At 41.8% G+C, this 144,179-nt stretch overlaps 4 protein-coding genes and 1 long non-coding RNA gene across 9 annotated transcripts in view; 3 read left to right on the top strand and 2 right to left on the bottom strand.

Moving 5' to 3' along the window:
- The window catches only part of LOC125295523, a 33,331-nt gene extending 17,218 nt beyond the window's left edge, over window positions 1-16,113 (top strand). The window contains exon 3 of the long non-coding RNA XR_007193672.1: window positions 15,860-16,113. This is a non-coding gene — a long non-coding RNA (uncharacterized LOC125295523). The remainder of the gene's footprint in view (window positions 1-15,859) is intronic.
- Window positions 16,114-24,803: 8,690 nt separating this feature from the next.
- On the top strand, window positions 24,804-32,713 carry socs1a (suppressor of cytokine signaling 1a). 3 transcript variants are annotated; one of them, XM_048244814.1, is made up of 2 exons: window positions 24,804-24,984; window positions 31,775-32,713. In XM_048244814.1, the coding sequence occupies exon 2, from the start codon at window positions 31,847-31,849 to the stop codon at window positions 32,459-32,461; it is 615 nt and encodes a 204-aa protein (XP_048100771.1). In that variant the 5' UTR covers window positions 24,804-24,984; window positions 31,775-31,846; the 3' UTR covers window positions 32,462-32,713. The 3 variants fall into 3 exon arrangements, with proteins under 3 accessions (XP_048100771.1, XP_048100769.1, XP_048100770.1); XM_048244812.1 differs by lacking the exon at window positions 24,804-24,984 and adding an exon at window positions 30,820-31,235 and having other exon boundaries at window positions 31,780-32,713; XM_048244813.1 differs by lacking the exon at window positions 24,804-24,984 and adding an exon at window positions 30,822-31,235.
- Window positions 32,714-38,454: 5,741 nt separating this feature from the next.
- On the bottom strand, window positions 38,455-104,072 carry clec16a (C-type lectin domain containing 16A). The gene is given in 25 exon segments (XM_048244928.1): window positions 38,455-41,080; window positions 42,840-42,910; window positions 46,467-46,538; window positions 46,541-46,585; window positions 54,736-54,891; window positions 59,474-59,678; window positions 61,372-61,523; window positions 68,756-68,876; window positions 72,497-72,562; window positions 75,901-75,945; window positions 76,424-76,533; window positions 79,924-80,043; window positions 82,258-82,358; window positions 84,093-84,207; window positions 87,947-88,178; window positions 93,139-93,252; window positions 93,688-93,738; window positions 95,277-95,451; window positions 97,336-97,459; window positions 99,611-99,616; window positions 100,694-100,799; window positions 102,403-102,551; window positions 102,651-102,784; window positions 102,962-103,090; window positions 103,844-104,072. Coding segments are annotated over 25 exon segments (3,288 nt in total). The 5' UTR covers window positions 103,915-104,072; the 3' UTR covers window positions 38,455-40,462.
- Window positions 104,073-104,207: 135 nt separating this feature from the next.
- Window positions 104,208-113,164, top strand: dexi (Dexi homolog (mouse)). 3 transcript variants are annotated; one of them, XM_048245702.1, is made up of 4 exons: window positions 104,208-105,442; window positions 105,560-105,752; window positions 106,385-106,398; window positions 112,993-113,164. In XM_048245702.1, the coding sequence occupies exon 1, from the start codon at window positions 105,026-105,028 to the stop codon at window positions 105,293-105,295; it is 270 nt and encodes an 89-aa protein (XP_048101659.1). In that variant the 5' UTR covers window positions 104,208-105,025; the 3' UTR covers window positions 105,296-105,442; window positions 105,560-105,752; window positions 106,385-106,398; window positions 112,993-113,164. The 3 variants fall into 3 exon arrangements, with proteins under 3 accessions (XP_048101659.1, XP_048101658.1, XP_048101657.1); XM_048245701.1 differs by lacking the exon at window positions 112,993-113,164 and having other exon boundaries at window positions 106,385-107,566; XM_048245700.1 differs by lacking the exon at window positions 112,993-113,164 and having other exon boundaries at window positions 105,560-107,566.
- Window positions 107,393-142,823, bottom strand: ciita (class II, major histocompatibility complex, transactivator). Its single transcript, XM_048245698.1, has 24 exons — window positions 142,124-142,823; window positions 139,292-139,342; window positions 139,143-139,184; window positions 138,915-139,010; window positions 137,799-137,867; window positions 137,505-137,573; window positions 121,111-121,188; window positions 120,735-120,791; window positions 119,388-119,468; window positions 119,117-119,263; window positions 118,768-118,833; window positions 118,628-118,678; window positions 118,358-118,471; window positions 117,403-117,510; window positions 117,183-117,254; window positions 115,146-116,853; window positions 114,735-114,914; window positions 114,512-114,574; window positions 114,300-114,380; window positions 113,995-114,078; window positions 113,729-113,812; window positions 113,376-113,459; window positions 113,208-113,291; window positions 107,393-107,474 (listed from the first exon to the last, which is right to left on the bottom strand). The coding sequence occupies exons 1-24, from the start codon at window positions 142,455-142,457 to the stop codon at window positions 107,393-107,395; spliced, it is 3,885 nt and encodes a 1,294-aa protein (XP_048101655.1). The 5' UTR covers window positions 142,458-142,823.
- Between the last annotated feature and the right edge of the window lie 1,356 nt (window positions 142,824-144,179).

Below are 144,179 nucleotides of genomic sequence, written 5' to 3'. Positions count from 1 at the left end.
TTTCTGGGGGAGGACCCCCAACCCCCCCTCCCACATATACGACAATAAGTGGGGGACCCTTAATTAGGGATGCACGATATATCGGCGGCCGATATATTATTGGCCGATAAGTGAAAAAATTAAAATATTATTATCGGTCCGATAACAGAATTCTGGCCGATAATTTGCGCCGATATTTTTTAAAGTCCTAATTTAGGCCTACGTAAGGTCCATCTGGCTACACTGAGCTACTTGAGGTTGGTTGGCTATACTTTTTCCTCAATATAATGTCAGCGGTGTGAATGTATTTCACCACTCAAACAAAATCTGTGGATATGCGTTCATTTGGGAATCTGCATCTCAAAATCGTCTCGTGAATGATCCGCCATTTAACCTTACCAGAGCGGAGCTTAGCCCTATCTAGAGCCGTCTTGTGCTGGTGTGTTTGCACTTTACCGCGCTGATCGGGGAAACAAATAAGCAAACTCGTTAGTGGGACGAGTACATAAGTAGGTTCTAAGTTCTAAGGTCCTAGTTCTAAGTTGTGTTTTAGTATTATATTTGCATTACGTTTGGGTTACTTCCAGTAACTATATGCATGTGACAATAAACTTCCTTGTTTGGTCGTAACGTGCAATAAACCAATCAGAGCGTCATCTCACATTCCCTTTAACAACAGGCACGCTTGTTCCATAGCGGATTGCTATTATGATGGCGGATTTGCCAGGCGCAACCAGGAACGGTTCACAGTGCTAGTCAGTTGTGAACAGTTTGTTATTGATTTTTCCTCTTGACAAAATGTAATACAGAAATGTCACTTTCCGATGTTTTGAGATCACTCTGACTGAATCACGAGCTTATGAATGCATGGTGATATTTTTGCAATGTAATATAACATTACCTCACTATAGACAATGCAGATCTGTCAGATAAGCTCTCCTCTCCCGTGGTGCTGCTGGGGCATTTGGGTTAAATGGAATCAGCATGCAGTTCGTCTCATTAAGTCCTCTAATATTTCCTAATTTATGTCATCAACACATCCATTGATTAGGTGGAAATGTGTTCACAACACAGGCCAAAGGAAGGCTCCTCCAGGTGTAAGCTATGGCTGTACCTTACCAACAGGCAACTAGAAACACTTTCCAAGTTGACCTAACTTTCCAACTCTGCACAGTATCCCATTAACTGCATGACAGTGGGCTATTTACAATATTTATTTTGTGTAAAGTAGAGTTTGTAAACAAGTTATCATCAACTTAATGCACACACAACATTTGTTTGAGCAGGAGAGAGAATAACAATGAATGGATGCAGCAACTACAGAAATTGTAGCGAAGACTACTTGCTGCTTTCTTTTACTGTCTATGGTTGCTGGTTAACAGCACATAATAAGCTTGTTTAAGCGAATTCGCAAACTCAAGACTTCAAGGCCACCATGGATATAAAAAGTTTTTTGAAAACAACGAAATGATGGAGGGAACATAGCAAAGTTTTGGAGTTATTTCAGATGGGCTACAACAAGGTAGGCAAATTTGTGGTGCTTGTCAAAACTGAAGAAATACAGACCTCGATGTCAGATTACTTGTTTAATGACAAAGATGAAGAAGCCCTGCAGCAATACACAAAATAGCAACATAAGCTACAATCAGTAATTCCTACATGCACATGTCTAACATAAATATCTTAACCAACCTTGACAGCAACAAAATAGTAATAAAGAATGACAGTGGACTTACATGAATTATGTTCACAGCTTAATATTCAACCTCTGTAACATGAACGTCTGTAATGCTGGCAACAACAATATGGCCGACTCCTAACTGAGCTGGTAAGGTAACCTGTCTTAATGAGATACTACCCCCTAGTGGCCAGTGGTAAACTCTGCATCCCCCCCAGTCCGGAAAGCTATGAATGGGTATAGGTTAACGGACTCAGTCCTGTATCCAATGGCCCGACTCGGGTTCGTAGCGTTTGGGTGGCTTCCTTGTGCGGCTCAGCTGTGCAAGTCGGGTCAGCGACGGTCCCTGAGATAAGTGGTTGACTCACCAGATGGCACGGGCGGGGAGGCGTTTAAAGCTGTGTCATGGGGCCCATCTGCTGCTCGTGGGATGATTCCCTGGGGCATCACTGGCTCCGGGTGGACAGGCGGGGGCCGGCGTGCCAAGGTCGTGGGAGGTGGCAACAGCACAGCCGGCCGCTGCTGGTCATATGGGGTAGCCGGCGTGTAGCCGCGAAGGAATCGTCGGTTACGCAAAGTCAAGCGTCCCGACCCGTCAACCTTAATCCGATACTGATCATGACCTAGCGACTCCACCACCACCCCGGACCTGTCCCACTTGTGTGGACTTGGGCCCTGCTGATTCTGGAGGAATACCTTCTCACCAAGTGCCAATGGGCGGAGTGGTCTTGAGTGAGTCCTCAAAGACTCAGTGGTGCGGGATATCCGGGTCCGAAGGGCATCCTCCTTCGCCGGCCATGCTTGGCACCAGAGCGGCCGGATGTTAGGGTTTGAGAATTTTTCTAGTCAAGGATACAAGGATACAAGGAAGTTTATTGTCACATGCATATAGTTACTGGAAGTAAGAAATGCAGTGAAATTATGTCTGGTGTCAGCCTATTTGTGCATTAATGGGGGTAAAAGTGCAGTAGAAGAGGGGTTTAGTAGATTAAGTGGCAAGGGCTGCATAAAAAAGGTGGGGGAGGATTGGGATTGGGTGGGGGGCACCAACAAGGAGCACTCAAGAGTCTGTTGACGAACAGAAATGAATCTCGAAGGGGAGGGCCGAATATAATCTGTGCCGGTGAGAGGTTGCAGTCGGAGTCAGGTGTGTTGCGCAACTGTAACATGGCACGCAAAAAGCGGTCATGATCAAGACTGCTAGTTGGGCCAGTGTTGGACATCAGAAGGCGCTTAGCAGTCTTCACTGCAACTTCCGCTCTTCCATTCGATCGTGGGAAACCGACTGAGGACACGCGATGACTGACGTGCCATAGGCGGAGGAAGTCCTCTGTATGGCTAGCTTTGAACTCTGGACCACCGTCGCTTGAAAGCTCCTCTGGCACGCCAAAGGTGTCGAAGAACGTGCGGAGGTGGTGAACCAAGCCAGCTGAGCCCCCTAGATCGGAGCCTGCTGTGGAGCTTAGGACCTCCACCCAGCCTGAGAGTCAATCCCCGATAACTAGGTAGTGGCAGCCTCCGTAATCAAAGAAGTCAGCAAACACCGCCTCGAATGGGGTGGACGGTGGCTGGTGGCTCGGATGTCCTTCGACATTCCTGGCCAGTACACTATGGCACGGGCCCGCTGCTCCATCGCAGAGGTTCCTTGGTGGGCGGCATGGAGGTGCCGAAGGATTCTGTCACGAAGGGACGGTGGAACTATGACACGATCACGATACAGGAGCACGCCATCTTGTGCATAGATGGACTCACAGACTGGAGTCAGACTCGCCAGGACCGGGTCATTGACGTCAACCCTACCCTCGTGCTCGATCAGGTACAGAAGGTGGCCAAGGCATGTGTCAGCTGCCGTCTCTTGTGCAAGAAGGGACCATGATATGGCTCAAAGTTCTTGTGCATTGTCACGGATGGACGCCATAAGTGCTGATTCTACAGCGTCAGGTATGCTTGGCGATCCCAGTGAGAGGCCGTTTGCAGAGCCCGAGATGGAGGGGTGTCTCGAAGTAGCATCAGCGGCATGGTTGCTAACGCCAGGCAGGTACACAATGTTAAAGCGCCAGGGGAGGGAACGCTGCTTGAGTCTGAACAGGCGTGAGTTTGTAATCTCATCTAGCGTCCGGTCACCAAAGATCTTCACAAGGGGTTTATGGCAGTGACCACGACGAGGTTGTCACATCCTTGTGTGAAATAGCGCGTTCGCTCCAGGCCCCAGGCCACTGCCAGGGCCTCTCCTTCGACGGCCGTGTAGCGTTGCTCCGCCGAGGATAGGAACTGTGAACCGGCGAGGGTGATCCTCCATCCTCCAGAGCAGCAGTCCGGTATGCCTGAAATGCAGCTACAATGTTGCTGGAGCAGGAAGTAGCCTATACCAGTAAGGGCGGAGGCAGGTGCGCTTCCGCATATCGTAGATCTCCACGCCCTCACGGATGGCTCCGATTATGGCTCGCTTGGACGTTTGGAAGGCTTCCTCCAGTTCAGAGGACCATGAAAATTTGCAGCGTGGGCTGAGGAATGGCTTGAATGGCGCCATTCCGCAAATTGAAACTTATCTGGGTTTAACACAATACCTGAACGGCCGACATGTGTCAGGAAGTCGATGGTCCTCCACCAGTGTTGTACAAGGTCAGTGTCATAATGGATAGTGTCATCCACACAACGTTCTTTGCGCTCGAAGTCTGAGAGGACAGCGTCGAAACGGCGGTTGTAGCCGTCCCCAGATGATAAGAAACCCTGTGGCGCCCTGGTGTAGCGCCAGCGGCCAAAGGGCGTGATAAAGGTGGTAAGATGACGATCCGAATCACGCAGGGGCACACTATGGTAGCCGTTCCAGGCGTCTGTGACGGTTTTCCAGGTGTCCTTCGGGATGCAACGTGCGAGGTGGAATGGGGACTCAGTGGCGAAGGTTTCACATTGGCAGAACTTGTTGAGAGGAGAGAGGTCCACGGTCCTGCGGGGGGAGCCGTCGTGCTTCCGAGTGACCACCATGCGATGGCACAATGTCACTGGTTCACAGTATGGCACACGTTCAATGACTCCAAGGGCCTCGTCCCGAAGGAGGTCATCGTGGACCCTTTGCTGCCAATGCAGAGGCACAACGGCCGCAGTGTGGCATGCCCTTGGCGTGGCAGCTGGGTCCACGTGCATTTCAATGGGTGACCCCTTCATGCAAGGCAAAGCTCGATGAGGGCAAGTGTTGAATGTAGATGAGGCGTATCTCTCGAGCAGCCAATCTTTCATCCGACCGTTGTTCTCCGGAGTGCAGGGGAACGGTAATGCCTGAGGGGCCGTGGTGGAGGGACTGCACGGCTGGGGGGGGGCATGAGCACTGAGTGTCATGGGGATTATTTTGGTCTTTGCAGCCACCATTGGTGGACCTCATTGAATTCACAGACAAAGGCTTTTCCGTTGTGTCTCGGGTGCCAGGGCCATGCCCACTGGGCCCTCCTCCACTGTTACTTGATGGGAAGTCCTTAGGTAAGAGGCCGAGGTCAAGCAATGACTCATAGGAGAGGTACATCGCCCGAACTGAGCTGCTCGCGTACACCAATGAGCGGCAGGACACCACACCTATATTGCTGGGGGCTGTCGAGAGCTTAGCGAAGAAAGCTCCTTCAATGGCTATGGGGGAACGATTGGCGGCCGTCAGGCTGAGATTGACGGGGCGCAGGTCGGCACGTGAGAATCCGCAGGCGAGGAACTCCTCCAGAGACCACAGATCAGATTGTGCGCCAGTGTCTGCAATAGCGGATATGGTCACCTCATTGTCCGAGCCTCGGTTGCTGATGCTGTCCCTCGGCCTGACTGACCTGTCAACCGAGATGGTGATTAAGATTCGGGGGTGGTCTTTTAGCTTGGCCTGCCTCCATTCACCCCTGGAGAAAATGTGGTGCTCAAGCCTGATGGGTGTGGGATTATTGACAGTGCTGTGTGTAATCTGGAGGGGACACGGCCCCGCAATTAATGTCGGCCAAGGCGTGCTCTGAATTGAACCACTGAAATCTGGGAGATCGGCTCTGACTCCAGGGCAGCCTGCTGACTGTTGATTAATGGCTGTCGCCGCCGCTTCTGTCGGCGGGCCCTATAGCAATCGATGCAAATCTGGTGAGGCTTGGTATTCCATCCGCGAGAACCCTCTGTGAAGACCTTAAAGGTGCTTTTACAGTCCGGGCATGAGGCTTGTTTAGCCCTGTCTGCTGAGGCAGGGGCTGGGGTCGGGGCGGGGCTCGTCTGCGGGTTTTTCTTTAGGCGCTGGAATGATGACATGGCTGACAGAGTGGATGAAGGAAAAGCATTGCGGGCCATTTCCTTGTTTTCAACAACTGCAATTACATTGTTTATTGCTTTTGTCAGAATGTCAGGTATCCCCAGTGTTTCACGGCGTATGTCTGAATCATAAATACCGTTGAGTAGAACATCGCGGATAATGTGGCCGGTATAGTCCACATCCTTGCCACACTCGCATACTGCGCTGTAGGCGCATGTCTCTGCTTTTCCTCGCACTCTAGCAGTGAAGGCACGGAATGCTTCATCTCGTTCCTGGTGTAACTGAAGCAGCTCGGTGCGCAGGACACATGTGGCAACTGGGATGACAGCTAGTGAACGCATGGCAGTGGGCAGATCCACTAGGGGTCCGGACGTGATTTTGGGATTGGCTTTCAACAGGCTGTCTCCAAGTTCAGGACCAGCGCACTGAAATAACTGGAAAGGGGCCTGGGCAGCTCCTATGCCCGAGCCGGTGCGAAAGACATCCCAGCGACGGATGAACACGTTCCATTCCTCTAACGTTACGCCAACGTCGACTTTAGGCCGATCAAGTTTTGGGCCCTGTGGGGTTGAGGCTTGGGACGGCGGGTTCTGATGGACAAGTCCGTGATTCGTCAACAGAGCAATGGCGAGTGCTTCAGACACATCTCGGGTTTTGAAAGCGCAGCCAGGAACAGAACATTTAACGACAACCATGGCTTCTTCATGAAGAAATACACTCCTCGATGTCAGATTACTTGTTTAATGACAAAGATGAAGAAGCCCTGCAGCAATACACAAAATAGCAACATAAGCTACAATCAGTATTTCCGACATGCACATGTCTAACATAAATATCAGTAGGAACTTAACCAACCTTGACAGCAACAAAATAGTAATAAAGAATGACAGTGGACTTACATAAATTATGTTCACAGTTTAATATTCAACCTCTGTAACAGGAACGTCTGTAATGCTGGCCGACTCCTAACTGAGCTGGTAAGGTAACCTGTCTTAATAAGATACTACCCCCTAGTGGCCAGTGGTAAAGTCTGCAAAAACCTTAGCGCAGCTGGAGTAATGCTTATAGGCAGAATGGCCTCACCAACAACCTGGCTAGCCTTTTCAACTGGGCAGAAAAAAGGCCACAAGAAACCTTTTAAAGAAACGATGCTCAGTGATGTACTGTATGGTATGTTTGTCAAAAAATGTAATGTGTTACTATTACAACTTACCCTATCTAAAATGTAATAGGCTAGTAGTGTAACTATTTCAATTATTTTAACAAAGTAATGTAACTAAAAGAAGTTGGGACAAGTCAAAATGTATACATCGAGAGATCATAGGCTTTCAGAAAATATGTTGTTTATGAGTATGTGTTCTTGGTTCATTCTTGATTCAAAAGTCTTTAATATAGGGGACAGATTATGTGTTTTTGACTTTTAGCCTTGAGGGAAAACAGCAAAACTCTAAAGACTAGACCCAGGAAGAACCGGAGCACGGGGTACTTTGCTTTATTTGGTGCAAATAACTGACGGTTCGACGCACAGCGTCTTCCTCAGCGTCGTTATGTTTTTGGTGAGAGAGAGAATGTGAATTCTTTCAACATTCTAAATCCCGTTTCCTGCATTTTTTTACACTGATCACTAAATTTATCATAACTTTTGAAAGATTAATGATATTCCAATTCAGTCTTTTTTGTTAAATAGCCCACAACTTGCTGAACATGTCATACACTCTATATTTTTCTCTATCTTGTATAGAAATATGATGAAAATGATTTTTATGTGAATGAAATGAAATTTTAACAATTTCGCATACATCTGAGAGGATTTTCAAAGACTGTTCATTACTATATCAACATTACCATAGGTATTTTACACCATTTGATAGAACTGATCCTTCTGATGGTCTGTATATCCCATTGATGGTATGTAATATACTCAAGAAATACGTTTTTTTGTGTAAGGAGGTCATCCAGCACCAAAAATGGAATGTTCGGCACGGGCACGAAAGGGTTAAATGTATACATTTTTTTGACAAGCAATGCTTCCTCAATTTAGGCTGAAGATAGACTACGTGGCCGCGGGCAGCCTGACCAGCAGTCAGTGAAACGTAAAAACCATTAAGCCTAGGCTATACTTTGAAGGTCTAAATGGCTTGGGCAATGCAGCAAGATAAACACAGTAGCCAGTTACCATGATCCACTGTGTTAACCTGCTACAAACACAACAACATACTAGGTGACCTATTTTACTTGTAGGCCTAGTAAATAAGTATGGCCAATTTCTCTAGGCTGTGTCAGCTTGGTTAGTGGCGCAAGCAGGTAAATGTCAGGTTATCATGCAAGCAGTTTAATTTAGTAGTGGTTCGAGACCCACGTGGAGTTTATTTACTTTTATTTATTTGGTAGCATATTCGGGTCCAGCGCATGTAGCCTACTACAGACAACCTGACACTTCCAACGCCGACACATCGTGTTGTAAAGCTTTATTAAACAACAAAGTGGAGCATCACAAACATTTCTATTTGAACTTCAGTTAAACAGACAAATCTGCGGCCAGGTATCAGAGGCTAAATCATCAGCTGAACTCATCTGCAAAAGAAGGGGGCAGTTATGTTAACTCCAGAGGCAAAGTAAACAGTCCAGCCAGTTAACATGAAAGCCAGTTACCGTATAACACCGGAACACGCCCCCTCTTTTCGCTGAAAAGCCCCCGTGGGCGCACATGTACCTGTGGAGGGAAAATTCCAATATGCGCTGACCGCAAAATAGGAAAGACAAAAGCGCGAGTATACAAAGTCAATTGCGCTGGTGTGCAAAATAGAGCCCTATATATACTTAAGCAATGTAGCATGAGTGAGAGTGGGGTTGGTCATGGATATTCCCACGGGTGTTGTTCGGCCGTAGCCATGAGGCTGGAGGCCGAAAGTGGGCGAGAACAACAACAGCCGTGGGAATATCCATGACCAATCTTAACGATCACAGAATATATTATATTGCTTTTATACAACAATACTACCACAAACTAAATAATCTGAAAACATCCCGTTATTGTTTAAAAATGTTAATTTCGACATCGTTCTTACGCACCAAAAAATAGTTCCCTTTTCAATAGACAGCGTCTTGGTTGCTAGGTAACCAACATTCCAGATCCCTCATTACGGGTCTTTGTGGTTTAGAAGCTACGTGTCTTCTTGAAAGAAATGTTGAAAGTCGGGCTGAAATCACATTCATATCTAGGTTTGCTGCATGCATGTTACAAGGATGGGCCATGTCATGTAAGGGACATGGTACAGCAAAAAAACGGAAACATAGTCTACATTGCAGAACCACTCAACTTTATTAATTTATGGTGAATAAATGTTACACTACTGTGCACAGCCTGACGTGACGATGCTAGCAGGTTAGCAGCGGTTAGCTAACTATGCTAACGTTAGTTATCTACAAGTCTCCTCCAAGTGACAATCATATTATACACAATGCTGGCAATGCTGAGAACAATTAGCATCCTCGTTTTATCTTACTTACATTGAGTTGACTGTGTGGTTTAATCCACAGATGTGGTGAAGCACTGTTTCGTTATGGTTTTGCTAAGGAGTAAACCATAGACAGTAAAAAGATAGGGACCCATTGCTTGAAATAGTGGAGAGCTGGGATGAGAACATTGTGTCAAATCTTCGCATTGTATTGCGGAGTGATTTATTATTAGCTGTGCAAAGTCTGAGTTAAAATGTCCAGGATATTCCAACTCATGGAACGTCTCTCTGCCAATCAGAAACAAATAAATAGTTCCATAGAACCCAATTGTTGTATAATTATACTTATATACCTTCTTTAGTCTCCTCAGGAAGAAGAGACACTGGTGAGCCTTCTTGATCAGGGTAGAGGTGTTGAGGGTCCAAGAGAGGTCCTCAGAGATATGGACACCCAGAAACTTAAAGCTGGTGACACGCTCCACCTCAGTCCACCACCTTAGGTGCTGGACCTCCTCCCTGTAGGCCGTCTCGTTGTTGCTGATGAGACCAATCACCGTAGTGTCGTCTGCACTTGACAAAGGCGTTAGAGCCATGTACAGGTGTGCAGTCTTAGGTGAAGAGGGAGTAAAGGAGAGGGCTCAGCACACATCCCTGTGGTAGGCCGGTGTTCAGGGTGATGGTTGAGGATGTGCGGTTATCTAACCTTACAGACTGAGGTCTGTTGGTTAGGAAGTCAGAATCCAGTCACAGAGGGAGGTATTGGTGCCCAGTTCACTGAGTTTGGTGATTAGTTTGGAGGAGATGATGGTGTTGAATGCTGAACTGAAGTCAGTGAACAGCATTCTCACATAGATGTTGCTATTGTCAAGGTGGGACAGAGCTGAGTTAAGTGCTGTAGAGATGGCATCCTCCGTGCTCCTGTTCCGACGGTAGGCAAATTGGAAAGGGGTCCAGTGAGGGTGGTAAGCAGGTCTTGAGGTCGGCCAGGACCAGCCTCTCGAAGCACTTCATGATGATGGGGGTGAGTGCAACTGGACGGAAATCATTAAGGCTTGTTGCAGTGGAGTGTTTTGGCACCGGCTCGATGGAGGTGGTTTTAAAGCATACGGGGACAGCTGCCTGCTAGTGTCAGATTAAATATGTCAGTCCTAACCTCAGTCAGCTGCACTGCACAGGCCCTGGGTATGCATAGCATCAGGACCAGCAGCCTTACATGCATTAGTCCTGCTCAGTGCCACACACACATCAGTGGTGGAGAGTGTGAGGGCTGGTGATCTGCAGACACCACAGCCTTGATGGCCACCTCCCTTGTTGTCACTATCAAAGCAGCCATAGAAGTGGTACAGCTCATCAGGCAAGGAAGTGTTGGTGACGGGGATGCACCTTTCAGGTTAGCCCTGGATGAGCTATAGGCTTGAGCATTACCTGATCTGAATGCGATGTCTCGTGCCTTCAGCAGAAGTCTGATCTCACTGTTCATCCATGGCTTCTGATTAGGGAAAGTCATAATCCGTTTGAGGGTGGTGACACTGTTGATGTTGGAGTCGATACAGTCCAGAACGGAGGAGGCATACAAATCAATGTCCGTGTGGGAGTCACGGGTGGCCTGAGTTGCAAACACTCTTCAGTCATAACATAACATAATGTTTCCAAAATCAACCAATGTCTTTACGGTAAAGAGTGCACTCTTAACCGAATGTGTTAGAAACAACACAAATTGTGTTGTCCCTATCTGGACATAGAGACGCGTTAAAAACAACACAAGTTGTGTTATTTTCAACACATACTGTGGACACTCTTAAAACGATAACAAAAGCAATATGTTAGAAACAACGCAAACTGTGTTGTCCCTATCTGGACATGGAGATGTGTTAAAAAAACAACACAAGTATGTATGTATTAGGGCTGTCAAAATAACTGATTCATTTCGATTAATTAATTTGAGAAAAAATAACTGATTAAAAATTAGTGCAGATTAGTCGATTCCATATGACCTTTGACCGTACCGTTTTAGTCAGTAAAAAAAAAAAAAATAGACTGTAAAATGAAGGAGAGAGAAGAAAACGTGCTGCCTGGATCATTGATTGGAACATTTACTTTTAAAAAACGGCCTGATGGTGTTGATAAAAAATAAAGTGTTGAAAATAAAGTCCTCTGCAATGTCTGCAGCAAGGAATTTGCATATCACCAGAGTTCATCAACTCTATAGTCGCACATCAATGCAAAGAAATAAGTGTTGACATTGAGGGGAGTGTTAATTTATTTTCATTGTGTCCCCTAGGTTATATCTATGGCCTGAAATGAACAGTGAAAATAATAATAAAAGAGTCTTTGAACTTTAATGTCACTAATGCTGATTATTCAATGATTCATTTGAATTTAAATATTTAAAATACTTTCACAGCAAAAATTATATATGCGATTAATTTAGATTAAATAATCACAGAGTATGTAATTAATTAGATTTTTTTTTTTATCGATTAACAGCCCTAGTATGTATATGTATACGGTTCATTTGCTAAACAACAAACAATGAACCATTTAAAAGTTGTTACAGTCAAAATTATTCACACCCCTGCCCAATTTTAAAACTATTTCTACCTTTTTATGTCTATAATGAACCTGCTACAAACACAACAACATACTAGGTGACCTATTTTACTTGTAGGCCTAGTAAATAAGTATGGCCAATTTCTCTAGGCTGTGTCAGCTTGGTTAGTGGCGCAAGCAGGTAAATGTCAGGTTATCATGCAAGCAGTTTAATTTAGTAGTGGTTCGAGACCCACGTGGAGTTTATTTACTTTTATTTATTTGTAGCATATTCGGTCCAAGCATGTAGCCTACTACAGACAACCTGACACTTCCAACGCCGACACATCGTGTTGTAAAGCTTTATTAAACAACAAAGTGGAGCATCACAAACATTTCTATTTGAACTTCAGTTAAACAGACAAATCTGCGGCCAGGTATCAGAGGCTAAATCATCAGCTGAACTCATCTGCAAAAGAAGGGGGCAGTTATGTTAACTCCAGAGGCAAAGTAAACAGTCCAGCCAGTTAACATGAAAGCCAGTTACCGTATAACACCGAACTCCCCCTCTTTTGAAAAGCCCCGTGAAGCACATGTACCTGTGGAGGGAAAATTCCAATATCGCGCTGACCGCAAAATAGGAAAAGACAAAAGCCTTGAGTATACAAAGTCAATTGCGCTGGTGTGCAAAATAGAGCCCTATATATACTTAAGCAATGTAGCATGAGTGAGAGTGGGGTTGGTCATGGATATTCCCACGGGTGTTGTTCGGCCGTAGCCATGAGGCTGGAGGCCGAGTGGCGCAGGCAACAACAGCCGTGGGAATATCCATGACCAATCCCACGATCACGAGAATATATTATATTGCTTTTATACAACAATACTACCACAAACTAAATAATCTGAAAACATCCCGTTATTGTTTAAAAATGTTAATTTCGACATCGTTCTTACGCACCAAAAAATAGTTCCCTTTTCAATAGACAGCGTCTTGGTTGCTAGGTAACCAACATTCCAGATCCCTCATTACGGGTCTTTGTGGTTTAGAAGCTACGTGTCTTCTTGAAAGAAATGTTGAAAGTCGGGCTGAAATCACATTCATATCTAGGTTTGCTGCATGCATGTTACAAGGATGGGCCATGTCATGTAAGGGACATGGTACAGCAAAAAAACGGAAACATAGTCTACATTGCAGAACCACTCAACTTTATTAATTTATGGTGAATAAATGTTACACTACTGTGCACAGCCTGGCGCGGACGATGCTAGCAGGTTAGCAGCGGTTAGCTAACTATGCTAACGTTAGTTATCTACAAGTCTCCTCCAAGTGACAATCATATTATACACAATGCTGGCAATGCTGAGAACAATTAGCATCCTCGTTTATCTTACTTACATTGAGTTGACTGTGTGGTTTAATCCACAGATGTGGTGAAGCACTGTTTCGTTATGGTTTGCTAAGGAGTAACCATAGACAGTAAAAGATAGGGACCCATTGCTTGAAATAGTGGAGAGCTGGGATGAGAACATTGTGTCAAATCTTCGCATTGTATTGCGGAGTGATTTATTATTAGCTGTGCAAAGTCTGAGTTAAAATGTCCAGGATATTCCAACTCATGGAACGTCTCTCTGCCAATCAGAAACAAATAAATAGTTCCATAGAACCCAATTGTTGTATAATTATACTTATATACCTTCTTTAGTCTCCTCAGGAAGAAGAGACACTGGTGAGCCTTCTTGATCAGGGTAGAGGTGTTGAGGGTCCAAGAGAGGTCCTCAGAGATATGGACACCCAGAAACTTAAAGCTGGTGACACGCTCCACCTCAGTCCACCACCTTAGGTGCTGGACCTCCTCCCTGTAGGCCGTCTCGTTGTTGCTGATGAGACCAATCACCGTAGTGTCGTCTGCACTTGACAAAGGCGTTAGAGCCATGTACAGGTGTGCAGTCTTAGGTGAAGAGGGAGTAAAGGAGAGGGCTCAGCACACATCCCTGTGGTAGGCCGGTGTTCAGGGTGATGGTTGAGGATGTGCGGTTATCTAACCTTACAGACTGAGGTCTGTTGGTTAGGAAGTCAGAATCCAGTCACAGAGGGAGGTATTGGTGCCCAGTTCACTGAGTTTGGTGATTAGTTTGGAGGAGATGATGGTGTTGAATGCTGAACTGAAGTCAGTGAACAGCATTCTCACATAGATGTTGCTATTGTCAAGGTGGGACAGAGCTGAGTTAAGTGCTGTAGAGATGGCATCCTCCGTGCTCCTGTTCCGACGGTAGGCAAATTGGAAAGGGGTCCAGTGAGGGTGGTAAGCAGGTCTTGAGGTCGGCCAGGACCAGCCTCTCGAAGCACTTCATGATGATGGGGGTGAGTGCAACTGGACGGAAATCATTAAGGCTTGTTGCAGTGGAGTGTTTTGGCACCGGCTCGATGGAGGTGGTTTTAAAGCATACGGGGACAGCTGCCTGCTAGTGTCAGATTAAATATGTCAGTCCTAACCTCAGTCAGCTGCACTGCACAGGCCCTGGGTATGCATAGCATCAGGACCAGCAGCCTTACATGCATTAGTCCTGCTCAGTGCCACACACACATCAGTGGTGGAGAGTGTGAGGGGCTGGTGATCTGCAGACACCACAGCCTTGATGGCCACCTCCTTGTTGTCACTATCAAAGCAGCCATAGAAGTGGTACAGCTCATCAGGCAAGGAAGTGTTGGTGACGGGGATGCACCTTTTCAGGTTAGCCCTGGATGAGCTATAGGCTTGAGCATTACCTGATCTGAATGCGATGTCTCGTGCCTTCAGCAGAAGTCTGATCTCACTGTTCATCCATGGCTTCTGATTAGGGAAAGTCATAATCCGTTTGAGGGTGGTGACACTGTTGATGTTGGAGTCGATACAGTCCAGAACGGAGGAGGCATACAAATCAATGTCCGTGTGGGAGTCACGGGTGGCCTGAGTTGCAAACACTCTTCAGTCATAACATAACATAATGTTTCCAAAATCAACCAATGTCTTTACGGTAAAGAGTGCACTCTTAACCGAATGTGTTAGAAACAACACAAATTGTGTTGTCCCTATCTGGACATAGAGACGCGTTAAAAACAACACAAGTTGTGTTATTTTCAACACATACTGTGGACACTCTTAAAACGATAACAAAAGCAATATGTTAGAAACAACGCAAACTGTGTTGTCCCTATCTGGACATGGAGATGTGTTAAAAACAACACAAGTATGTATGTATTAGGGCTGTCAAAATAACTGATTCATTTCGATTAATTAATTTGAGAAAAAATAACTGATTAAAAATTAGTGCAGATTAATCGATTCCATATGACCTTTGACCGTACCGTTTTAGTCAGTAAAAAATAGACTGTAAAATGAAGGAGAGAGAAGAAAACGTGCTGCCTGGATCATTGATTGGAACATTTACTTTTAAAAAACGGCCTGATGGTGTTGATAAAAAATAAAGTGTTGAAAATAAAGTCCTCTGCAATGTCTGCAGCAAGGAATTTGCATATCACCAGAGTTCATCAACTCTATAGTCGCACATCAATGCAAAGAAATAAGTGTTGACATTGAGGGGAGTGTTAATTTATTTTCATTGTGTCCCCTAGGTTATATCTATGGCCTGAAATGAACAGTGAAAATAATAATAAAAGAGTCTTTGAACTTTAATGTCACTAATGCTGATTATTCAATGATTCATTTGAATTTAAATATTTAAAATACTTTCACAGCAAAAATTATATATGCGATTAATTTAGATTAAATAATCACAGAGTATGTAATTAATTAGATTTTTTTTTTTATCGATTAACAGCCCTAGTATGTATATGTATACGGTTCATTTGCTAAACAACAAACAATGAACCATTTAAAAGTTGTTACAGTCAAAATTATTCACACCCCTGCCCAATTTTAAAACTATTTCTACCTTTTTATGTCTATATAGGCAATCTGCTGAGAAACATGGCCTAATAAGCAGCAGGGCCTTGATACAAGGCAATGATTCAAATGAAACATACAGCCAAACCAAGAAAGAGATGGTTAACAGAAAACGATATCAACAGTCGCCCACCCAGCGTCAAGACCTGAATGCAATCAACAATCTATGGAAGGAGCTAAAGACCAGAGTGATTTCAGAGTACTTTTGGACATGGCACTTTTCATGAAAATCAAATCTGATAAAATAAATGAATAAATATATGTACTGTGGTGCATGGTAAAATATAAATATGTGTACATAGTGCCTTAACATATTTTGTTATGAGTCTGTATCATTTCCAGACAGAAGAAACCTATTGATCAAATGGAAAATCACTTACATTCTGTACTTTGAGCTGTATAGTAAACATGGCTAGGGGGAAGAAATACATTATTATTTGTGAGAGGGATTATCATGACCACAAGAGGGAGCTCTAACATTTTGTATCATTTTATAAATCATGTTGCACCTCCAGCAAAGAATGTTGAGTACACCAAAGATTTATGTTAGACTATGGATGTATACTATGGATGCTAACTTGCATAATGTCTGGCAATTTGCAAAATTAGCACAATTAGCATACATTACAACCACTGATATTTGAGTGGTTTTGCATTTCAAAATGTGAAGTAAAACCGCAAGTGCTCATATTTAATCTCCTAGTGGGATGATTTTGATTAATATTGGGTTGATTTGTAGATTATTTATTGAACAGATATTTCAGAATCAAGAGAGCTTCAAATGTCTTGATTTAGAATTTAAAATTGATTTCTGCTCAAATGAAATGTTTTAGAGGATATTACTTAGAGGTGTTTGGGGAGATTGTACTCTGGATACAATCACATATTGTATATTTGCTTATAGCTTTTGGACGCTTGTTCTACCTCAAACAAGAATAGTCTGGATTGCATGTTAGTATCTTAACATGTTTCCTGTTGGGGATGGCTGAAAACCAGGCATGCTGCTGGACAATCTAGGTTTCACTATCACCCTTTTGAAGACCATTACATATTGTGTGCACTGCAGTAATCCTTATGTGCATTATTACACAACTCAACTGGAAAACTTTCATCAAACATCCTGCACTTACATTTACTCATTTAGCAGACGCTTCTATCCAAAGCGACTTACATATGTCAACTAGAAATGAAATTCCAAGGAATTACCAGTGCATGAAAATAATAAAATAGTTTAATAAAAGTTGATAGTGTAAACGCAGACAGTTTAAAAGTTGAATGAAGATAGTTTAAAAGTTGTTGATAGACAGATCATTTTATGAATATTGATAGACATACAGTTAAATGAATGATGACATACAGATATTAATGGATGTTGATACAAGTTTAATGAATATAGATAGTTTAAAAGTAGATAGTTTAAAAGTTGAATGTGGATAGTTTAAAAGTTGTTGATAGACTGATAGTTTAATGCATGTTGATATGCAAATAGTTAAATGCATGTTGCTTGGCAGATAGTTTAGGCCTAATGCATGTTGATAGGCAGATAATTCAATGGATGTTGATAGACAGATAGTTTAATGAATGTTGATAGACAGATAGTTTTCAGATAAGTTTTCATTTACACTAACCCGTGTATATATATATATATATATATATATATATATATATATATATATATTGTCAAGAGCATGCCAAACCTGTAGGTAGCAGTGTAACGAGAAGCTCAAGCCCACGTTAGCCAATCAAAATCCTGAAAATAGCAACAACAGCAACAAATCAGTTCCTCTTTCTCTTTTGAACTGTGTTTGCAACTGCAAATAGATGACAAGGGTTTGCACCAACATAAATGTGACTGCTACTCTGAATGCATCCATGATCACCATACAGGGCTCTACACTTGTGCGCCCAAGTTAAAAAATTTAGGAGCACAGACAAAAATTTGGGCGCACAATCAGTTCTGTACTTAACTTAAACATAATCTAACATTACACTGCAGCTAACACTTAAACATGCCAGTGCACCAATTGCGAATATTAAGAATGACTGACAACATTTAGGCTACAGGAAATAGGATTTTAAAGATCAGTGCCTACTTTATTTTCAGTCTGTTCTATTTTCCTACATTTTGTTAATGTAAAATAGTATAGTAATAGTAATACATTGCCATATTTGCATTTAGCCTGTATATCAAGTATCCTGCCAAATGTAGGCTAATTTATTTATTTGTGAATCCATCTGTAGCTAATCCAAATATGCCAATGGTGACCTATCTGACTGCATTCTGCCTAATACTACTACTACAAAAGTCCATTTTCTCTTTCACAAAACCCAACATAGACTAATCAAGGATATATATATATTTTATACTTTTACTTTTTATTTGAAATATCTGCATTGATGGGGGCAGTAGGCAAACGTTAGGCCTACATTCGTTTTGCACTTCAGCTTGTATTCGGTGTAAACAAACAAGCATGCGTGGAAGCCTGGAGTTGTCAGTAGCGTTCTACCTTTGAATAAAATGGGAGTATTACGGGAAGCTACTTTTGTGCCTGTTTGCTACAGCTATATTTTGCATATTGCAGCCAATACGTCAACTGGGCTAAAAGGCATGTTAGGTTACCTTTTCTTCTCTCACTGCATTCTCAGAATCTCATCCTGTTCCTCCGATATCCGATGAATTCGGTGGATAGAAGAACTAATTTCTTCAATCTTTGCATCTTGGCTGGCTAGTCTAACTTTCCACTTTTTCTGCGTGCTCTTGGATTTGATAGAAGCGACTACTAGCGAGTCAAACGCAAAACTGCTAACGTTGATGGGAGGTGTAGTTTTTATGCTGCATTCGCGACGTGATTCTATGGTTTGCACCAGTAATGTTTTTTAATGTTGCGGTGTATTTTGTAGACAAACATTGACATGGTTAGAAGTCATTTGCACCAGTGCGCCTAAATATTTTTTTGCACTCGCACGCCATCATTTTTACTTGCATGTGCGAGTGAAATGGGCGCACTGTAGAGTCCTGCCATAGCCAAATTAAAATGTAAACATAGGTCACACTTTTGGCACAGGTGCAAGTTCTGGTGCATACTGTGACGTCGGCTGCCTAAACTCCTTTTTTAATAGTACATGCAAACGTGCAAACAATGTTTTCCAAAATCTCCACTCTGGCCGGAGTTTTTAGAAAGAGTAATTTTCAGAGGAGATTTCTCCGTTTGCGTGTAAATGAAGGGTCCAAACGAAGGGAAATGTCTCTGTTTTTCAAAATAACCATGTAAACGGGTTAAAATGGATGTTGCTAGGCAGATAGTTTAATGGATATTGATAGACATAGTTTAACAAATGTTCATAGACAGATAGTTTAAAAGTTGTTGATGGACAGATAGTTTAATGCATGTTGATAGGCAGATAGTTTAATGAATGTTGTTTAATGGGTGTTGATACACCTAGTTTAGTGAATGTTGATAGTTTAATGAATGTTGATTGGCAGAAAGTTTAATGGATGTTGATGGGCAGAATATTTAATGAATGTTGATAAGCAGATAATTCAATGGATGATGATGGACAGATAGTTTAATGAATGTTGATAGGCAGATAATTCAATAGATGATGATAGACAGATAGTTTAATGAATGTTGATAGGCAGATAGTGTAATGGATGTTGATGGACATAGTTTAATGAATGTTGATAGACAGATAGTCTAAAAGTAATTGATAAGCAGATAGTTTAATGCATGTTGATACACCTAGTTTAATGAATGTTGATTGGCAGATAGTTTAATGGGTGATAATGGACAGAATGTTTAACGAATGTTGATAGACAGATAGTTTAATGGATGTTGACAGGTAGATCATTTTTGATGGATGTTGATGGACATAGTTTAATGAATGTTGATCGACAGATAGTGTAATGGGTGATGGACAGAATGTTTAATGAATGTTGATAGACAGATAGTCTAAAAGTAATTGATAAGCAGATAGTTTAATGCATGTTGATACACCTAGTTTAATGAATGTTGATTGGCAGATAGTTTAATGCATGTTGATACACCTAGTTTAATGAATGTTGATTGGCAGATAGTTTAATGGGTGATAATGGACAGAATGTTTAATGAATGTTGATAGACAGATAGTTTAATGGATGTTGACAGGTAGATCGTTTTTGATGGATGTTGATGGACATCGTTTCATGAATGTTGATATACACATAGTTTCAAAGTTGTTGATAGACAGATAGTTTAATGCATGTTGATAGGCAGATAGTTTAATGGATGTTGATACACCTAGTTTAATGATTCTTGATAAGCGCCAAAGTTGCAAAAATCATGACAAACAGCAGTTATGTGGATGAAATGACAAAAAAGAGAGATAATCTGAAATATCCAGTATTTACTGAAAGGTGCAAAATTTGAGGTGATTACCATCCAGTGACGTCATAATATGCCAACTGAATGAGTAAATGTACTCCCTTCATAAACTTTTGATCATATGCAATGATTTTCACATTCACAGTAGGACTTTATCTCTGAGCACTTTCAAGCCATAGCCTATTGAAATGTCAAAATCCAGTGTTGTTTTTTTTTTAAACCCTGGCGAATAGATTTGTTCTCACAATTAGATTGTTTAAAAGTTGAATGTAGATAGTTTAATGGATTTTTGATAGACAGAAAGTTAAGTGGATGTTGATAGACAGATTGTTTAATGGATGTTGACAGATCGTTTAATGGGTGGATGGGTGAATGGTTTGAATGGCCTTATATCCTTGTAGAATGGAGAGAGACACAGAAAGAGTTGGCCTAGTTTAGCAGAATGCAATTGATACAGTCGCAATTCAGTTTAATTGGCTCTTTGTTGGGGCCTAGTTGAACAGCTGGTAGTTGATACAGGTGCAAATCAGTTTAATTCGCCCTTTATGATGTCAAAATGCTAATGCAAAGTCTATGTGGGGAAAATAAGCTTGTTTTTTGTATACAGTATATTTTAGTATAAAGTATAAAGTGTACAAAAATTAAAAAATACATTGCTTAAGTGTCCTTTTCAAGACCTACGTTACAAAGTTTGAACAAAGTTTCTATGGTAAACGTTTGAAGCTGAATTAGACGCAGAAATTTGGTTAGAAGAAGAAGAGGAAGACTTTGGATAACAGAACAATGCATGTTCATGCACTGTAATTATTAGGAATCCCATCTGCCTATAATTTACTAGCTTACTGAGCTAAACATCAGCGCTGTCTATTGTTTCCAGTTTGTTTTTTACTAGCAGCTAACTATCCAAGATGGCAGAAGTGAACACTGACTGAAGTTGATTTTAAAAATCCGATTGGTTGGAACATTGACTGACTATCGCTTTGTCCAGTTAGAATCCCAGAAAATGGTAAAACAAATAAATAATTCTAAAAAAAAAACAATGACATAACATATCACCCCAAACCTCATAGATTATGATTATTTATAAAGTGTCAAGCTAAATCAGACCAGTGATATGACTATATGGTTATTAATCATCCCGTTAATGCAAAATTACATACTCCCATTGACTTTGAATGAGGACAAAGGTGACAACAAGCCCGTTAGCAAACTTCACCGTTTCCCACCAGTTATTCCTATATGAGATGACGTTCACAATGACGTTTTCCCTGGGAAAAAAGTTCTTCCCATGCACATGAACACACCAAAGGATTCCTACAGTATATCTCTAGTAGCCTATGCTGATTGCTGTGTGCATTTGATTGACATATGTGCAGGGTAGAAAATTAACTAAATTTGCATTGAATCAGGTTGTTTTAACTAATATTATGCTGCAAGATTTTTTAACTACAATCAAATTCCCTGTTATAGACTAACTTGCAATATTAAAAATTTCCAGTTTATTCCCATTATTCTCCCAGTTTATTCCTGTTTATTCCTGTTAATTCCCATGGAAAGTTCCCAACTTTGAAAATTCCCAGAATTTTGCAACCCTAGTCATAGCACAGTGACCTCAAAACACTCAAAGGCATTTCTACACATTTGTAATGGGATCTGGGAAATCACATAGTGAAACTTATAAATCTGGTACTATCCTTGTTGTCAAGGCATTTTTCATTCTTTCTGCTCCTTTGTGTTGTTCTTTATCCACGTTAAATTTAATACAAAACACCACTTTTTACAGTATCAGATAGGTGCATGTTGCATAACTAAAAGAATGTCAAGTACCTGGCTGTGTCTATGTATTAATTACTGTGAAATAATGACTGTGTTTTTATTTTATTTTACTAAAGCCACAATACCACAATATTCAAACATTTTATACTCCAAACATGGTTTAGAGGTAGCATATTGCAGTCGCTGTAAACAAGGGGTATCAAAGATCAGCGTTGGATCCAAACTTTTACTGTCTATGGATCCAACCTTTTACTCTCTATGGATCCAACCCACCAGCAAATTGCTAGCAGCTAACAGTTGCTAAAATATTCATGCTAACTATGCTAATTATGCAAATTGCCCAACTGTGTGTTTCACTAATTCACGGATTGGGATAAATGCAGAGACCAAATTTCCCTCACAGGATCAAAAGAGTATATATACTTAATACTTATAAGTTAGCATCTGTCTCTCTAAATGCTGGGTACCTACTGTACATTTCTAACATGAACCTTTGGTGTGGCCTACTCTGGCAAATAGACTATTTCTGGAGGGTGCTCTGTTGCACTGGCTGCTTTGTTATTCTCTGCATAAAATGGAAAATATGAAAAGCACTATATGAACTATCCATGTTGCAATTTCATTCAATCATGTCAATCCTGTCTAAATGAGAAGTTATACACCCCCCACACATCTTCTGTGTTTGCTGCAGGAGACTTGATTTAGGTTTCTGTTAAACCTCTGTGTTGTTGATTATGTAGGCCAACTAAAGGTTACTACATGAAACTAGCATGTGACAGTTAAGATTCCTCTTCTATATCCTTCATAGGAACAAGAGCAGTCATTTCAACCAGGGGCACTGTTTGAGGGAAGAAGAGAAAAAAGAAGGAAGAAGTCAAACTGAATCTCTGCCAGAGGAAGATACAGGTTATTGAAAAGAAATACAATCTATGTTATGCAAATGAGTTGACAAGCATAGCTAATAATTTTTACAAACATGTCAGTGTTCTCTTTCTCTCGCACAAAACCTAAACATTTATTATGATTCCTCATAATAAATGTGCATTGCAGGCAAGACTAAACATGCTTGTTAGCTAATCCCCCTACATTCTGCACTGCAACTATTCAGATCTCTGCACTACAGTTGATAGCCTAACAGAACCCATAAATGTGTTTGGACTTTCTTAATTGACATCAATTGAAAAAACAAATGCTGCAAAAATTATATTCAAACATATATACCCAAATCAATACAGTTGTGATAAGTTGTAATAAATGCAATCGACCACTAAAGAGCCTTTAACTTTCATAAGACTTTGATAAGTGAATTTGCAAACCTGCATTCGTGTCATCAAGGAAAACAACTTCCAACTGCAACTTATTATCAAAACATGAGAGTACATGCAGTTGCAGTAAGAGGAAATGATAGGTGAGGCTTGATGTCGATTAAAGGCCTGATTTATTAGATTATCAGAGCACTAGTTATCTATAGAGGTGGCTTTTCCAAGCAGTAGCAAGTGGTAGAGGAAACTTCATAAAGCCTGATAGTAAAACTATAATGGAACCACATGGTTTAAAGATAGGATGTGGCAGTCATGTGACTTCAGGGAACACAGTGCAAAATGAAAGTAATCCAGCAGCCGACAAACTGAACTGAAGCTTGAAAGAATGATAAAGCTGGAATCCAAGTGATTTTATTCAAACATCACATGTCTGTTTAGGGTTGTGTGTATGGGTCACACACACACACACACACACACACACATACATGCCATGCAGGGATGTAGTGGAGGCTAAACGCAAGTAAACACAATTTATCCACCTCTGAAATTTCAGAGATAGTTATTCACCTCTTATTACAGTAGAGTTTATCCACCTCTCAAAAGAGTTAATTAACCAATTGCAACTTTTAACGTTAAAACATCACACTGTATTATCCACATTTACAATATGTACACTCATCAACAGTCTAGGAACCATTTAATACCACTGGTATGGTTATAAACTTAATAAACATTGGACAATAACCTTCACCATCATCAAACATGTTCTGAATGGTTTTTAAAAAAATCTGATACCGCATGGCGCAGTCATACCTTACCGTGATCACATAATTACATAATTAAAATAATTACCTACTTATTTTACCACTACACCCCTTATGCCATGCAATGCAAAGGCATGGAAACTGGTATAATAATGACTATGTACTTAGCAGGCTAAGCAGAAAGTATGTTTCCATATTATCTCTCCAGCCCCTCCCATTGTCCTGTCCAAAAACTGTAAATACATACTTTCAAAGTCCAAAGTGAAAGAGCTTTCTCTGTATTCAAACAGGTGTTTCTAGGTTATGAGAATAGAATACTATCTGGCCTGCTGAGGGTCTTTCAGTTTCTAAATGATCAAAATAACTGCATTTTTTTTTTAGTAGGCTACAATGCGGTTATAGCCTACTACAGTAGCCTACAGTGCAGTACAGTATATTTGCATGTCCAAAATACGGCATTTCTGCAGTAAAGTATGGTACTATGCAGTTTTTTGTGTTCAAAATACTGCATTTCTGCATAACTGCATTTTGTTGTCTCTTGAACTCTGCCCAATGAAAATAAAGTTGAATCTAATCTAATAAGAACTATTTCCTCCAAAAACTGCAATTTTGACACCTGAAGTAGGCTAATGCAGTTATTTTTTTGTAAGGGATATATATATATGAAGATATATATAGATATATAGGCTAAACATAAACTCACACACTACAGACTTGCCACTGCGATTGCGTAAACAGAGCTTGGCTTTGCTTTCACTTTCGCTTTCCTTGAAATCATTCTGTTCTGAAGAACGTCGCCGTGTAATTGCGTGTAGGCTATGCCTATCTGCCCATCTGGAGTAGAAAAGAAGTCGTATTCTTAACGATACCGAGGTGCAATTATGTTTTCACTTTTCGGTTTGAAGTGGTTCCTTTATCCCCGTCCCCTTTCTGTGTCTTCTTCAGCTAAGTCAAATCTTCTCATCCAAGGTGAGTCACGCTGAGGCTATTGCCAAAGAATGTGTCCACATCAGATGCGTGAACACCTTGAACACAGATTGTGTTTGTGATTTTATTAAAGCTTAGGCGTCTTTAACATAGTCCAGCCCATACCGGTCAACATTTAGCTTTCCAAAAACGGGAGATTTTTTTTTTTTTTTTTTTTTTTGGGGGTCAGTGTTTATACTGGATCTGTGTTTGCATATAATACGTTTCATACACGTGTTTCAACACTGCATTTCGGTCGTTGCTTTTACCTTACCATTACCTTACGCATGCCAGTATCCACCAGCTGCCTGCCTGCACTGCAGCCTACTTCCAAAACTGGAGATTTGGTTCAGAGGGCACAAGTTCAGTGTATCAACAACACTAAATAACAGTTTATGTGATGTGTTAATCAATTAAATTCCCAACAATTTCACAACAGCTAGTTCTGGAGTAGGCCATTCAACTAGCCCGCTTGCTTACGACGAGACTCAGGCTGCGCAGTCGGCACCCGCTTCCTTATTTGGGTTTTGGGTTGCCAGGTTGTAGCCTATGACAAAACGGTTGACATTGAAACTAAGTGATCGTGAATGTGTAGGGTGTATTTCATACACAATCTGGCAACCTGAATGGATCATTGATTTTAAAATTAAGTTGATGGCCATGCAAATTACGGGAGTTTTACGGGAGAAATAACAAAACGGGAGAGTGCTGGGAGATGACCTTGAAATACGGGAGAAACCCGGGAAAAACGGGAGTGTTGACAGGTATGGTCCAGCCATGCATAGAGGCTAATCTTGCATCAGGCTATGCGCTGTAGTCGACAAAGCTTGATTTTCGTCTGTCATATGTCACCATAACAACAGTTAGTTTTTTACTTTCAGTACCTCATGCATATTCAAAATCACATGTCAGTCTAGCTTGTGTAGGCTAATAGCTTATTTTGACATCTAGGATACAAGTGCGGGACATTCTAAAACGCTTAACGTGAAAAAGCTTAACGTGGCTTAAGGTAGGAAAACAACGATGAATCATGACCAAATTTCGCCTGGCCATATCTTGTCATGAACACTTAAGCCTGTCAAAAAAAAAAAAAACCTAAATCCAACGATTATAGAAGATATCTCACATTAACGTTTTCTCCCGATAAGTGCCACCAGTGTACGTTTCCCTTAAATGAGTAATTCTCATTTCTGTTTTACAGTCGTGCTTTTGAGATAGGCAACAAGTAGGCTATGCTATTCCTATAAGTAGGCTACTGCCACCTAACCTGACCCTAGCCAGATGAATTTCGTTCCGCTTAGCTCCGCCTAGCTTCACTCACATCCATCTGGGACCTCTTCCATTGAGAGTGATTTCTGCAACCGACTTTATGGTTCAGCCAATCAGGACGCAGGGCGGGAGTTTCATAGATGTGATGTAGTGGAGAAGCGACCGTGAGACTGTTATCAGCGTCACGGGTTGGCTTCGATGTGAGTGGTTGAAGTAGCACGTCAATAGGTGACGGACAAGTGGCTTATTCAATCATATGCAAGCATTTTTTGATTAGTCCCAGCCTTCTGAAACACCATTCCAATGGATCGGTTCCAGATGGATGAGTGGAGCTAGGCGGAGCGAAATTCATCTGGCTAGGGTCAGGTTAACTGCCACCACCACCACCACCACACACACACACACCCTTCGTCCTGTCCAAAAACTGTAAGGCCTACTACAGCCTACGGAGAACAGATAGCTAACAAACGTTCAGAAAAAGTCCTGTTGGCAAATTTGAGGAAAAGTCGGTAAAGGGGCTATTTCACACAATTTGAGTGTGCTGAATTCAAATATTTTGTTTACCAAGCTCAATTTTGAATTTTAAGCTTGCTAATTAGCATAATTAGCATAATTCACATACTTTTTGGTTTTGCCATCAGATATCATAGGAATTGCAAAAAATAAGGCATTAATATAGGCCTACTCTTTATGTATCAGATATGTTGTAGGATAGGACAGGAATTACCCCAATGACCCTCAAGTAGCAAATGAAAATAAGCTAAAATTAAAATATGAATTGAAATAATAGCTAAAATTCAGTAGGCCTATGACTTTTAGAAACAAAATAGATTCCTTGATAATAAATTGATAGAATAGTAGGTGACTGCTCATTTTTCAGTAAAAAGTCCTTTGTCACTAACTATTATGAACAGTCTTTAGGGCAAGGACAGTCAGTCTTTACAGAGGATTTACACTGTATTTTTTTTTTTTTTTTTTACTGTAAAGGCGACTGTGCTTGCCTAGTTAAAACATCTCACTGGTGCTCTTTCCTATCATTCAAATTCCAGCCATGCAGAAAAATGGAAGAGTGTGCATGTTTGATTACTGAAGAGTGCTATGGAGATTGCATTATTGCAAAAAATTTAGACAAGATATCCTTTATAGTGCAACAAAAAGAAACATTCTCCAGTGCATCATCACTGCATATGATGCTGAAAGGGAAGTGGACCTAGGACAAATCCTCAGCTATGAACTGATTAATGTCTCTGTACTGTAGCTATTGCAGATAGCGATGGTTATTTGTGAAGTGGAAATAAGTCTATACTCACTCAAGTGCTGTCTAGCAATGTGGAATGTACAGTAGTGATCACTGCAAAAACTGCTAATTCAACACTGGTAATAGATGCTCAAGATCTAGCTATGTCTTTAGGACACCCATCTGACTGCCGCACATTTAAGAAGTATGCAGGAAAGTTTGTAAGAAACTTTTGTATTGTTATTTGGTATTTGTTATGTGGTAGCAAATGATGTTAACTATCAAATAAATAGACCTAATGTAGAAATACAAATAGCTATTGCAACAGATAATGGTGTAGGCCTATCTGATTAAGACCTGAGTGGTTGAAACATACTTATTAATACACTGGGAGCAAAGACTATCTTCCCTTATTTCCCTTTGTAACTGTCAAAGAAATCCCAGAAACACGGGAAGGCCTAGGGTAGCCTACATCAGATGGCCTTAAGATTAGGCTCTTCTGCATAGCATTAAAGGTGAATTCCGGTGTGATATTGACCTAAAGTGTATTGAAACATGATACCGAGTGTGATTGAATGTCTCATAGCCCATCTCGGCTTGTCCCCTGCACTCCAAAATCTGGCGCTAGTTAGCCGATGCTACCAACAGCTTTTTCAATAGTGGTGCTGTGAATGAACAGGTATGATAAGGGATCAGATTCCAAAAATAATTCAGTGGAAATGCATGGATTCCAGTTGCTGCTACTGGAAGAAACTGGAATCCATGCATTTCCACTGAATTATTTTTGGAATCTGATCCCTTATCATACCTGTTCATTCTTACCGTCCTTCGACTTATCGTGACTAAATTCAAGATGGCTGCAAACGCTAAACTTTGTGAAGATACTGTCTGTATAAATCGCCTTGTAAGTAAACTACCAGTGCTTTTTCAAAGTTCTCAATGTCTCGTTTTAAATGTCAGGGCCCTCGGAAGTCTACCAATGAAGTGTGGAGATACATTGAGCCTCGTAAATGGGTGTAAAACAGTGATTTATTTGCATGGCTAGCCCGATGCCGAAGCACCACTATTGAAAAAGCTGTTGGTAGCATCGGCTAACTAGCGCCAGATTTTGGAGTGCAGGGGACAAGCCGAGATGGGCTATGAGACATACGTTCACACTCGGTATCATGTTTCAATACACTTTAGGTCAATATCACACCGGAATTCTCCTTTAAGTGATTTGCATGCAGTAATTTGAACACTGACCTTGATCTAGCTTTGGCTATTTAATGGTAATTTATTGCCAAAACACCACACAATATAAACATAATATGTTTACAATATGACATAACAAACAATAAAGGACTTAATCACAGACTAACCACTATTTTACTGACTACAAAAAAGAATTAAGTAGGAAGTTTTGAAAGTTTAAAACCCAGAATTGACCCAAAGTGCACCAAATTCAACACAAATGACTCAATACACTTGGAGGAGGCCTGCATTCTTTCTTTTCCAGATATTTTGGATTTGGATATCGTTTCAGTATCGAGTATCAATATATTTATGGCAGGTATTGTATCGAAGTCATAATTTTGGTATCGTGACAACACTATGCCAGAGCCACTCATATTAGAAGAGCACATTATCAAGCTCTAGTATGGAGGCAAGCACACATACTAAATCCAGTGTTACTAGAAGTAAAATGTTTTTTACTTGTCGGTTGTTGCTAACGGTAGATGCAGTTCTGCATTAGGCTTATTCCCGCTATCTAAGTTCATATGTACTGTAGGATATATTCTGAGTTGAAGGTTATCTGTGCAACTTGTTATTGTGATGAAATGCATTAAACACCACATGAGTGACTCACTATGCAATAAAAATATGGTTGTGTTTTGATTAGAATTTCGGAGTTTATTACATGTTAACTGTAATCATGTTCCCATTAAATACATTAATAAACTATAGTATGGGTTCTTTAATGCTCAAACATGTATTTAGAGAACACTTTTATTTGGTTTTAGTGATTACTTTTGAAATCAACCCAATTTAGGGAAAAATAAGCAAAAAAAATCGCTATTTTATGTAAAAATGCTGATTATGCGGCTTAGAACTCAGAATTGAGCTTGGTAAACAAAATATTCAGAATCAGCACCCTCAAATTAGGTATGAAAGGTGGTTTACCAACTTTTCCTCAAATTTGCCGTCAGAGGTTCTCTTCTGTGAAGCTGCACTCCCTCTATTTAGGAGAAGTCCTAAATGAAAGAGCTTTCTCTGTACAGACATTTCTATATGAACCGTAGGCTACTATCTGACCTGCTGAGGGTCTTTCAGTTTCTGAATGATCAGATCATCCAGGTGAAATGGCCTAACCTCATCCTATCATTGCAATGATGGGACCCTGGGCTTATCCTTGCAGACGTCGATGACCAACTCTGTTTTTTCATAAAAGTGCGCAGATAATATGGAAACATACATAGGCTGGTCATTATTATTATTATACCAGTTTGCATGGCTGGAATTAATGCACCTGGACCGACCAGCTGTCTCTCACTTTTCCAGAACTGAAACTCGGGATGAATGGTCTGTCTAAAGTTTCATTTAGCTCGGTTAGCATCCACAGCAAGCCTTGCTCTTGCACCACAACCTACCATCAAGTGCTCTACATATCAATTTGTCTATCTATTGTTACATTTGTATTCTACTGCAAAATAGGTTACAACATTTTCCTGTTAGAGATTAGTATGCTACGAAATTTGAATGCTGCATGCATGCATGCATGCTACATGTACAGTATGTGCTAGACCCCAAAGCGGCAATATGCATAGGCCTATTTATCTCAGCATAGCACATTATGAACATTCTCATCATGTTTGCATGTCCACACGCAAATGATCAAGTAGGCCTAATCTATCACTCCAAATTATGTAATGGGTTATTATATCTACGTTGCTTTGACATTGCAGATCGAAAGACATTTCATTTTAATAGGCCAAATGAAAATAATTAAATGCCAAATAGGTGACAGGCAAGTGTGAAACAGGCCTATACATTTCATCAGTCACTGCAGAACATGAATGTGGTCGGGGGAAGCTATGTTCAACAGGGGGCAGAACAACTTAAAAATATTCACGTGCAGGCTTAGGCTATGCCCTGCATATTCGTATGTAGGCTATGTTGTATGTAGTATGTACAAATCATCATGTTTTATGATATGCCAATGGTCCATGGCCATTTTACTTTGTTTTAACTTGACCAAGTGTAATTTGATGGTTGTGAGAAAGGAATCCATGACATGAAAGCATAGCCTTAAAAAACTGAATATAAAATCTTGAAATCAGAATACAAGCCCACGGAAGGCATCGACCTTAAATGAGTCGCCTATTGGAAATGTATCTGTTCAATGAAAGTGAAACCCGTTTGTGAGGAGCGTAGAGCCTACAAGAAATGGCAGGAGCCTATAGTGAAATGCTGTTCTATGAACTTGAGGCTCTTCCAGGAATTGCTACGGGGCGGGGCTTAGGCTAATGAAACTTTGTGTAGCCTATAAAGCATACAGAGAGGTTGCGAGTTATACAGTAAACTGTTTGGCTTGGTACGAACTGGATATAACTGTGGAACATGTATGCCCAGTGGAATAAGGCTAACTAATGACTGTGGGAATAGTATCACATCGTATTTGGAGTTGTACAAATGATAATTCACTGTTTCCCATCGTGGGAAGAAAGCTTAGATTTTGGAAGCCTCTCTCCGCACAGATACATCTACGGTAAGGTTAACGTAGTTTTGACACTATAAACAATACGATCATCGTCAATCAATACGATCATGTTATTCACGTCGTTACTTTTTATGTTCACAAGCCATGATTTTATTGAAATTCAGTCTTATTTATATTGATGGAGCGGTCCGAAAAGTGTCATAGAGAGATTGTGATATGGGGTGGGGGGTTACGTTCACAGAACGAGCAGGCTGGCCAGCGATTTCTCCTTTGGCCGGTCAGTTCTGTTTGTGGGATTGTATGCCCAAGTTGGTTGTGGAAAGCTATTTTCTGTTTGTAATAGGTTTGGTATTTGTCAATTAATTGAACTGTTCAATTGTATCTATTAAGTCCGTTTAATATTTCAGCGCTGTAATAGGCTATCAGTTAGGCTGTGTTAGTGTTTATTAGCCTACGTTGGCGGTGGCTTTCCGTCGCTTAGGCTACAACACGCAACAAGTTGTGGATAGCGGTGACCCTCTGGACATTTAATTTATTTGACAAGGATTGTAGCATTTTAATCTAATGTCTAGCCTTTTGTTTTGCAGAGTAGTGAGACTCACCTGGAAGACGTTAACAAAAGACTATGGGAGACCACACAGGCTGGTCTTCCATGTAGGATGGTAGCACACAGTCCACTGGAAGGTAACACAGGCCCAGCTGAATGCAGAGTGAGAATTGAGCCCTCAGTGGCTGACTCCCTGGCTCACCGGCCCCGGTCCTGCCAGCAGACCACCAGGCGGGACGGACAGACACACTTCCGCCCGTTCAAGAGCGAGCAGGACTTTAAAACCATTACACAGACCACCTCTATGTTAGAGAACAGTGGCTTCTACTGGGGACCGATGACCGTGGAGGAAGCCCACCACAAGCTGAAGAGCAAACCCCTGGGGACCTTCCTCATCCGTGACAGCCGCCAGAAGGACGTCTTTTTCACGCTGAGCTACCGGGCGTCTGCGGGGCCCATCAGCATCCGGATCAACTACCAGGCCGCACGCTTCAGCCTGTCCGGGAGCAAGGAGTCTTTCGATTCGCTGTTCAAACTGTTGGAATACTACATAACCTCGCCCAAGAAGAGCCTGACCCGCCCATGCAGAAAAGTACAGGTACAGTCTTTGCAGGAGCTGTGCCGCCGGACAATAGTAGAGGCATGTGGGGAGCAGCCGGACATAGACAGTATTCCTGTCAATCCCATCCTCAAAGACTTCTTACACTCATTTCCCTATCGACTCTGAAGATCATACTGAATGCATTAAGCTTGCTGAGCAACATGGAGGGACTAGCCATGCTCTGCTGGCCAAAGAGGAGTTGTTATTATTTTTGTAGCACAAATTTGGGACCAGCACAAGAAAATTGTGTATGGAATGTTTACACAACCTGTCAATGTTTACACTATTCAAGGAGGGTACTCCTTTTGAAATTATTTGCCTGCTATGCAGGAGTGAGTATTTCTAGATATTTGGAAAATAAATATGATTATCAAAGTTTTACAACATTCTTCTACTGGTCCTTTTTAGCTGTTTTTGACCTTCTGGGATGGAGGTATTCTGATTTTTTTGGGTGGGTGGGTGGGTGGGGTCGAGGAATTGTTCTGATATTCGCAGAGTTGGGCTATTAAGACAAATCTGAGTGCAGAATTGGGTAGGTTATAAATGTTAAAAAGAAAAACTCACTGGTTACAAAATATTCTCTACTAAACAACATCCATCTTCAAATTTAAACTCAAATTAGTAGTAAGTAGGCAGTTATCTTACCACATGCCTTTATATGTCTGAACACATAGAGTAGGATCAAATTGGGACATAGTTCTAGAATATGATTGGCATGGTGAGATTGCATAGTGATATATAGTGTCATCACATGGGAACTTTCCTGTCATTGACTCTTTACCTGCTTGGCTTGACTACCTGTGACTGTCTCTGTGAGTGTGATGTGTGTGATTACTATTGTGATTCATACGTGTAGGATAAGTGGTGGATAGGTGGAGCTATGGTGACAGTAATCGCTGTGCGCCCAGACACACATTTACAAGAAATGAAAGAGGTTGCAATAACTCAGTGTGAGGGAGAGGAGGAGCCATATAGACAGATTGTTGCTAACTCGAGTCATCCATGCTACCAATAAAACAAGATCAGAACAGCCTGATGCTCAGAAAGTGAGTAAGAGTGAAAGCCCTTTATGTTCGCCACACCAGTTCAAGTAAACTTCAGATCAAAGACTTGTGATTACTCTGAATGGGGAAGTATGGGGAGTTTTGTGTGTGTCTGGGTATTGACAGTTTCCCCTTACACATTTGAATGACTACAGGACTGTATTTGGTCCAGACAGACACACACACGTCACTTGAGGTTGAGTTCATTACTTGCAAATCTGAGTGACATAAAATGAAAGAAAAGATTATCCAATTGGCCAGCCCCTGACTGGAGTATTCCAGAAGGATTCCAGGGAATTCAGTTATGATCATGTGTCAAAACAAAAATGAAAGCAAGGGCTGTAAATGCACTGATAAGGCCCATGTGACTTAAAAAAAAACGAAACCTTATCAGATCAAAATTACTGCTAAATAATAGCTCGTATTTGTTCAGCCAATAAGAGAAATAAATCAAAGTGCAGTCCAAAGAGCACTTCAGCTTTCCTCAGATACTACAAATGGGCAGGTAATGCTTCTCCCTTTTGAAAAGCTTCTGGCAGATGACTAGGGTATCATCTAAGAGATGATAGCTAATCTTCTGTACATGCTGTGGTCAAGGGCTTCCTTGTTGGGCTTACTTGGTGGTTACTAGTGCCCATCAAAACAGTCACTTCCAGGAAGAGACAGTTGTGTTTCCCTGAAAAGTCCTAATCTCTACTGAATCAGTCCTCAGCATGTGTGCAAACACAGACAGACACCAACACACTGACACACCGACACAAGCAGCTCTAGCTCTGTTCACAAGAGGCATCTAATCCCTTAATAGGTTGTCAAGTAACCTTAGGTAGTACAGGCTTTAACTAAATGTTATCTTGTAAAACGGGGAGCTGCTCCCTGAAGGTCTCAAGTCAAGTCATGTCAAGGAAAACTGATAATATAACTAATATAAATAAACTTAAAAACACAGAATCTGTGGATCTGAAGAAGGCCTTATGGCCAAAACATTATTAAATTAATCAATATGCATATGGAGCAGAGTGTATAGGACTTTTCCGTTATTTCTGGAAAAACAAACCACAGAAACAAAAATGCCGTTCACAGGTAGCTTTACACAACATCACAAATCACAAATAAATAATGAACAAAATCAATAACACTTCCAAAGACAATTAAAATAAGATTTTTTAAATAAAAGATGAATTAGTTCAATTACTGACTTCAACTGACTAATTAATTTAACTTGCACACAACTTCACATTTTAATTTCCATTTCAAATGAATCACTTACATTTCTATTACATTTATATTTATTCATTTAGCAGATACTTTTACCCAAAGCGGCTTACAAAAATTAATAACATTCAAGCTATAATACAGAGGAGGTAACAATAATTACAACAATAAATACTACTTCCTATATTTCAGCTGTCTGTGGCATGTGCCTCAGCATGAGAAATACTGGTTAACTCATGAATGAGTGCTCTACTCTTAAGTCAACCCATCCAGAACTTCAGACACTTGAGGTAAGTAAGAGTTGGTCTATTTGTGTGTGTGTGTGTGTGTGTGTTTGAGTGCTTTTCAGCTCACTACTACCTCTGAAGCCACAACTCTGAATTCCAAGAAGCTGCTCTATGAGGCTGTCTGCCTCATGGTTACTATGACAACACTTCTTGTCACTCCACATCAAGGCAGAAGGTCCCTTGTGGTCGACACCGAGAAACAGTGGGCTGGCCTGTCAGCTGCACCTAGAAGCACATGTTCCACTCTACCAGCACAGAGGGGGAGGGTGTCTTTCTGATAAAGCTCCCCCGACCTACCAGCGTCCCCATAACTAGTCGCTTTTTAGTAAAACTGCACAGTTGATAATAACATGAGAATGATCTAACAGGAAGTGATGTCTTAACACATTGTCTGTAAAGGTGGAGGTGGTGATGAAAAAAGTTGTGGGGAAGGAAAACATAAAAGTCAAACATTGAGTGGATATGAGTGTGTGTGTGAGACAGAGAGAGTTAGAATGACAGACAGAAGGTTGACTTCAATGTTTCTGTTTCAGCCCCAATTTACTAACCCTTTCCTCTCTGTGACAATACACACATAGCCTAATGGGACAGAAGACTGCACCTATAGCCCCAGAGAGTTCAAACTGATAACATCAGTGCTTGAGGATTACACACGATCAGCCCCTTCCTCATCATGACACATCTCATCATGACTTTGCTGGGAAACAAGGGGCCAGACACATTCTTAGTGTTGACTAACACCACAGGCAGCAGTTGAATGGATCAAGGGAAAAGCTTCATGTGATACAATACTTCCCTCACAGTGCGTTTCATGTGAAATTAGCTGCTCATGTCCTTCCTTCTTTTCTTTATTTCTTATTCCCTCCGCCTTATCATTGTTTCATTTGAACTAGGAGGCAATAAGGTAATTTATTCACCCATTTACCAGACTTTGTGTGACTAAATCATGGAAATTTCAGTCAACATTTTTTTTTTGTATATAAATATACACATTTGTGATTTACAATGGTACTTAATTGACAAACATAACATTAATGGACAAACATAATGTAATCATTTTGAAAATAAAAACTGAATTGATAAGTCTTCCATCAATCAGAAACTAATGTTCAATCATTGTTTCAATTTCCTGGAACAACTATGACTGAAAAACAAGCAAAAACAAGTTTATTATCAGTTGTGAAATCAATTCATACGGAAGCTTCCACAGAGCTTTGAGATCACACAAAGCTGTGGCTGAACTGGGATCATGGACACCAGAGAGCCTTCAACTTCAACAGCAAGAGCTCTCACATGGGACTACACTGTTTGTCAAGTCAAGACAACTTTATTTATATAGCACATTTCATACACAGAGGTCATTCAGTGTGCTTTACATAAACAAAAGCAAACAGCTGATAAAAGGGCAAAAGTAAAGAATAATAATAATAATAAGAAGAAAACATAAAGCACACAAGGCGATAGTACATAAAAGCATAAAAGGGCAATAATTTAAAAGTGTTTAAAAAGCATTAATTAAAACATCATAGAAACTACTAAAATGTTAGCTGAAAGACTTTCCCAGATTTAGAAAAATAAAAAATAAGTGATCAGTTAGCAGAAAGCATCTGAGAAAAGTTTGGTCTTAAGTCTAGATTTGAAACTGGCTACAGTTGGGGCAACTTTGATCTCATCTGAAAGTTGGTTCCAGAGCTTACCTGCATAGCACCTAAACCTTGTTTTCACCATGTTTAGTTCTACAGTAGGTTTTACTAACAAGTATTTCTCCTGAGACTCAAGAGGTCTGGAAGGTGTGTACTGCTGAAGCATGTCTGCTAGGTAATTTGGTCCCGTTCCATTTAGTGATTTATAAACAAGCAGAAGCGCTTTAAAGTCAATTCTGTGACTTACTGGAAGCCAATGCAGGGATGAGAGTGGCAACCTTGAAGTCTTTCCTCCTTTTTACCAAATACAATTACTTCAGACATCGAGTTGTTAATCTTGTCAATACACTGACAAAGAGATTCAAGGGGACCATAGTCATTAGGCGAAAGAGTTAAGTTTGTACCAAAAGGCATGAGTTACTCAATATTACCTAACCACAGCTAGCAAGTACAAAGGATGTTGAATGAATGACTCAACCTCCACCCATATTTTGATATGTAGAATACAGAGTCTGTTGTAGTGTCTTCTACCATCATCTGTTTCACTTTATTTGTGCTTTAATTATTTGCACTTTCTACCTTTGTTTTACTGTATGTGTGCTTTAATTATTTTCAGTACTTGCTCTTTGCCGTTTCATTTCTCTTCACTGTGAAGCTCTTGCAATGGCCTCTGAGCATCACATGTTTAGATTAGAGTAAACTTTGTCACAACACTTGCACTGCACCAGCATAACAAAATGCAGTTTTACATCTAACTAGAAAAGTACAGAAATTGTAGATGAACTGCAGCAGTTGAGACAATATTTACAAAGTATAGAAATAGTTTCCTAAATAGGTAATGAATATCAAGTGCAAATAAATGAGGGCCACTAAGGCCCAAGGTAGACAGACATAGTCTATGTGCAGTATACTAGCAGTAGGCTATAAGGCCATTGACTAAAGAGGGAAAGGGGAGGGAAGTTGTCCGTAGATGTGAGGGGGAGTGGGGTATGGGCTAATGCTAGTGGGGTATGGGCTAATGCTAGTGGGGTAGGTGGGCTAATGATAGGTCTGAGGGTTACAATGTGTTGCTTAAATGCTGTACAAACAAACATGCCTTGCCGAAGATGGGGCAAAAACACAGCGGTCCAATGACGTGGAGACAGACAGGAATTCAGACAATGGCATTGATTGATTGTGGATCCCTTCAAACAGCATCACTTTCCTAGCACACGTTTAGCTGGAAACCATTTGACTGGAGAATAACAATACAACAGACAGGAAATAGGCTGTTGTGGGCAAATCAGTCCAGTTTCCAAGGTAGAACTGATGAGGGGTAGCGCATGCAAACAGTGCCTGGGGAAAGCATTTACAAGCCAGCCTCTATGGAATGGTAGTAACTTGAGATCTACTTTCACATTGCTAACAGGGCTGAACTTAGAACATTTAGATGTGTCTGGAGTGGCTGAGAGAGCGAGAGAGAGAGAAAAGAGAGAGAGATGAAGGTATATAGCAGGGAAAAAGGGAGCCAAAGGATGAGCAGCGAGGAAGGGACAGTGTGTCTAGTTCCACATGAGGACTGACCAGTAAGCCCCTTTGAAAACACCGCGTTCAGTCTCTAAGATCAACACAGCCTGTTGTCTGAGCCAGGCCTTTAGGAAATGTCATACTCCCATCCGATAAGCAGACAGGATGTCCCCCAGAGACCACTCAACTAACGGATAAAAAAGATTTTTCAGAGCTTCCACAAATACACTTCATGCAAGATTCCTAGGAATGAAGTGGCATGAAGATTCATGAACAGACTCATTTGGGATATAGGGAAGACAAAAGCATTACACATTCTGTGAATCACTGCAAGCTTTGAATCATAAATCCACCTTTTTTTTTACCAACATAGAGTTTTTAAGAGAGATTTAATGAGAAAAGTGAAGAGACAAGGCCAGACACAGGAATAAGTAGAATAATTTATTGCAATTTCTTAGTAATTTCTGCCGGTATGTTCATTACAGAAGCAGATTAAAAGCAGGTGGCATTTATACAGCATACAAACATTCAAAACCACAAATTATACTGTAAGTATAATTATATTGTACTTAGTTTCTTCTTCACAAACATATGTACAGTAAACCACAGTATGGAGAGACTGTCGTTCAGTATATGAGCACAGGTAATAACAGTATTGCTTCAAAATTGTGTCCATTTCCCCCCCTTCAAAAACAAAAACAAACTGTGTGTGTGTACTGTATGTAACACTACCCTGGGACATTTGTAGCAATCTAGGACAGAATGCACACAAAGTCATATGTACTCCCAAAGGGGGAGGGGGGCTTTAAATCACTGCAACTAAACATGACGTTTACAGGGAGAATGTGTTCCATGTTATGTGGCCAGCACAAGCATTTAGATAATTCTGTTTTTATTTATTTTTTTACACATCACTTTATCATCTTTTCTTAAGGCGTATGACAGATATACACCTTTGCTAAGAAAATATACACCTCTTTAAGCTTCCGAAAACAGGATGCAACCGGTTTGGTAATGCTGGCTGTCCAGTGGGTATTCCAAATGTGTGTCTAATGCCTCAAATAACTTACATTTAAAGACACTGCACAAGACTTTTACACATACGATTTTTTTTCTTCAGTGTGTCTTCAGATGTAACTGTTAAGTGTATATGCATGTGTATATGTTTGTTTAGGCATATTTAAAATACAATAGGACGGCTTCTCAATTTGCCTCACAGAATCATTTTTAGCAATTCAACCTCTTCCTTTTCAAAACTTTTTAATACATTTTTAAAGTGTGAGCAATTTAAAAGAGGATGAGAGACAGACAGCTTTGCACTGGAGTGAAATCATATATGCTTTTCTCAAATTCAACAAGTACAAAAATGCCATTAGACACAGAGCACAGTGCCCTAAGGAAACAAAAAATGCATTCTAAACACTACGCTAGATTGGTGTTTCACTAGCTGCAGCAAAAGCAAAGGGGTAAGCCCATGTCTGGTGGGAGACCTACGTGATGATGAACTGCACTAATGTGTCAATCCTGTGGAATCCCTGTGTGTTACAACAGTTGCGTGTTGGAGAGGTGTGAAGAGTCTGTGAGCGTCTGAATGAATGGGCAGTTAGAACAGCTGTGTCCAGCATAAGCGCTGCTGAGATATCGGGGCAGGGCCAGAGCAGAGACCTGTATGTGTGTGTGTGTGTGTGTGTGTGTGTGTGTGTGTTTGGGGAATGGGTTGGGGGGTGTGTGGTGGTGACATCGTCCCTCCTGAGAGCACCGCTGGTCAGACCCCCTGGGTCAGAGTACATTCTTCAGTGTTAAGACTGTAAAAGCATGGACACACTCCCTTATTTTCACACTCACTCTCTCACAATCTCACACACACACAAAATAACAAACACACATACATACACACACACACACACACACACACACAAACACACACTTTGACAAACAATATGTGAATTTTCTGACAGAACGTCTATGTACAAACGCAATGAGTGCTTTCCAAGAATACTAAAACCAAATGAAGCAATAGGCTCTCTCACTGTCACTCACTCACACAAAAACATATGCACAGCACCATACTGGATAAAACTGAAAACTGCTGTGCTTTGCAAGGGACAAAAACACCAACACTAATGCCTCACCCTGAACAACTCATTCATTCAGTACTGAAATGCATTCTGAAGAAATGTGTGTGTTTTCACAGAGCAGAGCTGTGGTGAGTTACCAGAGCTTCTAGCTTCTAATTGCATGTGTGTACATGTTTCACTGCAACAGAGGGGAGTCCGAAGCAGCACTCGTGTGTGTGTGTGTGTGTGTGTGTGTGTGTGTGTGTGTGTGTGTGTGTGTGATTGCTCGTGTAATTGAAGACCTGCGTGTGTGGGGTTCGTCCGTTTGGTCTCTGGTCTCGCAGCCCGTCCTGGTCCAAGGTCCCGGCTGAGTGTGCGGCTACTCTGGCTCATCGCCGGCTCCGTCTGCTGCCGTCTCTGCTTCTGTTGACTCAGGGTCGGGGCCTTCGCTCTGCTCCTGGTCGGCCTCGGCCTCGGGGACCGTCTCTAAACTCTGACCTTGAGCCTGAGGAGTGGACTCCTCGGGATTCGTGCCCAAGGTTGGACTCCCTTCCAGCTCCAGCTGACCGGATTCGGCTGAATCCTCATCCGCCGCATCCTGCGCTGAGGCCTCCTCTTCCTCCTCCTCTTCCTCCTCCTCCGTTTGTGGCTCTGGATCCTCCTCGGACGGGTCGGGCAGTGGCACCGTGGGCATCATAAGCGGCGCGTCACCCTGCGTGCTGAAGTTGCGGAGGCGCGGGGGGTCGGCAGGGGGCAGCAGCGTGAGCGAGTCCGCGCTCAGGGCGTCGGTGTTGGGGTCGGACAGCAGCGAGATGGTGGGCTGGGCGGCTGGCGTCAGGCTAGGGGCCAGGGCCAAGGCTGGAATGGGAGCAGGCAGAGGGGCAGTGGCCGTCAACGTCTGTGCCAGCGCCAGCTCTGCGCACTCGCCCCCCCCCCCCCCCTCGCCCACACAGGAGGAGGGTGGAGGCGTGCGCTCGGCCAATGCTGCCTCATCTGTCTCTCACACACACACACACACACACACACACATATTCACAGAAACAGACACACACACACATTCACAGAAACACAGCCAAGCACACAAAAAAAAGACGCCACACCACAGTGGTAGATATAGGCAATTGTGACCTCTGACAAGGACTTGTCATCTTTTTATCTTTCTTAGTAAGCGAGGGTGGTAATTTCGGTTCTTCCAAGTAAATGACAGCATTATTAAGAGTATGTGTCTCTCTTGCTCTCTTTCCTCTCTCTGTGTGTGTGTGTGTGTGTGTGTGTGTGTGTGTGTGTGTGTGTGTCTCTCTATCTGTGTGTGTGCTGTTCACAGCAGAGGTGTCGCTCCTTGGTCTGATGCCTCAGACACAACTTGTAATTAAAAATTCTCCCACCTTAGTGACAAGTCGTGAATGATCGTGTTTTACACAATGATAGATGCATGGCAATGGAGAATGACTTCATGAAACAAGGAACGTTATAATAACAAGGAAAAAAAAGAGGGGGAAAAAAGATGAGATAGATTGGGATTACAGCTGTAGCTTAACCAGAGCAGAGAGAACGCGCGTGAAACCCAAATCTGAGGCTGGGGATTTGACTGGGACTCAAACTAAGGACTGAAAACAGAGGAAGAGGGCAGAGGAAAGAGAATAAGGGAGACGGACTAGCCCTGAGACTGCAGCTTTGTGTGTGTGTGTGTGTGTGTGTGTGTGTGTGTGTGTGTGTGTGTGTGTGTGTGTGTGAGTGAGAGAGAGAGAGAGAGAGAGAGAGAGGGAGACAGAGAAAGTGAAAAAAAACATGAGAGGTATTGGCAGTCAGTGCTGGCAGCGGCTGGAAGCCTTTTAGGTTTCACTAATCTAACTAAACCCAAACTCCATTGGCCAGCTATGTCCACTTACAGAGGAACATGATTGTTACCACAGAAAAGCTCTGTGCGAACTTGTATCAAGGCAGGAAGGATATCATGTGTAAAGATCCTATAGAAGGTTTCAACAGGACCAGGAAGGAGTATTGTAACTAACCCTCATGTCACCCCATTTCCAAAGACAGCTGGTTTATCTGAACTCGCATACATTTGTCAATGTTGTCCCAGTGTTGTTGAAAGTGAAAGTTAGTTAAACTGAAAGCAAGCATTCAGACAGCACAAAGGCGGATTTACGTTGGAGACTGTTTTTTTCCATTGGGGTTTGTGTGTGGTTGCACCTTTGCAGCCACACACAAACCTCAATGGAAGGTGAGCTGCAACCAGATTTATTGGTATTCCTTTATCGTTCCTTCACTCTGGATAAAGATAATCAAAGTGCTTCATGTAGAACAAAAACTGCACCGCCTGTTTTAATACTCATTTTTTAATACAAAAAGTAGAATTGTAAGCATTTTCAAATAAATGTGTTTTTCCAGTTAAAGGTACATAGATGTTCTTTATTTTCTGGTTGCAGATAATTCGCCATCAGCGAAGTTTAAAAACACTGAACTTCATCACATGGCTGATTATAGGTACTCTATGAACCATTTGTATGGTTGATGGTCCAATTTGCACAATTACAAATGTAAAAAGGGGTTATTGTGACTAGTTTGGTAGAACATTAAAGATATTGATCTATGGGGAGTCAAGTGTGCTAGGAGGGCATTTAGGGTAGCGCTAACTGTACTATTCTTTGAGAGCAGGACATGGGAGTTGGCCTTGGTGGGGGGGGGTGGAGCTGGGTTTGGGGGTGGGATGGGGGTCAAACAGAGACATGCCTGGTCCGCGTGGAGCTCTAAACCCATTGTCCACCGCCACTGCCGTCCTCTGACGGACCAAACACGCACCTCCGGCTTCCCCTGCCAGACCTGACTAGAGGAGAACAGAGGGCACAGTTCACAGGGTATGCCAGACCAGACCAATGGAGCACAGAGAGATACAGAGAAAGAGAGAGAGTGAGAGAAATAGAGACAGAGAGAAAGAAAGAAAGAGAGAAAGAGAAAGAGAGAGAGAGAGAGAGAGAGAGAGAGAGAGAGAGAGAGAGAGAAAACTGAAATATGAAGGTGACTCTCAAGCAGAGGTGTTAAGATGAAGGTCTGACAAAAGTTGAGGGGTGCAAGTCAAGGGGATGCATTTTATGTGACACAGTGAGCACACAGCACATTGCAGGCAGACAAGCAAGGCAACCGGACTACCAGGTCCACAACAGAACTCAGGGAAGCAAAGGTTATCTGGATGAGGTCAACTTGAGCTGTGGGCTGAGGCTGATAAGCGTTTTTCCCATTTGAGATAAACAATGTTGAAGTGACTCTGTCTGAGCATGTGCATGGCTCTATGACCGTGAACAGAGTAGCACCATAAGGGTGCAGCCATGTTGGGTAAAAAACACAAAAACAAATACTGTTAGATTTAGTTATTTTTTTGGTTGTGGAACAAAATAACTGAAACCCTTCTAGGCCAACAATACTGACATCTGAAGGACTGTCAAGGGATGTTTTAATCCTATCCACTAGTTAAAATACTGGCATGTATCTAAAGGATAATGACTAAGATTCATTCCTGTGTCTTCTGGCGTGCTGATATGTCATTTGAGGCATGTTTTCTGCATTTGGTGTCTATTTAGAGGGCTGAAAACATGGCACAAATACATAAGAAGCAAAAGTAAGCATAGGCAAAGTGTGTAAAGTGGCAGTAATATTGTAGAACTGTTTATTTATCATTCCCTCAGAGTTACCATAGTGTTTAAGTCGTTTTCAAGAGTTTTTGTTGTTTTTACAATGCATGCATGCATACACAGACACAAACACAAACACACAACCACTGATGAAATAAGTGATACTTTCAATTGCAAAGACATAAGGATAGAAGAAAGTTCAGCAACATTCCTTATATGACACTGAGTAAGATGGACTTACTCACTCACTTAAATAACTTGTCTGATGGCAAAACAGAATGCCTTTGCTCTTTCCAGACGAACCATAAGCTTTCCACAAGACACACCGGTCCCTCTCCCTTTCTAGCACTTGCTAAAGATCCAAGCCTGGCTTACAGTCTGCTTTCTACAGAACAAACAACAGGTTCCAACGAATCATGATAGCTTTGGTGTAGACCTTTCTGTGGAAGACCAAAATTATTATATTAGGACAGAAGTGCTGGTCAGGGACCATCTGTGAGCTGTTGCTAAGATGATGTGTGTTTATCACACGTCTATAAAAAACGCATCTTCAGTGGCGGACACGTTTTTGTGTATGCAGATGACGCGGTTGCCATCAGTGTTTGTTTAGGTTAGTGTTTTGAGATAATGATACACTTCCTTTCCCAGAAGTCAGCTACAAGGAAGCTTCCTTTTTTTACCAGTTAGTTAGTACAGCAAGTTTGTGATCTATAGTATCATAGTATCATCGGCTGGCCTGACAGTATTTCAAAGCGTCCTTGGCCAGTCTCAAATCTCCACCTGGTCCACTAATATGTGGAGGCGTGGATGGCACAAAAAAAACTTTTGTGACATTCATGTCACTCGGCTTCCAAGCCCTTTAGGAGGCTGTTTGACCTCACCAAACAGCTCAGTTGTAAAAGTTGTGCGTCCGTTCGCCCGAATTACTACAGAAAACCCAGTGATGAGAACAGAGAGCGACACCTCCCCCGTCTACTGCTGTTCACTATTCATTGGCTTAGCTTAGCCTAGCAGCCTGGTCTGGTAGGTGGAAATGTTCGTCGTGAGTGATTCACCACGAGGCTCGGCATTGCCAGACAAGACGTGCAGCTCTTCAAGGAAGTAAGACAGGGTTTTTTTTATAATGCGGTATCACAATCAAAAGGAGCGGTTTTTTTTTTTTTTTTTTAAATAATCCTCCGCCATGCTGAGCTGAGTTTCTCTTCTCTTCTCTAAATATGCGTCTCTTTCTCTCTCACTCTTAGTCTGTTCCTCTCTGGTTTACTTTGTGGTCTTTCCTCCTCTTCCCAAACTCACTCTTAATCACCAAATGAATTGTGCTACCTGTGGGCTTACAGAGAGAGAGACAGAGAGGGAGAGAGAGAAAGACAGAAAGAGAGGGGGAGGGAGAGAGACAGAGAGAGAGAAAGACAGAGAGAGAGAGAGAGAAGGAGGGAGAGGGAAAAAGAGATAGAGAGAGTGATGTGTCTGTGGATGTCTGATATCGGGACCCTGTTAGTCTTGTTTAACACTAAAAAGTTGCCTCAGAGCATCTTTTCCTTTAGGTCATCCATCCTCAAAGGAGAATTCCAGCGATTGTTCACACAGATCTCTGTTTCTCGAGGTCACGAGTACTGTCTGTACGAAAAGCCAGGCATCTACAGTGTTACACTCTGGGGGCGTAAACATGGGGGAATTCTCCTTTTAGAGGTTTGTGGGAGTCCAGGTTGGAGTTTCCGTCTGGAGTACATTGGCAGGACATTGGACATTGGCACGATTGTGGGATTTTTGGGGGAACCCTAAAATCCAGTGTCGGTGCAACAGGGAAAAAATGACTCACTGTTGGACACATACTTTTTGGACAATACTTGCTAGCTTCTTGGTGACCTTTGTACACGCAAAAAATTAACTCACTATTTATTTTAACAATATAATAGCGCTATATTGTTGGTATGAAATAATATATTTATTATTAATTTATCTGAGGTGGCGGAACTGCGTCCCCCCTCCCCCCCCACTTTAACCCCTGCACACACACACACACAAATTGACATGGCCAAAAGAACAGACATCACATGTATTGCATTACACAGATGCACAGAAACACACATACTCCCAAACACACACACACAGAGTTTATGTATGCAATGGTGAGAAATGCTAATGCATTTCAGTGGGAGGCATGTGACACGTTGGATCACACCAAGCAGCAAACATTACACTATGAACCTCTGGGCTGGTGTGTGTGTAGGTGTGTGTGTATGTGTGTGTATGTGTGTGGGGGAGGGGGTATTAATACAGACATCCCGTGCATTATGCTACAAAGCACTAGCACTCAAGTGAGGTTAATATACGCCTGCCAATAAGCTAGTTAGCCATTTAGTTAGTGTTGTCTGCATGTGTTGTTAGGTGAATTTACAGTATAAATGTATTGTAACTTGTACAATACATTCATACCATTTCCAGTCTTTCAGTGTGTGCAGTATATGAGTTAATAAGAGAGATCAATTAATTCTGAACAATCAAACCAGTGTGTATGAGCATGCATATGCTGTGTGCGTGTGAGTGTGTGTGTAAATATACATGAGTATGTGAATAAATGTGTGCATATATGTGTGTATATGTAGAGTGTGTGTGCATGCGTGTGTAAATGTGTGTAGACATGCCTGTGCAGTGTGTGTCTGTGCTTATGTGTATATAAATGCACATGTGTAAAATGTGTGTGCATGCGTGCAAGTGTGTATGTGTCTGTATGTGTGTGTGTGTGTGTGTTACCTGTGGAGGGGGTGCTGGTGGTGACTGAGTCGCACTGGCCAGTGCTGCCGCTGCTGCTGGAGGGGGGGGGAAGAGAGGGGAGGGACTGTGCTGAGATGCAGAGTGGGCCACCGCAAAACCTGCAAGAGAACACCAACCAAACCCCGCCATTAACACAGACAATACCACCCGAACCCCACCATTAACACACAACACCAACCAAACCCCGCCATTAACATAGAGAACACCACCCGAACCCCACCATTAACACACAACACCAACCAAACCCCGCCATTAACATAGAGAACACCACCGCAACCAGGACGCTGCACCGCCGCAACGGCATTAGAGTCCCACCATTAAGACCGAGAATGCCATTAGAATCAAACCATTAAAGGAGAATTCCGGTGTGATATTGACCTAAAGTGTATTGAAACATGATACCGAGTGTGAACGTATGTCTCATAGCCCATCTCGGCTTGTCCCCTGCACTCCAAAAATCTGGCTTAGTTAGCGATGCTACCAACAGCTTTTTCAATGGTGGTGCTTTGGCATCGGGCTAGCCATGCAAATAAATCACTGTTTTACACCATTTACGAGGCTCAATGTATCTCCACACTTCATTGGTAGACTTCCGAGGGCCCTGACATTTAAAAACGAGACATTGAGAACTTTGAAAAAGCACTGGTAGTTTACTTACAAGACGATTTATACAGACAGTATCTTCACAAAGTTTAGCGTGCAGCCATCTTGAATTTAGTCCGCGATAAATTCGAGTTTAATTTAGTAAGAATGAACAGGTATGATAAGGGATCAGATTCCAAAATAATTCAGTGGAAATGCATGGATTCCAGTTGCTGCTACTGGAAGAAACTGGAATCCATGCTTTTCCACAAAATTATTTTTGGAATCTGATCCCTTATCATACCTGTTTATTCTTACTCGTCGCTCGACTTATCGTGACTAAATTCAAGATGGCTGCAAACGCTAAACTTCGTGGGCTCTTGAGACTAACATACCATAAATATTTTGTCATCTTGGGTGCAACGGTTCAGGTAGGGCTAGTTATTTAGGGGAGGGGCCACCAAGTATTATGTTCCCTGGTGTTTCAATAACCCAGGAATCACTGACCAAAATTGATGATGGTAAAAGAAAAAAAATAATTTATTTTTTATATTTTAAATTACTTGTTGTCCTGATTCTTCCTGTGGATCTTAGTGGGCACTGAGGAAGCAATAATTTCATTGCTAGTTTTTCATGATTACTATTTCAATTGTTTCATATCAAAATTCACTACTTAATTATGTGTTTTATGTAGTTTGTCGAGGACTGGTTCAGACACGACACATCCATAACGTGAAACCGTCACATCCATAAAGCCAGTTTTTCCTACGTAATGCATTACTAAAATGATGCATAGTTTCAAAACACACTTTTTGTGTTCCTTCAAGTCTCCTTCATGCTACATATATCATAGTTTCGGCAGTTTCCTTCAAAATTCACAGAGTTTGTAGAAAACCTGTCATCTCTCACAAAAGTGTGTCCATATTATGTCACATCCATAACGCTGATAAAATGCCTTGTATTCTTAGGATGAAACTGATTATATGAAATTAGAGGATTTCTCAGTATTCAGAGGACAGAGGTTACATTAAAAGTTATGCAAATTAATTCACTGATACTAATTTTGCCCCCACTCTAAGGCATTTTGTTTACCAATATGAGTCCAATTGTCACATCCATAACGCTGGAACTGTCCCTTAACAGTAGGCTACTTCTCACTGAGGTCACCAACAGGACATACAGAGGAATTACAATTTAGAATACATAATCCAACTTACGTTCCCATTCTTTATTGTGTTTACCTGTGATTTTAGCGTGCAAAATAGACATACTGTATATTCATCATTCACATAACTAAGGACTATGGTTGGACTACTGTTCGCATCCTCACCATGACACTCACTCCTTTTAGCACCTCACCAGTCCCGGCCCTGTCACTACAAGCGTCTTATGCTTGATTACCCTCAAGCACATTGGACTTTCTTAATTTAACTTATATAGTGTATTTAGTATTTAGTTTTGTTAGTTTTATTATCTTTCTTATGTTTAGTTAGTGGAGTTTAGTTATATGTTTATACTTATACTTATGTTTACCATTTCTGCTGTAAGTGCATGTTGTGTGTTATGTCTGTATGCTACGGAGACTTAAGATCACTTAAGACTTAAGAGACATCTGCATCTTAAGAGCAGTGCACGCGCGTTCACGCTACGAGCATGTTCGGGAATCAGTCGGAAAAACCAAACGAACGATCGTAAGATGAATCGCAGAAAACCCTCGTAAGAGTGTGTCTCCGTCGTTATCGGGAAACTGGGCCCTGTTCTACAAGATCATGCCCTGTGTAGATGTGCTCTATGCACAGCTGCAGAAAAGAGCAATTGATGCAGTGGAGGCACACAGGGTTAGAGACAAGTTTGTGGCCAACATGAGAATGATAGGCCTACGTGATGTCCCGTGCCTTTCTGCAAAACATACCGGTGTCCAGGATAAGCGCAGGTCCGCTTTTAACTTTGCGCAAATTGCCTATGAAGTGTGTGACAATCATAGTTACCGCTACCGACAGATTTTCATTCACTGGCCATTTGTCTGCCACAGGGCTCGAATGATCTTTTTGTCTTTAAGGGGGTCTCTCTATCTCATAAAAAGTTGGCATACCCCGTGCATTGATAACAAGGCGATACAATTAAATAGCCTAGGCGCAAGTGGCGCTTTTGCGCAGTACAGTATATGCGCACGGTAGGCCTAGGCTTTACCTTGACACACGCACACAACAGACATAGATTTTTCATAGAAATGTATTACTTTTAATTAATTTCAACATATTATTGATTGTAATAGTCCATATCTCATTTCAATTTCACAATACAAAGAAATAGACTAAACGATTTAGTCTGTGCCATTCTCAATTTCACAACGTAACTCATTTAAACCAGACCACTGTCTCAGATAGGCTATCCTCAGTGTCAAACACGATAATGCATGTAGTGTAACTTATACACAGGGGAAAAAGCACTAACTGGCAGAAATGAATAAAGCCAGCCAAACTATGTTCTAGTAGGCTAATGTGTTGAACCGTGGAAAATTAATAGACGAACAATAGACGAGATATTGTCGGGTAGCCATTGAATATTCCGACATCAGAGATTGCTAACAGGTGTTTCAAAATAGCTGGGAACTTTCCGGAGCTCTAAATGGCAGAGGATAGCTAGATCATCAGACAACACAATCATTGTAAGCTGCATTATGGGCCATAATTTATGGCTTTATCAATCAACATAGAATAGGTGAAGCGCAGGTTCAACAGCAAACAGGACTTTTCAGCACGTATCAAACCACGTAGGCTAGCCCAATGAACGCCTATGCAAATAGACAAAACACTCACATCAAAGCAGGGTGACAGATTTGCGAGTGCGGTCAAATCGATACGGTTTGCTCATATAGTCTAGTGGTGTGGTGGTGAGGTGTCATGCTGCGTTCAAGAGCGTAGTGTAGGTCTACGTCCCTTAGTGGCCTATATTTTAATTTATGTCTCATATTTATATTCATAATCTCATATTTAAGATATGAGAGACCCCCTCAGGTTTTTGACTTTGTTGCTTTCATGGGAGCCAGTCCTCACTCTATGGGAGCTATCAGGATGTTCTACCAGTCTGTTGTTGCCAGCGTCCTTATCTATGCAGTAGTATGTTGGGGAGGAAGCACAAGGAAGAAGGATGCGGGGCGAATTGACAGGCTGGTAAGGAAAGCTGGCTCTGTAGTGGGAGCTGAACTGGAGTGCATCACTTCACTATCTGATAAAAGGACCCTGAACAAACTGATCAACATCTTAGACAATGAGTGTCACCTAACCTGACAATAGCCAGATGAATTTCGCTCCGCCTAGCTCCACTCATCCATCTGGAACCGATCCATTGAAGTGTTGCTTCAGAAGGCTGGGCCTAATCAAAAAATGCTTGCATATGATTGAATAAGCCACTTGTCTGTCATCTATTGACGTGCTACTTCAACCACTCACATCGAAGCCAACCCGTGGACGCTGATAACAGTCTCACAGTCGCTTTACGCTTATGTCACATCTATGAAACTCCCGCCCTGCGTCCTGATTGGCTGAACCATAAAGTCGGTTACAGAAATCACTCTCAATGGAAGAGGTCCCAGATGGATGTGAGTGAAGCTAGGCGGAGCTAAGCGGAACGACATTCATCTGGCTATTGTCAGGTTAAGTGTCACCCACTCCACAGCACTATTGTTAACCAGAAGAGCCTGATCAGCTGGAGACTTCGCTCACTGCCTTGCACAACTGACAGACTGAGAAAGTCATTTGTCCCCAGGGCCATTGAACTGTTCAATGCCTCACTTAAGGGAAGAGGAGAGATAGACTTCTCTGCATAGTCTGTCTGCCTCTTCACCCCCTCCATGTTTGGATACTGTCTGTCCACTAGCCACTTTTACCAGTGTCTTTATGCCTCACTGTTTGCGTGCTATATTAGCACATTAGCACATATGCATACCCCCTCCATGCCACAGCCGAACTGTGGCCACACTTATACATGTTCTTTAAATAGTTAAATATATAGATATATAGACTTTACTTTACTTTATTTCTGCATTGTTGCACTTACTCATTTGCACTATCACCATGACCACCATCACCATTGCACTACCACCATGACACTCATTCACACAGAGCACCTTAGAGCACCTTACCATACCTTACTATGCACAGAGAATCACAGGCTCAGTCCCTGCCTCAGTCATTGCAAGCGCCTCTGATTGATTAATCACCACTATGTGGATACTGTTTTTAGAATCGATTTAGATTAAGTGTTAGTTAGTATAATTTGTATTTTAGTATATTTAGCATATTATTTATCTTCTAAAGTCCTTATTGCTCAGTTGTGTTTTTATATTATATACTTTAATTACTCTTTCTGCTGTTAAAGAATGTGTTTGTGTTGTCTGTATGCTGCTGAGACCTTGAATTTCCCCTGGGGATCAATAAAGTATCTATCTATCTAGCTCGGCTCCCTCTGGCTCCCACGTAATTCGAGCCCTGGTCTGCGCCATCCTATCTGATAGTTCAAGCTTCCTCAAAGCACTCACGCAAGCACTCATTCCATATACCCCCCCCCCCCCCCATACACACAGAATATTTACCTTTTTAATGAATAGCCTACTTTTAATTTACTCTCTAAAAGTTGAGCTGGCTCTTGAACACATTCATTTCGTTACTTACAATTTTATGAGTAGGCCTACATGACAATAAACAACTTGAACTTGACTATGAGAGCTGAGTGGTGTAATGCGGCATGAAGCCTACGCTTGAAGCTCCAGTGGGATTTTGATTTTGATTTTGAATTCTCGGTTAATTTGTTTCCCTCTTGAGTTTTTCCCCCAAAGTAGTTCTCCACTGATCTGAGCTAATGAGCTGATTACCGGTACCTACCTTGTAGCTTTTATTTGTCTGGAATCTTCACTTCTTATGAATAAAATAATTATTAAGTAGGTTAACCATAGGTTAATAATGCATGAACAAAACGGTGTTTTGACCGCAAGTGGTAACATTATGGGATTCCATTCCCCAGATTTCGCTCATAGCCTAGCCATAGAAAGAAAGAGCCGTAAAAATGAACAAAATCTCCATGGACGCCCTTAATGTGCCTTTTTTTTCTAAACTTGATCATCAGACTCTGCCCCGCCTATTTGTCAACCCAGGAGCCGCTACTGCTCTTCCATGTAAAGTTAATGAACTGACACAAAAATCATTAATTTCCTTGAATGAAACACATCTGCACTAAAGCTGTAGACCCAACCATGCCTGACAATTACAGTTCCACTACAGAAACGGTCTATTTGCTGCAGGCAGCTGGGTAACAGTTCCTGGAAGAGAGTGAGCTTCATCTAAAAGGACGTCACACCACAGCAGCGGGCAGCGAGAATCTCGTTTTAGTCAGACTTCCCCAGCTGAGGGAGGGGGGTGGGGAATACATTTGTGGTTTTGATTGACACTCAAATCTAATCACACCTACTCACATCTGCAGTGCCCAGGCACAACATCAGGTGCCTCACACTTATCAAAGCCTACCACCCAGTCAGTCTGGTTGCTGATTGGACCGCATTGAGGAGAAACTAAGCAAGAAGTGGAAACTGACTGATAGACTGACTGATTGAAAGATGGATTGACATCAGTGGGCTACAGGTCAAATCAGCATGACTCAGAGTGACAAAGAATGACAGAAGTCTATACTTACTTTGAGTATACCTAAAATAAAAGTACACAGTTCCTCATTAAAGATGAGAAAACAGGTCTTGACGTGGGCCATGCCTTCTAATAATGATAAGCACAAAGAACTACGCTATTTCTAGGTTTTGAAAAAGCCTACTGTTTGCAGTTCCACGTACTGCAACTTTCTGGTGGCGCTTCTGAGAAACCCATGCAAAAAAAGATGGCCAACATGAGTCGAATTATCTTTCCCTAAAAAACAATGACTCCATCTGTTCCCTTAATGAATTGGTGGAACAGAACAGATTACTCGAAACTCTAGAACAGAAGCCGTGTTTGCACTCCTGACCAACAACATGGGAAAGGCAGGCAGTGGTTGGTAAGCAGTCTTTCAACTAGTATTTGTCACTCTCAGATTCTAGAGAGATTTTCACTTCTGCATTTCAAAATGAAAAGTACCCCCAAAAGGGGGTGGGTGGTGGGGACAGCAAAGGGACAAGCCTTTCTCTGATGTGAAATGGAGAGGTTTGATCACAGGTATCATTTCCTGGGTGATACCCCCTCACTCACTAAGACATCAAATAAACTCATTTCCAAAAAATCATCACCACTAGCACAATCAAGATTTTTCTGCCACCACACCGCTTTCAATAGTGAAGCCAGACCAGGTTCTAATTCTAATACTACTAATGTTTAACCGAATAAGTATGACTATGGCGATAAAACATGCACAATGAGGTAACTTAACACAGGTCAAGACCCCCGAAGGCAGCGGATAGATAAGTAACGGGTCACAATTAGATAGGGCCATGTGTGAGAAAGCTGTGTCCACTCATCCGTGAGTGAGCTCACTAGAGGGTTTCATATCATGATGCAACTGTGGCTGTTCCAGCTAACTTAAACTGCTTATGTAGAAGTGGACTGACTGCCTTTTTCCACAGAAGCCTATGTTTTCACTGAAGCGTGTTAATCCGCAAACCGAAAAAGAGGAAACATGATTAGAAAATAGGGCTTCATTAATGTTATTTCTCTCTCAACGCTTTGGTGAGTTTTAACTGCCCTTCGTGTCTGCCAGTGCACTAGTGGGACCATTCAGGAATGTCGGCCATGCAAAAACACAACATTCTGAAGAAATTCAACTGTTAGCATGAAATACACTAAAAATAGTAACATTAGTAAGCGTAGTGTTAAGTATAGCGTAAACCCACACACACGCACATTAACACAGTAAAACACGTGCATTAAACACACACCGACCCACTCCTAAAATTCAGGAGAAATAAAACAGAACCAGCAGCTGGCAGCCACAACATAGAACAGGAACACTGAAACACACACAGACCGTTTCAGGCAAAAGGAGACACTGCCGAGTATAAAAATGGAAATAAAGGCAGAAAGAATAACAAGTTCATATTGTGGAGTCTTTGAGGTCATGCTTCTAAACCAACAAAATTCTTTATCTTTCAAGAGTCTCTAAACAAACTGAAACATAGTAATGCTTCATGTCTGCTTTTCATTGTTTTCAGATGACTTTGTCACTGCTAAACTGTATGTGTGTGTGTGTTCACTATCCCTTGTGTGTCTTTGTGTGTGTGGTGTGTGTGTGTGGTGTGCATGTAGTGTGCATGTGTGTACACTACCACTATGTGTGTGTGTTTGTGTGTCCTCCTAGTGTGCTCACTGCTCTGCACTGCTCACTGCTTTGTGTGTGTGTGTGTGTGTGTGTGTGTGTGTGTTGACCACCCCTTGTGTGTGTGTGTGTGTGTGTGTTTGTGTGCTCACTCACTGCTCCCTGTGTGTGTGTGTGTGTGTGTGTGTGTGTGTGTGTGTGTGTTCACTACTCACACACACACAGTGGTTGAAAGCACAGAGTGTGTACATCACACTGGCCACAAAAAACACTATTCCCTATGTAGGCGGGGGTAAATGGGGAGTGTGTTCCCTGTGTACACATAAATGAGTTGGGGGTGGTTAGGGACAGGGCTTCCTGTTTGAGGTGTGGTTACCTGGGACCTTGTCGAAGACGGAGCGCTGAGCATTAGAGTCGGCGGGGCCACGGCGAGACTGGTCATAGAAGCGGAAGGGCAACTGGGAGGACGCAGCTGCTGACTGACCAAAACCCAGAACCTCCGAGGAAGGCTGCACTGGAAGGTCCAGCAGAGCTGAGAGGGGGGGAGAGAGAGAGAGAGAGAGAGAGGGTAAGTGTGTGGGTTATAGAGAAAAGGGGGGGGGGGGTGAAAAGAGAGCAAAAGAAGAGGAGGTGGTGGTGAGGTAGAGTGAAATAGTGGGAGATAAGAAGTAACAGAAACAGAAAGAGAGAAAATGAAGAAAAAGAAATGACTGCATCAAAGAGAAACAGAGTCATTCACTGTTTCGTCCAAGGAGTTTCACATCAATCATTATTACACAGGGGGTCGCGTCATTAGGAAATACTCACAGCAAAAACCTCAGTGGGATTTTTACATCAATAAAAAAAAAACACAGGCATTTTTAAAGTGTTACTATGAATAAATAAACATGGTACCCCCACCCCCCAACTCACTTCCTTATGAAAAATCTCCTACTTCCTCTTACACCTCTGATCACTAATTACAGGAAAAACATCCCACTCAATAGTGACAACAACCCCCCCCCATCACCACACATACATAAACACCACTTACATATAAATGTAACAACACGTCATACAGTAGGTGATGACTGGCACAACCCTACTTACTTCTGTGTCTGAGCCCTGATTTTTTAAGCCAGCCCACACACACACACTCACACTCACACGCACAATTGTTTGGGACCAGGAAGCCTGTGTTGACAGCTGATGAAGGGCACACCAGGAATACCAGGCAATATAGAGAAGTTCCTAGAACTCTACCTGACCTGTAGCCCATGGTGTGGTGTCCCATTCCTAAGATTTCATAAGATGTCAATTTGACATAAGCCTCTTCTAATTCCTAAAAAATCGCTACCTCAGAAATTAGTTTTCCACAAACCAGTAATATATGTAAGAACTAGCTTTTCACCAGATTTCTATTTCTGTCTGTCTATCTACTGTATGCATCCATCTCTCTATCAGTCATACTCACTTTAGTACATAGGAGAAATTACAGTAGTCCAGAAGTGGGGGATATTTCAGAAGCGTGATTTCAACTGAAGGGAGGGATTTCAGGAATTTCAGGTCTGATCAAACAATGAGCTAGACCCACTGACAAGAAACATGTGTCATCAGACAAAATGAAACCTTTCTTTGAAAACTACTGACTGGGGTATGTGTGTGTGTGTGTGTGTGTGTGTGTGTGTGTGTGTAGGCGGCGGCTTTGTGAGAAAGGTGAAGGTGTGCCTTTCTAATGCCATGCTGTTACATCATACGGGCTATAACTTTAGCATGCTTCAACAATAAGACCAAGTGTGTGAGTGCTATGCTGATAAATGATGATGCTGCTGAAAAGCAATTTTATTGACTTATGTATTAACTTAATTAATGTTATTCACTAACAAAATGATTTATGATTATGTTACTGTTCTGTCAAATTAGGTTGAATACAAATGTCTAAAGTGCTTTTGGCCTCATATTGTCTGTATGTTGATATCCCTTGGCGTTGAGTCAAAGCTAATCAGTCATGCTCTATCAGTTGCCATTTACGTGCAAGACAATCACGTTTTACGACATGCTGCCCCGCAAATGAGTCATTCCGTGTCACATCAGACGTTGTTGCTGCACCGTCTCCGATTTTGTTCAAACCTTGTCTACATCAGACCTTGAAATTCTTTTATTTTTACAGCTTAAAAAACACGTGCCATGTTTGGGCGTTAATATCTTCACAAATATTTTCCCTAGCCACCTCAAATTTTCTAGAGGGGAAGACCAACTTATAAAAAGCTTGTGTAAACAATTTAAAGTCTGTACTAAATAGCTTTCGAAAGGGCCATACATTTCGGAAAAATGTGCATTAAGTGTGATGTTTTTTTTTGTTTTGTTTTTTGTGTGATGTTTTTTTCATTTGGTATCAGTCACTATTTCCTCTTCTAAGACCAGTGTAATAATGTTTTCCAACAATTTGAAGTCTCCACATCAAATGGCCAAATGACCATGACAATAATAAGGATAAAAATATAACCGCAAGCGGTGATTTACGGGGTCCGAGCAAAACGAACACAGGGCTCTCAAGTGTCACGCATTGAGCGTGACAGTCACTCATTTCAGTCGTTTGTCACGCTCTCCCGCCACACATTGTATTTCTCACGCAGAAAAACTATTTATATATTTAATACGCTGCGGCAGCGCCCAAAATGTCTCTGGCCGCGCCGCTCTCACTTAGCTTGGTAAACCAGACCCTGGAATCTTTCAGATTAAGGGTCTGGCCACGGAGTAATGAAAATGGCCCAATTCGAGGGGCGGCACCAAGCATGCATTTGAAACTCTCACTGCACGCAGTTGGATAACGCTACGACCAATCACAACAATTCATCAGTGTCAGTCATCAGTGTAGCTCGCCTTTGTCCCGCCTACACCGATTTGATTGGTCCCTCTCGCTCGAGAGATAGAAGAAATTTGGATCATTGCTCGTGGCCAGAGTATCTTGCGGGCACAATTCAAATTGTGCTCTCGCGAGAACTCTGTATTTCCAGGGTAGCTCTCACTATGGAACCGGCAGGAATCAAGCGCGCCTCCCCTGCAGTTGAACCTGCCACTTATCAGCCAATCAAAAATAACGAGAGGGGCTACACAATAGCCAATCAGAAAATAACTGTATTGTATCTGGGTAAGATTTAACGCAACAACCAATGAAATACGCGTATCCTGGAATTGTTGAACGTGAATTATTGAACGTGAACCTGTTACCTACTTCCAAGTTTCGTTCACCTTGGAGCTTCGAGCATCAGTTCATGGTTTCAGCACAGAGTAAGACATCTTTTAATGTTACAACAAATCCACAACTTTTTTGACACAAACAATGACAACGTGACTGCTGCTATAGAGAATGTTTCCAAGATAATTAGCATCAGTTGTTCATGACTGTCTTTAACTTAGCCAACAGTTTCACAGCCTGTTCATTGACAACACTTGCTCAGGACAAGTAGCCTTTCGTTCACACGATGACTGACATATTGTCACATTCTAAACATCTCTCTCTCCAAATAGGCTTAATCATTTTATTAGCACTAAACAAAATAAAGTGTATTGCATAGCCTATTGTTATAGGTCACTTTTAAAATCAGGTCATATTATATAATTATATCCTGGCCATGGATGCATTAATCATTGCATCTGTATTCAAAAATGTCAGGTAAAAAGCAATTAAGCATACTCTCATTCACCCTGAGAGGAAAGCCCCCTAAAAGGTCCAGGTTAGTGGATGCTCAGAGGTGGTGAAAAGGCCCATTATTGAATTGTCAGTGCCATGTGTTAAAACATTTCTTTTGCAAATCTGAGCAATTATAAATTATACTTTTGCCCCATTTTGACTTAGGAGGGCATACATACTTTAGCCAATAATCAAACGTCTGCTCTCTTTTGGAAAGCTGAGACACTGTTGGAAAACAATTAGAATAACTGTGTGATGTACTGTCACAAAGTTACAAAGGCTAGATTATTCTTTTATTTTTCTACCGGATAACAAGCATCTTTGAACTGATCACATTTCAGCCCTCTAGGTCTTGACTTGATATGACTTGAGTCCTAGCATTAGGTCTTGTCATGCTGTGTGCAAAAGTAGATCAATATAGAATGACAACATGAGTACTTTAGACCATTATTTGCCAAGGTATGCTCATGCATTTGGTAAAATGCCCTATGAAAACTCCCCATAGGACTTTGGGTTATCCAAAATGCATACTGGCAATCAAATGCTTACTGCATATGAACCCCACATAAGCATAATCTTGGCCTCAAATGAAAGGTAATACTCTGAAGTTTCATGCTTGCATTTGGATTGTAGGCTACTTCAGGTTCTGATATGACTACACTAAATATGGAATAATGACAAAAAATACAAATCTTTACAATTTCTATTTCAATTCAATTGGTGTGTATAAGACGGGCTATATTTCTGCACAACTAATATGGGATCAACTGGTAACTGACCTGGGGCTGGTGTATGCTAGCTGGTGATGAACAAAAATATTTTAGACATCAGACATCCAATGCAGTTTGCTTGACCAGCAAAATGCCAGCAGGCAAAATGCCAGCTGATGGCTACATCACTATTCCTATGACTCACAACCAATGTGATGTGCATTCCATTCCTGAGAGCACAACCCATAAACTTCCTCCGACCTTCTGACAGTCATTTGACCTTGGGAAACCTACACGTAAACACACATATTTGTGTAATTTACTATGGTCAACTCAAGTGTAAACTGCACCTTCATCATACTACCTGTCATGAGTTTTCCAAGCGTGGAAAATCAGATTTTAAAAATCCATGCCTTTTTCAGGATTTCCATAACTGTAGGATGCCATTCCACCCAGTCATTCCACTTTATTTTCTTCATTTCCACAAGACGGGCAGACTAGAGAACTTCAGAGACCTACGGCAAGATCACACGCCACCTCTCACAGTGTTAGCGAAAGGGAAACTAGATTCCACCAAGCAAATCGGACCCTTTCCAAAACAAAATGGGTCCATGTCACTTTATATAGCTAAGCGTCTGTTAAATACCAGTCAAGTCTTAGTTAACGTTCACTGTCAGAGGGGAGACAGGGCTTGTGTTGGGTTTTAGAGGGCGGGGGGGGGGGGTACTTACCAGCTATCCTCTGCATCTTCATCCTGCGAGCCTGGATGCGGCCCTTGGCTAGCCGCTGCTTGGCGATGATGCAGCGGATGTGGTCGGCGAAGATGAAGTTGGCCTGCAGGATTGGCATGGGCTTGGCGTGTGGGTTGGACGTAGGCTTGTGGATGATGATGTTCAAGGCCCGGCTGTCGTCCTCCACCCCCGACACCTGCATGTCCTGTGGCATTAAAGACACAGACACAGACACAAGGCATGTACTGTATATTATTAAACACAAATGAAAACTTCAGTCATTTGCATTCATCATACTAAACATCTGACACCAGGCACTACGCTGATGCCTGCGCCCAAGGAAACATTTATATAACAGAGAGAGACATTGAACTTTAAACTCTATAATGTTGGTTTGGCTCTTCATTGATTCACTCATCTGGTAAAATTGTTTTTAAAAATGTGAATAGCAAAAATGGATGAATGTGATTGATTTAGATTAATTACAAAAATCTTGGTGTGTTCCTTGACTCAGATCTGAACTTTGAGTCATATATAAATCATATCACCAGTTGTGCTTTCTATCATCTTAGAAATATATCTAAAGTGCGGCTTCTGCTCACCCAGGCAGACACAGAGAAGCTAGTACATGCTTTTATTACTAGCAGGCTTGATTATTGTAACACTCTCTTTACTGGCCTGTCAAAGAAAAATCCGAACAAGCTGCAGATAATTCAGAATGCAGCAGCACGTGTTCTGACCAATACCAAAAAGAAAGCACACATTACCCCTATCTCAGTGGTGTAGTCTAGTTAGCTGTAGTGGGTATACTGTGATCAACCCCAATTGTTAATACGTATCCTTGCCCATTTTAAGTGGGTATAATGAGATGGTGATGCTTTTTAAGCGGGTATACTGCGTAGTCCTGCGCATCACATACACTAGACTACACCACTGGCCTATCTTAAAATCCCTTCACTGGCGGTCTGTTAGTTTTAGAATTGATTTCAAGATTTTACTTTTGGTTTTTAAAGTCCTCAATGGACTTGCGCCTGTTCATCTATCAGATTTGCCCTCACCGTACCTTCCATCACGGCCACTCAGATCCTGAGACTCTGGCCTCTTAGTTATTCCTAGGGTGAGGACCAAAACACACGGGGAGGCTGACTATGGTCCTTCTCTGTGAAACAGCTTGCCACTTGAGCTGAGGATGGTCCAGTCAATTGAACATCTTAAGACATACCTTTTTAGTCTTGCCTTCTCTTAAATCCCTATACATTTCTTATTTTATGACTTTTGTACTTTGATTTTTATATTTCTCTATTATCTTTCTTGTATTTACACATATTTTATTGCTTTTATTATTCTTTTTGTTTTATAGCTTATTTTTTTAAGTGTGCTGTTGTTAAATCACCTTGTATTGCTGTTTGCACGAAAGGCGCTATATAAATAAAACAAAAAAAATGAATGGAATTGAATAGATTAATTAATTACAGAGTATGTTGCTTGACATTTTGACAGTCCTACTACATACACACACACACACACACACACACACACGCACGCACGCACGCACGCACGCACACACATATATGCGCACGCATACACATGCACGGACCACACCCACACATGCACACACATATATGCGCACGCATACACACATACACATGCACGGACCACACTCACACACGCACACACATACACACAAGCACACACATGCACGCTCGAGCACATGCAAATGCACATGTACATGCACACGCACCATCACTCGCATTCCTGCTAATCTCCCTCTGGAGTCGAGAGTGATTATGTGGAATTTCTTTGAAGAGACTACAATTGAAAAGGGCTGAGAGAGGAACATGACACGCAATTACTCATCATACTCACAAGCATACACACACACACACTCTATGTGGTACCTGCAGCAGGCCGGCGAATTTGACAACACCCCAGCCTAGACGCTTTGTTTCGGGCTCCACCAGGCTCATCTGGTAGATGTCCACAGCCAGAAAGCGCTGGGCCTGAACGCCATCCTTGCTCACCACCATACAGGCAATCAGATCGCTGTTATCTGGCACAAACAAACCAACCAACACACACTTCAGAATGCAAATCATATAGGTAGCATTATATTATCAAAGGAGAGACATTTTCAATGACTGAGCAGAGCAAATATATTTTGCTAGCATGCACTTGGTCTAAATTGTAAAAGTAAAGTAAATAAGTGAAGTTTATGCACATAGCACTTTTCACAGACAGGAGTCACAGTACTTTACAAGGAATAAAATATGAATTTACACCAGAGGAGTACTTCACAGAAATGATTTGAACCCATAACTGGAGCAATGACCAGCTATAGGTGACTCACACACACACCCACCCACCCACCCACACACACACACACACACACAGATGCCTACGCACACAGAACATTTGAAAAGAAACAGCAACTCACTATCCTTATCCTACGAGTACCTTATCCCAGCTGTGACTGTTAACCTTTTGTCTATATTTAGCAGGGATGATGTATTGGGGAAGTCAACTCTTTGGCAACGGTGTCTGGGAAATCCATGGGCTTGTACAATCCCTGATCCAAACACTCAACAGGCTTTTCTCGAGAAAAACGATTTCCATTTCGCAATATTGATAGCAAATTTCCTACGAAACGGGCCTATCTGCCAGCGATTACATCTGTGGTGGCCAAACTACAGACATTGCAGCAAGCGGACGGTTTTTGTTTAAGCAATAGGATCAGTGAGTAATTTGTCACAGGGTGTTAGAAAACGGTTGCTGTAGGCCGCTGGATAGCCCAACACCCAAAGGCCTGCGTGCACCCAGTCCGTCAGGGTCAGATCCTAATTTGAAGGCTCACTGAGGTGAGCATGCTGAAACACACAATTATGCACACTGTACGTTTTAAAAATCTATTTGTTTGTTTCATTTATGCACTTATTTGATTCCATTGTATGCACTTTATTCTCTTTTAACTATGATGTTCCATTTGCTTTTATCTATGTAAAGCACACTGAAATGCCTCTTGTGCATTAAATGCAGTATATAGATAAACAGGTCTTATCATGACTTGCAGTTTGCAATTCTAATCCAAAATACTATTTTTGTCAAATTCTGCAAATTGCTCCTCACAATCCCATTGTCTGTGTCCATATTAAAAAAAATCTGGCTTTCGTACACCATCCTGATTGATCAGTCTATTTAATCTATTTCTTCATCAGTACACTGACTCTATTGATTAAGTGGAAACTGTATGAGAGCAACAGCTTTTCTCTGCCTACTGTATGTCATAAATCTCAAAGTCAACAGTCAACAGATCAACTATGCTGACCTGCCTGTTGCAAGTTTTTGAGCAATTTTACAGGGAAACCCGCCTACTGATAATTAAAATTCTCAAGAAAAATAAGTTGCCCGATATCAAAGGGAACGTGCCAGACCAACAATGCTCAGGAACATTGCCCAGCAACCTTGCTCAGAAGGACATGTACACATCACAGTCAAAGTTACTCCAAAGTTCTACCATAAACAGGCAACTATATAAGTGTGGGTGAGCCATGTGGTTGAGTGAGTGGGTTGGTGTGAGAGAGGGATTGTATTTGGGATGACAAAATTGTCCCTACCAATGTTTTAGCGAACTCATTCGTACAGTAGTATGTTGTTAAGTTGTATTCATTTGAACGTCTCCTTATTAAAGTGTACATCTCCGAGACAACCTACCTAAGCTGGGACCAAACCTATGCACTTGGTGTGTGTGAGCAACCTACACGTTACTCATCTTGCACTGGATCATCTTTCTGAATCTGAATATTCTGATCACCCAAGAAGTCTTTCCAAATTAGCATGTAGCCTCTGACTGGTGCTGACTTAGTAATGACTTCTTGTGTGATCAGAATATTCAGATTCAGATTCAGATTCAGTCAGAGGCTACATTCATTGTTATGCACTTTCACAATTTCATCACATCACCAAAAGTATTGGTTTTACCAAAAATATCTGGCAGTATTTTTAAACTACAAAAATACCCACCTATAGGCCTAAAGTATTTTAATACAAAACATGCAGCCATTTTCTTCAACCCAATAAAAATCAAAGGACAATTTTACTATTTTGTATTTGAAATACATATTTTAAATACATGGATCATAAAGACTGCCCATCCCTGACTGTAGCCTATAGCACGTGTAGCTTGCTTTGAGCCTAGGCCTACTTGATGCGCGGGTCAGGGTTTTTAACAACCCACTCCCATCCGAACCCAACCCACAAATTGCTAATTCTAACGATAAGTAACGTGTTTGCGACCAAATCGTGAAGTAACCATGATATCTTAATGTTTCCTTATTTTTCAAGATGTTCATGAAGGGTAACAAAAACAATTGAGAGTGCTTTTTAATTGATGGGACAATTCAATGCAGTCAACGCCTTGTCTTAACTATAAAATATAGGCTATCACAATTAGAAACTTCTGGATTAAAATCTATTTGCTGACACCAGGTCAGGTGTTTAATGAAATAAAAGTGTCATGCAGGCTATCATTTGGTTACTTAGAAATAACAGTTAAATGTATTGTGTGGATACCGGTAGGCTTTGTCCTCTCCGATGGGCTCCGACGCTCTTCTGCACATGGATGTTTATAACTCAGAACGTTGCTATCCAGCGATTTTTACCCGACCAACCTACAACCTGCAGGTTTAGCCTACATCTTACCGCCGTCAATTTAAACCCACTCTGAGCACAAATATGTACTAATTCTTTGTAGATTTGCTAATTCTTGTAGAAGTGTTAGCAGCAACCCCCTTCCCACACTAACACTTCCACAGCCATCCATAAAGTAAACAGCAGCCTTCTCTGGATGAGTATTAGCAAAGGCACGGACCCCAACAAAGAGCACCTAAACAAAGATGATCTTGTGTCTGACTCCGTGTCTGACTCCGTGTCTCTCTCTCTGTGTCTGTCTCTCTCTCTGTGTCTGTCTCTCTCTCTGTGTCTGTCTCTCTCTCTGTGTCTGTCTCTCTCTCTGTGTCTGTCTCTCACTCTCTCTCGGTGTCTCTCTCTCACTCTCTATCCAGGAGAAATTTGTTGGAAGAGCCCATCACAGTTACAGTATGCATGGCTGACCAAGAGAGTGGGAGTCACGTTAGAACACTTCTGTTTTCGGATTTCTGCTGAAGGCTACTGCAGGACACAGAGCCGGGGTGCATCATGGGTTTCAACTGGCCCCTCGACCGCATGGGACCGCACCCGAAACACAATGGCCACTTGTGTCGGATGGGAGGAACAAAGCAACCTCACAGAATGGCCTCGATGATTGACGCGAGAGGAGAGAGATGGTGCTTAAACTGCCTCGCATCACCGTTGTCTAACACTCTAGCGGCTAGCCCTTTTCTAGTTGTATAATTGTTTGTGATCAACTGATTATATATAATATGGAATATGTATGGAATATGTAAGGGATAATGTATAGAACGCCGGTCATTATCGGGAAATAGGTCCCTTCAGGGCGGAACAAGATAATAGCGGAATAATGTATAGAACACCGATAATGATCGGTGTTCTATACATTATTCCGCTTATTACACGGCTACTTGCCATAAAGACAACTCCCCAAGATATGACTCTTTAGCCCACATAGCCTAAGCTATGGCCTATTTGTTACAGTTTCATCGTGGCTTTTGGTGAGAAACAAATAGTTCACAACAGCACACGCTGAACTTGACTCAAACATTCTTTAGAACACAGCTGATCAACCAGAGAGGGTTACCATAGTCACACAATTTTAAACCCCAAAACTTTGTTTTTTTCACATTAAGCAACCATCTCCTCACAATCTGCCGTAGCCTACACTGTAAAAAAAACACGGTCTCTGTAGGTCAGTGTTGGGAAAACAACATATAGGAAAGAGTTGTCCACAATCCATGTGGTTTTCTCAAACAATGCTTAACTTCAGATGAATAAACTGTAGAAAATAGAAACCTGTACCAAGGTTCTATTGGGCTGGTCTGGGGAGATGGCAATCAGAAGCTATAGGACAAATATTGAAAGACTGGAAATCTGCTGTCACTGCTGTTTACACAATTACATCAGGGATCAGAGCTTAAACTGTGCACACAACATAGTTCCCATTAACTCTAGCCAATGCAGCAGATTTAAAATATATTCTTCCTGAAACAGGCTTGATTTCAATATGGCAGTGTCAGCGTTCATACCTTCGTTGTAAAACCCTGTGCGGTTATCTCCTATAAAATTCAGCTGAAGGGCACACACCCACTTCTATGTTTCACTTTTATGAATCTATGTGAGTGCCAGGGTGTGTGTGCGCCTACAGAAGCACATGGATGTACACATGGGCGGACTGGCCATCTGGCATACCGGGCATTTTCCCGGTGGGCCGACGCACCTTTTGGGCCGATAGAATAGGCTATATATATATAATTTAATTATTTTGGCCAACGATCGGCCCAAAGGAAGGGCAATCAGCGGCCCATTGGTTACATTTCAATATTGACACTGGACTGATCCAATAACAGCTCACGTCACGTTAATTGTTGGTCAGATTGATCAGTTTCCGTCAGACGCCCAAAATTCAACATCGATGGCATGAGTGGTGGTTGGTCTCTCAAAGTAGAGAAGGGTTCTATCTTGGAAGGGTTATCATGGTAAAGAAGGGCTAAAAGACTATAAGACTGACTGAAATGTAGGTTACAAAACGTCACGTCATGCACAAGCCAACTAAGCTACAGTATATATAACCTATACGATAGGCTACTGTAAGACACTAAGATAATTAGTTCATGTAGCTGTAGTGTTCCAAAATGTACCAGCAATGTAGGTAGGTAGTATACAGTAAATAAAATATTTCCAGCAACAACCCTGTTTGTGTTGTTTCAGTTGTCCTACACGGATAACTGGTATAAATTACATTAAAGACAATCTGAGTAACTTAACTCTTTACACATAGGCTTCAGTCATTTTTGGTACTGCTGTCAATTGTAGCCTATTGAATAATTTGAAATGATACTTTGAATTCAAGCAGAAACTCTTATTTAATAATTGCTTGTTAGCCTACTTGAATATGGAGATCATATGCTCCATGCCTACCTCTGATCAGTCAGAGAGATAACCAATGAGGCCTACATCTCTTTCAGTGCTCCATGACAGTTGAAAATATATGCATATTTAATGCATATATTTTCAAAGATTTTGTATTTAATTAGGTGTGCCCCACTGATTTGAGGGTCGCTTGGGCCAAATATGCCGGGGCCGATTTTTGGTCCCAGTCCGCCCCTGGATGTTCATATTCTTATAAAAATCATACAAATACATCTGCATGTATGCATATAAGTGTGTGTGAGTGTGTGTGAGTGTTTGTGTGTGAGAGAGAATGCCACTTCCTGACAGGATAAAAATAGCAGAGACTGAGTGGCATCATCAGACAGCGGTGCACCTGCTAATCTCCTACAGCTAACGGCAATGGCTCAGAGCTCTTTCCACACACTCATTATCTCTCTTTCTCTCATGCACGCACACACACACACACAGAAAATAATAGTCTGACATTCTAAACTCTCCAGAAAACACCCCCGTCCAAAACACACAACACAAGTGCTTAATCAAACAGACGGGGTGATGCTGCAAACACTGCCTACTAACGCCCCACCGGCAGCTGTACTGGACAGCTACTGTACTGTACTGCACATTTGTTTGCAGGTTTGTTTATTTCTTCTTTTTTTTTTTTGAAAATGCATTGCTTACAGGGCCACACTAACACGCTCTTCCCCCTGAGTTCCACCTAGGCAACTGTTGAATGCACAAGCAACACGACAGAACACGTGTATTCCTCAAAAAGCCAGCTTACTACTAAAAAGAAGAATGAGTGATATGTCAACATGTCTCAAACAAGTGGTCTTTCAACAAATTTGCCTGAATCCATTTATATTACAAAGTCTACTCTTATACATTTGTCAATATGTTCTCCTTCATCTGTCTTACTTGTCTCTTCTAGCCCATCATAATTTTCACACACACACACACACACACACACACACACACACACACCTACTACTACTACTGAACAGAGAAGGCAAGCCAAAACTTTGAGCACTTCAGGAGAGAAATGCTCAGAGAGGATGCTCCAGAAAATCCACCTGCCTGTCTGCACGCATGCACACACACACGCACGCACACGCACACACATCTCTCTCCTGGGCGGTTTTACAGTAATAGTGTGCAGCGTGTACTGGAAAAGGGATGCGGGCACACATCCTTTCTCTGCCCACGAAGCGTGAGCCTCACGCAGTAACAGCAGCAGCAGCAGTGGCTGCAGCTGAGGCCCCTAGCGAGCGACAGATGGAGCAGAGGCTGTAGGGGGAGGTGGAGGCGATGCTGGCTGTAGCAAGCAGCCTAGCAGCCCACCTTCAAAAAAACAACAAGAGTCTGGAATGTCTGAGTCACACAGGGGCGACGCAAAGCTTTCCTTCCAAGAGCTGCCGACTCTCTTTCTAGACTCTCTAGAGTTACGGGTTGGATATGCAGAGGCAGTGGGAGGGCTCTTGTGTGTCAGAGGGACTGTGGCTTTTATAGAGATGCCGGTGTGTGTGTGTGTGTGTGTGTGTGGCTTTTATAGAGATGCGTGCGGCTTATGCGTGCGTGTGTAGTGAGTGTGTGTATGTGTATGTGTGTGTGTGTGTGTGGTTACTGGGTTTTTAGAGAAAGTGGTAGGCTTTTGAGAGAATGAGGTCTATTTGTCACGAGTCAAGCTCGGGGTGGAATGCGAGGATGACTGCGAGCATCAGCAGGGTGGGCTGCGACGCGTCATGGTGACGGGCTTGTGTTCCTCACATCACACCAGACCAGACCAGACAGATACGAGACTGGGGGCGGTGGGGGTGGGGGTGGAGGTGTGAGGAGCCTGCATGGTGATGTGGTGTTGGATGCCTGCATGATGCACGCAGAGCAGTGGTGGTGAATGAACACAACAAGGGCTTATCTACTCCTTGGCTCACATGACAAATAACCGTCGTGTTTGCCGACTTTAAGAGAAGCATAGAATCCTTGGCTGTCAACTGTCTTATACGCACGCGCACGCGCACACGCACACGCACACGTCTTGCAGTAATAGAAACAGACAATCTGACAGGATATTAACTGTGTTTGCTACTCTGTGATGAGATGCGTAAATGCTGCTCTGTGATTGCTGACAGAGGACAGTTCTGTGATTGGTGGAAAGAAAGAGAAGGACAGAGAAGAGAATTCCTTCCGTGTGTGTGTGTGTGGGGGCTGAGATGCAGGCCTTACTGAGGTCAAGCACGTCGTCGGTCTTGATGAGGTCCTCTGGGCGAGTGAGAGGCAGCTGGGTCTCGGGCTCAGTCTGTAGCTGCAGTGAGAGCGAACGCAGCATGAAGAACACACGGATGGCCTGCAGAGAGAGAGAGAGAGAGAGAGCATACACACACACACACAGGTAAGGTGATGTAAAGGTAGTCACATATTAATTTAGAGTCAAACAGGCAAAGGAAGGGGCAGGTATATGCACACAAAGGATTCAAATATATTCAAATATTCACCTATTGTCAGAGGTGAAACAGCTCTCATGGGTACAGTAAAAACATTGCCTACGAAACACATCATCAAACCTACCATTACCCTTGAATGATTGTACATGGGCATATTTTTTAGAAATATTTCTTTAACAGTACTGAAAATAACAAATATCTCAAGCACTCAAGTTCTTCCATTAAATCAGCTCCTTCCATTAAATCACAGCTGTTCTACAAGCAAAACCTAAATCATCACTGACATACAGTTAGTCATTTCCACAGAAGGGGAATCAATGCTTTAGAAGCACCTCATGAGTCAACGTGACTCCATATGACACCATCCGTACTTCCCAGCGGAGAGCAGACTGGAGTGTGTCGTTGTCAGTGTGAATGAGAAAATGTCTACAGCAAAAAAGCACCAGTGAGCCAAATCCCTGGAAAGTCGGCGCGAGAAACACAATGGGTATAAAGAAGTGACTGAAGGCTGCGGCCCTCTGGCCAACATCTGGGTTTGGTTACTCTGCTGGCCCACAGCGCTGTTCCTAATTTCACAACCTCCCGCTACAGGCCATGTGAAGTTGGTTAGTGTATGTGTGCGTGCTTGTTTGGGTGTATGGGGGTGTGTGTGTGTGTGCATGCGTGTGTGTGTGTGTGTGTGTGCATGCATCGTGTGTGTGTGTGTGCGGTGTGTGTGTGTGTGTGTGTGTGTGTGCATGCGTGTGTGTGTGTTTGCACGCACACACAAGTGAGTGAAAGTATGTATGTGTGAGTGTGTGATTTGAAAGTGTTGTGAATCAGCCTCATTTCTGTAAATGTACATACTGCATACTTCTTATGGTCATTTGTGATTTTTGTACCCATATGTTCCCTGTGTGTGACTCTGGTCTGTATGCAAGCATCCTTTGTTTATCCTTGAATTCAATGAAAACTTGTCTAGAGGCCTTTGCCTATCACCAGGTGTGAAATGTTAATGTTTGTAGAACAGCATGTGTCCAGGCCTCTGAGGAACTTCCCAGGAAAGGGGGTAGTTTTAATTAAAAGACAATAGAAGCTGACCAGACCTGGTGAAGGCCTAATCCTCATCCTCCCTTTCTATTGCATATTCAAACTGGGTTGGACCTAGAGGTCACTCCTTCTTTTGTTTGTAACATAAAGTTAGTAGACTGTTTCTGTATAGTCAGAGAAGTCAGAGAATACTGAGAATCTGGTGAAATCCATGATGGGGTGAAACAAAACATGTACTTCTCTCCCTTGAGGGCCACTGGCCCCTCATTGAAAAGAATAAAGCCTGGATCCTGATCTTGTATCGTCCTGATTGAGTCTTAAGAGAAATATGGTAGTAAAAATATACTATCAGTGTGTATGTGCAAGTGAGCGTGTGTACGTGAGAGTTTGTGTGCATGTGTGTGTGTGTGTGTGTGTGTTTGCACCCACACACAAGTGAGTGAAAGTGTGTATGTGTGAGTGTGTGTCTGAGGAACTTCCCAGGAAAGGGGTAGTTTTAATTAAAAGACAATAGAAGCTGACCAGACCTGGTGAAGGCCTAATCCTCATCCTCCCTTTCTATTGCATATTCAAACTGGGTTGGACCTAGAGGTCACTCCTTCTTTGTTTGTAACATAAAGTTAGTAGACTGTTTCTGTATAGTCAGAGAAGTCAGAGAATACTGAGAATCTGGTGAAATCCATGATGGGGTGAAACAAAACATGTACTTCTCTCCCTTGAGGGCCACTGGCCCCTCATTGAAAAGAATAAAGCCTGGATCCTGATCTTGTATCGTCCTGATTGAGTCTTAAGAGAAATATGGTAGTAAAATATACTATCAGTGTGTATGTGCAAGTGAGTACAGTAAGTGTGTGTACATGAGAGTTTGTGTGTGTGTGTGTGTGAGTATATATGTGTGTGTGTATATATGTGTGTGTGTATATGTGTGTGTGTGTGTTTGCACCCACACACAAGTGAGTGAAAGTGTGTATGTGTGTGTGTGTGTGTGTGTGTTTGCACCCACACACAAGTGAGTGAAAGTGTGTATGTGTGTGTGTGTGTATATATGTGTGTGAAAAAGTGTGTACAGTATGTGTATGTGTGTGTGTATATGTGTGTGTGTGTATGTGTGTGTGTGTGTATGTGTGTGTGTATATACTGTATGTGTGTGTGTGTGTTTGCACCCACACACAAGTGAGTGAAAGTGTGTATGTGTGTGTGTGAGAATATGTGTGTGTGTGTGTGTGAGTGTAAATGTGTGTGTGAAAAAGTGTGTACAGTATGTGTATGTGTGTGAGTATATGTGAGTGTGTATGTATACTGTATGTGTGTGTGTATATATATATATATATATATATATATATATATATATATATATATATATATGTGTGTGTGTGAGAATATGTGTGTGTGTGTGTTTGCACCCACACACAAGTGAGTGAAAGTGTGTATGTGTGAGTGTGTATGTATACTGTATGTGTGTGTGTGTATATATATATATATATATATATATATATATATACACACTTTATGATTGTTATATCTGTATTCATGTATTGTCTTTTCATTGCACTATGTACGGCACTTTGGTCAGTGTAAACTGTAAAACTGTTTTAAACTGTTTTAAAATGTGCCTTATGAATAAATTTGACTTACTTACTTACTTACTTACTTACTTGCTTGCTTACTTACTACTGTATAAGCTCATCCCTCATAGGACAGAATCAATACAAGACCAGACACTGCCAATCAGACATCTGGGAACTCGGTTGAATCCCAGCAGTAATGCAGTAATGGCAGTTGAATCCCAGGCAGTAATGACAAAGATTCTATAGTTAACTGGAAATGAGCTTTTGTGGGCTACTCATAGACTGAGTTCCACGCAACTGGGCTAATGCATGGGAAGCATGTCAGTGTCCGGTGCAGTGACTAACTACTTTGAAAAGAGGAAATCACACTTGGTCAGCTGGAGTGGGGTGAGGTGTGTGTGTGTGAGTGTAAATGTGTGTGTGAAAAAGTGTGTACAGTATGTGTATGTGTGTGTGAGTATATATGTGTGTGTGTGTGTATATGTGTGTGTGTGTGTGTGTGAGTATATGTGTGAGTGTGTATGTGTATACTGTATGTGTGTGTGTGTATATATGTGTGTGAAAAAGTGTGTACAGTATGTGTATGTGTGTGTGAGTATATATATGTGTGTGTGTGTGTGTGTGTGTGTGTGTGTGTGTGTGTGTGAGTATATGTGTGAGTGTGTATGTGTATACTGTATGTGTGTGTGTGTGTATATGTGTGTGTGTGTGTGTGTGAGTATATGTGTGAGTGTGTATGTGTATACTGTATGTGTGTGTGTGTGAGAATATGTGTGTGTGTGTGTGTGTATATACTGTATGTGTGTGTGTGTATATGTGTGTGTGTGAGAATATGTGTGTGTGTGTGTGTGTGTATATACTGTATGTGTGTGTGTGTGTGTGTGTGTGTGTGTGTGTGTGTGTGTGTGTGTGTGTGTGTGTGTGTGTGTTGGGATGCTTACAGTCATGCTTCTGTATTCGTCCTCAAACATGTCGAGGAAGATCTCTTCTCCCTGCAGGGGGAGAGAAGGCAAAGTTGGACACAAAGCAGATTGCTGGCCAGGAGCTTACTGTACAGTGACGCCCAGATGTGTGCGGGTGTGCTGGGAACATACACACGCACACACACTGCTAGAGAGGAAATGTGAATGAATGTAGAGCGGATCCCAACCTTTTGGTTAACACAGATGCAGATCTTCCTAATTCATTTCTTCGTGCAACAGCCCACATTATGCATTCACTCCAGCGAAACGAGTGAAATAAATGTTTTTTAAAGCGGTCATCGCCATCATAGGCTATTTAGTACGATATTTACTTCTGTTAGGCCAACAACATGTCGCAATTTCCATTTGTTTTTTATGCGCAGACGTGCATACACATTGAATGGACACTCATACTAATACCCCCTAATTATGCCTCTATATTGATGACATCAAATTAAGAAGTATTTCTAGATCGGGGAAACATTTAGTTTCGTTTTCGTTTGCGGTTCTATGACACCATTGAATTGTGCTACAAATTAACTGACAGAAGCACTGGGCATAATGTAGCCTAAATTCGTGGCTCCATGGAACAGAAATCTACGCGTCAAGGAGGCTTATACTTTGAGAAACGCTGCAGATCATAGACAGAGAAGGCCTATGCTTTGGGAACAGAAAGCAATTGCTTCCTATCGCATAGAGTATGTTTTTTTTTTTTGTGGACTGGTTAGGTCCAGCCCACGCTGGGGACCCGTGATTTAATGGACAAAGAGGTAAAACACACACACACACACACACACACACACAGTTGATAGAGACAAAGAAAAGATCTATACACACACTGATTCACTCACTCACACATACACACAGAGAGCGGATGTGAATGGATATGGAATGTGAAACGATGACATGGAAACGAAATAAGAGGAGCTGGACCAGTTCCCAGTTCTGGGAAACTAAACAAGGCAACGGAGAGGAGACCTCCACAGAATTCTGTCCACGGCATAGGAGCAAGAGCTGCTACAATACCACTAAGACCTCATTAATGACCACTCTCACACCTTAAGTTGGAAATATTCTTTCTTCCACTCCCTCTCTCTTTCTCTCTCTTGCTCTTTCTTTCTCTCTCTGTCTCTCTCATTTTCATCTCATGGCTCATTTACTAGAATCTCTCCAGTAAGCGAACCATCAATTAGACTGGAACTCCAACATGAGCCCCAGAGTCCAGGATTGGACTGTGAAAACAATTCATTCTAAGATATTTAGCCCTGAACTAATGGTAAAAACAGCCATTTAAAGATATCCTACCTCTTTATACAATCTAGTACATACTGTGATCATGTAGCAATGAGTAGAATATATTTATAAAGCTTTTTTCTATGTTTTTGTTGTGAATTATACCCTTTAGTAGAGTGGAAACAAAACTATTCATAAAATAATATGTACACTGGTACCAATACCGATGTTGGCCGATATATTAGTGTAATGCATGTTTTTGTTTAACCTGTCTTTCCTGTGCTTATTCTCTATGTTTTATCTTATTTTTGTGCAATGTCTATATGTCTGTATGTCTCTATGTCAGGGCTCCCTTGTAAAAGAGGCTGAAGGTCTCAATGGGCTCTCTAATGGGTTTCACCTGGTTAAATAAAGGTCAAATAAAATAAAAATAAAATAAATAAAATATATATCGGTGTATCCCTAAACATTATATTATCAGTGCATGCACAGTGATATAAACTCGATAATAGAATATAACCCACTGTGTTGTAATGTTGTGCACTTATTATTATGGACAGTTTAACCAAGAGATCATCACAAAATTATTTATTTGAGATATTATTGCCAGTATTATTGCCTACTTGTATAGTACTGTAATCAGGTATGCACGTCCGTGTCTGCTCACATGACTTAAAGAGTCCTGGCCCGATGTGCTTTAAATATCTAATCAAGGCAGGAGGTCTCGGCCCTCTTTCATGATCATCTGGATCTGGCTCAGAGGCTGGAATTTGGTTTCACTTTGATTAATGTTGCATGACGGGGCGTGCTTGACTGCTGTCGTTTCCTTGATACTGACACAAGCTCTTCATGCACACTAACGTCACATTTTCAACTAGTTCCTTTCAACTAATGTGTTAGCGAAAGACTGTTGTCTGACCAATGAAAGCATTGGAGCTTATTCTGTGGAAACTTTCTTATAGGAGTTTGCTGCATCTTTGGAAAAGCAAAAGTCACACATGCAAGCTGTTAATTAGTCTGTGCTCAGCAACAAAAAAATGGCCATGTAAACTCATAAGAGACGCTGTTCAAGAGTAATAAATGGATTAAATCGGTTGGGCTTATGATGAGGTCAGCTAGAACTCTTCTCAGAACTAAAATTCCTCAAAAACAATCACAAAGTCAGTTGCCTTATGGGGTCATGTGTCTGGCCAAATGAATGACCCCTTTTGCAGGCGGACAGCCTCTGAATTTGCCGTCCTAGATGAAGGAGCTTTCTGAGAAGCTAGGGCCTATTTCCTCTAACTGGAATTTTCAATGTCATACAAAGGGAGTACAATTCTGGAAACTGACCACAAGTACTACTAATTCTCTCAGTCAACAAGTAGCCATGATTATGTACAGAGGTTGCATTAGTATCTAGTCAAAACATGACCAAATGGTCTATTAAAAGCAAAAATGCATAATTTCTGTCATTTTCTACAAAAGGTCATCAGTCATGCTGTTTAATATGGTTGGTCATGGCTAAATAAAGCATGAGCTAATTGTTTATGAGTTCAAAGTTCATGATCTACAAAAGGTAATATACCTTTTCAGATTTAAACCACTTTAAATGCACAGCTCCCATCATTATGCCCTGATGGGCAGTTTCTTTGACATCAGCCTGCATGAGTAAGATTTTAACTTCAATTTTAACTTGATGCATCTGCCTGCCCAATAAAAAGTGGCCAGTTTTTTGTTTGCTAGTAATCTTGATTCAAAAGAAAGACAGAGTGAGGAAAAGAAAGAGCAATAAAGAGAAAGAGTGAGGAAGAGAAAGAGTGAAAAAGAAAGAGAGCAAAAAGAGAGACATTGGAGACAACACTTGTGCAATTTTTGGAAACCCGTTGAATTTCAAGAAAAGCATTGGGAGTAGCTCAGATCTTGTCATAACAGGCTCCTCAGGGACTTTCCGAATCCAGCTTATGAGCCAACTCAACATTTTTTTATTTTAATTTGGCCATAAAACCATAAAACCAGACAATATGAATTAAGATGGAGGGTGTGTGAAGAAGCTCAGACTTTTTAAAGCAACAGCTTTTAAATCACAGCAGAACTGTAAAAGGAGTGAAATATTTGTGCCAACCGTTTATCTATTTATTCTATTTTTTACTTGCCTTGTAAAATCTGCGAAGGAGATGCAGGCTCTCCTCCCTTGCTCCCTAGAAAATATATATATATAGAGAGAGAGAGAGAGAGAGAGAGAGAGAGAGAGAGAGAGAGAGAGAGAGAGAGAGAGAGAGAGAGAGAGAGAGAGAGGGAGAGGGAGAGGGAGAGGGAGAGGGAGGGAGAGAGAGAGAGAGAGAGAGGCCATGAGCACAAAAGACAGCAGCGTACACACCGGGCTAGACACACACACATGATGCAGCCTTAAAGACTAACAAGGAAGCACAAAGGCATTTAAGAGAAGCTTGGATGGGGAAAATCCCGTTGTACACAAGACGATAGAAGCCAATTGCTCGTAGTCGTAAGTGACTTCAGGGAAACAATGGGAGAAGAACAGGAACAGGACTGTTTGCATTTGACACAAAACTTACTGTATGAGAAAAGGAAGGGAGTATGGACACACACACACACACACACACACACACACACACACACAAACACACACACACACATACATACACACACACACCTCACCTCAAGGCAGGCCAAATGGACATCCTTGATGATACACTGACTTCCAGACAACACAGACTGTTTCAAGAGCAAACAGCCTAGCTCCAGAGTGGCCAACCGGATCTTTCCATCTGCCGAAACACACACGCACGCACGCACACGCACACGCACACGCACGCGCACGCGCGCGCGCACACACACACACACACACACACACACACAATCAGTTATGATTCACAAAGCCATTCTTCAAACTTCTCTGGTAGACAAAGACTATTATCATATTGCATATAAACTCTCCCAATGTTTTGTGGTGTGCTGTTATTGTCAGTTTGTAAGTCTGTATGTGTGCGAGAATAAAACTGCCTAAGGTCACCATGAAACTTTGTCATCACGAGCCAGAATTTTGTTTCACTGTTTCTTCCACTGTAAAACACAGCATCAAGATTTGACGGAGGTCTGCACTCTCCAAGTGCCCTTCTAGTTGCAGAGAGTATTTTCCTCCATGCTCTGTTTGCCTGCGTCACTCCACTCCATTTTAAACGTGTTAGTGGTTCATTCTGTACTCCTACAATCTCATTTATCACATCACTAAAATGATGTAAGATTTAAACACTTTAATCATACACTGTCCTGAGGCCACTTCTGGAGTTTAGAGGACAAGGGAGAGAACTATACCAGAAAACCTGGGCCATGTGAATCTCACGCCACACCTGGATGTGACTGAAATGCAATAAGATTATCGTGTCCAACAGGTAAGCTATATACTGATATGTAAGATTGTGGCCACAGTTTCAGTTTCAAAATGACGAGAGGCAAAACACGTTTTCGTTGAAGCCAGTACAGTGTTTGTTTATAAGCAAACAGCGAGTCTGCACATGCACAAACAGTTAATCATTGGTGGATAGATTGGGTGCTTAGTGAATCACTATGCACCCAAACAGGAAAACATCAAACTTTAAAAGCATCATTGAAGAAGAATTACTCTCAGGGTCCCCCTTCAGTTGAGAAGCGCAATTTTCTGTTACCACTGTACAGCAACCACTGTGAATGTGTGACTCTGTAACTATAAACATAACTCTGGGACGACATATAGTAGGGGGGATTATCAACAAAAAAGGGTCTAATCGTTACGCGGTTGATAGAAGCACCAAAATTGGTACAGACACTTTATGATGCATCTCATCATTTCAGAAGGGGTGCCCAAAATGTCTGGTTCATTAAGGTAATTTTTTAAGGGAAAAAGATGGCCACCTAAAACGACCCAAGGATAACAAAGTCCTTTTAGGCAAGTCCCTCCACTCGGCGGCCATATGACAACGCTTTTTGGGCACTCGTCGGGCATCCATTTCGGCAGAAATGCGCATGTACAAGGCTTCACGACACCAATCTTGCTCCAGCGGCGAGATCACAACACATGATTGGCACGATGTCTTCACAACACACCATATGATTGGCTCAATGTATTCACGTGTCGACGTTTTGCCGAGGAAGGGGTGTGATGTGTAGACAACGTCCATATTGCCGTTACAAACTAGCCCCATGCATTTCTATAGAGGATTTTTTGAGTGCTGTGTCTCCTCATTAGAAAGTCTCTGAGGATCTTTCTCTTCTGCTACTTTATATAGAAGGGAATGCATGGACGGCAGTCTGTAGAAAGAGACCTCCAAATTCCTGCAAATATCAGAAGATTCAAATGGAATGCTGCCACTCAATTCATCTTTTTGCCACTCAGGGAATAACCATGGTGACTTAAGCTGTGAAGTGTGCATAGTGCATATCTTCAGAACTTGTTGTCATGGAAGTAAATGACACATTCACGATCAGACACTTGTTGTGGTTGACAGTAATCTCAGAGACGGTTCATCAAGTATTCTAAAGGATCTTTGTTAATCTTTTTGCAAGCACTTAAATCAGAATAAGAATAGTATGGCTAATTAGCATGCTAGCTGTCGAAGCCATTAGGCATAACATTAGCTATCCAAGCTATAGCGGCTAGTGCTGCCGACTACTTTAATTACGCGCGACATTTATTGTCATCTTTTGTAGGCTTACTCTGTGCATACCGCTTGCTGCCTACCTCCACCTATGAGCCTACAAGTGGTGGGAGGGGTTCAGTGTTCCTACCCGCTACAACAACTTGTGTAGTCTATACTGCAAGCGATGCAACCCACTCAGAGTGTGACAGAAGTGCTGTTTGCCTTATTAAGAGTTTAGATGCCATCAACATGATTTTGGAAACATTATTTTAAGGTAAAAATCTCTTAAAGGAACCATATGTAAGATTGTGGCCAAAACTGGTACTGCAATCACTTTCAAATTACTGTATAGCGGTGTATCCCCTCCCCCTCCCCCCTTACTTGAGGTTGCCAACCCAGATGCCGAAACACTACTGACTTCGTAGTCAAACATATAGGCGGACATTTGCAAGTTTTCAAGTTTGCATTTGAGTTTTCTGCTTGCCTCTGCGAATGTTTGCAAACAGTTTGAGGAGCTAATTCTACACAAACATACAATGGAGCAGGGGGGTATTCCAAGTACGTGGTTTAGTGACAAACCTGGGTAAGTTAACTCAAAGTAAGTGGTAAACCTCCTACAACAAGAGACCTATGGCATTGTTTTGTAAGGAGAATGAAGCCATACATCTCTTCTATTAGGAGGTTTACCCCTTACTCTGAGTTAACTTTCCCAGGTTTGTCACTAAACCACGTACTTGAAATACCCCCCTGGACATGAGCTGGATGAAGTGTTACTGTTACAATGGATTGTTTACACCAAATCGTTTAAATTTAACTGTTCAGAGAAAACATATCCACCATCAAAACTTGCCACTGTTTAACAAGTTTGAACACACCTTCGGTTTCACCAGACGCACTCGCTCTGTGAAGAGTCTGGGTACTCTCCATTGGCAAATGTTTCTAAGCGCTGCATCATAATGGGCATAGACTTTGCATTAACTTTGAAATAAGACTGAGTTTTCTAGCATCATGACAATATTGTTCCAATACCAAATATTAAAAATTGTCATTAATTGCCATTTATTTATTTAGCTGACTTTGCGACTTAGAAAATGAGGAATAACACTTAAGCTACATTGCACATGGACACCTTTGGTAACAATAAATACACACAAACAATAAATAGTAGTGTCTCATAAGGATCCTGTTTATGTTGCACAGCACTTGAAATGACATTTTGATTCTGTTAGGAGGCACAAACACAGTCTAAATTATGTCCCCATAGGAAAGCTTTGTAGCTGCCTGGCTGCACTAGCCACTAGCAGGATAAGTCAAGTTAGGTAGCATCTATTTTTTCCCCATTTTTTTTCCTACCGGCAGTACCCTGTGACCTCAAATACAAATCATATGAATATTATCTTATACTACAAAACATGCTATGCTCCACTGAGTGTGTGAAATACAAAGTATAGCTGGTCATCTCTGGACACAGTACACTACTTCATCAAATATCTACTATAAATTTGCGTGTGAGTGTGAATGTGTGCGAGTGAGTGAGTGTACCTGGTTGAGCTGCCTGATTCATGACCCGTATGAGCCTCTCCACTAGGACCTGGCTGTAGGAGGTCCGGTCTTGGTCAGGCGCTGGGAGCTGGATCTTCTCCAGCAGGGCAGGATTGATACCTGAGAACATACACACACACACACCCACACACATGGATAAGCATAAACTTATTTAAGGACACACACACACACACACACACAGATGAATGAGCATAAACTTATTTACGGACACACACACACAGAATGGTGCACATAATAAGAAGGGTATGCAAACTCAAGTCCAGACAGACACATCAGTGTTTCCCATACATCGACTTATTTGTGGCGGCCCACCACAATATCAGCACTGACCACCACACAATGATTTTCCATGTTGTACTATTTAAATTAGACGGAATTCATTCATTGCAGAGCTATGTGCACCTTTGCACAGCCACTCCTTGTCTCTCTGTCTCTCAACAAACCTACCTGAATGTTTAAAGAAAACATTAACAATACTGCAATTGTTGACATAAAAGTCAACTGGCTAAATTGTGCTTAAATCTGCATCATAACCAGTCTGTGCTAATTTGTTAAAAACTGTTGCATTCTGCAAACCTACCACCACAAATAGAATTCAATTCTGTCGGTCAGGGACTTGAATGACTTTTAGGTTGTGAGTATATCAGGTCACAGCTAATGCAGCTCAGTAATAAAAGATGTGTAAAAGACAAAGTGATCACAGCTACTTGTGGATGATGTGGCATGGTTCTGCCATTAAATATTCCTAAAAAATAACAGGGCTTCAATGGGACAAGAACTTACTCTAATGTTCATGGAATGTTGAACACACACACACACACACACACGCGCGCACGCGCGCAGATACAGACACAATCACACACACACTAAGGGTGTCACGATTTCGATTTTATATCGAAATCGTTCGAAATTACATCTCAATCTCGAACATCGAATTTAAAAGTAGAATCGACGATGCAGCCACACCCCCAATGTCACATCCAGCATGTATGCCAAGACGCACAAACGCACGTGCTGAACTGCAGCATCAACACTCCTCTAATTTTAGGCTGCAGCCAGTTAAAATATACACATCAACCTACCGAAATCAAAGCCCCTCTTGCTACTTTGAAATCACCGGTGTGGAAGTACTCGTTCATTCACGTCAATTAAAACTAACTTACCCTACTCAACTTAGCAAGTGAAAAGATGATCTAGTTACAGTCCAAAGTTACTTTAAGGATTAAAATGCACATTGATAAGTATCCATGAACACTAACCTTGGGTCTCTTCGAAGTGTGCTGAAACGATCAAATTATAATTCTGTGTTGTTTCATTTCACTATGTTCACGTCTCTGTTTTAGCCTAATGTTAGTTCTGTTTACATTACAACCTCGCGGTTGGAACGGTTTCAAAATAAAAAGCGGTTTCAAAATAAAAGCCCCCCGAAACAGAAAAGGAAAAGGCCAAAAAGAGTAAATAACATATAAGGAATGCATGAATAGTAATGTTGAAAACAATATCGAAAATCGAATCGAATCGTGACTTTAAAATCGAAAACTGCATCGAATCAAGGATTTTGGAGAATCATGACACCCCTAACACACACACACACACACACACACGCGCGCGCAGACACACACACACGCAGACACACACACTAAAACGTTTGCCTTGGGTGAACTTTCCACTCCCACTGGTCAAGTTTCATGCAGTGCTGTTTGAGCCTACGGGGGTTACTTTCACTTTCAAGATGAGTGTGTGTGCACACACACACACAATGGGGTTAATAATAAAACCAGTAAGCCATGTCCTGAGTCGCTAATTAAAAACACACATGCACACACACCACAAACACACGCACCACAAACACTGTGAAAAAACATGCAATTACAGTAACTGCCTTATCAGTTGTGTGTACTGTAAACTATGCATGTCACCATTCTTGCTATCTTTAGATGTGTGCTCTCTGTGTGTGCTTGTGTGCTCGTCTGCATTTCTGTGTCTGTAAGTGACAAAAGGTGGGTGACAGAGCGAAAGAGAAGAAGAAAAAGAGATTGAAAGAGAATGAAAGAGAATGAAAGAGAATGGAGGAGACTGAACAATGAGTGTTTGTGTGGATGCTTGAACCGGTCTTTCTCTTGGGTGCCATGCCTCATTGTCTTTCTGTACTTTTATGAACACGTTTTGTGCATCAGCCATATCATTACCTGTCTGCACATGTGCACGTTTGTGCTTGCATGCATGTGTTTGTTTGGGTGGGTGTGTGTGTGTGTGTGTGTGTTTGTGTGTGTGTGTGCGCGCGAGTGATGTAATGACCATGAAGTCATATACCTTTGCTGTGCGACATGGCATACAGCAGGCAGAGCACAAAGAGGGCATGGTAGTCATCTTCGGTGCAGTCGAGTGCGTTGTACACCATGTCCAGGAACGGTCTGGAAGGGAGGGACGAAAACAAATATTTCAAGCAGGTCACAGTCTTCCACAGCTCACACACGCACACAAACACACACACACAGCCTGAGGAAATGGCTGTCACTCACCAGAGACTGAACACTGTAAATGCATTGCTGGGTGAGACATTTTGTGAGTGTTCATGCACATGTGAGGGAACATGAGAACATGTGAAAGAAACTCAGGCATCAGTGGACATGCACTTAAAAGGATGTATGTTGGTGAGGGAGTGCACTGTGTGTGTGTGATTCTGTGTGTGTATGTGTGTGTGTGTGTGTGTGTGTGTGTGTGTGTGTGTGTGTTTTTCATATCATACTTAACACATAATACACATTTACCGGCACCCCAGTTAAAAATGAAAAGAGGTATAAGAAATATATAATATTGGCATTTTATCCTAGGTTCCCAATTAAAACATTGAGGGAAAAATCCAATCTTGGGGGGGAAGCAAATTTATTTTGAAAAGAAATTAAATTCTTCTACAGAAATAAATATTTCTTATAATAATAAACACACTTGACTTGGGCAGATCCCAAATGTTTTATGGCGCCAGTAGGTCGTATTGTATTTTCCAGTGAGTACACAGAAAGCACTAGAGCACTGTTAGCTTACTGATAAAGAAAGTGAAAGAGAGTAGAAGACTAAGGGGAAAAGGGGAAAAGGTGGCGTAAGGAGAGCAAGGGATAGAGTGTGTGTGAGAAAGAAAAGAGAGAGAGAGAGAGAGAGAGAGAGAGAGAGAGAGAGAGAGAGAGGCAGGAAGATAGATAGACTAAGTGTATATTCTTGTAATCGCTATGAGCCCGGATATGCAGCCTCAATTTACCGGTGCCACCGGAGGAGTAGAGAGAATGTCACGTTCGGCTGCTTTCTGACCTCAGCACTCAGCTGTTCTACTGTGGAATCCAACCCAGACCTAAACCGTGGAAAGGGCAGGGCATTCCATTGAACTAGACCAGTTGTTTTGAAGTTGGACTACATCTCTCTCCCTCTCGTCCTCCACTTCTCCTGTGTCTTGCATTCAACTTTCTCTTTTGGCTTCCCTTTTATTTACATTTTGGATTTTGATTTCCTCCTTTATTGTTCTTTTCCAGAAGGTGGTGAAAGGAAAGCATGCTTAGTTTACAGGAACATGCCAGGGTTGGAAACTTGTGGTCCTTGTTATTATACTGATAACATTATTAGAATTCAAAATAAGCAGTTATGAAAAAGGAGTTCCTAGACATATACTGGAGGCATAATGTCAACAAAGTTATAGGGTCCAAAAATATTTATACTATGGAGGAATGTCTAGTATAGACTGTATATCCGGCCTGCCAAATAGCTACAGATCAGTGCCAAGGCTGAATGATTGCCAAGGCTGAATGATAACAGGCTGAGAAGGCTACTCCAAATGTGTCTGTGCCATGCTATGTGTGTGCGTGCATGAGAGCCACTGTCTGTGTGTGTGTACTGTACCTCTGTGTGTGTGTGTGTGTGTGTATGTACCTCTGTGTGTGTGTGTGTGTGTGTGTGTATGTACCTCTGTGTGTGTGTGTGTGTGTGTGTGTATGTACCTCTGTGTGTGTGTGTGTGTGTGTGTGTATGTACCTCTGTGTGTGTGTGTGTGTGTGTGTGTGTGTGTATGTACCTCTGTGTGTGTGTGTGTGTGTGTGTGTGTGTGTATGTACCTGTGTGTGTGTGTGTGTGTGTGTGTGTGTGTGTGTGTGTGTGTGTACCTGCTCTGCTGGCCCTCTGCGCGGGCAGCGCTCTTCTCCTCATCTGTGATGTTCTGTTCCGTCAGTGTGGACACGTCAGAGATCTTACACTTCTCCATCACCACCATCTCAATCTCTGCACACACACAAACACGCACACACACACACATTCACACGCGTGCACACGCGTGCACACGCGCACGCACACACGCAAGTGCACAAACGCATACAGAAGACAGTGTTGGGTAAAATACAGCATTGCTTAAGAGCTATCAATATCTCATTCACCATGACAGTTTCTCACAAGACGCTCAAGGACAGTTTTGCAGCACAAACTACTGTTTACAGTGCACAGAAACAGAGTTATACTGAGCTTAGGCATCATGCCTGAACCCTTACTAACATTTAGGTTCTCAGGTTTGCTGCTGAAATGCATGCCAATGCCAGCAAGGAAGCCTACAGCAGTTTATTCCTCTTTATTTGAAATGAGTCAGTGAAGTCAAGTGAAACATCACATGACAAACATGCATAAAGCATGCAGACACACATGGTTGTTTAGTTTAAGAATCAGCATGGCAATTGAATAATTGGTTCTTCTGTTAGTCACAAGTCGAGTTTTCACTTCTCCCAAACACAATCCCAAACACAAACCAAAACTTAACCCCAGATTGCACTCTGCCTGTGATTCACGCCCAGATCTGGCTCAGAACCACCCCAGTTCTGGTCCAGAGACGGGAGAAAAACCCATGCAGCAGCCATCTGAGACTTCAATAACAACACTTACAGTGACAATAACAACTTGACGTGCAGAAAACGCCCACGTTGACCTTTAACCATGCGCTCCAGCAAATCTCAAAGCATGACGGCTCAGTTGGCAGGCATAACACAGGCGGGAGGCGGATGGATGGATGGAGGGAGGGAGGGAGGGAGGGAGGAGGTGGAGAGGGGGATGAGAAAGACTGGGAGAGGGGTGAAACAGATGGATCTTGGCCAAACCCAACCTGCGCAGATCCATAAAGACGCCCACAACCAGCTGCTGCGTGCTCTAATCCCCAAACTCAGGGCTCAAAGCACAAAAAAAAGTTCTGTGCATAAAGCGGTCAAAAATGTTCAAAGCTGTTAAATATGATTATCTATTTTCAATTTTTAATCGGCATGGTCTATACCTCAGATGGAGCACAGTAGCTGAGAACTTAAATCCATGCAAAATTGATGCTTCCTCATCAGCCTGATGCCAGTCTGTCAAGCTTTGGATGGGGAATGGCTGCATCAGAGAGAAGTCCAGCTGGAAGTAGTTCATTTGGCCTACTGAAAGGATTTTAAATGGATTCTAAGTAACTGACCTACAATTGCCAGGTTGATGTGTGTGTGAGTGTGTGTGTGTGTGTGTAAATGCCTGCACACTTCTGTTCCACAAAAGAAAAGAAAAAATCTTTCAAGATGTGCTAGATATTTCTAGATGTTTTTATTCCGCAAGAGACACAGTAAAACAGACTCCTCATGGACCATAAAAACGGGAAAAAAACAAACCTTGGAAGTACTGTGTAGATACAAAAGTTGTTACACCCTAGTGGTGCTCCCGGAGATCTGTGCTCTGGGATGTGGAGATTGGGCAGGCCAGGCTCTACTCTGAGCTCCATGCTCCCACAGAGTTCCCATCACTCCTACCAGAAGCAGTATTGTGGTTCTGGTGCATTCCCACTAATATTGGCCAACCATTTTCGTTTTCTGGAGAACCTTAAAGGTACTCTAAGCGATGCCAATCATTACTGTAGGCAAATTATTATGACCATCTATTCCAATTACAGGATGTGGTTATGTGGTTGTCCAGCAACATTGTTCATGAAGTTACACCACGCATCATCACCCTGAGGTGAGTTGGTCATCGGGCGGCGCTGGCAATGGAACTAAGGTTTGACATGCAGTTTCCTATAAAGGCTCCCATTGTTATTTGTTATCTGGGTAGTTGTGACTTTGGGACCCCAGTGGGCTTGTCAGCACTATACAGTGGCTGACGGAAAACTGCATTTGCCTCTACATCTGACATAGGCAAGTGGCTGATAAAAGAAAGTGGGTAATTTGGGAAAAAAAAAAGTGTTGTGTCATCTAAATTTGGCATCATGGTTCATTTGCTTGAAATTACTTCTGTTTGGTGCGTTATGCACTTGTTTATTTAAAGGGTTATTACATGACCCTTTTCATAATTCATCATAATCCATTTTTTATAGCTTTTGGCTTCCTGAATTATGATAAGATAATCATGATAGTTTCATGACCATTCAGGCGCTTCAACAAGTCCATTTTCATCTACAGTATTTAACCATCAAAAAACAAAATCTATTTAATCTATCATGACATTCTTTTTTTACATTTGTTTTGCTCCTTAGATTTTAGTGGTAGAGCAAGTTGCTACCAACAAGGTGACGACCCACGATGTGTGAAATCACCCAGGCATCACCCAGTAATCCATTAGTCTATCATCATATTACAGTTCCTGTAACAGTACCTCTACTTAAGAGCTTGACAATCGATTCGGCAACATTTTTTCCCCGCGTTGCTGTCAGCTATGTGTACTTTTAGAAGCGAACAAAAAAAATCTTGTCTAAGTCCTCTCATTATTAGAATACATTTTTCTGATTTGTACACTGATGTTATACAGTATTGTTAATGTTATAGGTTGTTTTTAACGGACAATTAGGTGACAATGCATCTTAGATGGGTGCTGTGGAGTAACGCTAAAGGATATGTAAAGGTTAAAGCAACACCAAAGCACTTTTCCCTCTATCGCACGCACGCCATTTGTTTATCCAGCACCGGCTTTGAAAATAACGATGTCCACAGACAAGGTAGCGTATGTTGCATGGTTTTATGAAAGTATGATGTATTGCGACATCAGAAGCAAGTCAAATGTGTAGTTTCTTATGTCTCATTCCATCGAACTACAGATCCGCTACCCGATCTGGCAAACTTACATAGTTCGGTTATAGCCGATGGAGGGTCACGAAGCGAATGCAGAATTGCCGTTCACCCTGTTACGAGTTGATGAACCACTGAAACGATTTTGGAAACATTATTTTAAGGTACAAAAACTCTTTGGTGTTGCTTTAAGTGAAAGGTGACTGATATTAAGCAGACGCTTGTAAATGTGAAGAAAAGAAGTTAGTGCGTAGTTTTTGATTTCTATTGTTTTTAAGAACATGTGTGAGTGTACAGCCAGTTTGGGGAGTGGAGCGCTGGTGCGGCCGCCTTTTTAGGAGTGGATCTGAACTAGGGCTTACCCCCTCTGCATTAATCAGCTCCGTGAAAGAAACAGCAATTTTTACTTTCACTCTTGTTCTGTGTAGTGCTTCATTCTTGTTCTCTTGTTTTAACTATCTTTTATGAAAATTTTCAATTTTCATTTTTTTTTTTTATCCCTTACACTGTTGCTTTTTGTAATAAACATTCATAATTGCATGTGACAGAGCAAACAGTCCTTTGTCAATGTCCCTTTGTAAATGTTAGGACACTGCCATCACAGGTCACCAGATTGGAAAATCCCCAAAACATTCTTTGGCAGTTTATTTGGTAAAAGCTCTTGTTCTAAGGAAACCATGACATTGTTGGCTCTTACTGGGATCTGGAAAACAGGATGTGGCAAGCGCCTTTTCCTGAGATTTAGGATTTAGCTTTACTCGAAACTAGCTGGTGCCAGCCGCTGCCTCTCATTTCCTTCATGGACCTGACCGTTGCTGATAAGGGCCACCTCACCTCTACAAACACACCCCCTCCCCACAGACACCACCTCCAAAACCCCTGCCCTCAGGAGGGAGGGGGGGTTCCTCTGGGGTGGTGCCGTGTCCCCCACTGCCCCACCATCCCGTGCCTCCACTCACCTTCCGTGTCCCCAATCGTCCTGCTGCCCTTTGAACTAGCCTCTGTACCTTTAGCCTTTTCCTCGGCAGGGCCTTCCTCCGCCCCTCCACCGCGCTCCTCTTCCTCTTCCTCACCAACGTTCTTGTAGTTGGGCCTTTTTTGCGTTCGCTTGCGCCCCTTTTGCCGGCTCATCTCCAGGGAGCGCTCCAGGCTCTCAGACGGCTTGGCGAAGCGCCGCACAGCCGGGTTAGCCTGCAACACACACATACACGCATGCACGCATGCACACATTACATGGAGCAAAATACCAACTATTGTACTCATCCACACATTAGTGAATTTCTTTGGGGACTGTATTGAGAGAGGTTCTGGTTGTTCCATGTAATTCAGCCCAAAGCCATTCAGGAGATCTGAATGGCTTCTCTGAACGGCCCAATCGTTTTACCGCCATTTACGACGATCTCAAGCACAAATGGATGCCAACTCAATGAAAAGAGCTTTTTCACATCTTTCAGTGTTATGAAAGGATCCTGAGAAAGACTGGCTTTCAGAAAGGTTCTGAGAAAGAGTAATTCATAATTAATAAATTATGAATTAATTGTTAACTTAGTAATTAATAAAAAATATGCATATAGCCTTCATCCTGTTGCTGATAAAAATGCAAGAACACATTCACAGGGTGCGGACATGGAGAAATACTAAACATGTTTTTTATTTTATTTTTAAAAAAAAAAAAACATCTGTGAATTCTTCTTAGGAAATACACAAAACCACTTCACTTCTCAGAAACCCCTTTCTCAGTACTGTGTAAACATCTGCCAGTATGCCTGTTCGCAGCAAGTGCAGGCAAAAAATGATAAGTCCCGTGGCTGCAGCACAGCCTGTTTGCCTTCCATGTGTGCTAGCTATGCCTTGTCTTGCACCACTCATCGAATGATCACATATTTGCATTTGAAAACTGCTTTTAATAATCCTCTTGTTTTTAAGTTAGCCACTTCAGTGTCAGTAAGAGAAATTCAACCATCACTGAGATCAGAACAGATGTTTGATCTTCAGCCACTTCAAGGCATTCACCTTGTTTAGTAGATATCAGCTCATGTCCTAGCTTAAACTTCCAGAAAGAGTGTGCTGAAAAATCACACTCACACGCAGACCCACACACACACACACACACAGATTACAATCAACCCAAATTTGAACTTGTGTCAAATCATTAAGTTGCAAAATAGATGACACGCACAAGAGCACCCTTGGTTTGGTTGAGACATTTTCAAAAATGAAAGCGCCCTCAATACGTGTGCAAATAACCAATTTAACCAACCAGTTCGGGGAACAGTCATTGTGTAACCTAACACTGACTTCCTTGCAATCAAGCAACGCTAGTAATCCCAATCACAGGTCATCGTGACTGTGACACCCTTAGCAGAAGCCTGCAGCTTACATGTGAGAAAAGGAGCAGCTGCTAGCTAGCATGGTGAGCAGCACACTGCCAGCAAACAGTCTACTGTGGCCGACCTCTTGTTTCAGAAGCTGAAGACGGCTCTCCGGTAAAACAGAGGTAAAGAGGACAGGTGTTGGCATGTCACAAAAGAGAAACGTGACCAGACCAAAGCGGTTTCAGAAGTATGTGTTCTTACTTACCAAAAGGCATGAAACGTTTTTTTTTTTCCTGGGTACTCATGACTAGGTTGTTGTCAAGGTCATGACATTGTGCAGAAACTGCCTGCATGGAACAGGGACACACGTCATGACCCGAGAGGGGGCCACAGTGTAGTCAAAGGGCTGGGTGAAGCACTCACGGTTCCTCAGAAACCAATCAACTCCCTCATGAGTCATGAAAGTGCATTTTATAGGGTTTGCAGGTTGAACTGAGAGGGAGACATGAGCAGATTTGGAACAGGGCAAATCTGTGAACAGGTGCTGTGTCTGTGGGTTTATTGAGTGACAAATTCACCATCAAACCTCATGCAGATGAACTGACTCGTCATGTCATTCAGTGAGGCTTGGGCCCAGGGCCATTACAAGCAATGGAGAGTGTGAAGAGTGCTTTGCTTGGACACAGAAATGCCCAATATGCACATCAGAAAATTACAATTGTGACGCTCCAGAGGCAGTTGCTTGCAGTATGCTGTTTAGAAACATAAAATAAGGATACACTTGGGGATAAAAACGAAGAAACATCAAAGTTTCACGCTCTGCGTAAATAAATCAGAAATGTGTCATGTTTCGTCTCTCACTTTTTGGCTTTATCTGATGGAAATGTGGAGGCTCTAGCAAGTGAAACCAGCGATATTCTCCAAGAATACGTGGGGCAAGTCAAGACAATGCCTTGGCACACGCCACAATAAGTCGTTCCTAAGTACGAGTCGCCTCATGTCAAATGGAAGCGCGGAAACAGAGATTTCAGAGAAGAGCGAGGAGTTCGCAGCGGAGACCTTCAGCTCGTCGCTCTTCACATCTGATGCAGGTGTTTACTCCCACTGCCGTCTGCAGCAGGTGTTAAACCTTGTGGGCTGCGACGTGCAGAACTGCGAGCCGCAGCGACGAATACAAGGAAAACAAAGAAGTGCTGCAGCAGTGACTTACCAGAGCAGAGATGCATGCTGGTTGGCTAGCCTGCTAGTGCCTCTGAGTGTCAACAACACAGGGGCTTGACCTACCCGCCCCAAAACAAACGTAACTCAACCACAGGAACAGAGGGATGTGAGTGGCACCCATCTTTTCTTTTTTTTTATGCTCTGGCTGCTGTTCCTGTTCTGTGAATCTTAGTAACTGCAAATCCTCTTTACCATGTGTGGGTTTTCTGCTAATTTGTGTACTGGTAAGAGAGCAACAGGAGTACCAACTGAGAAAAAGAAGAAACAAAATCTAATGATTCATTATGGTCTCACTGGCTCCACCTTTCTGTGTGCTGTGGATACACAGAATCCAAGCAGAAAGTTCTCTCTCTCTTTTTCTGTCTCTCTTTCTCTCTCTCTTCTACCTGCTGCAGCTTTGAGGCCATCAGATACCACAAAGGCTGTTCTGCTCAGGCGGCAGAGTCTTGCTGGTAAGGAAGTGACACTGTAGCACACATCTCTCAGGCCTTACTGGAAGGGGAAAGCAGGTTACAGGAGCTGAGGTAGACTTTGAAGTACACACCACTGTGTAGTGTAGCGTCACCTCCCCCCTCTAAACACATTCACACGCACACACACATAGACACACACACACATACAGGAGACCCCTTACCACATCGACCAGAAGTGGAAAGTGAAAATCATTACCTGAGAGTAACTTTTGACTAAGTTCTGGAACCACATTGGACCTTCCTAATCTGTGGCTTTCTTTCTCTACAAGCCCAGACAGTTTACAGTTTGCATCATGTCATCAGACATGTGTAACTAGATGAATCAAAGTTAGTTTTACAATGGAACTATCCTATTGTAACATACCAGATCTAACCCAAGAGTTCTCGTAAAGTGCATTAGATGACAGACTCAATTTCACTGTGCGTTTGTTGTGATCTTTGTCAATGTCTGCTGCAACACCACAACTACACAAAAACACACACACTAAAAAAAAAACAACCAGAGGGGAAAAATATGACCTGATGAGTGATCTACAGACCCCCGAACCCTTCCACATGAATTTACAGTCACTAAGAAGGGCCAGCATTTCCAAAAAGTGTTTGTTCTCTCTGGGGCTGCATTTATAAAACACGAAAACCCACCTGGTGGGGATAGAAGAAAATGGCTAAACTGAGTAAACTGCAGGCAGTGAAGGATAGTGAGGATGCTGGTGAGGATAAAACTCTAAGAAGTGCTTTAGAGCTATCAGAGGCATTTCTGAGAAATGACAGACAGGGACACACCCCCTCTGCTCCAGCCCAACACCACAGGCCAAATTAGCCACCATTTATTATCAGCAGCTCACTATGACTTGGCTGTGTGTGTGCGTGTAGGAGACTAGAGGATGCACCTGTGTGCACCACATACAAATCAACCTGCAACACACACACACACACACACACACACACACACGTCACAGTACTGCAAGGGAGGGTCACTGTGAACACCAAGCTGCCCTGCCGACAGCATCGCTGCATCAATGAGGACACCGAGGCCTCCCTGCACCAGTTACTTAGCTACAGTAGTCCTGGAGAACCCTCCACCATCGAAGCGTGCCATCAAAGGCAGCTCTCACGACAGCAGGCCCCTTCCGAGAACACCTTCCAGCTAGCACATTAGCATGGGATGGCAGAGGGGGGGCCGAGGAGGCCTCCACATCCTGAAAAACAAAACAGCCTCCATCTTCTGCCGACACTCCACACCACAAGAAGGCTTTCGCAAACGCCCACACAGGCGAGCTGAGAGCCGACTTCAAACAGACACTGCACCAAAAACCGCCAATTTCACTTACCTCGGGGCCTTATCGGTTCCTGCATGCTATACAGTCATGTCAATAAGCACCTTGCATGGAGACCTAGCGTGCACCTAGCCCATGTCACCACAACCCTCTAATCTGTCTCAAAACAAGTGAGAGCAGCAAAGTGTGTAGACCATGTTTCTGATGGCTGGGGACAATGGCATGACCTTCTGAGCTAATGCCTGTGTCCAAAGCTAAAGGCAGCTGTCTGCTGCCTTGCTGCCTTTAGCTGTCTATCAAGTCAGTTGCCATAGCAGCCACCAAGGTATCAGCTATTACTTTCAGACGCCCTAACAATATAGCAACACAGAACGCCGTGGCCAGGACACTGGCAGCTAACTTAATCAGTGGGAATTGATTACTGCCACACACAGCCAAGGGAAGGGACAGGAAGGGACAGGAAGACTATCCAATGTCCCTTATCCAAGCTGACGCTGGGGACTAGACCACGTATGAAACACATTTGAGCCTGCTAGACCCGTAGAGGGGGTGGTCATTTCATGTGGGTATGTGACACACAGGAAGTGAGGGGAAACACTTCCTGCTATGATAAGTTTTCAGATCAGCCAAGTGATCTCATTTGTCACATGTTACTAAACCAGGAAGGAGATGTTGAGTTTATTTGGTTGAGATGAAATATTCAAGAGGAACATAGCTATCAAATAATTTACTTAATTTACTTAGTAATGTGAGCGTCTGTATGTGCGTCTGTGTGTGTGTGTGTGTGTGTGTGTGTGTGTGTGTGTGTGTGTGTGTGTGTGTGTGTGTGTGAGAGAGAGAGATGGGGAGAGACACACTCACTCACCAAGGTTTTGTGTGCATTGTGCTCGGCTTGAGAGGAGAACACCGAGAGGTCACCATTGAGAATGACGTCGGCCAGTGCGTTCACCAGAGGTTGGTAGTGGATGATGAGGAACACCTGGCACCGCACACACAAGCATATCCGTCACTCATTCAATAGCATTACAACACAAAGACAGGAAACTGGAAACAATATGGAACTGGAAACAATGCGGAACTCCTCTGCAGTGTACTTATATCATTATATTGCTGTAGCTGTAGTTCTGTAGTTTAAATGTTAAAATCTTACATGTTATTCTATTGCTGTAAGTCACTTTGGATAAATGCCTTTGGCAGATTAATACATTTAAATGTAAATCCATGGAACTGGCAACAAATGTCTCTGTACAGTAGTTATGACAATTCATTCATCAGTGATGGTCACTGAACATTCAGATATGCACTGAAACAGGTGACCGTCCTGACAAACGCAGAGTAATGGCCTGACTGCTGGGAGGTCCAGTTGAACACATGGCTATCAGATGGCAGAGGGAGTCGAGTTAAGAAACTGTACCTGGGATAGCAGGTAGAGAGACACCTGGGGCGTTATTTTCCGATCTTCAGACTGAAAACAGAAAAGCAACATAAACTTTTACAAAAAAATAAGTGGTGACTCACTTTGTACTATTCTGTAGATTAATACACCAGAAAGTAATGACGAGTCAGATACGCTGTTGCTCATTGAAACTAAGAATTACAAAAAGTAATTGTTTTTTTAAGTTGCATAAAACACTGCCCTGCGGCTTATACATAATGCAGCCAATACTCAGGAAATTATTGTAGGTGAAGATCAACTTTGGCTGAATAACCTTGGATCATTAAACAATCATCGTCATGCCAGTAGAGCCCTTTTATAGGGTTCTTTTGCCATTGAACACTCACTGACGGTTTCCTTTACATGAATTAAGCCTAATTCTACACTACAAGTTTCTTTTTCAATGGAAATTTCCATGAAATTCTTTTAGTCCAATCCTAAACTTAATCCACATTTGGGAAACCGGTCCTCATAGTCATCCCAGTCTCATAGTCATCCCAGTGGAGCCGTTTCATAGGTTTCACTTTCCTTCAGTTTCAAGAGTCGGACAGCATTTGTATAATTGGGAAGTGGTTACAACTCTATGACCGTAAACAGTGGTCTGTTTCTGTTACACTACACGTATGACACCACATGTAAACATTTCATAGGTGAGAGAGTACAATTTCATTTTCATTTTTGGACAGCACGTCCATGGACAGAAGGTCTGGAGCACTAATTCTGCCATTTATTTACATCCACTGCCATTTAGTTCATATTGCTCTAATTGTTACAATTTACTGCTGCACAAATATGACAGTATGACAGTAAAGTCTTTCAACGTGGAGAAAACTAATCATGACATGACAACGCATTACACAAACGGAATATCAAAGCGTTTTTTCAGGCCTTCCAGCACGAAGGGCCCATTTTGGGCTGGTAGAAGACACAAGTGGGAATAAGTGGGCGTGTGCCTGAGCGGGTAAGATGCTGATTACGGCAACGGGCCACCCCCACCTCCTACAGGGATCAGGCGCACACACACACACACGGGGATTCACCCTCGAGATTAAATTTCCCTGCTTCGGAAAGCAACACCTCAAAAACAAACACAACAACCTGTATCAGTGCTCCAATGTCAACATAACTCGGGTCACGGCGCAGTCATTTTAACTTGAACTTTTAAAAACCTGTACAATTACAATGTTGCTTCTTTTGTCAATACTACAACTGTGACTAATACTACTACTGCTGTTATATACACTGCATACAAACATAACTAATTATAACAATAAGAACAAATATTAGGACCATTTCTAATTTTCTACTACTATTAACACTGTTAATAAAGCCAGTAGAATAAGTATCTACATCCATAATTAAGGCCTGGTATTGCTCCAAATATCTAAGAATTTAGGTGAAGTTGAACTTCAGGTAACTTTGAAAGCGCGTTCTTAAGGCATCTGGGTTCTTGCCCTCAGCCTACTTTTCTACACTCAAAACACAATGGCTTCTCCCAGGCCAAAGAGTGTGAAGTGTGTTAGAAAGTCCCTCTTCAAGACAGGAGGGGTCCTCTGGGGCGAGCGTACCTGTTCCTGGCCAACTAGGGAGTAGACGTAGAGGGGGAGGAAGAGGCGGTTGAGCAGGTGGTCGGTGAGAACGTCGTTGAGGAACTCGCAGTTGATGATGAGGATGTCATTCAGGTAATGCAAGTGGTCCAGATGTTCAGCAACCAGGTCACTCAGCTTCCCTCGGTTTTTGTGCCTGAAATCGAGGAATTGACCATTCAACAGCTCAGCAACCTTAGACATATTTTACTATTTAACAAAACGTAAAATATGCTGTGGGGAAAACAGAAGCCTTTCAGAACCAAAGGTGGTTTTATTCCTGACTGCCCCTCATAAAATATAGCAGCTATTAGAGAAGTTGACAGTTACCAATTGTAATCGGAAGAATACAGCTTGTGAACCCCTTCATTTTTCTGGATTTTTACAATTACTATTTCAAGACACCAAATGTCACGCGTTTCCTATACTGATGGGCAGATTATGTTTGACTAAACTTGTGATTTAGCTTGTGAGTGAGCAAATATCACACTTGCTGGTTGAATCCAGGCCATTTCAAAAGATTTACCCACCTTTTCTTGCCACTTTGTGTGGTCACCAGCCCACACATTTTTAATGATTAAAGTTGAAAGGTTTTGCTGACATCATTGTTAGATGTGAGGTATTTTTCCCACCCACAGAAAACCAAGTCAAGAATTCAGAGTAAAGTTCACAGCCCAGAGAATCATGACAGTTGGTGGCAACACCCACAATCATTTCTTTATCCCTAATGCTTTCTAGTGGCATTAGCAATAATTGGCTGTGTAAATAATGACAGAATAAGATAAATAACATCTCCAATGTGGAGATTTTCTTTCAATGACACAGATAGGAGACTGCATAATATGCCTTGAACAACAGCATCAGCATGTGGTGCTGAGGAGTACTGCACCACTATTTCCGAAACCCAATACTAAAAAAGACTGAGCATTTCTCATACAATGCTGCCTCCTACTGGACAAAAAGAATTGCAATCTGAGAGGAAAATAAGGTAGCCACACTGCTTCAAATCACTGCCAAAAAGTAAGTAAGTAAATAAGATAAGTAAATAAGATGTATTTACATAGCACTTTTCACAGTCATAGGGTGGGTTGCACCAACAAGGATTAAGTTTTAACCTTGATTTGCAACAGGCTACAGCGCCCATACCATATACGTGCCAAAGTAACCACAAGGGACCCATGTTCGAAGCCAAGTGATCCCATCCCATATACAGTACGTGCCAAAGTCACCACAGGGACCTACAGTTCAAAGCCAACCTGTGTTAATTTCCTGATCCCACCCCATCTCTCTCTCCCACTTACTCCCTGTCATACTTCACTATCTGAATAAAAGCAAAAAAATTAATAAATCAAGGTTTATCCATTAATCAATCCAGTTGCACCAAACTTTAAACTTACAGTAGTTTAAAAATAATCAGCTTCACATTTAAACAATCCTTTTAATCTTAGTTTAAATGTTCACATAAACTTGGATTAATTTTAATCCTGTCGCTCAACTGCTTTTAAGTCGGATTTAAATTTCAGTTAGAGATTCATTTTAAACATGCTGCTGAATGTGGTTTAAATTTCTGAAATGGCTGCATATATTAGATGGATTGAAGAAAATCGAGGTCCACAAAGGAAAATAAGAGACCGTATCAACCCTTTTTGAGTTTTTGTTGATGAGGAATATGTAATAAGATTAAATAAAAAAAAAAAATCATGTATGCAATTAAACATGGCAGTGACCTGATCATCTTTAAACTAGTTTTAAAGTTTGGTGCAGGTCAAAACTTAATCCTTGTTGGTGTAACCCACTGGTCAAGGTTTTAATCATAAGGTTTTAATAGTGGACTTGTTAAACCATGCTTAAAATTAAGTGGTGCAACATAGCTCGAATTAAATTTAAACCTTGATCTACAAATCCTTGACTAGGCCTAAACCAAGATTAATTCCATCCTTGTTGGTGCAACACAAGCTAGAGTCATAAAGTGCTTTCCAAGAGCAGGCATTACGGAGCAGAAAAAATGTGGAGAAGAGACTGAAAGCATGTTAGGTCTTACTCTTCATCTGTCTGTACACACTTGTCCAACTCGATGACGTGACTCCCAATGAACCACACTAGGTTCGAGAAGTACGGCACGGCGGTCTTGTCTCGAATATAATGAAGCATGTGCTGGTTGTCCACTACAAGGGGGAGAGTTAACCAAAGTCACACATGCTTTCTTTCGACTTGGACATAAACAACTGAGACGGAGAGACAATAACCCAGGAAAAACAAAAAGGTAAAGAAGACTAGTACTGATTCTTGAGACATTGGTCTGAGTCAGTGAGGGCATTGAGCATTCATTGGGAAGCCATTATAGGTTATGCAGAGTTTTTGGGGGGTGAGTAATTTAAGGGTTAATCCCCTGGCAGCCAAAGGAAGCTGTTCAAACTGTAGAAGATCAACAGTAATGGTTTCTCACTTCTTAAAGCTGTCAAAGAACAGATCAAATAAAGAGCTGGGACCGTATTACAGAAACTTCCCAACTCGAAAATCCTATCTTATCTGTTTGGTAACTACGGTAACAAGGGTTAGGATCGGATTTAGGAAAAAGGTCATTACAGAACGCCGATCCTAAAGTCAGTGTTCTTATTTTAACTCCAGATAGGAAATGTGTATTACAGAAATATCCTAAGTTACCAAAATCCTAAATAAACCGTCCTAACTTTAGGATGACCCATCAGCTCTCCTAACTGTCAAATTACTGTTACAAATAAGCAAGATGGCAGCTCTTTTGTTACATGTAGCGCAGGTAGGCTACTGTCTGTATAAATCGTCTTGTAAATAAACTACCAGTGCTTTTTCAAAGTTCACAATGTCTCGTTTTAAATGTCAAGGCCCTCGGAAGTCTACCAATGAAGTATGGAGCTACTTTGAGACTCGTAAATGGCCTAAAACAGTGATTTATTTGCATGGCTAGGCCGATAACTAGTGCCAGATTTCTGAATGCAGGGGACAAACCGAGATGAGCTAGACATACGTTGACACTCGGTATCATGTTTCAACACACTTTAGGTCAATATCACACCGGAATTCTCCTTTAACAGAGGTGGCAAAAGCCATTGGTGGATTAGCGCGACATTACATCAAGTTTCAAGTAATGAACTCCACATATATTATTATATTTATATTATTATTATGAGCTGCTAGCTGTCAGTTGTGAAGTGACGTGATCCAAAAACAAGTTTCATCTGTTGCTAGGTAACAGACATAAAAGCTGAACGCCGATGCTAGATCGCCTACTTAGGATATCTTAACCTGAGATAAGATAGGATTCCTAAATTAAGATAGGATTTTTCTCAATTTGGTATTACAGAAACATATCCTATCTTACACTTCTCTTATCTTAACTTAGGACTGGGTTCACAGACACACACACACACACACACAGGGAGATTGAAGATGAGTTAAATGCTAGTTTATCTTCAGGGGATCTTAATTAATCATTTCCGGGCCGCTGTCAAATTCTGAGGAAGGGCACGGATTCCAAGAAAAGTCACACATGCATGACAAAACTGTGATGATAAAGAACTTGTGATGATAAAGAATTCTTAAGTGAATTCTAAATTCTAAAGAAATGCTTTGGTCATTAAAAAAAATAAAAACTACCCGAGCACTTAACTTAAACCTGACGTACAAGTAGCTAGTTTCCCACAGCAGTTTCTCTTTCTAACAAAAAAAGGATTAAAAAGAGGAAAGTGTCTGCATCTGTGAAACCACTCCAGTTTCTGAATAAACCAGCCATACAGCTTCCACAGCTAACACAGCTTCCCAAGGCCCCACTGCTAGTTGGCATTCTATTAAAGCATTAGTTTCTCTGCCTCTTAATGTTAATAACTACAGTTAGTCAATCTCCATAATGGACTCAAGAGTGGGAGAAGGCTTAGTGGGGTGGTAGGGAGGGCTCTTCAGTGCTACTGTGAACCAGAATCTCCAGTATGTTTGTGGACAACATCCACACCTAGCGGAGTCTACCGGCGTCATTCATGGTTAGAGTGAGAGAGACTCAGTCTGATTAGGTCACGAAGACCTTAAAAGTTCACTGCAGGACGTGTGTTTCAGTTTTTCATCACTCCTTCATCAAGAGATTAACAAGTGCGATTACGCAGTCGGATTACGGATGCAATTAACATTACAATACGGAGGGAAGGCAAGAGTACCGTGCAGGAGGATTTGACACAGGAAGATAACAGGGTTATTTTCAGAGACTGAAAACAACTTTTAAATGACAAAAAAAAGAAAAAAGAATAAAGGAAGTGACGAAAGTTCTGAATTGATTTGGACCAACTTACATGACACTGGAATAAGGCACACAGGAGTCACCATAGAAGGAGGAGGAAGAACAGAGATGGAGTTAATAGGAGTTAATGGACTGAACTAATGGAGAGCCTGGATGACTGCAGCTACAGAGGACAACAAGAGCACATCACACACACCAAAGGCCGTACACCCAAAAAACAGGAAGCATGCCCACACCCCTGACCCGAGTTGAACCTGAAAGGACAGACCCTCAATAAATAAATAAATAAATAAATAAATAAATAAATAAAACAAAACAGAAGCTTTACTCAAAACAGTCAGGAAGTAGAGACTAGTGGCAAACCTACTATTACTATAGGTAAAGCTATACATGCAATACCCAACTAAACCACCACTATAAAAAATAAAAATAAAATCCCAACGTGTCAGTCTAGCATCATTCTACCATAGGTGTCTTTTTAGTCTATTTATGATATCACACATCCCCATGGACATAACACAGTTGTACTGTATGGCTGTATTTACAATGGCAAATATGGTATATGGTATGACAAATGTATTCTATCAAATGCTAATTATGAGCTAGGTATTCAGGTAGCTGTTAGGACTTTGCATATGAGATATTAGACAGAGACAAAAGTAAACTGACAAGCTAACTACTGGCAAAAAGAGAAGCACTCAATCAGAGATTTATATTGAGAGAGGCTGTGAACAGGCTTAGTGAGAGAACAAGATAAAGCAGTCAGAACAACAGGTGGCAGATCAGTGAAATAAAGCAAGGTCTATATGCATCTCTGACGTTGAGTCGAGTAGGAAGTGAGACTGCAGACGCAAAAGAGCTACACCTTCCCTTGTGTACCTTTCAGAGAGCTAGGCAGGTTAAGCATGTCAGCTGGCCAGTGTGTGCTTTGTGTGCTTTGTGTGTGCTTTGTGTGTGTGTGTGTGTGTGTGCCAGCCAGTCCTTCCTGCCGATCACAGAGCAGCCGAGTTGCCATGCCCATGCATTGCAGGCACCACAGAGAGATAGCTGACAGTGGAGCAGCAGGAGGAAGAAGAGGAGGGGAAGGAAGAGGAAGAGTAGTGAAGGAGGAGAGGGGACCGGCTCGTGTACTCACCTTTGTACACATTGAGAGTGATAGTACGGACTGCGATCCTGACCATGCTCTCTGGGTGGTTGAAAAACTTAATGGCCTCCGTGTACAGGGCAAAATCATTAGTGTGCTGGAAGCATGGGAGACAGAGAGTGTGGATGTCAACACAGCAGTCAGGATGAGCTGCTCAGAGAGACGAGGGGCCGCAGGGAACAGCCTCTCAGCAGGGACATGCAGCATACTACTGCAATGGCAACAACTACTCAGCCACACTCTTATACTAAGTCTTCTCACTTAGTCACTATTCTACTATAGGCTATTTTGTCAATTAAATATTTTAAATTCAATTGCTTTTGTTTTCGCTTTAGGCCTATGCATTTGACAGCACTACTTGCCTCTACTATTACTGGGCCTATTCAACTACTACTACATTTACTACTCCATATTATACTACAATAAAACATCTTAACACAACTACTAGTACTTCGGGTCTTTATTAGTGACTACTTTACTACTATTAAGGTCTACATTTCTATTTTTTAAAAATCATAGACATGGCATCAGTATGATGATGAGATGCTTTCTGTTAACTGCACTGAGTTATAATTTCTGAACCTGTCTTGAAAATGATTCTACCTTGTGTCTTTTATTTTGTCTTTTTAATCATTCTCTATTTTTAAATGATTTTACCTTGTATGTTTTATGTTTTCTTTTTATTATGATCTTCACTTTTTGAACTATTCTTTGACTATATTGCCTTCTATGCTTTTATTTGTTATTATTATTTGGTTTTGTTTATGTAAAGCACATTCAATGACCTCTGTGTATGAAATGCGCTATATAAATAAACTTGACTTGACTTGATGACCCATGAATTACACATGTTAAAAACAAGTTGGAATTCATGGCTTAAATAGATGTGACTGCTGTACACAGTCTTGACACTATTGCACGTCAAACCTATCAACATGAGAATTATCTACTATTATTACATTATCTATCTACTATCTACTATTATGACTATAACTACTATTTCAGGCGATGTGAACAACCAACCGAGTCATCACCTAGCAATACTAGTGTTTTGTACAAAAGAAACTCTGAGATGTGCCAACAACCACTGGCCACTTATAATTTACAGACGTAGCTGATTTACATGACTGGCCGTCTGCAGCAACAGGTCTCTCATGAGAGCACATCCTTCGACCGAGGCTGTCTTTATTCCGGACACCCACCAATGCTAACTGGCGGTGCCGCAGGACAAAGACACATCGTTCCAAGCACATCCATTTACAGTACACCAATAACTCCCCCCTATACACAGGAGCCATGGCAATGGTTAACATAACGAACAACTCAACAAAGGGCCAAACAACCACCTAAGGGGCTAGTGTTGGCACTGAAGGGTCATTTGGAAGATAGTAACTGTGTGAGCGTTTGACTTTCTGAAATGATGTGTGCGCTGGTCACTGTCTCTGCACTTATGTAGCCTATCTTGTGCGCTGATGACTGTCAGAAGCAGGACGGTGTAGCATATTTGTCTGTCAAGGATGGTGATTAGCATCACACCGAAGCCTACATCCTCAGAGCATGTCACATAACACATATATGGTGTGTCCATAACAAAAGTGTGTTCAAACGCTTGGGTAACTCAGGTATAGCAAAACATTCCGGGGATCTAAGGGCAAATGTCCACTGGTCTCCTGATGGCTCAAAGGTCTCAAGCATCTTACCTCATTGTAGAAAAAATGCACTGTGTGATTGTTTAGCTTCAGGGACAAAGTCTTCAAGAAGGAGATGTAATAGGCCATGATCTCCTCATCAGAGAAGTCAAACTTGTGGACAATTATTGAATTGACATGGTTATTGGAGAGCAAGTAATCTGGGGAGAGAATGATGCCAAATATGAGTGGCATGAACAGTGTAAGGGTACATTTCTTCAGTCTGCTTGTATTGTGACGTGTTGAGTGTGAGTACTCACAAAGGGATGTCTCGTGACTTATGTTTTCAAAAAGTATGTTGAGTGTCTGTAGAAGTTGCACACAGACATATCGTCCAGACTTCTGACGCAAGATGTTGAGAAAGAAGGCAAACATATTCTTCTCCAAAAAGAAACTGAAAGAGCAAACAAAAGTTTAGGCTATATAACGGCATCAGTAATATGACAAGGCTAAACATATTATTGATAATGAATGAAAAAAATGATAGCCTAAAGTCATCAGGACTCTAAGAGCTTATTTATCAATATGCAATATGTTGCCAAATATATGCAAGTGGAGAAATATGACTTACTCAAACACTGAGCTGTCATTTTGATCACCCCAAATAAGGATCTCTGTGATGGAGCGAATGGTTTCTACTAAAAGATTTCTGTTGTGATCCGTCACTGTTGTGTTCTTTGTAAGGACATGGTACATGTACCTAGTGGGAGAGAGGAATTAATTTGAGTAGTCTGCATACCATTCTGGGTTACAGTGTAAGTTGTCAGCATTGCTCAGGGTTCTCAGTCGCTTGCTTAAGGTAACTGTTTCACACTTTGACAGGTGTCATCTGACCTTTTTTATATATACATTTTATATATCTGACACATTACAGTTAGGTGTCGTGCTGTTTACATCTTCTTTATTTTCTCATGCCAGGTACTGTTGACAAACTTGCCTAGTGGAATTAATGTTATGCAAAACATGCAATGTTGTGCAGACAAAAATTGAGGAGAAGGAAGTGCACAGCAAATATCAACGAAACTCATCTGTTTCGCGACAAAGATGCATCAGTTTCGATGCATCAGCGACAGTAACCGAAGACAAGCACGATGGCAATAGAATATACAGCATACCTTTTCACCAATAAGTTTGTAGGAAGCTGGTGAGTGACTGTGAATTCTTGCTAGCACAACAACCGCATACGAGGCTAGCGTTAGCGAGCTATGTCAGCTTCGCCCCGCATTTCACATAACGTTAGTAACACACGTTTACAGTTAGATAGATCGTTATCACCTTGCTAATGCCCAATCTAGCAAACAAATTAAAGTGTGTTCAGTAATTGTCAAGATAATGTTAATATCTTAATAAAGGAGTACCTTGCCGTTGGCTAGCATTTGATAGCATTTGAGCATTTGATATCCTAACGTGGCTAATGAGTTGACAAGCCTACCGTTAGCAGGCTAGCACTTACTTCAAATGGTCAAGTGAATGGATGTTTTTGGCCTTCCCCTGTCCAACCCAACTCCTGGATCGACCGAACATCTTTGCACGCGTAAAGATTGTTGCACCCTTTCACTCAGCTTGATGGGGTTGATCAGTCCATGGCAACGAATACCAACATTGATGTCTAGTGGGAAACAAGCTGTCTTGTAATATTGCAACACTGTCTCCTAGCTCTGCCTCTGGTTCCCTGCTCTGCCCTCTTGACATTCGGAAGTAATGATTGCGTATTAAGAACGTTGGGATTTGTAGTTTTTACTCTGGAGTCAACGCGTCCTGTTGACATTGCACAAAATGTCATGGACTGAAATTCCAGTAATATGTTTGAATTCATCTTTATGTTGTTGTATGTGATTATATAATTTGCGTGCTATGATAATTACTAGACTGACCTGAGGACAGCCGCAAAGGAAACCGGGGCGGTGGGTATTTTTAAGACTGACAGCATAACCAACCAATAATAACACACAATAACATTGCAATGCTCACACAAAGTCGGAGCATTTTTTAGGGCGGGACTACGACTACCACTCATTAAACGCAGTATTGTTGAAGGGGACTGAGAAAGTTTTTAGCTATTTTTGTCTTCCTTCATGATGTTTTTCTCTCGTCACGCCGGATCAACCTGGTTTGGAATACCGTAGTTGTGGATCGATACTAAGAACAGTTGGTGTTGTCCTGCTACGAGACGATTTTGTGCGTTTAGCAAATGTTTCTAAATTCCCAGCTAGTTAGCTAGCCTGCTTGCTACTGAGCGTGGTGCAAATTCCGCAGGTTCTGTCATGACAGCCTTCACATGTAACGTTGGAATTATGCATGCATGCATTGCGTTTGATTAATGCAGCACATGTGGTCTGCTTACAAAGTATTATTTTGTAACATTTATTTTAGCTTCTGGTATTTTTAAGAGACACACTGGCAAGTTTTGACAGATATGCTGTTGAGGCAGGCTAGCTAGCAAACTAAACATTAGCGGGTTCGGTGACTCACTGCAGCCATGCATGCCCGAAATGAACTCGGCGTCACCACCGTCATTTGCCACATAAGACTACAGAAAAGACTTTGCTCTGACAAAAGGCCTTATTAATGTTGAGTTTCCAAGACTGCCTTGCTCAATCACTAGACATTGCCACATTTTTGCGCTCGGGATTCTATGACATACTCAAGTTATTCTCAGCTAGATTCAGTTGAATCGCTGATTAACGAGCTTCCCTATATGTTTTATCTGGGCCTGTTTTTTGTTAACGTTTTGATCTTGTACTATGCCTTTCTAATGGAGTACATAGTCCTTAATGTCGGGATAGTATTTCTGCCAGAGGACATGGACCAGGCACTGGTGGATTTGGGCGTGCTATCTGACCCGGGGTCTGTTCCCTATGACACGGATACAGAGCTGGATGTTTTCGAAGGGTACCTTGAGTGAGCGTGTTATAAGGGATACAAACTCGCCAATGATGCTCTGCTTCAGTAGAGAGTGCTGGACGTTATGGCACACCTTTTTTGATGCGTGTGCAGTGCCATTGAAAACGCCAGAACCTTTTCATGCAAAAAGGCCCTCTTCATTAAACACGTGAGTTGACTGCGTCTTAGTAGGAAAACATCCCGACCCCTCTTTGTTCATACATTTAAGTTGTTGTCCTTGCTGGATGCTGTGTACTTAGTATGGTGTTGTGTTTGTCTTGGGCAGTATATCCTGGTTCAAGAACTGTTGGACCCCTTGATCCAGATGAAAGTCAGTCTCCCCATGGGTGGAAAATGTGCTGTCTGAACATGACTGGACCAAAATATGTATGCAGAGACACCAATACAGCCCTCCTCCTCCGAGCACAGGTCACAGAAAAGCTTGACCTGCCTCTTGTTTCCAGCACTCCAAGAAGAAGGTAGAGGCTTGACCTCCTTGCGCAAGATTAAGCCCATCTCTGTTTGCATCTCAGCACTCAATCCTGCAGTTGCATTTCAGATACAAATCTCTACCTGCCATTTCTAACCTGCATGTTTAGCTAAAAAAAGCAATAAACACTAAGGATGATAAGGTATCTGGAGTAGGGGTGTTATACTGTCATCATTCACATATTTTAAAACATGTGTACAGTTCTGTTACTAAGGCACAATAGATGGACAACATTTGAACAATAAGTGATTAACTGCCAGTAACAAATTACCCAACCAGAAACTGGGCCTCTGTTGATGCCCTTTGGTCCTAAACGTAGGCAAGTAAAAAAAAAAAAATATTTTGTTTATGTTTTTATGAGAAGGAAACAAACAAGTTTATCACATGTTCAAAGTTTTCCTTTTTTGACTCCCTCAGAATTATACTGCACCTTTTTCTACAGGATGATTTAATAAATCATATTTAACATATATATTTATTATAATTATTATTATTATTATTATTATGTGGTCAGTTAGGCTGATATTTTGAAAGGGTAGTGTATGATTATGACAATCAATGCATGCATCGTTTGTTCCTGAATAGTCCTACTTTTTGTGTTTCTTTTCTTCTCTGATCTAGATTTTCACAAGACAGTAAGTGTGCAGATGTCTCACTTCTGAATTGCTTCAAAGGTTTTTGTTTAGTTATGTTTCGAGTAAAATGGAATTGATGAGCACCCAAAAGTGCTATATTTAGCTTTTTCATCTGTTGCACACAAATGTATAACAAACATGGCAGGAATTGAGAGGAAGATGCATTTATTTTAGATACCATGTCTTCATGATCATAGTATGAAGAAGTCTACTGTTGTTCTATGAGTGTGTGATTGCCGTACCATGTTAAGGAGCTGTACCTGTAATGCTCTGTGCAAGTACTTTGCTGGTATGTACAAGAAGGAATGACCTGTCAGCATAGCTGGTATGTGTTTTACAGCTCTGCACCATAGAGGCATAATATGGACTTGGAAATTGTCATAGGTTTGGGAACACATTCATTTATCAGACAGTTAAAAAAAATGAGGGAGAATGTAGCTACAGTTTGCTCCATTTTGTACTTGTACAAAAAATAAGTAAAAAATGATTCTAACATTACTCATCCCATTTGTATAATATCTCAGCAGTAGAAATATTCATTCCCCCCATGCTATTGGCCTAATATGGTTGCTGATGACCGCTACTCTAAAATATTAAGAAGATATCAGAAAATGTCATATGGACAGTGTTCTGCTTTATCAACAGAAATGTCAATTTTTGCACAGAGGATTATGTGAACTGCTTTCTCCAGTAGAATTAATTTCCAGCAACTGAACTGACCAGCACGGGGGTGCTTCATTAACGTGCAGCCACCATGTAGCCTAGTGTTACTATTACCAGAAAGAAATCATACTGATATGAGAATAAGACTGACTGCAGAAAACAGATGTAATAATTGTTTTATTATAAAAAAGTCGTAGAAGAGTGTGTAAAAAAAGAGACCTTAAAAGGCTTAGTGCAGACAGAGCACGTCTGTTACAGACGTCGGGTTTAAGCACTGTAGTGTGCATGGTGGGTTAGCAGCGTGGAGGGACTTCTTTCCTCTCATTATCATCTAGGAATGCTGAATCCTTATCCTCTTGTCCTGTTGATGCAGATGCTGGAGTATACCATATGGTATGTAATGGTTCCACATCCTTTGAAAGAAAAATAGTGCTGTCGATTTTTGCAACAATGTGCAACAAAATATCATCCAATGCAGTTAAGCAATAAATCATCATTTGAGCAGTGTGGGACATATTTCATGTGTGTGTGTGTGTGTGTGTGTGTATGTTGAGAAGTACCATATTTCCTTGCAATGTTAATGTTGACCCTGTTTACACTTGGTTTTAAAATGCGTCTATTCCTAATGCGTAGATCACTAATGGCAGAGACTTTCTAATGAGGAGACACAGCACTCAAAAAATCCTCCATAGAAATACATGGGGTTAGTTTGTAACGCCATGGCGTTGTCTACACATATCCCACCCCTTCCGTGGCCAAACGTTGGCATGTGAATACATTAAGCCAATCATGTGGTGTGTTGTGAAGACATCGTGCCAATCATGTGCTCTCACCCCTGGAGCAAGCTTGGTGTCGTGAAACCTTGCGTGTGCGCATTTCTGCCGAAATGGATGCCCGATAAGTGCCCAAAAAGCGTTGCAATATGGCCGCCAAGTGAAGGGACTTGCCTAAAAGGACTTTGCTAATGGGCACACAACACAACATTGCCCTCTACACCTGTGTCTAATCTCCAAGGCACACAGCTGACCACTTGTGTTCATATTTTACTTTACTTCACTTTTTACTTTTTATGTCATTACTAACTATGCATTAGCATTTACACGACAAAGTATACTGAACATAAATTCAAAATGTTAAAATGTAAGAAGAAGATGTGAAATTTCTTGTATATACACAAAATGCTTATTGGGGGCCTAGCAGCGAAGCTGCGAAGGCTCCCATTGAGTTACTAGCTTTTCCTATTATTATACTTCAGCCATTGGAGTCTATGGCAGCCCATAGAACGCCTGGCTAAAAGTGCAGATTTTTTGGCAGAAAGTTTCGGGACACTCCACTGACCACTCGCACTCATTTACGAACCTCTAAATGCAGCCGTCTAGCGCCACCAACGGGTCACATTTTGGCCGAAAATTGAACGGCTGGGTCTAAACGTATGAAATTCGTTGCACTGATTCAGGACCATCCCATGATCACTTTCACCAATTTACAGAACTCTATGCCTAACACTCTAGTGCCACCAATGGGTCAAACCTGGATTGCATTCACGCATGTGACCATTGAACGGAATTGAATATGTGACCCTGCAAGGCGAAACCGTTTTGGTAAAATTTACAAAATTAAGTTAATGTGCTCACATGAACGGTCATTGACTAAGCTTTCCAACGATATGTATATCGAGGGTATTGCAAAAAGTATCGCTAAGATAACCACATCCAAAGTTGGCATGGTATGGTTGTCCTGTCACGATACGCCAGAAGAGGAGAAAATCACCTTTTTAAGTAAATTGTGACGTGCGATAGTGTGAGGACACCGCTATTATTAGCCTTACGGTAGCGTGACTTTGAAGCGGATGACTGACTATGTCCAGTTTTATCAACCGAGTGAGTGTCTTTCTGCCCCCTAGTTAATACCTGGGACGGTCATAAGGTGTCACTATAGAATATAATTAATGTATTTCGGGGGAAGTAAGGGGAGAAGAAGTTCTGTCAGAGCCCGTCTGGTTCTGTGTACACAGGTTGTGTAGGCTATAGGCCCACTTTTAAAATGTGCTACGTCAATGGAATACTTCTCCTGGTCCGTAAAATGACGCCCGGATATTTCTAAAAGTTCGTGTTTTTGACCGTTCATGCCCTGAAAGGCAAGTCTTTCACAGTCATATTCGGTTACATCTGCCAAAAACGATAGAGAGCTTACACATTGAGTAACGAGTAGCCTAATGGGTACATTTTAGCTGTACCGTAAAACCTTATAGCAGCATGGACAAATGGAATGACTAATGTGTTTAATCTTCACCTAAATAAAGTCAGGGTTTAACAGTCAAAACGTATGTTTATCCGTGAAATTTGTTCACAATATGAAAGTGTAGACTGTATACTGTCGAATTATGCGAAAACGTGAAATTCGATATTTTAACCCGTTTGTTTGTTTATCGTGGATTTTCTCAAAATAGCACTGTGCGCAAGACGACTGGTTTCACCTTGCAGGGTCACGTATCAGGCACTGTTGGAATCCCTAGACCGACCTAAGTTCAATGACCCCTATTACGTCACTTTCCGCCATATTGGATTCAGTCCAAACTCTACGAAAAGTTTCAGCGGTCACAAATTTCATCCGATTTTCACGGAACTTGGCGGAGATGATCTTCTGCCCGAGCCGCACAAACAATACTTGTCAGATTTTTCAATTTCATTTTTGTTTGCCCGTGACAGCCAATCAAAAATGCCGATAAAGCCGCCAAACAGGAAGTGAGCTCATATCTCAGCAATCCTTTGATGTACAAACTTCAAACTTGGTATAAGGACTTGGTACATGATTGTGAGGACGCACTATGAAATTGGCATCATTTGGCCTCTTTAGGGGGCACAGCAATAGATGAAGTGAACTCGTATCTCAGCAACGCTTTGATGTACGAAGTCCAAACTTGGTATAGAGACTTGGTACCTGATTGTGGGAATGCACTAGGAAATTGGCATCATTTGGCCTCTACAGGGGGCGCTGCAATAAAGGAAGTGAGCTTGTATCTTAGCAACGCTTTGATGTATGAAGTCCAAACTTGGTACAGGGACTTGGTATCTGATTGTGATGACGCAATAGGAAATTGGCATCATTTGGCCTGTATAGGGGCGCTGCAATACAGGAAGTGAGCTTGTATCTCAGCAACGCTTTGATGTATGAAGTCCAAACTTAATACAGGGACAAAGTAGCTGATTGCAGGGGCGTCATGCAAGCCAAAATTCTTGGGGGGCACAATCAGGATTTTTTTTCTGGGGGGGTCTGAGGTCTGACTTTGTGGTGCTCAGAAATTAAAATATTTTAATCTTAATTCATGTGATGAAGGACTTTGAAAGAAGTTTGACAGGTTTCAGTGCTGAGTAGCCTAAGGTTAACACTAAATATTTGAATATTTTACTAGGCCTAATATATTTCTCATTACCATTAATGCAAGCAATAGGTACCTCATTTGTAGACAAGAGTACAAGAGTAGCCTACGCTACACTGACACAACGCACCAAGTCAAAATGTCCAGGTCAACCACAAATAATTCTACTATTTTTTTCATTGCTTAGCCTACTTACCACTTCAACACCATTGATTGTAACCAAAAACTGTAACTGTAACAGTTCAACTGTTCAAACTGTAGCCTAAAGTTAACTGTAACAGTTCAACACACGCAAAACATTGCAAGCTCAGTAATGCGTGTGTGAGTTAACTATTAGGAAAAGGGCTGCTGATCGGTCTTCAACTATTTTGGTAGCCTACGATTTATTACACATCCAGAAAGATACATTTGAGTCGTTACAGGCTCTGGCTTATTATGGAGCATAATAGGAACAAAGTTATGGAAAAAAAAATATCAGGGAGGAAAAATCCGAGGGGGCACATGCCCCCTTAATTTCAATGGGCATGACGCCACTGGCTGATTGTGAGGACATGCAAGGAAAGTGGTCTCATTTGGCCTCTAGGGGTGCTGTAATAAAGAAAGTGAGCTCACATCTCAGCAACTCTTTGGTGTATGAAGTCCAGGGACATGGTAGCTGATTGTGAGAACGCACAAGGACATTGGTGTAATTTGGCCTCTAGGGGCGCTGTAACAAAGTAAATGAGCTTATTTCTGAGCCATTATTTATCCAATTGCCATCAAACTTGCTGTGAGTGCTTGCTCATGCCATGGCAACGCTATTCCTGCTATAGCGCACTGCTAGGCCCCCACATTGCTGCTTGCAGCTATATTTTCTCTGAAATTTTGTTCACAAATCTCTTAAAAGCTTTTTTTGAGGAAGTTTTAAGGAATCGTGCTGGCTATGGTATCAAAACAACGCCATAAAGATTGTGTGCGGGTGAAAAGATATTCACATTGACATTGTCTTCGAGGATATGATTCGCACAAGTGTAGAGCCGTTTTGTAGCTGTGGAATTAATTTGTCTGTGTCCAAAACAATGCGTACCTGCAGAAATATTTTGTGTACTCGTGGACATTTGTCCACAGGGATTTAGTTTAAATGTGTGTGGAACAGCTTTATAGCTACAGGCATGGGAGAAGTATGTCATCTATCTTTCGTGTGCAAACTGGATCTACGAAGCTACAAAACTTTTTTACAGACACAAATTTTGGCAGTGTTTTGTCTTCGTTTCTGAAGAGCCAATCAGCGGATTTTGGCACGGTCTTTAATTTCCATAATCTTTGTTTAGTGAACACATAAAACCGTCAGTTTATAAGCAAGAAGAAACAAGAATAAGAAATCAAGAATTACGATCTTTGAGTTTGTTTATCGTTCACTAAACAAAGATTATGGAAATTAAACACCACTTTTCCATCAAAAAGTTTATTGTAAAAGGCATAACTTGTTAGATTTAAGACCTGTTAGTTTGCTCTGTGCCTGACCCTGGCCGAGAGATGTGACGCAGGACGTAGACTGTATATATAGTGGAAAAATGTTTTTCACAAGTGCACAAAATATTTCTGCAGGTACGCATTTTTTTGCACACAGACAAATTAATTCCACAGCTACAAAACGGTTCACTTGTGCAAATCATATCCTCGAAGACAAAACTCTATTACACATGTAATGTGAATATCTTTTCATGGGCACACAATCTTTATGGTGTTGTTTTGATTCCATAGCTGGCAGGCATATCCACCAGAGCGGTTGTGTCTGTGAACTGAATGTGCAGGTGAAGCGCTCCCTAATACAGATTGTTTTGAAAAATATGTTTGTAAAAACCATGTTAGCGAAAAATAAACCTTTTGTGTGCATAGGAGAAGTCTTACATATTTTCCTTTGAATGGGCTGGAGTGAAAACAAATTGTGTTGTGTGGTGTATTTTTTTCAGTATATATGTGGTAATAAAGTCAAAGATCACCACTTATCTGTCGAGGTGCAGGATTGGTAGGTAACTTCTAAAAGATTTAAGAAAAATCTGCACACTCCAGTCTGTGCAAAAAAAGGTTTTTACTTAGAATCTGCGCAAGCTTTCGTCCGGCAAGAAGAAGTAAAAAACATTTTTTGCACAGACTGGAGTGTGCAGATTTTTCTTATGTCTTTTACAAGTATATATGTGGTAAAAAGCATTTCAAACCGACTTGGCAAATGGTTTGAGTGATTGTATCACAGTGTATCTCGGTAGTTGTTTACACTGCTGTTAGCGCTGTTCAATAGTGATCCGATCACCCAGAACACATTATGAAAGCCATGACTAAACATGGGCACTAACCACTGATGCCTGTAGAATAACCTCTGCAGGTCCGTCTGGCAAAGACACCATTCTCTCCCATTTCCAATGTTACTAAGACTCGGGCACCAATCACAGCCGTTGAGGTGGCCTTAACATCATGACAGCAGTTTTGAAAAAATTGAGATGTTTTGTTTGTTGAGATGTTTTTTTCTGTTGCTCTGTACATGTCATCTCCTTCATTGCTCTGATTGATTTTAGGTCTATCCGATTGTGTCCAGAGGCATTTTGACTGGCGTCTGTTGGTGACACGCCTTGGAAATGGGAGGTGAATGAATCTTGTCTAGACCCAATCTCAATTTAAACCGAGATAAGGTCTGCTGCTAACCAGGCTAAACCTGTGCAGTAAAGTACATGTGGAATGCAACATGGCGTCATACTGTGCAAAAGGCTTTGATGAGAATTAAATGTCATACCCAAGAGACTTCATCCAAGGGCAATATTTCAGGCTGTCGCTCAGCTTCTGCGCTCCAACATCAGTGAAGTTGTTGAAGCCAACACTGGATATCAACACAACAGACGTTAATTCCTGGAGATATCTGACCATATGACATAATCTCAACTGTACAACAGCGTATACTTACTCAAGGTCTATCAGGGCCCGCATCTCTGGAAGGACCAAAGCAAGTCTCTCTGCGCCACTTTCAGCAATCAGGTTATTGTACAAGCTATTAACAAAGAGAATGAGAGATAGGCTTTTATATTAACTGAACAGTAAACATTTATAGTCACCAGATTTTGCCAGAGATTGTAAAACAATAAAGCATAGTCTGATATAATCACTTTTGGCAAAGGCTGCAGTTTGTCAAGTGCCCTGCTAGAGAGCAATCAAGGGCAACATTTCAGCAGAACTTTCATCGAGTTGCCAAATAGTTTGCATATCTGCTGTGTATATGACTGAAATCTTCACTTTCAAAGAGTCAAAAGTCGGCTATACCTGAGACCTTGAAGGGAAGGCATGGCAGCAAGAGCTGGCGCAAGTTTCTCCAGTCCCTTATCTCCAATTAAGTTCTGAGACAGACTAATAGAGGATAAAAAATGCCATTACTTCACATACTGTAATCCACCAACGAGAAGAAAAGTTACACATTAATATCAAATGTGAAGCATGCAATCTAAAATGATTTCATTGAGGGCAATGAGATGCTAGTTATGTAACATTTTTGTGATCTTTCAAAAGCAATTAAGTCAAAATGGGCTTACTTCAGCTTTTTCAGTGACAATAAAGAATTCAACACATCAGCAAGCAGCTCAGCTCCCGAATCACCGATCTTGTTTTTCTCAAGACTAAAACAACAGGAGATATCTATAAATAATAACCAATGGTACTATCATGTAGGAGAGTTTTACACAGCCATGCTATGAGGTTTATATCCTCCCATGTAATCAAACTAGGAGTGTTTTGCCAAAAAACATACAGTAGGGCAGTATAATCTCATAAAAAGCACATGTGGCGATTGATACAATGCCTACAGTGTACGAGTAGGCTGTCATTAAAAACAACTCACTCTAAATGCACCAGTCTTCCCAGAGTGGGTAAGATCTGAGCGAGCTTTGGGAAGATCACAGGGCCAATATTGGGACCCAACCTGGAAAAGTCAAGGTCACATAAACAAGGGGTAAATTAGCAGTGAAGGAAGCTGTAGTACTAATGAGACTTGTTCTGTATTTTGTTTTCAAAAGGCTCTTTCCTCTTTAAAACCAACTACATCCCACTTACTCAAAATCAAGCTCCTCGAGTTGTCTAATAGCCGGTATATCATGTTCCAGTAATGCAGAATCTCTGAAAGAAATGAAAGTAACCAGAGACAGCGACAACTGCTATTAGCAAATATTAAAATATTATTCAGCGACAGGATATCAAGCCCACAGTGTTGTTGCCCTGGCTGAACTAAGGAAGTGGTTGAAAAGTGTTAAAGTGCTCTTGTATCTTTATTGGGCACCTGCAGAGCAAATTCCTCTCACGGTGGATACGAATGAGCACTGTCAGATTGCAGATGTGATCTTCCTGTGTCGCCTTGAAGGGGTGAAGGGTGAGCTTGTTCATGGCTCCCCTCAGTAGATCCAACTCCCCACTCTGCTGTATCTCTTCCCACATGGCAATGGTATCCGCCAAGGGTGCCCTGCCATCAAAGGATATCGATACATACAGTATTGTCACATCATACAGGGATACGTACATTCTTACTAATTTTATTTTTTGCTGTGTATTAAGATACTGAACTGAAAAAAGAACTTGTGTATATCTTTATATATAAGCAACATTGTTCAGTAATCCTAAAAGGATATTGCTGTTTTATTGTTATTTATAACTAATAACGGCCTTATATATGGTCCTTATTCTCAGGCCTTACCTGTAGGATGTGATGCAGTTCAGTCCAACAAGCTCTTTCAGACCACTGAGAGTGATGCCTGTGTCCTGCAGATCGATGCAGAACTGCCTTTTCAGGGCCTTGGTGTCCTGCAGGAGATACCAAAGCACATAGACGTCCGGTGGGGTCAGCTGAGCTCCACAGAGACTCACCGTGTCGGGGAGGTTCTTCACCAGCTGCTTCGCGAGCTTCTTGCTGCCCGTTTCGTACACGCAGTGGCATAGCTCCAGGAGCCTTGCTGGAGCCATCTCCCCGGACTTGAGGGAGTCCAAGTGGGCCTCCACTGCCTTTTTCTTGGCACTTCTGCCAGAGGTGGTGGTGGAGTGTGCGATGCCACACTCGGGGAGCTTGCTTTTCTGGAACAGGAGGCCCGCGGTGAACTGCTGCATCATGCCCAGCCACTCACACTGCAGCCTCCTCCTCCGGCTGGTACTCATGGTCTGATTGACCAGTGCCTTGTCACTCACGCTCTCCGACAGGACCAGGTGCAGGGAGGCCAGGAGGTTTTGGATGAGGGCATGAGAGAAAGAGTGACCGGTCATCTCACCCGCTCCGTCTGCATTGCCCACAGTGTGAGAGGTGAGCATTTCGCTGGCAAGCCCATAGTCCCTAAGTTCTGTGGATTCTAGCTGCTCATCCGCCACAAGAGTGCTGTGCGCACTGAGGGACTCCCATGCTAGCGCACACAGCTGGGAAATGTCTGGGGTCTCCTTGCCCTGCGCTTGGGAGGTCTGTTTAAGGCACAGGGAGAGCACTCTCAGCGCCAGGCCTGTGAGAGTTGAGGGCAAGGCGAAGCGCTTGTTGTTGTCCAAATGGTCAAGTAGGAAGCACGTGTACCGGCACAGCAGGGGATTGGAGCACAGGCTATAAATGTACTTTTGGAGCTTCATTTTGGTCAGGGCTCTGGCACCATGCGGTGCATCGTCCATGAAATAGAGTGAGGTATACAGGTCAATCTCCACGGGAGAGAAGCCACAGAGCTCCAAAATGCTGTCCACTTTGCGCAGCAGGGGCATTAGGCCGCCACATGGTCTGGCAGCAATCAGGAGCGTGCATCCTTTCAGCAGGTGTTTCAGGAAGAGGCCTGAAAACAGCTGCTTGATGCTGTAGCCGCCTGCCTCCGTGCATGTGGCAGGGGAGTGCAGGAGCCCCTCGTGGTCCTTGAAGTCCTCGAAGCTGTCGAAAATAATGAGAACCTCTTTGGGAGCGGAGATCATGTGTTTGAACACGGCCTCGGGGTCCTCGCACTGCAGAGAGGTGGGGAGGTCAAAGAGCAGCCTCTTCAGACTGTAGTTGGACCGCTTCAGGTTCAAGGTCTTGCAGTTGAGCGAGAAGACGTAGCGAAAGCGCAGCAGTTCGCCCTTGGCCCAGTCGAGGCAGAGCCGCTTAATGAACGCGCTCTTGCCCGCTCCGGGCTTGCCCAGGAGGGCGATCACCTGCTTCTGCCTCAGCTGGCCGTCGGCAAACACCTGTTTCCTGGTCAGCGTAGCCTTCTTCCGCTCCGCATCGCTGAGGATGACCATCTCTTTCTCCAGACACTTGTTGGCGTGCTTCCCAGACTTGACCAGCACCTTCCTCTGGAGTAGATGGACGTTGACGTAGTGGGACTCCATGCTCCTGTCCTTCTCCAACTCACCACAGGACTCTCTCATGCATGACTTCACATGCTGCAAGTACCTCCCAACATAACCTAAAACATACGGCATACATAACATACAATTACACAAAGAGTCCTAATCTAAATGGTGGGCAAAGTGCAAAGCAAAGCAAAAATCAAAGTTCTATTCCATGAGTTATAGCTATCGTGTGGCATGTGGGAGAATTGAGTATTGACTCATCAATGTTTGTGCTAAAGGTTTGTTAAATTAGCCGATTGACTTTGCCTTGATTAAATTAGCTGTAGAGACTGACGATTTTGCACTTTGCCCCTCATTCTAATAAGGGCTTAACAGTCAATTTCAATGTTAGCTCTACTGAATATGAATACACATGGAAAGGTAAAACAGGTAAAAGGCTTACAGGGTTCCTCTTCCACATGCTCAAGTTGGGGATTTGCGGCAACAACATCAGCTGATTCACGAGGGTTAGTTTCTGTAAGAATGAGTCCAATAGAGCTAGTATTAAATTATAAACTTTATCACGCTTTGATCTCTGAAAAGCTTTGCCGCTGCCAATATTATTTACAGACTTTAATTGCTGTAACACTAGCATGTTGGTCAATATAAAGCTAGGGGTTCACCTGTAGTAGGAGAGGAGATGGTGACAGTTTCTCCAGGTGTGGTTCTGTCTGATGATGAACTTCCAGGACTGGCCACCCCTCGCTCAGGGGTAGCCAATGAACCAATGGCTAAATGGAGGCAGACAGTTTAAATGAAACACAATCCACATTTCTGCCTGTCACTACAGTCACTGACAAAAGTATTGGCACCCCTTTAGAAATGTTTTTTAAGCAAAATACACACTTTTTGACTTTTTTTGAGAAAACAAACAAACCAGGACCATTTCAACAGCTCAACACAACTGAAACAACAATTGCTTTCCCCAAATTCAACACAAAATATCACCAAAATGCTGCAGGAAGTGAATACTGTTAAACTGACACGGTCAAAAGTCTTGGCACCCTTCACAAAAAGTGTCCTTTCATTGTTAAAATCCAGTGCTAAGGTTATGGGTAGTCAGACGTCAGCTGTGGTAGCATTCCTGAGAAATATCAGTCCATTTCTAATGGACAATAGATTCAGGTTTACTCACAGTACATTTCTTCTATTGATTTCAATGGACAGTATGATGTTTTCTCCAAGGATTTCCAAATATTTTTATAACTCTACCTACTGTACTCCTTTATATGCAGCTGATTATCAGTGCCAGAGGAAGCAAAATAGGTCTAGAGTATCAGTTGTGTTGAGCTATTGAAACCCAATACTTCTAAAGAGGTGCCGATACTTTTGTCCGTGACTGTACATTTTTGCAAATCACAAGACAGCCAGTCAGTGTTTTTGCTAACCAGTGTCAAACTAAAACCTGCTTGTCACATGAGCTAGAGACTATTTGCATTTACACACTCACAGAGAAATACAATGGAAAAGCTGAATTGTCACTCCATTAGCACACAATAATGAACATATTGTCAACATTTCACCTGGATGCAATGAAACAGCATGAAATGTCACGGACACTAAAGTTAGAATTTTCACCTCTAGTGGGAGATGATAGTGTAATGGGCTCTGGAGGTGTGCTTCTGTTAACGCTGTCTGATAACGAGCCCCCTGGGCTGACCAACAGGAGCTCTGGGGCCACCGTACCACTTACTGAAAGGACACAGACACAGTTCAGATGTACAGTACAAACATTCTACCTTTCGAGTTTTCTATTTGTGTCCTCAAGTTTGGAAAGACCAGCAGCACAGTTGCTATTCGGTTGTTGATTTTATGTCACAAATTGGAGGGGAACAAAAATGTTCTTACTGGGTGAGAGGGGAACAATCTGGTGCATCTGCTTTTGCGGGGTTGTGGGTACTGTGGGAGTAAGAGATGTGCTGGGTCAGGTGACGTGTATGGTGATGGGTGGTTCAGCAACAGAATATCAGTACTATTTCCACACTCACCCAAAATGTAAGTGGGGCTGGTAGGGCTTAGTGAATGGGTCTGGATGATATGAAATGTTGGAGCACCTGGAGATGACGAGATGAGATGACTTATGAGATGGCTAGGTATTACAGAAAGGATATCAACCATTTATTCAACTTTTGGTCTCCACAAATGTCCATTTTCTTTTGTTTCCTTCTTCCTATTTCTATTGAAAGGCTTTGAGAAATGACTCCTATGTGGATACTGTTTCTTTTGTTTCCTCCTAGTTCTATCTATTTTGAGAAATTACTCCCCTGTGGATGTTTACATGTACGACATCCTCATTCCAAAGAATGCAAAAGGAAAAGGGACGCTTTTGACACTTACCGCCAGTAGAGGGAAGCAGAGTGGCCGTGTTAAAGTTAGCAATGTTGGCGAAGGGAACTATGGCAGCAGTCGGACTGATCGGAACAAACTGTTGAGGGCTGGACAAGGTGACCACTCGTCTGACTGACTGAAAGTTCTCAGGAGTATCTACATTGACAAGAGGGTCATATGTAATATGTGTTTTATATCTTGTTTTAACACCACAGCTCATCATTAACCACATTGTCAAGTGTTGGTAAAGGTGTGATCATAGTTTAAATCTCAGTCTCACCTCCCAAATTATCTGATGGGATTTCTTTGACCTTTTGTGTGGGTTTGGTTCTCTTGGGCCTTTTTGATGGGAAGGCACCATCTGAAAGGTCAGACCAAATCCATCAGCACCACAGCTACTGATATAGCAGTGTTTTTACAGTGGATATCATTATTAGTGAATATCATTTGAATATCATATGATTCAAAAATCACTTCAAAACAACTGCATTGACATATAGAGCATTTCCTCATACAAAGCCTCAAAAATAAATACTTTGAAAAGACTTTATTGGTAAAATAGGCTTCAGAGTATAAACTTAAGGGCAACTAAAGTGAGTACACCTTGATCGCTATCTCACAAGTTAGAAAGCATGCGATCACTGAAAACAGAATTGAGAACATTTATGAGTTCAAATTAGTTTGATGGTCTGAACACTGGAAATTGAACAGTTTTTGAACCTATGGGGTGTATAAATCTGCCTGTGTTTGCCTCATGGCTTCACCTGTCGATGCCCCCACACAATCAGAACAGATCTACGACTGTTAGACAATGACTCATTTTTGATTACATAAGAGCTATGTTTGAGCAGACACTTTCAAAAACCTTGAGTCAATTCAGACTATGTAGATGATTTTCATGTGAATGATTTTTAAAATGGTAAATATTATAGTTGGCATTGCTCCACTATTATGGATGGGAGCAAATAACATGATACATTTGCTCAGATGTGATCTACCATGTTTGCCGTGCACCTGACCAGGACTGAGAATCCTGACAGTGATGCGTGGAGGTGATAGCATGATTATATAAAGCTGCGCGATATAACAATGTTTTGGGAAGATAATATTTATAGATGGCACCATGAATGCCTAGATATACCAAAATATTGGCTGACAAGAGGACCAGTCTTCAGAAGCTTGACGGAAGAGGAATATTCCAGAATGATATCGATTCCAAGGCATACTGCCAAAATCACTTTCTAAAGTGAAAACTATGGCCTGGCCAAGTATATTGCCTGATTTGAATTCAACTGTGGGGCATGGGACGAAAAACAAATCTCTCAGAACACATCTCCACAAATTTGTGCAATACTGGCATCCTCCAAGCCAAGGTAGACTGAGTTTATAATCAAATACAAACTAATAAAAAAAAAATAAAGATTTAAATCTCTTTAGATTTAAAGTAATGAAAGGTGTACTGACTTTTTTCCCCTGAATTCCTGTGGTGATTTTTAATGTGTTTTTAACTTCGCCCAAGAGTAAATGCTCTAAACTAGGAGTAATGCGACCAATAAGACACTGTATTCAATTGTATTGCATGAAATGTAATACCACTGGCATATCTTGAAGAGCACTACTACATTACCTGGTTCTTTGGATTGGGATTTACGACATCTTGACCTTTTGTGCAGTGATCTGTTGCCTTCAAAGATGAAAAAACATACAGCATTTCAAAACATCTTTTTTAAGGATATTTCTAGAAAGTTGCATTTCTCCAGTTTCTCCAACTAGTCTTCTCAAATTTGCATGAAATCCACCATTATTGTCTATGTGACTATCACATATCTAACACCATTTCACAATTTCCATAGCCCTAGCTAGGGACAATTACAATGCAATAGCGTTAAAAGCGACAGTAAGAAACAAGGAACAGAAAGTCCTGATTCCAACACCCTGCATTCACACTCAAAGGAGCATGCATTCTGTGCATTGCATTCTTGCATATAGGGCTTTTGAAATACCTGCAGTCTTCTGCGTGTCCGGGGCCTGATCAGAGTCTTTGGTGACCGGTAATGCAGTAAATGGACATGTCACATGCACTGCAGCGGGAACAGAGGTAGCGCAGATTAGTCAGTGTGCATGCTCAGCTATCATTCAGTGCAGAGTTAGTCAAATGAGTACTTAAAAGGAAATTCCAGTGTAACAACAATCTGACAGGGCTCTAGAGTGTGATCAATTTGGCCGCAAATGTGGCTAAATTTTTTCCTGGGTCGCACAGGTGCACCTAACGTCATAAGGGTGAGCGCCCTAGATTTTCCTCGCATCTGCTGTCTCTCCACAAACTAAGACACTCTGGCTACAGCTCTCATGTTAGTGTCCTGTCCCACTGTCTGTCTGCGTGTCTGTCTGTCTGTTTGTCTGTCTATCTGTTTGTCTGTCCGTCTCACTTGTCTATCTGTTACCTTAATGCGTTTCATATGTTTGATGTTTCACTTCACGTGGTGCTATATGATTCCAGGGTCACATAAATGGTTGAGGTAGGACAAATTGTATTTGCATCTGAAAAATATATTACTTAATTAAAAATAAAGTTGTCCTCCGAAGAGGGGGTGTGCAACAGTGCAACACTAGTTAAAGGTGAAGACACTTAAACGTTCCACATACTTGACGCACCCGACCGGTAGCGCGACAATGTGACGTCACAGAAGCGCCGTAACCATTTATACTCACGCGTCGTGATCACGACACTAGTTGCAATATTCGATAGGTCCCATGGAGGCAAGTAGAAGTGTGTGTCCCAGTGACGCCACTTCCATTTGCCTCCATGGGACCTATCTTTCAAAAAATGTTGAACATATGGCACGTTACGTGTGGACAGAATTTGGGTACACTGTTAGGTCTAATAGTCAATGTGGCCTTAATTCCCTTCATTGTGCCTAGCTTTTTAGAGAAAACAGCTGAGTGTCTCTTTAACACCGTCTCCAAGTTGTCTTTCTCTCTCTGCTCAATTGCATGCACAGTCTTTAAGTCTTTCCAGTTCAGTTTAATAACTCTCAGCCACTCTCTACCAAACAGTGCGGGTGCATCAACTTTAACTACAGACAAGGGCAAATCAGCACATTGCTTGTTTAACTTTACTTGCACCTTGATGACCCCTTCTGGTGCTAAAGGCTCTCCAGTGTATGTCTTGAGCATGATATCAGTGGGCTGCAGTGGCAGTTGGCCCAGCATGCTAGTGTTAATTTCGTCAGACGAGACAAGAGGAAAAATGTTCGTCAACAACCTTTTTTTACATGACTAAGACGAGACGATGACGAGACTGCACTAATGTCCTGAAACACTGACTAAGACTATCTTAAGATGCATTATTGTTGACGAAAAGGCGAGACTAAAATGTTTTGCATGAAATAAAAACTAAGATAAAATTTCTCTTCCATTTTCGTCTACCAAATGAGAAGACAGAATAGCTGTTACCTTTTCAAAATATTCGAATGAGTTCATGGTTCATGCGCCAGCAACTTTCCTGTAGGCTAGTCTACATGCTGTTGCTGCAACCCTGTGGCTGCAGCAGGAAACTACATGGAACAAGAACACCGGAGATTTAGGAGTTAGGCTTTATGCCACAATGCTACATACCCAGAAGTTGAAGCTTCTCTCATACATATACAAATTAACATCCCCCAGAATGTCCATACGAAAATTTTCAGCAAGTAATGTCAACTATTTAACTAGTTATACTGATGATGCAAAGTTTGCTAGCAAGTAAGCTAATATGGAAAGTTCGCTATCAAGTTAGCTAAGATTGAGAGTTTGTGTTGCGTTTGGGCGCATATCGCCATCTAGCGTGGCGGAGTAAAACATTCATACTTGGGTCCAAGACAGTGTTTCTCAAACTTTTTCAGATGAAGGACCACTTAACTAATCAATAAAAAAGAAACACACAGACCACCTAGCTAAAAAAAAAAATAGACCTAGCAGTATATTAGCCTACACAATACTCACTGAACCACCTTGCTTATTGTCTTTGCACTTTGTTTAATTGTGTCAGAGGATTAATATGATTTAAACTGGCATATCTGACATAGACAGTGTTGTAGAACAGTTGGTTCAATATTGCAAACAACTCATCTATATTATATTTTACCACGTCTGCTCATGGACCACTTGGGATAGCTTGCGGACCACCAGTGGTCCCCGGACCACACTTTGTGAAACACTGGTCTATGAAGATCATGACAGTGGTCCAGTCAAATCTTTTACTGTCTATGGCCAAATCCCAGCCAAGCTATAACTGTAGCTCGACTTACCTGTGCATGTACTGACTGACAAAAAAATCAGAATGAGTAATTATAACAGTCGAGTAGCCCTGTGGACACACAATATTGTTAGAAAATTGAGATGTGTGAAACACTATTTGACTGAAATGGTAATCAGAAATAATTTGTTATAAAAAAAGACTAAAATGTTTTGACTAAAACTGACTGAGACTAAGATAGCTTTAGTTTTCTTTTGACTAAAACTAGACTATAAATGACGAGACTTTTAGTTGACTAAAACTTGACTAACAAAAATTATATTTGAATGACTAAATACGACAAAGACTTAAAAGGACATTTCGTCACAAGACTAAGACTAAGACTAAATAAAAAATAGGTGACAAAATTAACACTACAGCATGCTTCTGTACTGTTCCAATGGAATCAGAGACACAGCAGCCCCTGTATCCAGTTCCATCTCCATTTTCTTTCCATTTACTACAGGCAGCACTGATATTCGTGAATATTTCCCTTTTTGTGACATGGAATACAGTCCCAACTCACAGTCAGTGTCGACTGTAACATATACGAGTTGAGGCTGAACTAAAACGACTGACTGAGCTTGGGGTGATCTCACCAGTGGAGCATAGTGATTGGGCCACGCCCGTGGTGCCTGTCAGCAAAAAGGATGGCACAGTGAGACTTTGTGGAGATTTCAAGGTCACCCTCAACCCAGCGCTGTGCGTGGATAAGTATCCAATTCCACGCGTTGAGGACCTTTTTGCCTCTCTAGCAGGAGGTCAACGCTTCAGTAAGTTAGGCTTATCAAATGCCTATCTACAGATGGAGGTAGAAGAGAAGTCTAGGGAGCTGCTGACTATCTCTACACAAAAAGGGCTATTTCGTTTTAACCGCTTACCGTTTGGAGTAGCATCATCGCCCGCCTTATTTCAGAAGGCTATGGACCAAGTGCTTCTCGGACTGCCGTACACGCACTGTTACCTGGACGACATCCTGATCAGTGGTCCTGACGAACAGACTCACCTAAAAACTCTGGATGCAGTCCTGGGCAGGCTAGAGGAACAGGGTCTGCATCTCAAGTCAGAGAAGTGCCTGTTTTTCCAGGAGTCCGTGGAATACTTGGGCCATATCATTGACGCAGCTGGACTCCACAAATCACCAGAGAAGGTATGTGCCATTGTGGAAGCACCTGCACCAGGTGATATAAGTCAGCTACGTTCGTTCCTAGGGATGCTGAACTATTACGGACGTTTCATTCCCGACTAAATAAAGGGAAGAAATGGCAGTGGACGTCAGTGTGAGTCAGCATTCCAGACATCTAAAGCACTACTTGTATCACAGGAAGTATTGACCCACTACAATCCTAAGCTGCCGCTCCGCCTCGCGTGTGATGCTTCGCCTTATGGGGTCGGAGCTGTGCTCTCGCACGTCATGCCTGATGGTGAGGAAAGACCAATAGCCTATGCATCTCGAACGCTCAGCAAGGCGGAACAAAACTACGCCCAGATCGAGAAGGGGCTAGCGATAGTCTTTAGATGCGTAAGTTCCACCAGTACCTCTATGGTAACAAGTTCACCCTACTCACTGACCATCGCCCGCTGACCTCCATCCTGAGTCCATTGAAAAGTACACCATCAATGGCTGCCGTCCGAATGCAGCGTTGGGCACTCCTCCTGTCAGCGCATGATTATACCATTCAATACCAGAAAGGTACATGCAAATGCCGATGGACTGTCACGGTTACCACTCTCCTACACTCATAAAGAGAAGCGGGGCGCAGTAGAGGTATTCTACACATCTCAGTTGGACACACTACCAGTCAGTAGCACCGAGATCAGATGTGACACCTTGTCTGACCCCACCTTGTCTCGTGTCTTAGCTCAGGTCTCAACTGGTCGTTTTCCAGCTGCAAAGGGAGCAGGTGAAGAGCTGTCGCCCTATCTGTTACGCCAGCTTGATCTCACAATACAACAGGGATGCCTCATGTGGGGTGTGAGAGTGGTCGTGCCACCTAAACTGCGCCCCCGGGTTCTGGAAGAGCTCCACTCAGCACATCCAGGTGTAGTGAGGATGAAGAGCTTGGCATGCAGTTATGTTTGGTGGCCCGGCATAGACTCTCAAATTGAGCTCAAGGCCAAATCTTGCCACTCCTGTAAGAGCGTACAAAAAGAGCCTGGGCTAGCACCTCTACACCCTTGGATGTGGCCCTCCAGTCCTTGGGAAAGGATACATGTGGACTTTGCAGGTCCATTTGAAGGACATATGTACTTGGTCGCTGTGGACACTGGCGCCTTAATGCAGGGGCTTACCTGGGCTTCAGCCCAGGGGCCTCGACCAATGAGGGGCCTCCTAATAATAATAATGATAATCAATAATAATAAACGGCGGTGTCCGTATTCGCGGCGTCAGTCATTAGCCTACTCTACATCGCACAATGACAATGACATCCTTGCAGAGACCCCCTTTGTCTTCTCTTCTAAAGTGTAACAAAATGTAACAAATTTAATAAATCCCAACGGGTGTGTAGAGGAGCTAGAGGAGAGGCTGAAACTGACTGACAAACTTACAAACTCTGGAGATAACTCTCGATTGAAGCAACGATAACGAATGACGTGGATTCCTGTAACTGTCCATGAAAACAGAAGGCATATAGCAGGTAAATATTGTAGCAAATGCCTGGCAATGAAACGGCTTTAAAAACATGTATTTCACTTGTCTCACTGGAGTGAACGCAGAACATGGGTTGTTGCGCAAAGAAATTAATTAGTGATCTACATCTCCGTTCATCAAAAGCTAAGTTTGTGCTAACCCATTCGTTATGTTTTCTCCATTGTTAACGTGAGATATGTCTCCATGTAGGGTAGGTCTACGTAGTGATAATGCATAGGGTAGGCCTAGCCAATGTTCACGTCGCATGAGCCAGCTGCTTGTTCTGTAGGCTAAAAGTATTTCTGTCCCTCCCAAACTGCGTTTAAAAAATGGTGTGTTATGTAGACAGAATTTAAAAAAAAAAACTCCTGGGGAACCCCCCGACACGACAAACACATGCACGTTTGAAAGCTTGAAACGTCCATATGTGTAACCCATCTTTTAACTTAGCCTGCTAGTCAGTGTTGTAAAAGTTCAACGCTTGTTTTCGTGCAGTAGGCTAGCCTTTTTGATAAGCGATGTCATGGGTAGATGACGTGATTATTTTTATTAACCAAAAGTGCACGTTATGTAAATAGGCGGGTCAGATCGCGGGCCGGGTATCATTTAATCATAATTAATATTTGCGGTTGGGGGGGGGCTTAAAGACATGTAGCCCAGGGGCCTCAGGTGGTATTAAGGCGCCCCTGGCTGTGGATGCACATTCTAAGTGGCTTGAGGTGCACATCATGGACAGCACCACTGCCACCATGACCATTCAAGTGCTCAGGGGCCTTTTTAGTCACTATGGCATTCCACACATTCTTGTGAGTGACAACGGACCACAGTTCTGTGCTGAAGAATTCAGTGTGTTTCTGAAGTCCAATGGAGTCAAGCACATCCGCTCAGTGCCATACCATCCTGCCACCAATGGCTTGGCCGAACGCTTTGTGCAGACGTTCAAACATGCCTTAAAAGCATCCAAAGGCACAGCACGTGTGCGCCAGCGACTTGATGCGTTTCTACTGAATTACCGAAACACCCCTCACGCAACAACGAAAGAAACGCCAGCTATGTTGTTCCTCGGACGCAGGCTGCGTTCTCGACTGGATTTCCTGAAACCCAGTGTTGCTGGAGCAGTACACAGGTCATAGGATGCCCAACAACAACACCGCCAACGTCACTCTAGGGCCAGACAGTTTGATGTTGGGGAGCCAGTCCTTGTGCGTGATTATAGGGAAGGGGAGGAAAAGTGGGCACAAGGTGTTGTTATGGAAAAGACAGGACCGGTGTCATACAAGGTAAATGTGGGATCACCAGGGGTATGGAAACGTCATTTGGACCAGATGCTGACACGCCTGGAGCCCGAGCTTCAGCAGACTGCAGTGAACCTTCCTGTAAGCCCACAGGTGTTACTACCCCAGAGTGATAGTTGCACCACACTGCACCCTTATACACCTCCACCAGAAAAGAATGATGATCAAGTTCCTGAGATCATCGAACCATCAAATACACACCAGTCCACTGAACTACCAACGACGGGACATAACAGAGACTGTGAAACGCTATCCTGTGAGGATCACAAAACCACCAGTACGTTACCGTGATGAGTGAACAGTGATTAGCTCACAGAAGTTTGTAGTACAGTTTGAGTTTTGGGACATATTGTTTTCAACATAGTTATACCGAAAGTAAGATAACTCCTCATTGTTATTTTGTTGTACAAAAAAAAGAAAACTGTACAAATGTACTTGTGCACGGAAAAGTGTATCATTTAGGTTGTGTTAAAGAAAATATATTTTGTGTTAAGGGACAACCTATCTTAGTGGGAAGGAAATGTTATGTATGTAGCTAAATGTTGTGCTATATAAATAGTGACCACTAGGGCGCATCAGTGTTCTGTAATTGGTTGAGTTCTTGTATGTAATAAACCATTCTAGAAGAAGTGAGTGAACCAGAAAAAGCGTGTGAGTGTTGCTCTTTGTGCGAATATAGAATTGTCTATATAAAGACATTAGGAAGCAACATAACAGCCATCAACTAACATCTCAACACAGACATGCCTGAACAGGACCTGTGCACTCCTTACCACCTGTGTGCACTACTCAAAAAGCCCCCAAGCGATTAAGCGAGGCATAAGATTCGCTTTAGGCTGCAGTGATTTTGGGGGAAGCACACCCTTGCTAAATACAGTTGTGGTCAACTTAAAGCTCTGGCAACGCCTGTAAGAGGAAGGGAGGGCTCTTTTAAACCTGTTAGCAGGGGCAGCTACAGGAATGAATAGTATGGTACACACACCCATCTACAGACCCCCCACACACACACACACACTTCTTTCCTATCTGAAATAACTTCTCTAGGTTTGACTCCATCCTTTCTGTTTTCGTTGTTTACAAAAAACTTTTTATATCCATGATGGCCTTGAAGTCTTGAGTTAGTGAATTAACATTGTGTGCTGATAACCAGCAACCACAGATGTTAAAAAAAACTAGATGTACCGCATAGCGGTACAAAATATGACCGCCGCTCAGTCCTGTACATCCGTTCCGCGAAAATAAATCACACTTCAATTTGTCTCCATATTTTACTCCATCCCCCACTCTTGAAACTTTTGTGTATGCTTGTTTGGCATGCCTGAGTGTGTGTGTGCGGCTGCACAGAAAGTACCCTACTGGTGCTGAAAAGGTGAATAGATTGTAGAATAGCCAAAGAAGATGTAGAATTGTTATAAAACCTTTAAAATCTCTAAACAATCACAAGTAGGGCAGTTCATCACAGTTCATCCATTGCAATTGGATGCAAATTATTTATTTTTTATGTATTTTTAAACAAAAACATCTCTGTCAGTTCCATGCCGTTTTCAACAGCTATCAAAAACAAAGGTCATTTTGGATGGATGGATTTTTGTGAATGTTTCTTCTTCTACATAAGATTTGTCATCTTTAGTTCATGTAATACTTTATTGTCAATGCACAAATTAAGTAACAGTAGTCTGAAACGTTATTGTTAATGCACAAATTAAGTAACAGTAGCCTAGTCTGAAACGAAATGCTGTTTTACATCTAACCAGTGGTGCAAATAACTGACATGTCCAAATGGGCCTTGATGAAATCATTAGCTAGACTGTTCATACACATTTTAGCGGGCCAAAGTTGAAGAGCTTTTGTCCGTTATTGTTAGTGCAAATATAGGCTGATTCATGTTCCCTTGCATTGTTTAACTGAGGTCCATGGCTAGTCTGGCTTTCATCAGACCAAGCTCAATCTTTTAAGAAATCAAAAATAAATAGCGGGCAGATCAGGCTGGGTTCACCCAGCCTAGTCCATAGGCACCCGATATTGTTTAATTTTCGATTGAGATATACACGCTCTGGCTATTCTAAATGCAAAAATGCATCAGGGAGTTATGACAAAGCGGTAACTAACAAACTAGATCCTAATAGAAAGCTGTTAGCTTCCCTAAGCTACAGGTAGGATTATAAGGTAGGCCTATTTACAACATAAATTGTCAATAGGCTATGCTGGACACAAATAAAATCTCCTTTTGAAACCAATGGCTTCGCCTTACAGTATCAAGCGGACTTAAACTGTCATATCGTGGCGAAAAGTTGTAATAACATTCACGCAGCTCCATGAGTCAAGGAAAGCTTGAATGAAGTAGCCACTTCTAAATGGGACCCACTACACAGTAGCTTAAGGTGTTTTGCTAAAGCAGCCATAATGAAATGAAGGTGTCATTGTTTGGATACTTCACACACGTGCTTTTTTAATTTCACAGACTACAACTACCAAGCTGTAATCAAAGCACATCGATTCCCTCTCACACCCTGCACGCACTTAAAACAAAATAAACAGGCGTCTCAGTCTCACGCATGTATAGGCAAAACTGTATCAGACCGGTGTAGCGTTGGTAAATCTTCCATTGCACAGAATGATTTTGTAGCACGTGCAATAAATGACAGTCGAAAGATACAAACAGTGCTGCTATACATTTGCTTGGTATAACCGCATTTATAGTTTTCTACAAATGCAATAAATCAAATGCCTCCATCACTCAACCAACGCTAACGGTAACATTACCTAGGTCCTTATTGATATTACAAGATTAACGTACCTGCAGTAAAACCAAGCATGTCCGATAAACATCCTCAGATTTATTTCGCTTCAAGAAGAAATGGGAATTACACTTCATGTGAACATCGTCCTATCCTTATTAGATGTTCGGCTCGCGGTAAATTACAGTCCTTGTATGAAGCGCCATTGTTTTTTCCAACCCACTTTTAACTTCCAACAAAATTACGTCTCACTGCAACGATCGCCATCTAGTGGACAAGCGACTACTTCTAAGCCAATACTGAAAATGCAGCCATGATGATGATGATGAATATTTATTTTGGCTTTCTTTTAATCCTACTGATTTTCATTTTTTACCGGGGGGGTAAAATTTATTTATTTATAAATAAATAAATAAAGAAAGAAAGAAAAAAAAGAAAAAAAAACCTTTGCTGCGCGGCGGTCATAATAAGTAGCCTATGTTATTCTTTCCTGCTCAAACAAAAGGTGTGTGCCTGCATATAGTTCTGCATTAAGTTGATTTTGATAACGTGTTTACAAACTTCACCAACTTGTCATGCAGTTAATGGGATACTGTGCAGAGTTTGGAACTTATAGGCCAATTTGGTGTGAATACACACAAGGGTTTGAGTTTATTACTGGACAGACACCAGCAGGCCACAATAAAAAAAATACCAGCGAAAATCTTTTTCAGGAGAAGGGTTATCTGCTCTCTCTCCCTCCTTCACATCTTTTCCTGATAGTTATGGAAAGAAGGATCCACTAGTTCCTCTGTCGAGTGATGTATGCCCAGTCCTCTCTGACTACCAACACTACTTGAGCAAACAACGAATGCTGCTATCGCTAACCAGCTCGGAACTCAAGGTCAACAGGAAATATCCCGCTGAAAAACATACTCCGTAACCAATTTGGTAATCTCAAACATTGACTGTATTTTTTTTTATCTCGACACTACTCGACCCCAAAAAAAAAAAAAAAAAAAAAAAAAAAAAAAAAAAAAAATATATATATATATGATGCGTGCCTGACTTTAACTTTGTATGATGCATTAGGCTACCTACTGATGCATATGCAGTAAAACATTTACTCAAAACACCATGTCAAATGTACCTGTAGCCCTGAATCTCCCCTATCTGAGCAACAACCTGGCCGGGTTCCTCTGTCACTTTATAAATAAAATATTGATGTCATGAGCAGTGACATAGCACGACTCAAATCTCGAAGAAGACCAGTAATATTCACTAGGTCTATACCTAGCCTATAACTAGCTAACACTAAAAAAAACACCATGTCCTTATTCAAGTTCACCTGCTGCTGTGACCCTGCCACACCAACGCTGTCTGATAAAGGGAGCGGCTGGGTTGCTTTTTCTATCTCCAGCACGTCAAGACCATATAAATGCATTTGTTTTCACTGACATCCTCGTGCCATTTTCATTAATTTTAGCAAACATTGCATTGCTGGTTAAACGCATGCATTTCCTTTCCTTAGTAACCATTGTCATAGTACACAAATCTGCTAGCGCAATATAGCTGAACTAGCTGGTATTTGGTTGATTCCAACGTCCATTTAATAGGCTATACACATATAGCACTGTCAACTAAATGTGTAGCCTACCAGCCTACCTGGCATTCATAACTAGTGCATAATATTATGACTTAGGGCTACACTTTGTTTCTTGAAATAACTTCTGATGTCCTCCACCTTTCTTTTCATGCCCGACATCCTCGAATCGACAGCCAAGCAAAGATTATAGGGCTAAGATCTTTGCAGCCAAGTGTGCCAAAACTTCTAATCGACAGCATTATAGCAAAGATGGTTGATTACGAAGATACTTCATGAGTGGCCATTTCCTTTCCCTGGAAATTTATGCAAATAGGGTAGCAGTACACGCCCCCGCACATTTATGCAGTGATGGGGCTCTCTTTTTAACATTGAGATCTATGGCAGAATCCAAGAATTTCCCAGAATTTGTCAAAGCCTTATTTTTCTGAGCAATGGACAGTGTTGTGCCAGTTCACAGCTTTTCTGAACTAGTTCAAGTTCAGTTCATACATGCTCAAAGTGAACAGTTCACGTTCAAAGTTCACAATTTTAATTCTGAACTAGTTCAAAGTTCAGTTCATTTTAATTTTTTCGTGAGATATTTAAAAAAAATACTTTTTTCACACTACGAGCTAGAAATCACTATACGTTCTTTGAAGCTGCTCATTAGACATTTGCTCATGACACTGCAATTGTGGGTTTCTTACCAGGTGATAAAACTGGCAGCAGTACAGACAAGCTAGACCAGTTCTATACTTAGTGCAATGAAATCCAGCCCTCGGCGCTCTCGTCGTTGCCTGCTATGCGGCGTTGCTATGCCTACCCCGCTCTGCTGCAATTCATCACTGGTAACGTTGTGCGGAAGCCAGTATGCTCAAAGATCCTTTAACCCTCTCTGGTATGCTATTCAACTATTCTCAGCCGGACACTACGTTGCCCGCAATGCATTGCGCACACAATGTCAAAACCATTTCTGTCTGGTGATACATGATTTAAGCGGCACCAGCGAGAATACAGGGAGGAACTTTCTCTCGTTGCGTTTCAAACAGATGTCACTCAGTTAACAAATTCCAACGTTCATTTACAGTGATGTCTGCCGTTCATGACACATAATGTGAACTAATTCACGTTCATGTTCTTTATTAAAAAATGTGTTGCGTTCAGTTCAACGTTCACGAAAAAATGAGCGTGTTCAATGAACGCGTTCTTTTGAACTCGTTCACGCACAACACTGGCAATGGATGCACATTTCGGACATGGTATCATGATCTCCAAACCCTCCTCCCTATTTCAGTAGAATGTCGTGATAGTATGACCCTCCAGTTCATTAATGAAGGTGTACACCAAGTTTATTTTGTACTCCGGCTTGTCTGGCGTGGAACCGAGGCTTTCAAAGTCAAACGTAAGTCATACGTCAGTGACACGATTTTTATATTCCAAAAATAATTCAGTGGAAATACATGGATTCCAGTTTCTTCCAGTAGCAGCAACTGGAATCCATGCATTTCCACTGAATTATTTTTGGAATTTGATCCCTTTATCATACCTGTTCATTCTTACTCGTTGCTTTCGACTTATGTTGACTAAATTCAAGATGGCTGCAAGCGCTAAACTTAGTGAAGATACTGTCTGTATAAATCGTCTTGTAAGTAAACTACCAGTGCTTTTTTTTCAAAGTTCTCAATGTCTCGTTTTTTAAATGTCAGGGCCCTCGGAAGTCTACCAATGAAGTGTGGAGATACATTGAGCCTCGTAAATGGGTGTAAAACAGTGATTTATTTGCATGGCTAGCCCGATGCGAAGCACCACTATTGAAAAAAAGCTGTTGGTAGTATCGGCTAACTAAGCGCCAGATTTTGGAGTGCAGGGGACAAGCGAGATGGGCTATGAGACATACGTTCACACTCGGTATCATGTTTCAATACACTTTAGGTCAATATCACACCGGAATTCTCCTTTAACCTTCTAACACTGTTCCGGTCAAAAATGACCGATTTACTCATTCCCTGTACCATAAATATGGCAAGGCAGCATGGGAACACCCAGGCTACCCGAGGCCCCTGGGCTATATGTTTTTTAAGCCCCCCCCCCGGCGCCAAATATTAATTATGATTAAATGATACCCGACCGCTGATCTGACTCGACACATAGCGTGCGCTTTTGGTTAATAATATGAAGTGTAGCCTATTATTCAGCCTATGTAGCCTAAAACCTTTACACAAACAGGAACAGAATGCCCTCGAATCACGTCAGCCTACCCATGACATCGCTTATCAAAAAGGCTAGCCTACTGCACGAAAACAAGCGTTGAACTTTTACAACACATGTAAGTTAAAAGATGGGTAGGCTACACATATGGACGTTTAAAAGCTTTTTTAAAAGTGCGTGTTTGTCGTGTCGGGGGGTTCCCCAGGAGTTTGTATAAGTTTGTCAGTCAGTTTCAGCCTCTCCTCTAGCTCCTCTACAGGATTTATTACGTTTTGTTACATTTTGTTACACTTTAGAATTGGAGAAGACAAAGGGGGCCTCTGCATGGATGTAAGAGCAGTATGATCAAGCTCAAGGTCATATAGGGATTGTCAAATTTTTTTTTTTTTTTTTTTTTTCATCTCATCTACTTCCTGAATTTTTGGTCAACGATACCGGGACACCGAACCACGGGGCACATGACATTTGGTGGGTATGTAGCCCCACTAGATTTCGCCCTCCCATTGGGCCCCAAGACTGCCCCCCGCACTGAGGATGAAGAATCTTTTATGGTATGTTGGTCTCAAGGGCCCACATCAACCTGGCCCATAATCACTCATTTGTGATTTGCAGAAAAATATTAATTATTATTCTGCTTTCATCGCCCCTATCTTCAGTTAAGATGTTCAGAACTGCACCAAATTTTATGTGTATGATTGACCTGGCATTCTCTGGGGGTATGCCAAGTTTCTTAGAATTTCATCCATGGGGGGGGGTCTAAAAAAATTAGGTTATGTGTACATTTAGTGACTGTACACTCATTGGCCTGTAGATGGCGGTGCACACATATACACATGCACACACACACAGGCACCCACATACCATCGGTATTAGAACGGCCGATACATAATTACAAATTCAGTATGATTAAAAGAAAGCCAAAATAAATATTCATCATCATCAGCATGGCTGCATTTCCAGTATTGGCGATAAGTAGTCGTTTGTCCACTAGATGGCGCATCGTTGCAGTGAGACGTAATTTTGTTGGAAGTTAAAAGTGGGTTGGAAAAACAATGGACGCTTCCTACAAGGACTGTAGTTTACCGCAGAGAGCGTCTAATAAGGATAGGACAATGTTCACATGAAATGTAATTCCCATTTCTTCTTGAAGCCGAAATAAATCTGAGGATGTTTATCGGACATGCTTGGTTTTTACTGCAGGAATGCGTTAATCTTATAATATCAATATGGACCCTAATGTTACCGTTAAGCGTTGGTTGAGTGATGGAGGCCAATTTGATTGATTGCATTTGTAGAAAACTATAAATGCGGTTATACCAAGCAAATTGATAGCAGCACTGTAATTGTATCTTTTCGACTGTCATTTGTTGCCGCGTGCTACAAAAATCATTCTGTGCAATGGAAGATTTACCAGCGTTACACCGGTCTGATACAGTTTTGCCTATACATCGCGTGAGACTGAGGCGCCCTTTTTTTTGTTTTAAGTGCGTGCAGGGTGTGAGAGGGGAATCGATGTGCTTTCATTTCCAGCTTAGTTGTAGTCTGTGAAATTAAAAGCGATTGTGTGTGAAGTATGACACCTTCATTTCATTATGGCTGCTTTAGCAACACACCTTAAGCTACTGTGTAGTAGTGGGTCCCATTTAGAAGTGGCTACTTCATTGGCGGCTTTTCCTTGACTCATGGAGCTGCGTGAATTTTTATTACAACTTTTAAGCCCACGATATGGCAGTTTAAGACCGCTTGAAACTGTAAAAGTAAGCCAAGGAGATTTTATTTGTGTCGCCAGCATAGCCTATTGACAATTTATGTTGTAAATAGGCCTACCTTATAAGCCTACCTGTAGCTTAGGGAAGCTAACAGCTTTCTATTAGGATCTAGTTTGTTAGTTACAGTTTTGTCATAACTCCCTGATGCATTTTTGCATTTAGAATAGCCAGAGCATGGATATCTCAATCGGAAAATTAAACAATATCGGGTGCCTATATGGACTAGGCTGGGTGAACCCGGCCTGTTCTGCCCACTATTTATTTTTTGATTTCTTAAAAGATTGAGCTTGGTCTGGTGAAAGCCAGACTAGCCATGGACCTCAGTTACACAATGCAAGGGAACATGAATCAGCCTATATTTGCACGAACAATAACGGACAACAGCTCTTCAACTTTGGCCCGTTAAAATGTGTATGAACAGTCTAGCGACGCATTTCATCAAGGCCCATTTGGACAGTTATTTGCACCACTGGTTAGATGTAAAACAGCATTTCGTTTCAGACTACTGTTACTTAATTTGTGCATTAACAATAACGTTTCAGACTACTGTTACTTAATTTGTGCATTGACAATAAAGTATTACATGAACTAAAGATGACTAAAATCTTAAAAAATCTCGTAGAAGAAGAAACATTCACAAAAAATCCATCCATCCAAAAAGGACCTTTGTCCTGTATAAATAAATAAATAACATTATGCTGATACCTTTTGCTTTTCCCAAATACAATGTAGCCTACAGGTGTAAGTGACCTTTCATCAATCCAGTTGCAATGGATGAACTGTGATGAACTGCCCTACTTGTGATTGTTTAGAGATTTTAAAGGTTTTATAACAATGCTACATCTTCTTTGGCTATTCTACAATCTATTCACCTTTTCAGCACCAGTAGGCTACTTTCTGTGCAGCCGCACACACACACTCTGAAGCCCAGGTAAGCCCCTGCATCAAGGCGCCAGTGTGGACATGTCCTTCGGACCCCACGCAAATCTACGCCCATGAATGCTGCATACGCACAGTTTCATACATCAGGAATTTTTTTGTGTGTAGGCTACGCTACTTTTCAGGTTTGCACTGTACGCAATGTTTTAGTATGAAATACACGCAAGTCTTTGTACATGAGGTCATTTCCTGATCCCATTAATTTCCTGTCATTCTTCACTGTTCTATCGAAATATAGGCAAAATGCCGCTGAAATGTACTTCTTATAATTATTATTATTATTAATAATAATAATAATAATAATAATAATTTACAGTCAGCCTTTACAAGAAAGTTGTGTCATGATGTTATTAACCATGGATTAAGGAGTTAAAATAGGATTAAAATAGGACAATCATGGATTAAATAGGATTAAAAAAAATTATCTTTTTAGGCAGCTGTAAACCACCGCCCTCTGCACCAGTCCCATTACACAAAGGCAAAGACCAAATTATATTTTCCAAATCACAGTGAGTGCAGCCAAAGTGTCGAAATGCCCTGCCTCTCACAGTTTATAACGGGCCAGTAGGCTAGAGGGAACTGGATAACTGCGCAATCTCCTCCAGCCTCGTCTTTGTTGCCTTCATGATTTCCCTCTCATGTGTGCTCAGACGTGTTCCCAATTAATGGAGTAGCATAACTTTCAAGTTAGATCTTAATGGAGATTGAGAGAGAACCCGAAAAGTATAATTGTTATGTAGCATGCTGTTGGTGTATATTGCCATTGTAAACATTCTCTAAGGAGATTAAAAATCAGTTTACAGTAAAGTTATTTATTGGCTACATTGTGGTGCCCCCTCTGTCCCTTGGTGCCCTACGCACAGTGTGTGATGCCCATGGTGGTAGCGGCGGCACTGTCTGCGTCTGCTTTCTGTGTTGACTCTTTGCAGGTGAAGGTTTAGTTATTTCTGTTCTGGTTGCACTTCATCTTTCTTACCTTTCTCTGGTCCCATGCCGTGCCCAAAATAGTCTGGCTGCTCTAGTAGTGGTGGAAGCATAGCCTCACCTACACCATGAAGCAGAAACCACAGTCACTCTTCACTTGTATTCCCTTACTTTATTCTCTGGCTACTTTCACTGTAAATGTTTAAAGATAATGTTTATTGTTAATATTGTACAATGCAGTGTATGCTAGGAACCATAACCATAAAGTAGCCACGATAGGTGCAATATATTGTAATACAGCAGACAAAAACACATCATTAAGAAAGAAATGCTATGTTCCTTTTACCTTTTTCTGTTGCGCTTTCCGAGACTGGAGGGAAACAGACTGTCTCCATTAAGGTCAACTCCACCTCTTCTGAAGAAAAGATGTTATATTATATGGACAAGTGATTACAATTACATCATTAACCTTTATTCATTTAGCAGGCGCTTTTATCCAAAGTGACTTACATATTCCAATTTAAGAAGATTAAGATTAAGAAGAAACTGATCAAGAAGCAGCTGAAAAACTAAAGATGGACTATTTTAACTGCATATTCACCCAGTCAGTCCAGAGTGTGGTAGAGAATGGTAAACAACCTCTGTGAAGTTGGCACCCCACATAATGAAAATATAATTAAAGGATATTATGGAAATTTGTGCAGGCAATATACAAATTCATGGTCATGGTGGTTTGTCATATTGGTTGCTCTAAGTAAAACATCAGTATGAATTTAATTTCGAGAGCTGCTTCTTTGTAACCTGACCCTAGCCAGATGAATTTCGTTCCGCTATAGCTCCGCCTAGCTTCACTCACATCCATCTGGGACCTCTTCCATTGAGAGTGATTTCTGCAACCGACTTTACCATGCTTACCAGGATACAAAGCAAAACATGGCAAAAGATGATTTATGGTTACATTCATTTACCCTGTTCAACTAGTGTCTTATCTTCAAAACCTATGCTATGATGCTAAATAACAAGGTTAAAAATTAAGCTTTAAAAACATAATTATCCGTAATCAGCCCCCCAAAATTATGGGAAATATATTATGGCCTGTTTACAAACTCTTCTTAAGTTTGCTGCAAGTACACTTTTTTAATCTGTCACTTAAATAGGCTTCCCAGTGCATGAAATGAAAACAGTGCTCTTCAGGACAGCAGATGTTGTGTGTATTGCATAAAATATGATAAGAAAACAAATCAACAATGACACCACAGCCTTACATTAAGTTCTCTCCAGTCAGACTCACTGAATAAAACTGCCATGATAATAGACAGAGGGTCCGAGATAAAATCACCCTAATCACATTAATACAAGGTCTGTATTCATCCTAGGTATGCTTCCTGTTTCTACTTCACATGCAGCACAAAACACTACATGGCCCAGTTATGTTTCCCTGATGGCAAGCGGATGTGGCTACCTGTGTCTCCTTGAGTGCCATGGTCTTGATCACTGCTGACATGATCCAGGAAGCAATCTGTATTGCTGAAGAGAGAGACGAGGGCGCTCTCCTCATCTCAAAACAAGAAAGTACAAAACGAGACACTTAGCCGAATCCCAGTGAGGTCAAAGACACAACATGAAAGGTGTGGATAAATCATGATGTTTCGCCCTGACAAACACTTTCACTTGTACCAAGTAAACTTACCAAAACCATCAACATCCTCATCATTGAGAAGGTCTGTGTTCTCTACAAAAGAACAGAGGGGGACATCTTATATAGGTCGCACTTGAGTGTCAAAGAACAATATAGATTTTTTATTTTCTAGGCATCTCCAAGGTCACAAGATGACTAACCTTTAACGTTACACTCTATTGTGTCCACGTTCCAAGAGTCCCAAAAGTTACCTATGGCATAACACAGTTCAGTCAGTAACTTCTGATTTAAAAACGAAAATAATAATTTCATTTGTCACCGGATGATAGGCCTACAACGGAACATTGATGGTGGTCGTGGGGGGCGTATTGGAAATCAACAACAAGCATGGTGATTGTAGAAAATAACGCACATGGAACTCGAGGGAGTCGTTTCGGGAGCCGAAGTTTAAATTATATATACAGTATTGCCCTTCTGAAACTCAAGGTCGCTTTACATTAAAATGTTATGCGAAAAAAAAAAACCGAATGTGTCCAGAAATAAACAGAAGATGGTGCAGGGTGCAGTTGCGCACATTAGGCTTCGAGGCTGGTATTCCCCTGCAATACCTACAGTTTGCCTACCATTATTAAATATAATTCCCAAGGCACTTTAGACGCACTGTCATCATGACAAATAATTTGATAACTGGGATGTATAGGCCTACTTACCATAAAATTATATTTTGTTAATTAAGTCCCCATTTTCCTTTTTAGACTACACAATGCGCAGAAGTTTTCAGTCACAATCATCTCATCAAACGCCAATAGTACTAACACATTAAAAGAAAAGTTACCTTGGTCGACGTTGCACTCCATATCATAATAGTGTTATTTGCAGTAGGTCTTGCATTTGTGAACTTGATGTTAGCTGTGCTTGCTTGCCATTCAGAGCGCAAATGAAAAGCGCTGGGTAGCCTATGTCCTCAAACGACTTCTGTGCTTGGCTTGTTTCACTTTCACTTCGACGACTAATGTTTGAGGAAAATAATGTTATACACAAAAACTACTAATGAAGGATGAATACCATTTTCATGTTATTTGCTCGTTATTTTGACATGTAGGCTAGTTTCAAAATATTTGCATGCGTCTGTAGGCTATATCAGCACACCAACTTCTTTCATCACCATAGGCTAAATTAACAGATGTATGGGAAATGCGTAAGTGGCCTGTTGCGATTTGCGATATTAATAGCCTAGCTATTTTAGTGCTAACTTAATCAGTCAAAAAGAAATCAACCATTGTGCCGATATTTTTTTCTGAGAATATAGGTCTATCTGCTACCAACAGGGGAAACTAGACATATTCAACAATTACCCCGACAAGTCAAATTTTTCAAAACTTTCAGATTCTCCCCCGGACATACAGAACTGAATTCCTGATACTAAAAGGCATCTACTGTATACAGCGAAAGGAATGTCATCCTACCACACCCTGAGGGGATGGTATTTTATTTTGTTTGGCTACCCTGGTCTGTGCACTACCCTTTGCCTTACATAATAACACTGAAACTCGGAAATGGCAGCCCTTACAAGAAATGCCTAAATCAGTGCACACCACCATACTCCTACACTGATCATTAGCCTAGCCTACTGAGTCTCCCTAGTGCTGATCAAAAAAGGTCACACTCCAAAAACTTTTGTTTTTAATATTTATATTATATAACTTTTGTATAAAACAAAAGTTTCTAGAGTGATTTTGAGATAGGCCTACTGCATTTGGAAATTGCACCTGCTGCATAAGAAGATTGGCACAGTGTTATGTGTACTAAAACTGTAGCAGCCATAATGTTTGGCATATATTTTCATGACACTAATGTAGGCCTACACTTCGGGCTACCATCACAAGAGACGGAGTTTGGAGTTTGAAGATTTACGTTGTTTTGGTTTGTGTGTGTGTGTGTTTATTATGTGTTCATATTATGTCTTGCATTAGTATGACTAGCATACTCCTGTCCCGTGCCCAGGGGCCAGCGGCGGGGACTAAGGGCCCAGCACTGACAGGGGGCCCCCAGAGAGCCCCTGATAATACCATATATTATCAGGGGGGCCCAGATTTATTGTCTGTCATAGGGCCCAAATTTTCTAGCAGCCCCCTGCCCGTAGCCGATATCTAGGAAGCTTGGATGATTGGAGAAGACGAATCTGCAATACATGCTATGTTAAAATCTGTAATATTCTGACTTTTTTGAGTGCATGACAGGCTGACAAAGGCTGAAATCCCCAGCCAAGTTATGTGCCAATGTGCCCTTTTCATTCGTTCAGTCAAGTTACAACAGGAATGAATAAATAGATTACTAATGAAGAAAAGTAAGGCAGTTATGTTATGGCCTTCATACACTTTTAATCACTCTGAATCAAGGGATACGGCCACCGAGGTGTCCCGATATATGGAATTAATGGACAAGGTGGATGCAAAGAATGCCACAATGTGCAGCGGGGTGGAGTTTCCGCCGCTGAGTCCATTAATTCCGTATATCAATACACCTCGGCGGATGTTTTATTCCGCTTATCCCCCAGTTGCCACTATGTATATAGGCAATAGACATGCCTTTATAGCACGCAAACGAAACAAGAGTTCAGTTTAAAAAGAAGCTGATTTGTTCAGTTTGTTGTAGTACTTTCTTTGGTCCTGACATGAAATAACAGCTTGTTCACAGTTGAGTCCATTGTTGTGAAGCCTGTTTCTGGCCTGCTTTCAGGCTCAACCCTCAACATTCAAATGAACATTGATATGGAACGGTGATTATTGTTTTTTTTACCACATCTACTTCAGGTGTCAGAATTAATACACCCCCTACCAGCCAATCAGAAAACAGTATTTATTATCTGGGTGATTTGATAACACATACGCATTCCTCCACCAACTAAAGCAGAAAGCTCAGAAAAAATGGCCTCAAGTAAAAAAAAACAAAGAAACAAGAAGAAAGACAGAAAGAAAAGAAGAATGTGATTCCAACCCTAAAAATGAGGTCAGAGCCAACTAATACCTCACCTGACTCACAGGAGGTAGAGGTAAATTCCAAACTGGAGTCTGCTTCCTGGATAAACATTGACTGTAAAATCCCCTGGCAGGTATCCCATCTCTGCCACATGGGCAGTGCCATTCTGCGTGCCAGGTCCTCCTGGTCCGTATCGCCGGCACCGGCACTCTCCGACAGGCAGTGCGCCTCCTCGCTCAGTGACAGGTAGTGGTAATTGGGGAAGACCTGTGTCTCCAACATCTTCTGAAACAGGGAGTGAAGCTCCCAAGGTGAAGCCACCTGCAGCACCCATCTCAACTGGTCCAGCACCTGGTCAAAGGTGACCTTCACACTGTCCTCATACATGCTATGAAGTCAGCTGAAGGTTCACCAGCTCCACAGTAAAAAATTAATTATCTTCAGTGTAAGATTGCATTATTATAACCACACATAAAACGCCTTATAATCAAAATGTTTCATATTTAAAAATAAAATCCAAGAAATAAAAAAGTTATCCGGTCCAATCTTGTGCTGTATGTTGCTGCCTCAGAGATCAAGAGATGTCCAGAGTGACAGACCGGAGACTGTGATCCACTTGCCCTTTAACCAGTGGGAGTGAAGTTTCACATGTCCTTTTCCCAATTAAAAAAAAAGCCTAAATACTGATACGTGCAAGCAGCATAGCAATCACAGTGAGTCTGATTCACTTCACTTTTTTTTCACAGTAGATAAAACCAGAACAGGAAGAGCTATCCAACTAATTTTATGCAATCTGAGGTGACATTTTGAGGCAATATTCATATAAACTTTGCCAATGCACGTCAAAATCCCAGGTCTTCCCAATGCAGGTGTGAATGCTTATAGTAAATACTGTACATACAATGAAATATGTCAAAGGATTTCACACCCAATTATGAAGCTGAAATCGTGATGCTCCTTTCATAATACAAATCATGAATAACAGCACAATTTCCAACTAATGATTCCACCTACTAAGAAGTAATGGTTGTATGTATGGTGACCTGTCAATCAAATTGTTATACTGGCAGACATTAGACTTCAAATCATCTCACTAGATCTTTCCACTGTCAAATGGAACAAAGAATAAAACCCAACATAGCCGTAGCTGATTTGTTGGTAGTCTATGGATTTGGGCTTGTTGGTTACAAATAGATGGCTAACATGATAAGTTTTACAGTTAGCTAAGTACACAAAATGAACACAAACCCTTGTCCCTATCTGGACATAGAGATGTGTTGAAGCAGTTATGGAACAGAACCCCTGACATACAATCCAAATACTCTACAAGAAATCTCAGTGTTACCTTTCATTTGAGACCAGGATTATGCTTCTACACCAAGAGGTTGCCACACAGTAATATTGTCAGTATGCATTTTGGGAACCCAAAAGTCCTATGGGGAGTTTCCATATGGCATTTTACAAAACGCATGAGCATACCTTGGCAAATGATGGTCCAAAGCACTCATTTTTTATTCTATATTTTTTGCACACAGCTTCACAAGACCTGGTGCTAGGGCTCAGTTGTGTTTCTAAGTCATCTCAAGTGACCCAGAAGTCTGAAATGTGGTCAGTTCAGAGGTGCTTGTTATCCGGCAGAAATATAAACAGTATTCTAGCCTCTGTACCTCTGTCCCAGTACTTTCCACAGCTATTCTTATAGTTCCCTAAGAAACTACAAGGTCTTAGCTTTCTAAAGAGACCAAACATTTGATGGTAGGCCAAACTAGGTGGGAACAGTGGCCTCTGAAGTAGGCACAGTGCCATTTTGAGGGGGCAAAGTCTAAAAATGACCATCCCATATGAAGTTAAAGTTGTGTTATTTTCAACACATACTGTGTACACTCATAAAACAAATAAGAAAAGCAATATTAGAAACAACACAACTGTGTTGTCCATATCTTGACATAGAGATGTGTTATAAACAACACATTTGTTTTAAGATTGTAAATCTTCCAGCATGGATGGGTGGCTCAGTAAAACACAGGCACCCTCAACCCCAGTATGCCTTCACTGTTGAGCACATCTAACATTACCGACACCAAGCAGCATTACTGCCACAAAACCCTG

The sequence above is a fragment of the Alosa alosa genome, chromosome 6 (assembly GCF_017589495.1).
Source record: "Alosa alosa isolate M-15738 ecotype Scorff River chromosome 6, AALO_Geno_1.1, whole genome shotgun sequence".
Classification (NCBI taxonomy): domain Eukaryota; kingdom Metazoa; phylum Chordata; class Actinopteri; order Clupeiformes; family Clupeidae; genus Alosa; species Alosa alosa.
This window is presented reverse-complemented; position numbering and strand designations above follow the sequence as displayed.

Excerpts from the sequence above, each read along its gene's own strand:
- socs1a (XM_048244812.1), top strand. The coding sequence starts at position 31,117 with ATGACTGTGGGAATAGTATCACATCGTATTTGGAGTTGTACAAATGAT. Across the intron at positions 31,236-31,779 it reads TCCGCACAGATACATCTACG|TGAGACTCACCTGGAAGACG; the intron begins GTAAGGTTAACG and ends TTTGCAGAGTAG.
- dexi (XM_048245702.1), top strand. The coding sequence starts at position 105,026 with ATGACATACTCAAGTTATTCTCAGCTAGATTCAGTTGAATCGCTGATT.
- ciita (XM_048245698.1), bottom strand. The coding sequence starts at position 142,457 with ATGTATGAGGACAGTGTGAAGGTCACCTTTGACCAGGTGCTGGACCAG. Across the intron at positions 117,511-118,357 it reads ACTATCATCTCCCACTAGAG|CCATTGGTTCATTGGCTACC; the intron begins GTGAAAATTCTA and ends GCCTCCATTTAG. Across the intron at positions 114,381-114,511 it reads CTCGAGGAGCTTGATTTTGA|GTTGGGTCCCAATATTGGCC; the intron begins GTAAGTGGGATG and ends TGACTTTTCCAG.